The sequence below is a fragment of the Rhea pennata genome, chromosome 23 (genome assembly GCF_028389875.1).
Source record: "Rhea pennata isolate bPtePen1 chromosome 23, bPtePen1.pri, whole genome shotgun sequence".
Classification (NCBI taxonomy): Eukaryota; Metazoa; Chordata; class Aves; order Rheiformes; family Rheidae; genus Rhea; species Rhea pennata.
In genome coordinates this window covers 2,241,883-2,386,061 of record NC_084685.1, presented here as the reverse complement: position 1 = coordinate 2,386,061, position 144,179 = coordinate 2,241,883, and positions in this window count along the sequence as shown.

Below are 144,179 nucleotides of genomic sequence, written 5' to 3'. Positions count from 1 at the left end.
ACAGTTATATCCAGTACATCAGCCCTAATGACAATCCTTGGTCGTATCAAAGAAATCAATATAGGCATGAATATTGTAGTGTTAGTACCAACAATCTCTTTGGATGATCTACCTTTTTCCACTCAAGTGTAGTATGTCAGAGGCGTTTGCTACACTGAATAGATTAGGTTACAAAGGAATGATTTATGATGAAGGGCTCACGTAGCAAAGAGTAAAATATCATTATTTTTAAAATTATATATGATAATCCACTACAAAATACAAAATAAATTGCCACCAAGATTATGGAATGCAATCCTGGACTGCCATAAAAAACTTAATCACCAGTTCACAGTTGTCTAGGGTCTAGCGATAGTCTATAAACTCACACAGGGGCACTGGGATTTTTTGCCCCTTTTTTTGCATATCACATACTACAGTTTGGGCCAGTCCTTTACAGAGGCTTGTGGGCACCCTAAAGAATGGGTCAGTAATCATGGTTGGGTAATAGGCTGTGCACAAAAGACACAGAGAAATTTTCCCAAGCACTACTGGTTCTCCCTCTCCTTGGTATTGAGCCTTGCTGTTTGGTAAATGTTCCCCCCAAACTGGGTGCAATTGACTGGAAAGTGTTTTGATTAGAAAGACAAATAGATATAGAAAGCTCAGAATGAAATTAGGAAGTTCTCTAAGAAGAGTTCATTAAAATCACCAAGGGCCACAAATTCACAAATTCACAATGAAGAAAGAGGATATTTTTTGGAGAAACTCATCTTGGTGGCAAAGAGAAGCAAGCAATTAGAGATAAAGTACCTTTATTACTGACTAATAAAGGAAAAATAGCAATAAATATCCACTGCATGATTTAGAATTTAAAAAATTACTAAGGCAAGCTAAAGACATCACGTGAAGTAACAGTGCTTAGGATGAAAGAGAAATACATTCAGATTTTGAAAGCATCTTTAGAACTAAAGGAATGAAAAGACATTAGATGATTGAAAGAATTGCTAGAAAACAAACCAATTTTAATTACTGTATTTTCATAAAATATACCAAAGTTTTCAGGTGCAGTTTTTAGTCTAATAAAGTACATCATAGCATTACTAAGTAACAGTGACTATAAGGGATTTTCATAAGAAACACTCAGAGATGAGCAAATTCACAGAATTCTAAGTTCTCCTTTTGTTCATTGCCATTGCTATCACACATAACACTCTAGTTTCTTCAAGACTCTTAAAACCTATAGCAATTTATTTTATGTAGATCCTGCCGTTCAAATGAATTTTGTCCTGAATGCAGCATCAAGCTTCACTTCAGTCTGGTTCTCAACTTTCTTCCCTGGAACCTTAATGAATGGATTTCTCATCCCATACATGGACATACATTATCAGTAAAAGAACTCTAAAGACCTTATATTTCTTCTACTGCATAATGAGAATATATTGGACCTATTCAAAAAGAAAGCATTTTTAATACAACCAAAGGTGTTTAGGGAGAGAGGGGCTGCTAGTTATAGCTGGGACAATAGATGTGATTGTTCCTAAAGTGATGCACCTGAAAAGAGTAGTGGGGAGATTTTGTCTCTGTGCATAGCACAGGTTGATCCAGTATGGTAAATGTGATGAGGCTTCTCTCTTGTTATGATAGATGTCTACAGAGCAGGTGTTCCTGTGTGCACAGACGTCTAAGCTCCTATTACAGTCAATGGAGGTCTAGACAGTAATGTTGATGGAATCTAGAGGACAGTTCTTCTCTTCCTGAACCTAACTCTTACTTTTGTCAGATGAATTGCTCTCTGGACTGCGTGGCCTAGGTAAAACAGTCCTGCATGGAGTATGAGCAAGAGTCTGTGGAGCGGAAGTGAAGACTGTCTGTGCATATAGAGACACCTTGGATGATGTGAATTTTAATGAACTTCTGTGCATATGTAATCTAGAAGATTCCAGGAGAAAACTTGACAGCACATACAGTGCAAGGTAAAGCCAGACTAAGTGCAAATAAATCTAGTATTGTTAACAAAGACACATCAAAGAGAAAAGAATGTGTGTGTGTGTGTGTATGTCTGTGGACAGGGAAGGTTGAGAAAAACAAATTCTTTAGGGAAACTGGGCAGACACATTTTTGGAGACACATATTACAATGTTATGCATGTGGTATGATCATGCACAACATCATCAAATGTTGGTGTTACAGGGAGCTGGGTGGCCTTCACTGGGAAGGGCAGGGGAAGTTTTGTCATGTAGATCTGCATCAGTTTAATTTTGTTTAGACCCTTCTAATTGCATTCCATTTGATTTCCCATCTATCAAGAAACTTCACTGCCAAATAGGAAGAAGTTATACTCTTTATCTAACTATGGTTGTGTGTAAATACTCTTGTCTGACTATAAGTGACTGTGCATCTATGTGTATTTGTGTGTGTATGAGTGAAGACGGGAAGAAAATTTTTCAATTCCAAAGATGTCCTATTTGGGGAGGTCAGTGGGGAAATAAACTGATCTGTTTTCAGTACAGAACAAGTGTTTCTCTCTGTCATTACAGGATCATCTATAAGGGAAACTTGTAAGATAGGTGGCATTTGGACCCCTTGCACAGTGTTCATGCTCACTTTATTATTCTGTGTTCATCTGAAAAAAAGTCAAAATTTTTAAAACTAGTGCTTTCAGAATAAGATGTCCAACTCCCTGTCAAAAAGACCAGATAAATATTTCTTTAATTAGGCCTTTGAACCATTTAAAATCAGCTGCACCATTTTATCCCTGGTATCCTTGGACATTCTACACTACCAAATAATGCATTCGAGACAAGCTCTCCTGAGCAGGACACAGAGATACTTAGCCCCTGTGGATGCCAGAGTCCCGTTCTTACATGGCACCTACTTCTCACTGTGTTTGGCTTTTCCATTCCACAACTCTTGCATTCTTGATTGCTCAGTAGCTCAGCAGGAGAGCTGGAGGGGTGCTTAAGCAAAAACCTTCCCTAGTCCATTAATTGCTCTTTAGGCAAACAATGCACTTGTCAGTGAGTCACCACAGATTTTCAGTGCATAATAAAGGAAGACAGTAATATATTATCAGAACAATTCCTTTTGTCTGTGCAATGTCATTATTTTCCAGCAATATTTATAGCTTAAGAATGTGTATATTTGCTCTGTGCTTTTTGTTGTAACATTATGTAAATTAAAAATACAAATATACTGTGACATAAAAGAAGATATGCAAAAGCACAGTAGTGACTGGTGAAGAGTGGGTTTGAAACTGGTAGAGCCAGTGGAGGCAAGCATGACAGTTTTTCATATCCACTCAATACCTCCCTTCTAAAGCATCCAGGTGTGTTCAGAAGAGGCTGCCACACTTGGTGAACAACACTGCTTTGAGTTTTTGCTGAGAGTAGTTTCGTCAGCTGTTATAAGCTCCAGGCCTTTTAGCTCAGCTTTCCTGATGCCACTTGGAGACCACACTCCTGTGCTGGAGAAATGTTCTTCAAAGAAGTTCTTTTGAGCAAGAGCAGAGCTAGCCTGCCTTCCTGCCACAGCCTTGGAGAGTGGACTGAAGCATGATGAATTCTGATACTTCCTCAGAGGTGAAGAGGCACATGCCGGCTGCTGTTTGAGGTGGACTGGACAGCCTCCAGAATTAAACTGACTTCTTGAAGTACCTTTCTCTGAACAGCCAAGTATAATCTTGGTGAACCACAGGGATCTGAGTCCAGAAGTGAGCCTAATCTGCAAGAATGCCTCCTTAGAGACAGGGTTTGGGATCTCCAAACCTGCTACCTGTCTGTTAGATAGGGACAGCTTCCCCAAAGAGCAAGCAGAGACACCTCCAAGGAACAGAGGAATGTGGCTCTCTAGGTATGCATGTTACTACAGTAGCACCAAGCAGCCCAGTTCAGCATCTTGCTGCATTTGATAATTGCACCCATAAGCCTGGAGGTTGCTAAAAGCTGCATTATTACCTAGGTATGCTGGCTGATGTAGCCAGGAGGTAAGGCGCAGTAGCATTAGTTCAGTGAGAAGGTATGATTAAGTCATTGAGCTTTATGAGAAATTAATATACCCATGAGGAGTGAGTCATGACTGCAAAAGAAATGCATCTGAACCAACAGAGTGAGAAACAGAAAGTCACTCTCTCTGAAGCCCAGATCTCTAGCTGAGTGTTACCATTTTGAAAGAAAGGTGAACTGAAGCTCATATGCCAAGAGAAAGTACAGATACAAGAGCTCAATATGTCTGGGAAAATACCTGAGCTCAGCAATAATGTTAACAGTAACTCTAGACACAGTACTGGTTCTCTTTAGAAACCACTTTGGAAAACAAAAATTATTTCGTAGTCCACATGAATAACTGGCAAGGCGCAGCAATGGCATTAAGCTGCATGTTATCCTTTCTTCATGAACTGAAGAGAAATTACACTATATTCATATGCTGTATGATACCACCATACTGCCAGCACTGTTTTTGTGGTTATGACTATAATGATTAACTAATGAGGTGCCTTAGCTAGAGATATGGCCAGTTTTCATCACTTAATGCAAGACTCTCAGTCTTCTCTGGCCCATGGGATATAGTACTGGGCAAGTAACATGCTGTGGGACCAGCTGTACTTGGCTTTCCCTGGCAATCTGGGTTGAAAGTGGTGACAAATTTGGTATGTTCCCACAATCTTGAATCTGTAACAGCAAACGATCTTGTGGGCAATGTGCTGTGAATCTAGAGGTTAGACTTTGAAGCAAGATTAGGTGGTGTCTCTACAAGATGGTCTTGCTCAGCTAGGAGAGATGGAATCACCTGTGACAGTCTGTGGTCCTTTATATTGGGCAATCAGTCACTGTGTCCTTAAAAGTTATGAATTCTGGCAATGGTTGGTCACTTACTGTTCATAATGTACTTATTTCCAGTGTTTCGCAGCTTTTATTTCAACTTCTAGCCACTGGAAATCTGAATCACACAGTCATCTGCTCTAACGTGTCACCACCCACACCAACTAACATCACAAACAGATCTAGCTCTGGAATTTGCTGGCAGCTGAAGCTCTTCACATGGAAGAAGATGTCACTGGCAAATGCCTCATAGTCACTTAAAAAAATAAATCTTTTTAAAGACTTTTGAAAATCTACCCCAGCAGTGTTGATCTGAAGCAAGTGATGCTGGTTGCACTTTCAAAGAGCCGTGAAACAAGATCTTAATAGGCTTGGAATCCATCCAGCATTGTTGGGTGATTGATTCACTATAACATCATAAAAACTAGGATATGTTCATGTGTGAGTACCCTGGCCTGAGAATCAGTCCACACTGATTCCACATTGGCACACAGATCTACATTGGCAGATGTAATTCGTGCTAGAACTCGAGGGATATATACACAGTAAAATCACTGCATGAAGGTATGGTCCTACACAAAAGATATTCCAAAGACCTGAAGTGAATTTGTAGAGCAGACTATAATAATAACTGAAAGAAAGAACTTTACAGAAGGAAAAGAAAAAGTAAAGAGTATGTCACTGAAAACAAGCTTCACAGAATTACAAAAACCTGAGGTTATTCCTTGTTTTGTTGATACTATTTTTCCTAGAATGATCTCATAACAGTTAGACAAATAAATGCCTCACTGCTGGAGAGATGATCGTCTGTCTGCCCCTCCCTGCCCTCCTGCTTGTTCTGTTTTTTTCCATTAGTACTGGTGCCTTCAGGGCCTCTTTAAAAAGAGAGGCAAATAAGTTATGCAACAACATGTGCTGCACGCTACTGCTGAGCAATGGATGGCATGTGGTCAGCAGAAGCCTTATCTAGTAGATGATTACATGGGAAACACTCCCTTTTTGGGCCCAAAGTGTCCTCTTGTAGACATGGTAGTAATATTTATCCCTTCTGTGCCACTTTCCTCTAGGACTCAATGCTTTTATTTAAATGTGAGGCAGCATCAATGATTCTTCATTAAGATGGTGAACCTGAGGAAGCAATATGTATTAAGTTATATGATGAGGCAGACCTGACAGTATCCAGGAATGGATCTCTGATAATAGGAGCTGCAGTTGTTGGAGGCTACACCACAGAGTAGCCTGAAGTAATAGAGATCTCTTTATGGTTTTGTTGTGGGTGTATGTGGTTAAAGAGGGTTTTCATGGTTTGTCCTTTGCTTTGGCATGATGAAGGAGGGGGAAGAACTTTCCTTCTTCCCACAGAAGAGGATATCTCCCTTTTCCAGCAAGAGTGCTTGCAGGATGAAGGCAAATCCCCTCTTCTTGTGCATCCCACTGTGAACATGAACTCGGTAGAAACAGTCTCCCTTTTCCTCCCATGTCTGGGATCATTTCTGAAGGAAGGTATTAAAATGCCACAGTTTCTGACCTCTTCAACCATGCTCTTCATGTTATCCCACTGCTTCTTGGTAGAGGAGGTAAAGCAGAGAAACTAACTGAGGATAAGCCTGCCCTGTGGTGAAGGACCGCTGCTACTTGAGGTGCATGCTCTTTCAGAAGCAACTTCTCGATTGGTGGCCTGTTTATACAGTGAAAAATGTTTATAGGAGACAGGACATTGCAGAGCAGATTAGATGAAGTGCTGCAAAGCCAGATGACCTTCCATGGAAGAGGGTCCACGTACAGAGAAATTAGCCAGTTAAGCTGCTGTTTTCTGTCTTAGTTGTATCCAGAATGAAATCCTCTCAGGATGCTTGTCCCTGCACCAGGATCCTCTGCACCTTCATCTCCCAGCAACCATTGTATTGAGTTTTCTTCCAGAGACATGACAACATGCCAGAAGCCTAGGTGAGGTTTTGTGAAAATCATGAAGACCAGAGTCTTCCCTCTAATTAGACCCCTGTAGGACAAAGCAAAGGCAGTTCAGTAAGAGGCAGGATTTCTAAAGAGCACCAGTAGAATTTGATTTATAGGAAATTATCCTACAGAATTCGTAGATAATAATCTCCTTTCCTTTCCTGAAACATCCAACTGAGGTTCACAGAGATTTGTAGCTCTGTTCCAGATTTAGAAAAAAAAAGAGAGAGAGTCTTATCTCTAGTATGATCCCTGGGTTTTTTCAGAGCAAATTTCTGAGAGTATGACTGACTTCATCTTTATTAAGTTCTCTGGGGCATTGCCCCTATCTCCCCTCACCTCCTTCTGCCCAGACATCTGCATTTCTCAGTGCAGGATGTGCTTCCATACTATACTGCCCTCTCATGGAACAGCAGAGATTTATTGCTCTTGAAATTCCCTCTGTCCCAGGCAAATGGGAGTACTGATAAAGTGTTGAGATGTGGGGAGGTTGTTTTGGAAAAGAAGGAGATTCTTGCCCAGGATTCCTTCAAGAGAGGTGACTCTTGCAGCAAAGGTCCATATCTCTGTGGTAGTTCCTTCACCTAATTTTTGTTCTGGGAACAAGGGAGATCAGATGACCCAATCACAAGCCTGGGAGATACAACTAATGCTGGCCTAGGACTAGTACAAGAGGAGAATCATCTAATAGATGATAAGACTTGAGGAAAAAGGGCCTGGAATGCAGTGGTGAAGGCTAGCAGGCTAGCAAATTGCCAGGTTAGGAAGTGCTGGGAAATGCACATATGGGACTCCCTTGTCCCAGAAAGAAATACTTCTGTGCTAGGTATCTGGAAACCTCTAATCATAAAATAGATTGCCACAAGTAATGGTGTCCTTCCAATCTGAATTATCCTGTTATCCCATGAACTGTGTCAACTATTGTAGGCCTGGCACTGGAAGCGCAATCTTGCTGGTCTCCCATTGCTGAGACTGCAGCTATTCTCCATGGGCAGTGATTTTTCTGCCTGGTTTTTGAGAAAATGGGAGGTTCTGCTGCAATGTGAAGATAATATACAAGGGTCAGGTGATATCTGTGATTCTTAGAGACTGTTGCAGGAAGGACAGTGCATGAAAGTGATTTGGCTTGCTACTTCCAACTGATAAGCAGTTTGGGCTTGGGTGGGCCATTTCCTTTTGCTAAGGCAGGACAGAGGAGAGTTGGCAGACAGAAGGGGAGATAAGAGAGATTCCTTTCACCTGGAGCTTTTCAGTATTTTTATTTGAACAGGAAGAGTTCAAGAATCTCAAGTTCCATAGAAACTCTTGAAGCCCACAGCAAAGCAGCCTCTGCTTTCAAAACCAAAGTCTCCAACTGCTGCCTTGCCTGTCAATTTTTGCAGGTTTACATGCTGTAGGAAGGGGAATATCAACTGCTCGAAAGACAGGTTTTATTAAGGCTTTCAGGCTGGGCGTTTTTGACAGCCTCTTCCCGCTGGGGCTAGTATTTTTTATTGATGTAATGGGAAAGCTTATTCCCCTCAGATGTCTTTTTAAAACCTCTTGTCTCATTCTATCACGGAGTTAGAGAAAGGAAAGATGGAAAACACCTATGAGGTCATGAGGCCCCTGCCTGTCCTCACCAGTGCTGAACTGAAACAGGCAGATCCATTACATTCCTGTCACATTTCATGCAGTAGCCACAAGTTCTGTGCCTGAAGTTGAAGAAAATGATTAATTCAGGTAGTTTTGATTCCCTGAGAACTATTAAAACTCTTAGTAAGATGAGGTAGTTCCTTTTTCTTATTTCAGAGCATCTCAGAACAAGACAGCTGAATCTCTTTTAGTCATTCAGACACCATCCCTGCTTTGGTTCCCATATATGTGATTCTCATACATATTCACTTCTGCTTGGTTGTCAGAGCACCTGATGTTGAAGGAGTACAAACAAGAACCCCCCCCTCCTCACACCTATTTGTGTCACTAATGGACTTTTATTTTCCTTTACATCAGCTCTCCTGGCCCACAAATATCTCCCCCTCTGAGAAATCATCTTTCATGCCTTCTTCTCCAGAATCAATTTAATGTAAACAGAAAGTAGATCTACAGATGCCGGATGGGTTTTACCCTCTTAAAAGTTGAGAGCAGGAGAGGCTGGCTGACCTGATGTCCTGTATTCTCTAATGTACCTATATAAATCAGAAGTAACTACACTGAAATCAGTTAAATCACAGCAGGGCTAAGAGTAATGTGAAAAATGTGAAAATCACAGCACCAGAGCACTGCTCTGTGAAAGCAAAGTAGATGTATTTATTTTCAGCTGGCTGAAAATCCTTCCTGGTTCCATATGGCTCCTCATTCCTACCTCCATTTCACAGAGGGACACCTCTATGGGAAACATGGGAACACCTCACCAGTCCAGCAGTGTCCTAAGGAGGGGACAATGCCCCAGACCATGCTGACTCTGTTTTGCTAGCAAGTAAAATCATGCTGATGCCATCCATCAGTTCTGATCCTGGCGCCTTTGGGCAGCATAGTAATGTGCTTTTAAACTGCAGGGAGGTCTGATGTCAGTGATGGAGAAGATCTTCCATTGCACATGAATTTGTCAACTGGGAAGTCACAAACTTACTTCAAATTTTCATTTGACCGGTGCATAGAGTTAAGAGAGGGTAATAACCGCAGCTTTACAATGTGAGTACACAGAGAATGATATAATTCTGTGTTTTGCTTTAAGTCTGTGATTATAAACATACAGGTACCTACATGCCTAGCGCCTGGAGACATAATTCAAGTCACCTCTCCCACTAAAGGAAATAGAAAGTTGGAGGGCTCATCTTTAAAGACAGTCCTTAAAGGCTATTTTTAAGCTATGTCTGTTGCTTAGAATTCTGCCTCTACTCCTGAGCCTCCAGGCAAAAAGACAAGCAAGACCTAGTTCAAAACCAAATGATTTCTGCGTACACTATCCCAGTCCTCTGGGCCAGTTCTCATTTTTCTCTTTCATCTGTGATTCTCTGAGGGTCTGAAAGAGCTTCGCTTTCAACTTTCTGTGGGAGATGGGGGCACACAGGAAGCACATATCTTTCATAGGCAACTTGGGCACCTTCTGCTGCTCTTGGGCTAACATGTTCCTAATGGTTTGGCACGGAGACTTCCTCAGGTCCTTGAAAGCAGGGAGATGGCAAAACAGACTGCAGGGATCCAGAGCTATGGGAGGACTGCATGAGAAGTGATCTCTGGGTACATCATGTCACTCAAAGGCACTATGTTCAGGCAATTGCTACTGGTTCTTATGAGGGATCTAGGGCCTCCCCTCCAAATAGAATGGTGGACACAGAGCACTAGCTACAGCATGGTCCTTTCCTGTCCTGCCTCCATCAAGGATTGCTGGTGCCAGTGCCTTTGCTTTAAAACCACACGTGCACCCTACTTATCCTCTTCCTCTTCAGCCTTTGTATCTCAGCATCAAGATGACTAGCATTGCACCAACCCCTGCATCTCGATGTGTCAAAAATCCGAAAATCCTACCTAACATTTCAGGAGCACTGGATTAAGGTACTGGGTTTCTGAAGACACTCTGTACAGAGGGATAGATGGGATCCAGTCTTCTGTTTGGTGAGCTCAAAGGTGAGGTTATAAAGTAAACTTTTGGTCAAGCCAAGATCTGGACCCAAGAGTCCTGTCTGTCAGAACTCTATCTGGATTATAACATGCTCCATTCGCTGTTCTAAAGCTTCTCTGGAAAGGACATTCAAAGAGAGGTTCTGGAAAACCAAAGCTTAAGCAATAAAGAGGGAGCTATGAAAGCACCCTGTCCCAGTGCTCCAACCAATGCTGGATGTGTACAGAGAAGAGATTCATGCTAAGAGACATTGAGAAGAGAATAATGTATCGACTACTCTCTTATATTCTCGAAGGACCCTTCTTAGAATCATAGAATTGTAGAATCAGTAAGGTAGGAAGGGACCTCTGGAGATTACCTAGTCCAACACCTCTGCTCAGCAGGGTCACCTAGAGTATGTTAGACAGGGTTGCATCCAGACAGGCCTTGAAGATCTCCAGAGAAAGAGACTCCACAACCTCTCTGGGCAACCTGTGCCAGTGCTCCATCCCTCTCACAGTGAAGCAATTCCCCCCTCACGTTCAGGCGGAACTTCCTGTGATTCAATTTTTGGCCATTTCCTCTTGTCCTGTCACATGGGACAACTGAAAAGAGTTTGTCTCTGTCCCCTTGACGCCCTCCCTTCAGATACTTATACACTTCTTGTTAACTGAGGAGTGCTGTGCGCTGGAATTTAGGACTAACCCCATTGATATCCAGTCTAAACTTCTCCCTTCTCCTCCACTTGCATCTCACTGTGAGTCTTTGACCAGATCTAGAATCTGTCATCCCAGTGGGCAAGATCAGTGCTGTGCTCCCTTTGCAGTTTGTAACTGAAAGAGGATTATTCTACAGCATTGTTCAAGGACCCGAGGAAGTCTCCTGGTCTGCTCTACCTTTGTCCACCTTTGTCTCTGCTTAGTATAGCAGTGATAAGGTGCCTGACTTAGCAACTGGGGTGATGCAATTCTCCAGCAGCACTGAACTCTGTACTGTGTGCTCTTTAGATAATGCCCTGAGGAGGCCTCAGCACACTTTTGGATGCAGCACATGTGAATAGGTAACTAAAAATACCAATATATTCAAATGTAAGATAATTTTAGATGGCATAGCCAATTGATATTTTGAAATCTGAAGCCAACATTGTTGAAAGATACATATTTGCCATCAGTAGGTAAAGAACTGGAATCTGCTGCCTGAACTCCCACAGAATATTTGAAAGTAAGAAACACTTAAAAATTTCTTTCTGAAGAGACTCCTGCTTTTCCCCTCTATGGATGAAATTCCTTATTTTCTTAGGCTTGTGTTAAAACACAGTCATCTGTATGTTATTACACTTACACATCAATTATTTAATTAATTTTAATTTAAAAAAGGAAAATACTGAAGGAAACAATCTTTAAATTTAATCTTAATTTTAATTAAAAAAGGAAAGCATTGAACTCTTTAAAAAGTTCTTTAAAGATTTCACCAAATAAGCATCCATCACCTATACACACAGTTTAATACATATGGACATGTACATTTCACACAAGCAGACACATATGCCTCTCCACATAGACCACTAATGCAGACATTGGCTCTCAGACATTGGTGTGGATTCACCACGGTCCTGAGCAGAGACTTTTCACAAACTGACATACCAGAAGAGAACAGCTATGCCTCCTCAGGCAGGCACTTAGGCATATATATATTTGTCATCTGCATCGCTGGCTGGGACACCAATCTTGTCCATACCATGCCAAGCTGTTTTGCTGCGTATTTCCCAGCATTGCTAGTGATAAAGGGTGCAGTGTTGTGTGTGCCTACTGGCACCTCTCCGTTTTGTAGCTTCTGGAAGAATTGTGATGGAAAACATGCACCTGCAGTCCTAATGCAAAATCATTGTGGAAACCTCGCTTCCCTTGCATTGCAGGGACTCTTTCAGAGCCTGAGGAGTGTGGAGGAGGTCTAAGTGTTGCCCCAAAATGCATCATTCCAACATAAGCAGCTTTGTGTTTTAAGATAAGATGCCCAGAAGATATTCCAAAGTTGACAGGGACATCCTGTTAGCTGTTGGGCATATGCATGTCAACATACCCTGGCACAGGCAAGGTAGAGAGTATGTCCCAGGCGAACTGTACACCATGTGTGCCTTTACCTACATTGTGGTAAAGGAGAGGAAACATGGGGAACACCCCCTCAGGGCAGCTTTGTCTTCAGCAGGAGGGGCTGAGCTCAAATTTCACTCCAGATAAGACTGTGCACATTAGCAGCTGCCACAGAGTGGCTGGTGTGCCTTCTGTTCATGCCTTCTGTTCACACCCCAGCTTACTCCCTGATAAGCTGCTTGTGCCCTCTGTCTCCCACCTTCCCTTCCTCTTCTCTGGAAAAGCATGACATTGTTCTTCTTTCCTAGCCCAACAAGAGGGTCTAGTGCTTGTGCTCAGACCCATTACACCTTGTCTGAAGCAATGGCAATGGCTATTGTTCAGTGCCACCAGGACAAAGCTCCACTTTCACAGAGTCACAGAATCAGTAAGGTTGGAAGGGACCTCTGGAGATCATCCCAAATGATCTCTCCTTTGATGCTGTAAAATCTCCATGGGCCAGCAAGAATCATGTGCATACTCTGCAAGGCACTAAATATTGGAGAAGTGATGAATTTCTTATATATTCCTTTCCTGGTGGGGTCAGGAATTCATTTGGGAACCAAATGGAATCGCAGCATCCAGCAGGTTAAATATCTCAGTAGTGGATACAGCAGTGTTCTGGGAGTACTTTCCACGGTGCTTTCATATTAATAGGCACCTCATCACTTAGCAAGCTGGGGTGCAAGAGTTAGCGAGCTAGGCAGGATATTTAGCACAAGATTCAATCAATGGTCATGAAACACAACTGGAACTCCAACTCTAGCAGCATACTGTCATACACAATCCTTTGACCTCTTAAGGACACTTTATAAAGGAACTCCAGATAATGGCTCAGATTTGGGTTGTTGACTTTCCCTCTAAGCGTCCCCTGCTGGAGTCTCAGTGGCAGGTGCACAGCTGTCTTTATTTCAAGGCTGTTCTACTAATCTGGGTCTCAGAGACTACCAGCACACAGTACCCATGCACTTTTCTCTGCAAGTTCAGCTTGATATAATCCCATGCTTCCTTAAGAGGAATTTTTTACCCATATAGAGATGATATAATTTTTAAAATCTTGGTAGCATTTAGATATAAGACCAAAGATGGAAAACCTTTTGGTTCTTTGTGCCAGGGATGTTTGAAAGTGCATTGCAGTTCATTGTCCTTGGTGCCACTGAAATCTCTCTCAGTTCTGGATTTGGTACTAGAGTCAGTGGCTAATCTCCACTGCTTAAGATGACTATGCATCAGAATCCTGCACCTACATTGGTGATTTCCCACTATCTTGAGAGAAGGTGACGTTACCTCCTCCCATCATTCTGTCTTGTGTTTTGAGCAGCACTCTCTGTGATTTGCCTCCCTATGCCTGTTTCAAGGCATGGCTGCAGGTGATGCATGTAGACCTATTCCCTAGTCAGTATGACTGTTGGGTGGTGAACTGTAGTGTGTCTCCTTTGTTTAAACTAGGTTCCTAGATAAATAATCTCTCTTGAGACATGATAAGTATGAGAAAAATGAAGGAAGTAATTTAATATCTTTTCTATTGCTATGGAGTTCAAAGGATTTTCATAGTAAATACATAGTATATGAGTACTGCTTGATTTGCTTTGTACTGGTATGGAACAAGGAAAGGAAAGCCCAAGATGAACCCACTTTTAAAATCTTGGCACGTTTGGAGTCCATCTTCTCTGCAGACTGTAGAATGGCTAGAGACACTTGAACTAAATTAAAATGAGAAAACTCAGGCAATGTGAGCAACATATTGCAGCCACCTGGAGCTCAGGATCACGTTGTTTTGCATTGTGGTTAGGAGAATTAGAGTACAATGTGAAGTGGAAGACCACAGTTAAACTCTTTCCAGTGTTGGTACCCCTTTTCTGCATTGCACTGGACTCTGCCACGTGAATAAAGTTTTTGGGAAAGGAAAGGCTGACATGGTTCGTAGAATTAAACCACAGTTTTTATTTGAAATGCCGCTCCAGACAAAGAAGTGATTACATAGTAGGTGTACTTTACTGGCCCCTGATGAGTTGCATCAGAGTAAGTTTTTTGGGGGCTGCACTCTTCTTCAGCCCCTTATGCTGCCCAGTGACAGAGGTGTGCAAATAATAGGCATCTCCGAGAATTGCTTGTGTGCAGTTCAGAGTGCTAGCCTTTATCTTCAGGTTACACAAGCCTTTTCCCTTCAGAGAGAAATGGAGGTGAGCTGTGAGGAAAAGAAAAAAAAAGTCATTCTAAATGTAACAATCAAAATATTTTATTGACAAATGCTGGGCAAAATATTTTAACTTTCCAGAAATTATTTCCTCTTATACCTCCTTTTCTTTCTTTTTTTTTTTTCCATCCTACAAAATTTGCCATCTTAAAACTGAATTCAAATCTAGTTTTGGTGCTGCTCAAATGCCAGTTTTTTATACTTTTGCCAGGTCATTTGCCCACTCAGGAGATGAAGGGTGTCAGGGAACCGTATTTTTGCAGAATCACACTCAGAGAGTTGATTTTACATCTCCCTCAGCTGAGAAGAAAAGAGAATGTCATTCATTTCACTAAACATAAGAAATATCCTTCTATGTCAGACCGGTGGCTCATATAGCCCAGGGCTCTGTTTCTAGCTGCATCAATTAATAGATGCTACTTAAGGAGTATATGTGAAAGTGGCCATTTTCTGCAGCCTATTCCCTCTTACCTCCCCATGTACCCACAACTGTTTTATTAGAGATACCAGATGGGACATCCCTCCCTAGTCTCACTAAAATATGTTCACGCAACTGCGGCCTGTGAATTTCTCTTATGCCTGTCTGAACTTGCTGATACTAGCTGCCTCCATAGCCTTGTGTGGCAGCAAGCTCTGGCAGTTTGATCTCCAGTGATTCAAGAAATGCTTAATGTTAACAAAGCTTAAAGCTTAATGTTATCTCTTTTAAACATATCTCCAGCCAATTTCATTGAGTGCCCAATTTCCTACCAGCCCATCCAGTCTTAGGTAGATTCAGGATACGGGTTTAGCATTCAGTTTCTCTGTATCTTCATGACTTCATGAACCTTGCTCATGTTCCCCCTTAGCTGAGGTCTGAATCCACAGGATTTTTGGGGGCTACACTATGTGCCCCAGATGAAGAGAAATGAAGTGATCCGGCTCTGTACTGGGTAAGGAGCAACACACGGGTACTGGTGCATCAGGCCCACTCCAGTGCCATAGACAGACAGCTTTGCCACTGGTGTCCAACAAACCTATAGGTCGCAATTTCTGCTCACTGCCTCTCTCCTGCTGCCACTGAGGAGATACTGCTTTGCCAGCTGTCTTACTGTCTTTGTGATATTTCAGCTCCTTTAGAGAGACATCCAGGGCCTAAAAGGTCATTTCTTTACTATAGAGGGGAAATGCTCCAAGACGGAGTTTCTGTCTTCTCTCTGGGGTATACTATTTGGCAAGTTAACCTTATCTAGTGCATACACATATTACTCACTTGTGCTTATGTTACTCAACACTAAAAGAGATAATAAATTTCCTTCTGCTGCACGTACACAAAAGCACTGAAAGTTCTCGCTACCAAAGATGCCCCAAATGCTCCCCTAGCTGGTATTCGAATGAGACCTGGTCTAGCCTGTCAGCATCCCTTACTTTTCAACACTTTCTGGCAGATGGTACTGTCCCTGGAAGGCCTCTGATGTCCTCTGGGAGCTCTAAGCTGTTCATCAGCTCTTCACTGTCCAACAAGAGCTGTCATCAGTGACCACCCTCAGCAAATCAGCAAGCACCCTGAAAACTGCTTTCCCCAGTGCTACAATGAGTCACAGTTGGAAATGTCATGCACCAGCTTATGACAGGGAATAGAGAAAGACAGTCTGTAAGGTGAATACAGGGGGAATTTAAGGGGAGACTGAATGGCACTTTGCAAGTATAAAACAGCCCAGTGAAAAGTGTATTGTGGTTTCTAGTAACCACCAAGTGGGCAGGGCCTCAGTTTTGAGTCTTGTCCAGGTAGCCAGTATATCAGGGGGACTTGAAGGGTCTAACAGACCTTAATGGCCCTGACCAGCCTCTCCTGAGGCTTCCCACTCCCACTCCCTCTTCTCAGCCCATGGGCCCAGGCATCCCATTTAATCTCATTCTGGGGCCTTCAGGCCCTTCCTGTGCTACACTGTAGGCATGTTTGACTCCATCACAGCCACAGCCATATCCATGATCATGCCATAGACTCAACTGAACTGAACGTGCAACCTGACCTCCTGGCTCAACCTTATATCTAACTCCTCACTATGGATTTTCCAGCAGTCACTGGATAGTGTCTGACCCTTGTTACTCTCATCAGACCTGACTCTGACTCATGATTCTAGCTTCATGTTGAACCTTCCTCATCACCTTGGACTTACCTGATCATCTGGACTCTTGGTGGACCTCAGCTACAATCTCTGGATCTGCCCTTCTCAGGGGCTGTGGCCTGGCTGGCAAGACACCTGTCCTGACAACTGTGTTATTGCATCTAGCACCTTGACCCTTTGGGGCTGCCAACCCTTGCTACTTCATGCACAAGTGATGCTGTTCCTAGTGTGGGAGTTTCCAAACAACCACAAGGAGGTGATTATTTGATGCCACAAACTTTCCAGCCACCATTGCAACCCAAAGCTTCAGTATACAGCAGAACTGACACTGAATCATCCAGGATTGCCCTGTTAATGGGATACTGGCAGCGCTGGGAGACGAGGTGCTCTATACACAGCCTCATTCAGGACAAGTGATGGCTCTGTCACTGCTCCTACAAATAAGCAGTTCTAGTAGCTTCTGTTCTCATGTTTCTGTGTTCTTAGGGTTTCAAATAAGCAAATTTATTTTAAAAATGTGGTTTTTTAATTCTTAGGAGAGGAGAAACAGTTTTCTGGCCTCATCTGTCTTATACTGTCTTTAATCTAGTAAGTAAATTTTACAGATAGATCTTCCTCTGACACTTAGCATCTAAAGGATTATTTTTTAAGTATGAAATTAAAGTGTCTAAAAAACTGAGGCCAAAACAATGAGTGGAAAACTTTGTCAGGTATTTCTACATATATGGTCTACATTTTCTGTGTCTACCTCTTATCTTCTATGAGGGCGATGGATGTGGGAGATATCATTTCTTAAGTGCACACTCACATCCCCCACCCCCAACAGACACTACTCTGCTCCAAAGAGAAACATGAGTTCCCTTTTGCCTTGTACATTCAAAGAAAGAGAGTTGACTGTATCTTAGGCCTTAGAGCAGTCATTTCTCTCTGTCAGCGACATCTTTAATCTGTCATTCTTGTGTTTAAACTGTTCCTTATAGCTACCTGAAGGAATATGAATAATCCTCTGGTATTTCTATAACCTTCCTCTGACCTGCTTGCTATTTTTACCTGAGTGCTTCATCTTCCCTGGATGATGTGGATTACCAGCACTATAATTGTCAGGGACTGGCAACTTGTTCAGCCGGGGGCAGTCCTGTCATGCTGACATAGATGTAAAGGCATGAGATCTTCCTTGTTTGCTTTTTAAGTGGGAAACGCCTTGCCACGTCCCTGATGCTGGTTTTGTATGGTGTCCAATTTGGCAGTACTTCACCCTGTTCCACCGATGCCTGTCCTGTGCGCAAAGGAATGCTGTGCTGCTGTGGCTTGAGGAGGGCAGTGCTGAGGGCCATGTTCAGAGCACCATTTCACACACTCTCCTCACTCCCACCAGCACTGTGGGTGAAGTGGGGATGTGCAAGTGCTGCTCACTTGTATGCCTAAAAGGCTGTGTCAGAGATAACAGGCTACCTGTGGTCCAGTGGTGTGGAAGCAATGATGTTTGTTGTGTTTGGGATGTGAATTTACAGCCCAATTTTAGGACATTTGTGTAGATGGATAGAGAACTGTATACCAACCTATTTCTCAGAGAATGTCTTAGTGTTTTTTCTGAGGAGTTTCCTCAGAAAGAGAATAGAAAGACACTTTTCTATGTTAGCCCAGGAGTTCAGGTGAGGCTTGAGGTGTGACACATAGTCCATGTCTCTTCAGCAGAGAGAAAGTCTGAATTCACCTTTAGCCAAGATAAACCCTAACCACTGGGATTTTCAAGGAGGATGGTGGTGACTTTGTGTAGAGATAGGCACCTAAATTTCTGACTGTGACTGGTATAATTCATGCAAATTCCTATTACCAGTTTTCTACAATGCCTGAAGTATTATAGAAGTCATTCTACATTCAGGATGACAGTGTTTCTGAATCTTACTCTCAGGTGTGTTGCCACCTCCCTCACCTGTTGTCAGGGTGTCTGACTTGGGCCAGAATCTTTGCTGGGTGTTACAACTCTTAAAAATTTGAATATTGAATATACTGAATTCCTACAATGAATCTAATTTAGTCCCTTTACTGATTTTTTCAGTGATTTAGTACCTGCTGATATGTGGCTACTGGTATTTTCTGGTTTTTAAAATCCCAGTGTTGGAGAAAGCTATGAGAAACAAAAGACAAACTTCACTGTGCAAATTCACACATCCGATTTTCCTCTAGCAACTTCATTTATTTTAATGAACTGCTTTTATACTTATAAATGCTGTACAAAACATCACCTGTTCATACTGATGTTTTACTCTTCTATTTTGCTCTCCAAAATATCTAGCTCTTAATTATATTACAGCTATAACCCTTGAGTAGAAGCCACCTGCTTGCTATGTTTTAAAATGAAGAACACATCTACTGTATTTGTATGAGAGTAAATGAATTGCAGAGAGCAGTGAACTTTTAGTTTTGCTGATACAGCAAAAGTTTGAAGGAACAATCTGTTCCATCTAAATGTGTCGTAATGGAGAGGTCTGATCCTCCTTTGTAATTATTAGAAACTGGATCTGGCCCTATTATTTCTTATGAACAGTGTAGCCAAAGTATTTAGCCTGTTGGAAGACCGACTGAAATTCACTAGTTGATTCTAATTTCTAGGAAACCATTTGTTACTCACAGCTATTTGATGATAATTGGGAGTAAAATGATCTTCAGCCAAAGATGCTAGATTTCAACACTCCTATAAATGTTACCCTTCCTGTTAGAATTAGGATTTCAGACCATTAGAAATCCTATTTCAAACTAATATCTTTAAAGATGGACTTTCTCACCTATATATTCAAAGGGACCCATATCCCAGTAACTGGATCATTCAGTAATATCTCCCTAGAACAGTCAAACTCAAAGATGAAAGCTGAAATAATTGTAGCACAAATAATTTGTTTTTTATAAAAGCAGAAGACTCTTATTAAGCAGGGCTATCTCACTCAGAAATAACTAAGTATTTCACCGTGTGGACTTACTCATTATGAAACAAGACTGCTTTGTTTCTCTTTAGCTTAATGTATTAAATGTGAATTAAATTAAACAAAACAAAGTTTTTAGGCAGATTTAATAACCTTCCTGTGGTAAACTGGCAGAAAATAAAACTGACCAGCTTTTGGACACAAGGACTTTCTTGTGGTCTGCTTCTGTGTCTTAAAATTTTTCTGATTTTTCTAATGATGGTTGTTAGTCAAATTGAAGATATTATCTCTCCTGACAAACTTTGCTGAGCTTGTAGCCTTTGACCTTCTTACCTGCAGCAGGACTTACACTTAACAGGAACAAGAAATGTGGCCATTCATATCTGACATTGCTAAGAATAACTATTGCGCTTTCTACACAAATGTCTTTTTGGATAAAGAACTCTACTTGGAACATGCTAAAGTCTGGTCGTCTCTGATCAAAGCTAGCAAACCCTCTTTGATGGCTTTGTTAAAACATTATTAGTCAACAGAGGTTAACAATCAGCAAATTCTTTCTTCAGATCTGCATTGTAAATGTTCTCTTTCATGGTATGATACACCAATGCGTACAGCATTGGGAATAAATAGGAGTAATGGGACATCTGTGTGCGGTCACAGGGCCACGGTCTCACTGCAATTACAGGGACATGGTGGGATAGCTCACATGACTCGAACACTGTCATGGATAGTTTTGTGCTTTTTAGGAAAGACAGGCCAGGAAGGCAAGATAGTGGAGCTGCTCTTTATTTGAGAGAGCAACTGGAATGCATCGAGCTCTGCCTAGGGGTGGATGAAGAGCAAGTCAAGAGCTTGTGGGTGAAGATCAAAGGGCAGGCTAACATGGGGAACACTGTTGTGGGTGTCTACTACAGGCTACCTGTTCAGGAAGAGAAAGTCAATGAGGCCTTCTGCAAACAGCTGGAAGTAGCCTCATGATCGCAGGCCCTGGTTCTCATGGGGGACTTCAACCACCCTGATATCTGCTGGAAGGACAACACAGCAAGGCACAAACAGTCCAGGAGGCTCCTGCAGAGCATCAATGATAACTTTCTGACACAGGTGATAGAGGAGCCAATGAGGGGAAGTGTGCTGCTGGACCTTGTACTAACAACGAGGGACTGGTTGGAGATGTGAAGATTGGGAGCAGCCTTCGCTGCAGTGACCATGAGATGGTGGAGTTCAGGATCTTCTGTGCAGAAAGCAGGACAATAAGTAGGATCACAACCCTGGACTTCAGGAGAGTGGACATGACCTCTTCAAGGACCTGCTTGAAGGAATCTCATGTGTTAGGACTCTAGAAGAAAAAGGGGTCCCCAAAGAGCTGGTTAGTATTCAGGCATCACTTCCTCCAAGCTCAAGAGCAGTGAATCCCTATGAATAAGAAGTCAAGTGAAGAGGGCAGGAGACCTGCATGAATGAGCAAGGAGCTCCTGGCAAAACTGAAACAGAAGGAAGTATACGGAATGTAAAAAAAGGGACAGGCCCCTTGGAGGGGAATGTAGGAAGGCTGTCAGAGTATGAAGAGGTGTGACAAGGAAGGCTAAGGCCCATTTGGAATTAAATCTGGCAAGGGGTGTCAAGGACAGCAGGAAGGGCTTCTTCAAATATATCGGTAGCCAAAGGAATTCTAGCGAAAATGTGGGCCCTCTGCTGAATGGGGTAGAGGTCCTGGTGACAAAGGATACAGAGAAGGCAGAATTACTGAATGCCTTCTTTGCTTTAGTCTTTACCACTAAGGCCACTTTACCACAGGGATACCTCAGGAGTCCCAGGCCCTGGACAGAAAGTCTAGAGAAAGGAAGACTTTTTCTTGGTTGAGGAGGATCAAATTAGAGATCACTTAGGTAAACTCGACATCCACAAATCCATGGGCCTCAATGGAATGCATCCACAAGTGCTGAGAGAGCTGGCAGAAGTTATTACTAGGTTGATCTCTATCATCTTTGCAAGATCATGGAGAACAGGAAAGGTGCCTGAGGACTGGAAGAAAGCCAGTGTCACTCCAGTCTTCAAAAAGGGCAATAAGGAAGACTCCGGAAACCACAGCCCAGTCAGTGACACCTCTATCCCTGGAAAGGTGATGGAACACCTTATCCTGAATGTCATGTCTAAGCATGTGGGGGAAAAGAAGATGATCAGGAGAAGTCAGCAGGGATTCACCAAGGGGAAATCCTGCTTAACCAATCTGATAGCCTTCTATGATGGAATGACTGGTTGTATAGATGAGGGGAGAGCAGTGGATGTTGTCTACCTTGACTTCAGTAAGGCTTTTGACACTGTCTGATGTCCCATAACATCCTCCTGGGTAAGCTCAGGAAGTGTGGGTTAGATGAGAGGATTGTAAGGTGAATTGAGAACTGGCTGAAAGACAGAGCTCAGAGGGTTCTGATTAGCAGCTCAGAGTCTAGTTGGAGGCCTGTAGCTAGCAGTGTCCCTCAGGGGTCATCACTGGGTCCAGTCTTCTTCAACTTATTCATCGATGACCTAGATGAAGGGACAGAGTGCTTCCTCAGAAAGTTTGCTGACAATACCAAACTGGGAGGAGTGGCTGATACACCTGAGGGCTGTGCTGACATTCAGAGAGATGAGGACAGGCTGGAGAGTTGGGTGGGGAGGAACCTCATGAAGTTCAACAAAGGCAAGTGCAGGGTCCTGCACCTAGGGAGGAATAACCCCATGCACCAGCACAGGCTGGGGCTGACCTGCTGGTAAGTAGCTCTGTGGAGAAGGAGCTAGGAGTTCTGGTGGACAACTAGCTGACTATGAGCCAGCAATGTGCCCTTGTGGTCAAGAAAGCCAGCAGTATCTTGGGGTGCATTAGGAAGAGTGTTGCCAACAGGTTGAGGGAGGTGATCCTGCCCCTCTACTCAGCCCTGGGGAGGCCTCATCTGGAGTACTGTGTCTAGTTCTGGGCTCCCCAGTACAAGAGAGACATGGAGCTCCTGGAGAGAGTCCAGCGTAGGGCTACAAAGATGATGAGGACTGGAGCATCTGCCCTCCGAGGAAAGGCTGTGAGAGCTGAGCCTGATAGAGGGGATCTTATTCATGTTCACAAATATCTTAAGGTAGAGTGTCAAGGGGATGAGGCCAGACCCTTTTCAGTGGTGGCCAGCAATAAGACAAGAAGCACAGACTGAAACACAGGAAGTTCCACCTGAATATGAGGAAAAGCTTCTTTCCTGTGAGGGTGACAGAGCACTGAAACAGGTTGTCCAGAGAGAATGTGGAGTCTCCTTCTCTGGAGATATTCAAAACCTACCTGGACACAATCCTGTCTAACATGCTCTAGGTGACCCTGCTTGAGCAGAGTGTCCTCCAGAAGTCCCTTCCAACCTCAAGCATTCTGTGATTCTGCGATGATAGACCTTTCCTCAGGTGGAGTGCTAGCAGGACTTTATCTAAGCACTGTCTTTCTGAAACTGTCCAGAGATCAGAAGCTGTTCAGAACCGTGATTTAAAACCCAATTACAGGTTGTATAAAATCTTGTTTTTTAGCTCATTAACTTGTAATAAGCTCAGCTGAGATTTCTTTTTTTATTATTTTAAATATTATCAACTTAAAATCCCTTTAAAGCCCTTTTCACTTGAGACCCTCTGCCTAAAGACAGACAGAAGACACTGGGGAACAGAGAAGGCCTCTGTTCACCCACTGAAGCCTCATGAGATCTCAGAGCTTTGCTCAGAGTAAAGGTGACAGGAGGTGCTGTGCCAGATTTTGCTTAAGATCATACCCTGAGGTTTTATCTAACTGTGGCACTGAGGTACTTCATAACAGAGATGTAATGAGGGAAAGATCACCTGCTGTTGATTTAATCTGGCTTGTTTGGGTAAGAAAAAGTACAAGACAAAGCTGACTTTGGTACAAATTCGCTTCTGAGTGCATGAGCAGCCTGCTACTGTCCATGCTACTACCTCCTGTTGATCCCTCAGCACCAGCATGCTTACTTGCGCCACAGACTCTTCCTACCTCCCTGCTGCAGGACTGGACTGATAGAATGTCATCTCATTGGGCTGTATCCCATCCCAGTATAAATCCAGTGGCCTTTGATGGGCTCTGCTATGGATGAATTGGGCCTGGCAAATAGTCTAGGCTTCCAGACAGATGCATAGGCAGCTGTTGTACAGTGCAAGTACCATCAGTCATGTAGAACTGTGTGAGAGAAATGTGTTTTTCTTTTACTCGTGCCATCCTGTCTCAAAATCTTAATGATTATATGTTCCAAAGGCAGAAGAGCTCCTTCCCCAAAGAAAGTACTTGGCTGTCCTAGAAGCCCTGAAGGAGCCTGCAGGAGAGCAAGGCATGTGAGCTGATTCTGAGGGAACATCTGTCACACCGGAAATCTGAATTTAAGCATCTGACTCACCGTTTTCAAGGCAGCCCAAAAAGTTACATCCTCATAATTGTCTCCTAAAAAAAGGACCCCCAAAACTTGTATTCTCTCATCTAATAGAGAAGATGCTAAAATCCTCTGTGAATATGTCAGGGAGTAAATGATCAGGAAGGTGTACAAGGCATTTAAACTTAAGCACTATAGTGACTCAAGCAGATGATTATAAACTGGTCATGGAATAGGAGGACAGTTTCTCAGCCTTGGGGCAGTGATAAGGTGAGACTAGGATTGTAGGGCCTACTTCATTTTAAAGCAGGCTGGTTCCTGTTTAAAGCTGGTTCCTGTAAGGAACTGTGCATTGTGGAAACCTGCAGGAAAAGGGATGGGCAGAGATGGGAAGTTCCTTGGTGCCTGACAATCTTATGTGTAGAAGGTCCACTATCAATACTGGAGTGCTCATTTGCACCTTCTTGTTGAAACTGTGTGAGATCTCTGGTAAAAAGGGCTATGAGACACTAAAAAAGTAAATGTCTTGGATATACTTACTTTTTTCTCTCTCTCTCCCTCTTTTTCATTTTTTTTTTTTTTATTTCCTCTCATGTAGTTTGTAGCATGGAAACAACACAGTACCCATCTATTCATACTGTTTGCAGTGGCTGAGAACTGAACTGTTGGAAGACCAGAAGTTGTATACAAGATACTTATCTATTTTACTGCCCCATCCTGCCCTGTGCAACACTGAAACAAGTGACATCAGTGCAACTACAAGTAGCAGAGAGCATCTACACTGTAGATGGAGAAACCTTCCTTATTTTCTTGCCTAGCTGTGGGCTGGCTTGGAGATTTCCTTCTCACACCAGCCAATGAACCCAGAAATGGAATTGTCTTCGGACCATAGACATGTACTAGGAAATAAGGGTTTTAGGGAAATGAAATGCTAAATTGATTACATAGGCTTAGCTGATTTCCTAGGGCTAAATGTGGAAAGAGAAAAAAACGAGTAGTTTTAATGACTTAACTGAGCAAACATAACAAGAAAGTGATGAAAAGGTGAGAAAGATAAGACAAAGTAAATAGAGAGAACTAACAGGAGCTTTCTATGCAAGAGCAGTGTTGCACTAGGGAGTAACCCATTACTCATGTTGCCAAAGGTACAGTATGTAATGTGGAGTCTGGTCATGTAACACCAGGGGGGTTGTTCTGCTGCAGTTTTTCTTCCAGAGAAGCAAATAAAAACCCTACAGACCTGAAAAAATGTATAAAGGAAAGTGAATGGGGTTTTTTGTCTTTCCTCTAAATAGAGTTTCTGGTTGACATTTCAACATTAGACCTATCCAATAATGCTTTCTGGCGCACTAATAGTAGAGTGCTCTGTGCAAGGAAGTGAGGTACTCTCTGGAAAATTCACTGGGATAATGGGCTGCAGCCCATATATCACTAAATTTTGCCCCCCCCCCCTTTTTTTTTTTTGCATTGTCATCATTATTAGCAGTAGCACAATTGGCAGGAACATTCCTCCATCAGCTGGAACAGTGAAATACTCAGTTTCCATATGTGACTGCTGATGACATCTCTATTCTCCATGACAGCATGATGGAGAGTCAGTACAGAGCAAAGGACTCTGCTTCGGGCTGTGCTGCAGAGCCTGGGGGATTCTGAAACTCTTCAAGTTTTTTTTATTTGATTATTTTTTTTTCATAATGAAAGATAGGTCTTTTTATGATGCACAGCTGTCCAAAAGAAAATAACTTTCTACTTGACTCTTGACAATTCATTCTACCATCTTAGGTATAGGCACATTCCAGCAGAGAGCAATCAATTCTACTAATAAAATACTTCTCATTGTATGAGTGAGACAAACCAGTTAGGACTCTGTCCTTGACCGTACATCTATTTCAGGACAACAATGCCTTTCTAAATTTCATTTAATACAGTGAAGTCATATTCAAGTTAAAACTTATATAAGGCGAAGAAAGATACAGGGCAAAAAAAGGGAGGCCCTTATATGGTCACTTTATATATGCAGAGGATGAGACAGCTTCACCAGAGTTCTGCCTTTTGAACATCATAGAACAGAATTTGAACATGATAGGAGTTACGGAGAGGTCGATGTGAAAGCTGACACTCCCAGAAAGCACAGAGTACAGAAGTCAAATTGAGCTAAATTTACGCTGATGCAAAAAAAGCTATTCTATTCCAGGAAAAGTGGAGAGTGGGCACACATTTCATTTAGGAAAGAGAGATACTTTTCCTGTGCCAAAACTGAATGAAAATCAGAATTGAATCATTATGATTTTTTCCTTGTAAATCTTTAAATTGCATGTTTACTTCCTGGCAGTATCATTGTTCTTGCTCTCTACACAACGGTCAGAAATTGTTCTGTGGCCTGCCATTGCATTTCCGATTCGCATCCTAGGCACTGCATAGCTCTGGAAGGACTTGTTAGTCCTTGTCTCCCTTGCTATTCGGGACAAAGATAGCTGGCCAGGACTCCTGTGGCCCCTCCAGTCTGCTATTCCCTATCGTCTGAGTTTTGTAGGTTGTAATCATCCTTGTTGGAGCACACAAGGAGCACAGAGCAGGCACCTCGTAAAAAGCAATGATATTAACACTGGGCATCAGGCAATTTGACACACACACGAGGATGATTTTGGCTCCTTTGTCCATGCACTGCTTTTTAATAGTACGTGAATTGCTTCCTCCCAGTCTTCAGAGAGATCTGGAGACATCTGAAGATAAATGGTTAAAAAAGGAAGAAAGAGAAAAAAGTCTCTCCCAGCAGGAAGAAGGGGAAACCATAAAATCAAAAAGAAAAGGCTGTGGCAACAGAAGTGAAAAATGGGCAGAGAAAAGAGGGTGAGCAAGGAGACACTGACAAATCATAGGAGCTTTCTCACAGAAGTTTAAAACTGCCTTTGTAAAGCCTTCCACACACTGGAGTGAGGTTTATCATTCTCAGCCACAGTCAGAGGTCAGGTCTCTCCCAGGGGCTGTGGCCGAATAAAACAAACTGGGGACATATTGCTCTCAAGAAACTGAGACACAGGACCTCATCGAGGACGGTTACAGAAGGGGAGGTGACATTTGTAGTGCATAGCCAAGGGAAGTGTTGACACACCAAAAGGCTGACACGTCTTCAAGATTTTATCAGGACCACCCTATAGTTAAATCTGTCTTAGTAGCTTTAGTTCCTGCTCTCAGACAAGAGAGTCTGGTCTTTTAAAAAATACATTTCAAAGATGCTAAACATTTTTGTGCATGTTTTCACCTCAGACTGATAAGGAAATACTTCCCCTGAAATGACTCCTTAATTCTAAAGTTTCTGCTATACAGACAGTAGCATTAAAAACAGCATTGTGTTGTCCTCAGGGATGAACCATGCCCGGTGCTGAACAGCTCCTTCAAAAGATGTTAAGAACAATCTCAGGAATTAGAGATCTGCTAACCTTCACTGAGGATCACTAAAAACAACTGAGGCAGTGATTAACTACAGTGTATAAAAAGCACCTAGAGCCCTATGACAGGAGTAAATGAATTCATCTGTAGGTAAGTGATGCTCATTTAGCCTGATTGAATTCTTCAAGCGCTAATAAACTACAGAAAGGCCTAGAGAGATGGAGGGAGTGCAATTTATTTAGTCCTTCTAAAGGTTTTTGACAGGTACTCAACCAATCTGACTGAGGTGCTAGAAAACCACAGGCTGAAGGATGTGTCAAAAAATTATTCTGAGGCAAAGGAGGAAAAAAGTCCTGATACCTTTACATGTCCCAGAGGTCCTGAGAGACCTCAGGACTTGGTATCTGGCCAGTGCTCTGTCAGATAGTTAAACCAGCTTAGGAAGGAGTCACTGCTGCATTGATGTCTGTTTCTAGTTCAAGTCCTCATTCTGCCCAAAGTCCTTGTTCTGGTCCAAGTCTCATCCTGTCTGTCCCTTCCTCCCCTCAGTTCATAGCAGCAGAGCCAAAGGAGGTCATGAGGAATATGTGATTTAAAGAATTTAATTTGAGACTTGATTATGCAAATATTTCTGTGCCTTACTTCCTGTGTGTCTGAACTCTGGTCGGCTGTCAGTAATACGGAAGACAGATCTCTAGTGCAATATAGCTTGAGTAAGCAGATTATTTCTGCTCAAGAGGAGTGTTTTGTCATGAATCAGAGTTGAACACAGTTGACATTAGAATACTGCATTTGGGCTTTCATGATTTACACTGTAGAAGCATCAAGGAGCCAGCCAGTGTGGTCCACTTTTATGTGTGCAAGGCATTACCCACAGAACAGAGAGGTAATTCCTACCAAAAACATAGATCTCAGGCTTTCTGAGCATGACTTGATCTGGGTCTGAATCACAGCTCTGAATTCACTTTCCTTACTCTCTGCAAGATTGCTAAACATTTCTAGTTTTCATGGACATTTCTACCTCAGAATTCATTTACTCTCAGAATGTAATACCCAAGGGGAAACAAAGTCACAATAGAAGCGTGTATTTTTCTTTCTGCATATTTTCTTTGCCATTTGCCTGGTCTATGTTTTAGTAAATCATTTAGATTAATTGGAATAGAACATCTGTAGCAGGTCAGGCCCATTCTCCATAGACATGTGATAGTGTAATTCAAAAAAACTGGGCCCTTAATGGTTATCTGATTTGGCTCTCAGTGGAGAACAAATCAAAAGAAGAAGCTAACCAATGTAACCAAGTCGAGTAAGTCTGTAACTCAGCTAGATTGGGTATTACAGGGAAAAGCTCCGGTGATGCTTTACTAGGATTCATGACAACAGACGGAAGTACTGGTAAAGATAGTTAGACAGCTTAGCATACAGTGGTAGGGAAAAAGGAGTCAAGGGTGAGAATCTATTAAAGCCTATTGGGCCATAAACCAGAAAATACCGTGATGCTGTTATATGGTATGTCCTCATTCTTCCATTCAACATAAATTCTATCAGCTTAAAAATGATGAAGCAGGCACAGAAAATGTCCTGTGAAGTGTGAGACTGGTAGTGACACCTCAGCTGGAGGGGGAACAGCTGTCTACAAACATAGCCTGCAAAGCGTGGGACCAGTGGAGGGGGAGAAAACACCCCAGGTATATTTAGAATCATTCACGAAATAACAAATGTAACAGACAACACTAAGTTCTTCTCACCTGTCTAGCAGGGCAAGGGCAGCAGGATATCACTTTTCTTAGAAAGCAACATATTCAATGGGGATAAAAGGATCACGCTATTTAGGGAAATTTAGTTCAACAGTATACTTAAAAGCTCCATGTCTGATGTGCAACAGACAGCTAACAATTTCATAGAGATGTTCTGCTTGTGCCTCACTATGATCAGTCTCTGGAGTTACTTAGGGATATAGGATGTTTCAGCAGTCTTGAGGAGTAAGGCTGGAAGATGGTTGCTAATCAGCAACATTTGTCTGTGGTACTGTCTTTCCTCCCAAAGGATTCTGCCCTGGATACTGCTCAAGGCAGGCTGATGGATTATGTCTTGTGTTCAGTCAGTAAGAACACCACTGAAGCATTGGTCTACACTGATGGGGCAGGCGACATGCTCCTATACTGGTGGACCACAGCAGAAAGACATTGACTGGATTAGATGATTTCTAGCTGTTCTCTTCCAGTGCAATGTGATTCTGCATTCCTGTATAATTAACACCAAGGAGAGCATCCCCTGGGGATCACAATTCATGATATCTCTAGCACCCTTCACGTAGTAACAGACACCAATGTCTGTCTTGTGCTCTTTATAAGTATTGCCAGCAGCTTTTGAGCAGCGCAAGAGAGATATCACAAGCTGGAGAGTTGAGTGGGGAGGAACCTCATGAAGTTCAACAAAGGCAAGAGCAGGGTCCTGCACCTGGGGAGGAATAACCCCATGCACCAGCACAGGCAGGTAAGTAGCTCTGTGGAGAGGAGCTAGGAGTTCTGGTGGACAACTAGCTGACTATGAGCCAGCAATGTGCCCTTGTGGTCAAGAAAGCCAGCGGTGTCTTGGGGTGCATTAGGAAGAGTGTTGCCAGCAGGTTGAGGGAGGTGATCCTGCCCCTCTACTCAGCCCTGGTAAGGCCTCATCTGGAGTACTGTGTCCAGTTCTGGGCTCCCCAGTACAAGAGAGACATGGAGCTCCTGGAGAGAGTCCAGCGTAGGGCTACAAAGATGATGAGGGGACTGGAGCATCTGCCCTCCGAGGAAAGGCTGTGAGAGCTAGGCCTGTTTAGTCTGGAGAAGAGAAGACTGAGAGGGGGTCTTATTCATGTCCACAAATATCTTAAGGTAGAGTGTCAAGGGGATGAGGCCAGACCCTTTTCAGTGGTGGCCAGTGACAGGACAAGAGGAACAGACTGAAACACAGGAAATTCCGTCTGAACATGAGGAAAAGCTTCTTTCCTATGAGGGTGACAGAGCACTGAAACAGGTTCAGACAGACTGGAGTCTTCTTCTCTGGAGAAGCTCGCCCAGGTGCAACCCTGCCTAACATGCTCTAGCTGACCCTGTTTGAGCAGAGGAGTTGGACTGGATGATCGCCAGAGGTCCATTCCAACCTCAACCATTCTGTGATTCTATGATTCTGTGATTTTGCTCCTAACACTGTGAACTAATCTCATGTCAGGCTGGCATCACCCTGGACCAAACCAAATTCTCACCATCAGCTCAATGTTGCTCGGTTCTCTCATTTGGATAAGCTTAATATTTCCCTCAATAAAATGCAATAAAATGAAATCCCTCTTTTATTTATTCAAAAGATGCTCCAAACTTAAAGCAACTACCCAAGTGAGAGGTTAGAAAGTATAGGTTACTTGATATCTCATACCATGCAATTAAGTGAGGTAAGTCAAAGCGAGTGTGTGTCTGTGGCACAATTAGCTGTGATTCCTCATGGGTCTTCCGGGTGTGGACCAGGGACCAGCAAGAGAGCAATATTTTTTTCTGACCTAGCTTGAAAATCCTAATGAGTGATTCCAAATAAATCTAAGCACTTTTCCACAGAGAAACAGCATTTTCGTCCTCTATGGTTTTGATACAGTTAAATCCCACTCCCCTTGAGAAAGCTGCAGTGACATGTGACGTGCGTGAGGTTTGAAAAGTGTCAGTGGATTTCTTTACCATACATGGGCCCTTACTAAGGTTCCTGCAGACTATCAGTCATTGGTATCATGCATTATTATTACTATTATTATAACTATTATTATTATTAAGACTCCATAAGTAAGTAATCAGTTGAAAGCTCATGGTCAACAATGTGTCTCTTGCTCATACAAAAAAGCTGATTTTGTCAGCTGCGTTTTCCTTTTGATGCTTGCATTCGCTGAGAGGTGCCTGACTACCCTTGTGAGTCAAGAATAGGCTCTATCTTTCAACTTGAAAGCTGGTCATGCTATCTACAGGCAACAAATTACACAGTAATTCATCTTTTCTCAGTAACTTGATCAGGCAACCTGCAACAACCCACCCTAGCTACTGCGTGGATAGTACTTTTACATCATTTGCTATGTAATTAAAGAGCAGGTCCCTAGCTGGACATGCTCTGGGGAGAAAAAAAAAGTATGCCTGAAGTATGACTAAGAGAATGCAAACTCAGTGCTTAGTGTATTTAACAAAGATAATACATGCATCATCCTCTGACTTCAGGCCAAATATAAACTATTTCCAGCCTGTCCTCTGAAACTGCCTTAGTAAAATCACATTTCTATCAACTACACCTTCAAGGAGCCAGCATTCCCTTAAGTGGTCTGTTACAGAGAACCTTTGAGGGAATCACCTCAGCATTACCTACCCTTCATTATTAGGGAGGAGTTACCTGCCTCCACCTCCACCCACTTAGGCTGAAGTTATGGAAAATATCACAGCTCCTGCAAAGTCATTTCTGCAAGTGCTTCATGCAGAATCTTGCATATTTTATAGAACTATTTTATAAGCTCTGAACATCCAGGCTTCATTTCACATCTCACCTAGACTGGCATCTTTGATTCAGTACTGACCTTCCTGTCTGCCTATTAGAGACTCTGCTAAGAATTTGGAGAGACACTGGTAAGTGTCCTCAGATCACTGCCTTTCCAAACTCTCCTTTCCAATAATGCCTATAAACAATCCTACTAAGATTTGTTGCTGGCATGCTAAGAACATTGGGAACACCTGGAATGAACAGTCTCCTGGATTTGTGCTGTTTACCAGCCCGGATTCCTCTGTTGTCGCTCTTTCATATGTCAGTTGTAAGCAATTGGCCAAGGACCATGCTGGTAGTTTGTATCAGTATGGCACCTAGCACATAGAGACTTTATTCACACTCATCTGAGCTCATCTGCATTCTCATAGTACTAAATACGCTTTATAAGACACAAGCATGTTATCTGAATTTGATAGCTTGGATAGGAAGCTTTAAAGTCCTTTTTATATGTAAAAGAAAATATAGAAATGATTTACCATAAGTAAACACCGGTGGCCCTTTATCTAGATGTTGATTCAGGAAAGCATATAAGTACATGCTTTTGCCCCCATGATTTTGATTAATGACCTGGATGGGAGCATTTTCTTGAATTGGACTCTGATCTGGAACCACAAGGAGTGATACATGCTTACTCACACAATCTCTCGGAGGTGAACCTCAGGAGAAAAGTATGCCTTAATCACCTCTTCTGTGGAAAGGGCCATGCATCATGACACCCTTTGATAATTCCCTTAGCCATAAAGAGGAGATGGAGTTGTATCTAAATCAGTGGGATATTTCTCACAGAGTGAATGTATTGGATATGGAGGTCCTTATTGAATCAAGATGCCATCCAGCAAGATGCTTTTCAGACTAGGTCTGAGAAGATATGTACTCCAGGGAGTTCATAACAAACTTAGACCATAGCTGGCAACCAGCTGAGCATCAGCTGGGTGCTTGGGAGACATGAATACCATCAGGGACAGCTGTGTGACATTAGGCTAGTCATCATCTCTGTTTAGCTTTTGCGTCACTGGGAGGGAGAAGGGAGGTACACTCTCCCACAAGGACTGAACATGTGTCCAACACAAGGCTGTGATGCGAACTGGGAACTCCAAACTTGGCCATGACAGAAATAATTAAGAATAGGAAGTAGAAAGGTGTTGTTGAAGGTCGATGGCAGAAATAAGATCTCCAGGTTTCTAGTCCTTCCCTTACTCTGTGTATTGTGTACTTGTTTTTGCCCCTTTCCATTACTTGAGGTTTTAGAGGTCTTTTTCTAAAAAATAACACAAAATTAAAACATTTCTATTTGTAGCTGAAATCCTAAAGAAGTCTTGCTGTCATGAGTAGTCACAAAATTTTGCTTCCACTGTCTCCTAAGTTTCTAAAGTTACAAATGATGCAATACAAAATTTTCTTCGGTTGCCACGTGACATTCAAAACTCAGCCTTGTTACAAACATGATTTTCTAGCAAGAAATTTTAAGCTTTTATTGAGATATTAGAGTCAGTTTGTAAGACAAATATTTCTCTGTGGTCATTGAGCCATTTTTATTTTCTCAGATTTTTTTTTCAAACGTTTTACATTTTCCTCATTCTAAGTAGGATGTTTTTCCACTGTTAGAATCCCATTGTATGACTAGACAATTCTAATCAATCAACTTCTGCAACAGAAAATCAGCAAAGAAAAAGCAAATAGTAATAAAAACAACAAACTGCTGAGCAAAGCAATAAATGAAAAATTTAAAAGCATTCTTATTGTTTGCTTAATTCAATTAATTGTTTATTTAGGTGAAAGGAAACAGTAATCAAGGTTGTGAAATTTGTATGTCAGATATCTGATTCTGAAAAAAAAGTGTCCAAACTCTATTAAAAATTATTTAAAGCAAACAATTTTAAGTAGTTCTCTCCAAAATGTAGCTGGAGATGTGACTAGAAACAATGTGAAACAATCATTTATGAGCTGATATAAGACCCTTCCTGGGAAATCTGCAGGCATGACTATCTTACTCTGAAATGCTTGTACACCAATGCACGCAGCATGGGGAATAAACAGGAGGAACTAGAGATCTCTGTGTGGTCGCAGGGCCATGATCTCATTGCTATCATAGAGACATGGTGGGATAGCTCACATGACTTGAACACTGTCATGGATGGCTATGTGCTTTTTAGGAAAGACAGGCCAGGAAGGCAAGATAGTGGAGCTGCTCTTTATGTGAGAGAGCAACTGGAATGCATCGAGCTCTGCCTAGGCAGGGAGGAGGAGGAGGCAGTTGAGAGCTTATGGGTGAAGATCAAAGGGCAGGCCTACATGGGGGATACTGTTGTGGGTGTCTACTACAGGCCACCTGACCAGGAAGAGAAAGTCAATGAGGCCTTCTATAGACAGCTGGAAGTACCTCATGATCGCAGGCCCTGGTTCTCATGGGGGACTTCAACCACCCTGACATCTGCTGGAAGGACAGCACAGCAAGGCACAAACAGTCCAGGAGGCTCCTTCAGAGCCTCAGTGATAACTTTCTGACACAGGTGGTGACATATGAGGAGCCTATGAGGAAGGGTGTCCTGCTGGACCCTGTCCTAACCAACAACGAGGGACTAGTTGGAGATGTGAAGACTGGGAGCAGCCTTCGCTGCAGTGACCATGAGATGGTGGAGTTCAGGATCCTGCAGGAAAGAAGTAAGGCAACAAGCAGGAGTGCAACCCTGGATTTCAGGAGAGCAGACTTTGGGCTCTTCAGAGACATACTTGGAGGAATCTCATGGGATGAGGCCCTAGAAGGAAGGGGGATCCAGGAGAGCTGGCTAGTATTCAAGCATCACTTCCTCCAAGCTCAAGAGTGGTGCATCTCAAGGAGAAAAAAGTCCAGCAAACCAAGCAGGAGACCTGCATGGATTAGCAAGGAGCTCTTGGCCAAACACAGATAGAAGAAGAAAGTACACAGAATGTGGAAGAGGGGACAGGCTACTTGGGAGAACTATAGGAATGCAGTCAAAGTATATAGAGATGCAGCGAGGAAGGCTAAGGCCCTGTTGGAATTGAGTCTGACAATGGACATTAAGGACAGTAGGAAGGGCTTCTTCAAATACATCAGCAGCAAGAGGAGGATTAGGGAAAATGTGGGCCCACTACTGAATGGGGTGGGGGCCCTGGTGACAAAGGATACAGAGAAGGCAGAATTACTGAATGCCTTCTTTACTTCGGTCTTCACTGCTAAGGGCAGCCCTCAAGAATCCCAGACCCTGGAGGCAAGGGAGAAAGTCTGGGGAAAGGAAGACTTTCCTTTGGTTGAGGAGGATAGGATTAGAGATCTTCTGGGCAAGCCTGACGTTCACAAATCCATGGGCCCTGATGGGATGCACCCATGGTTACTGAGGGAGCTGGTGGATGTTGTTGCCAGACCACTCTCCATCATCTTTGAAAAGTCATGGAGAACAGGAGAAGTGCCTGAGGACTGGAAGAAAGCCAGTGTCACTCCAGTCTTCAAGAAGGGCAAGAAGGAGGACCCAGGCAACTATAGGCCAGTCAGCCTCACCTTCATCCATGGAAAGGTGATCGAACAGCTCATTCTGGATGTCATCTCCAGGCATATGGAGGAAAAGAAAGTGATCAGGAGTAGTCGGCATGATTCACCAAGCGGAATCTTGCTTACCCAATCTGATAGCCTTCCATGATGGAATGCCTGGCTGTGTAGATGAGGGAAGAGCAGTGGACGTTGGGTACCTTGACTTCAGCAAGGCTTTTGACACTGTCTCCCATAACATCCTCCTGGGTAAGTTCAGGAAGTGTGGGTTAGACAAGTGGACAGTGAGGTGGCTTGAGAACTGGCTGAAAGACAGAGCTGAGAGAGTTGTCATCAGTGGCACGGAGTCTAGTTGGAGGCCTGTGGCTAGTGGAGTCCCCCAGGGCTCAGTACTGGGACCCATCCTGTTCAACTTCTTCATCAGTGACCTGGACGAAGGGATAGAGTGCTTCCTCAGCAAGTTTGCTGGTGATACCAAGCTGGGAGGAGTGGCTGATACATCCGAGGGCTGTGCTGCCATTCAGAGAGACCTGGACAGGCTGAAGAGCTGGGTGGAGAGGAGCCTCATGAGGTTCAACAAGGGCAAGTGCAGGGTCCTGCACCTGGGGAGGAATAACCCTGTGCACCAGTACAAGCTGGGGGCTGATGTGCTGGAGAGCAGCTCTGCAGAGAAGGTCCTGGGAGTGCTGGTGGATGACAAATTAACCCTGAGCCAGCAATGTGCCCTTTTGGCCAGGAAGGCCAATGGTTTCCTGGGGTGCCTTAGGAAGAGTGTTGCCAGCAGGTTGAGGGAGGTGATCCTGCCCCTCTACTCAGCCCTGGTAAGGCCTCATCTTGAGTAATGTGTCCAGTTCTGGGCTCCCCAGAACAAGAGAGGCATGGAGCTACTGGAGAGAGTCCAGAATAGGGCTAAGAAGATGATCAGAGGGCTGGAGCACCTGTTTAGCCTGGAGAAGAGAAGACTGAGGGGGGATCTTATCAATGTGTACAAGTACCTGAAGGGAGGGTGTCAAGGGAACGGGGATAAACTCTTTTCAGTTGTCTCATGTGACAGGACAAGAGGCAATGGGCAGAAATTGAACCACAGGAAGTTCCGCCTGAACGTGAGGGGGAATTTCTTCACTGTGAGAGTGACAGAGCACTGGCACAGGTTGACCAGAGAGGTTGTGGAGTCTCCTTCTCTGGAGATATTCAAAGCCTGTCTGGATGCAACCCTGTCTAGCATGCTCTAGGTGACCCTGCTTGAGCATGGGGGTTGGACTAGATAATCTCAAGCGGTCCTTTCCAACCTTACCGATTCTATGATACTATGATATTTTCCCATAATTTTCAATTCACTGTCTAGAAATTCTCAAAGGAGGTGCAGTGCCTTTGCCAAAAATTTAAAATACATCTTCAGAGTGCAGTAAAGAAAGGCCACTGGTAATGTGCAGCTTCAGCCCAGTTCCTTCCCATTCTCCATAATTTAGCTCTCTAAACTGTCAGTTTTGCCTATCACCCAGACACATTTTCACTGCAGGAAAGAATGGGATGAGCTGAGTAAGCCTTGAGATTTATCAGATGTGTGTTACCTTAGTGCATGGGTGGAACAATTCCCAAAGCAGAGTGGGCCAGGAACAGGAATTTTCATGTTAAATGAATATTGACTTATTTTGAATGAATGTTTTTTTTGTTGTTGGAAATTTGTTATGGAATTTCTTCATTCGGTGCCCTGAATTGGAATTTTTCTGGTTATTGTCTCTTATCTTGATTCCAGAAGTATGAAAAGAAATAAACATCTCTGAAACAATTTTTTTTTCTGTTTTCTTCTTTTGATTCTTTACTTTGCAAGTGTTTCAGCAAGACATCTCAATTAGGTCAGTTTGGAAGCCATGAGGCTTTCCTGGCAATGCCTCACGCTCATTTGCCCAAAACCAGCTTGATGTACTCCAAATCTGAAAAAGAAAAATCAGTATATTTGGACAAAGGCAAATACACTTATTCAGGGAAAGGAATGTGGCATCCTCAACTTTTTCTCATTCACTCTTTTCCTCTCCCTTCTGCCCTTTACTTTTTCTTCTGTGTTCCCTGCACTCTATAACATATATACATTTAGTAAATACTTGGGTGGGTAGTTCTGCAGAGTATTTGCGTTTGATTTCTGAAAGTGCCAATAAGCACAGTAGCAAACTGATTCAAGGCAGCAAAATAAAAGCAGCCTAGAGGGAGAAAAGGACTTTTTTGTCTATAGACAACCTTGGAAAGTGAGACAGCTCTGCAGACCCCCTTTTTTCTGTGTCTGCATTGTATAATCCATTCAAACTGCCTCTAATGAGCCCTATACACATCCCACCTAGAAAGGTTACCGAGGTATAAACTATTATGACAGTTCTTTGTTCTGCAAGATGTGGCCCAGAGATGGGCAGCACTACTGTACCAATCTATGGGAGCTGCAGTGGGCTACTGGTTCTCCCAGACATGGACCCCACAGCCTATGGCACTTGCAGATTCCTCTGAAAGAGATCCAGATAACAGATAAGAAGCATAGTGGTGTTTTGCAGTAGAGGTTTCAGATGTTCTGGGCACAGCATCATTCACTGTTAATAACAATAAAGGTGATATATTTAAGCTGAGACTCCAAGGCACAAGGCAGAACATGCTTGCACCTCTTCCGTGCCATCTTTCAAATGATATGTCCTTGTCCTGTGTCCTGCTGCCACTGATGGTTCCTGTCAGCCTCCACATAAGCCTCTGGCCTTTCTGCCTCAGCCCTCAAGGGGTTGTGTGGCTTCTGCTAGATTGTCAGGCAGTATCTCAATCCTGCCTAGATTGTCAGGCAGACAGCCTAGATTGTCAGGCAGTATCTCAGTTCTGCTTTGGAACAGTTTTTACTAATCCAGGAATACATTTTCTTCTCCTACACAATGGATATTTGCTTGATTCTCTCCTTTAACTCAAGCAGTGCAGAATCAATTCCCTTATTGTACCATTTTTCTAGTTTTCGATATAGCAAGTACTCCCATGAAGAAGTATATTCTGTTCGTATCTGAAATGTCATGACAGCTGCAATGCAGCACAGTGAAGCTGCGCAGAGCAACTCAGCTCCACCTGAGCTCCATCCTTACCTGATTTTCTTCTCCACACCAATAAAATTAGGACAGCAGTTGGCAGCAGAGGAGCTGTACCTGTGTTCTGCAGGTATGCCAGACACACAATTGTCATGAGGCTCCTATGCTTTGTGCAGGGGGATAGAAAGAGATATTTTGTACTTAGGCCTTTTACATTTCAGGAAATTTAGGGGTGAAAAAATGCTGCTCACTTCGTGCACCTCCAACATACTCTAGAAGGACAGAGAAGAGACAATTGTTCACAATGCAGAGCCTTTTGGCCACTGGCTTCTCTGCTGAGCTCCTGTGGGATCTAGAAGTGGTGCATATGATGCTTTGATACTCAAACAAAAGCACACAGACCGAAGCTTGTCAAAACATCTGAACAGAAGAAATCAAATATCTTTTGTTGCTGTTGTTGTTTTTCTCTTGAGGCAAATAGGAAGGAACTACTGGTCAGTAGTTATCTGAAAATAAGATGTTTAGAGAGATGATGCCCATCCTGACAGACAAGTCTTGGGCTTCTCCAGGCCTTGGACTTTAACTGCTCTTGTGTTTGCTTTCTGCACAGGTTGGACTACATTCCAGATAAAGCTTGTCCTGCCACCTCCGTATTTCTCTGCTAGGTATTCATTCCAAAGAATCAGTACCACTGCACACACCCCCAGACTGGGAAAAGTCATGTTCACTGTGGTTTGAAGAGGCTTTTCAGTTCCGTGAAAAACCTAAGATAGGCACTTACATCATCTGAGTTTGCATATACTGGGAGACTTTTTTCCACCTGTGTACTGAGAGCTGGGGAGCCCCAGTTCCTTATCAATTATACATAGATACTGAACAATAATCCCATCCCTATTATAGGTTTTCCTTGTTTTAGATAGAAGACACCATTGCAAGGTGTGGAGAGATTGGCAAAAAGCCCATAGCACAACAGGGGCCTTTGCAGAGCTGTTCCTGTCACCAAGGAGTGTGAAAAACTATGGAGGTGATTTTTAGAACATTTCTGGAAAAAAAAAAAAAAAGAAAGAAATATTATTTAGAGCAGCCTAGCATGATGCTTGCAGTGGATTTTCTTAATTGCTGGCCCAATCTTCACTCAATTGCTCTTCATTTATATGTGGTATTTGATCAAGTTGCTTCTAATAAAGTTAATGGGACTTTTGCCTTAGTTAAACCTAAATTAGGATTCCAACTGGTTTTATTTCAGTTAATCTGTATAAAACTCCATGACTTTGTATGATGCTTTACAGAGAAGCTGTACAATCCTTCCTGGGAGCTGCATCAGTCAAAAACAGTGAATGGAGAGAGCTACAAAGAGAAGGGGATAAGGAGAGTGGGTCAAAAATAAAAATTGTGTGATTTCTTCAAGTTGCTGGGTGCAGCTGCATGTTGTCAAAGACAGTCATGGTGGAGTGAGTCCTGATTTGTTCTTGAGGGATTCACAGGTTCCTAACCTGGAGTGCTACAGCTAAATTTTGTGGGATGTTGTTTAGTTCTGAGATATTTACATCTCATCAGAAGTAAGCCTGCAGTGGAATTACTATCTGGACTTCAGATGTCCAAGTGATATGGGTGGTTGGTTCCTACTGACATAGCCTGCTGTGTGGAGGATGCACTGCTTCTCCTTTTTCTCCATCTGGGATAGATATGAGGCTGACTGCTCCTGGCCTGGTGACCTCTGTAGAATGCCCCCATCAGCATGAGAAGCAAAGTGGGAAAGTTCAGCAGGCAGGGGTCATTTCACCTGGCTGTGAATATCACTATCTGAACAAAGGAAACCTTAGAGTCAATGGAAGAAATAGATACTTCAAAAGGGTAAATCAGTTTACTCTAGGAGAAGCAAGGCTATGATCTGGAGGTGCCAAATGTGCCAGTTTGGCTCTTGCTTGTTAAGGACCAAAACAAAATCTTATGCAGGCGTTTCTGTGAAAGCTCCAGGTAATCATTTCTGTCCCATTTCACAAAGGGGCATGTGAGGATTCCTGGATGAAATCATTTGCTTGGCCTCGGGCAGGAGAAAGCACAGCCAGGAACAGAACTGTTTTCTTGGGCTTAAGCTCCCCCTTTTATTAACTAGGGCTTTCACTGCAACAGGAAGAATTAAAGATAACACCTCTCAGCCTAAGCAACACACAGAACAGCTGAACCGCTCAAATCTGTGATACATTGCAGATGAAATCCAGTAATTACAGTATGTCCATCCCAGGTGCAGCACTGGGTTACACAGAATAGGCCAACAGCCCCAGAATCTTCAACTTCCCTCTGCACAGAGCTGAGGTTCCCTTAGCGGCCCTGGCGCCTGCTGGCTCAGGCGACACTTGAAGCAAAAGAAGAGAACAGAGGTTAAAATGCAATTCAGATCGTGATATACAAACTCAATGATTTTGTGCTGCATGAAGACTCATTGACCCATATTAAACAGTTCCTGTGGCATATGCTGGAAACCTCACGTCCAACTTGTTGATCTAATTCTTGTAAGTGGCACTGCTTCTGCTGACTGGTGACAGCCTCCAGACAAGGAAGCCAGCTCAGCAGTCAGGTCTTTGTCTCTGAAGTGCATTAGTTCCCAGGCAGGCCAGGACCGGTAGGAGGCCATAAATGGAGATGGCATTTGGAAAGGTCAGAAGTAGCATAGCAAACAAAGCCATCACTGGGAGAAAACAGGAAGAGAAAGCAAATATTTCTGCAATTTTCGGTTGCTACATGTAATGGTGGCAATGACATCTGAGAGCAGAGGCCGGGGAGGTGACTAGGGTGAAATTCAATCAAGCTGCAGGGAAATGTCTAATGCTCCTCCTTGCAAGATGTTATCTGAGCTGAGTAGAGGTGCTCAAAAACCATTAGATAAGGCTTCTGTTTGCTTCCTTGTACAACTCTGACATGACACATTGGCTCAGAATTAGTTCCTTGATAAATGTTCATTCAGTGCTACAGGGCATCCCCAAAACTGGACACAGTCCAGACACCGCAAGCACTTCTTTTTGCTAGTGAGTATGGCCAGTTTTACTTTGCTTCTGTTTGTGGCAGCTAGCCCCCACCACAAATCTCAAAATCACTTGGCCTGTGCTGAGCCCCACTTAGCATGAAGGATTTATGTTTTCTCCTGCCTTACTGTGCTGCACCAGGGAGCAACTTTCCCTTTCTCTGCCTCAGTTTCTCCAGCTGTAAGCAGGGATGAGCTCTGCAGCTGTAGTATGCTTGCTTTGGAGAGAGGATCTCTGAGTTCTCCACTGACTCTTTGCTTTGTTCTTCCCTCTTAATGACCAAAAATTGAAGTCATTTGGAATGGATGCATATGGTTGCCCCATGTGTCTGAGCAAGCCCTTATTTCCCCTGGCTTGATGCAGTTATGTAGGAACAATCAAGATTTTTATTTCTTCTTTTTCCACTTCTAGTGTCATAGAAAATAGGAAAGATAAAAATATGTTGTGAAGATCAAAAAGAAAAATACTAGCTGCTAAGTTTTTGGTAGAAAAACCTTGACATGTTCAAACCTTGAAGGACTCTTATTTTGTGGGAGATGGTGTCTAGGTAAAGACCTACAGGTGTGTGCAAGGTGCTTGTTTTCTGGACTGGATACCCAAGACACAGGATTGCTGTAGGGAAACATCGGATCAGGACTGAGCACCTACAGCTGTCAAGATTTCTGGGAGTGGCTGTATAGGGCGAAATAACTGAGATCCCTGCATCATACCCCCCATTGGGTACACATAGGAAGACACTAACAGGCATGGCTAACAGAGCAGTGTGCTTAATTTTCAGAAGATAAATGACCTGCTTATCATCTTACGTGGTATATAAATCCTGAGAGAATGTGCCCTACCTGATTCCTGCTCCTTCCTCTTCTCCAGCCACTCTGAGCACAACCCTTATGCCTTACATCTCTATTGGTTTCTAAGTCAGCCCCAGGCCTATGCAGGCTCTGATGCAAGTGGTGGTTAGAGCTGGTACCATACTTGGCTGTCTTGCTGATCCTGACTCCTTAGCAGGCAAAAAGCAGTTATCCTGGAGGCCTTTTTATCTGACCTCAGAGGCCAACACCAGCTGCTCTATCAGAGCTTTCCGCTGCCTTAAAAATGCCTGGGGAGAAATGAACTCTACAAAAAAACTGAGCAGGGCTCACAGCGAAGAACAGGAACCATGAATAGAGACCAGTGATGATGAGCCCTTTGCAAGGACAAACAACTGTTGAAATATGATTAATGATATAAAGAGTGTTTATGCATGTGCACATGAAGACACGTGTATGTGTGTGTGTATGACTCAGGGATTTTCTGTCATCTTTCCGCTGTGTCACACAGTGTGATGTTTTAATCTATATCGTTAAATGATTTTTGAGATTGCTAAAGGCAGGCTTCACCTACTGAATGAAAAGAAAGAAAATGGATATGAAATCCTGCCCAGAGTGAGAATTACATCTCTGCTTTTGTACTGTGTATAATTAACCGGTGGAACTCATTTCTGTGATGAGTAGGGTCAGGAGGGTTGAGAGGAGCTGGCAAAGCAGAAGTCCAGCACGGTAGCCAAATCACTGTAGTAAGTGTCAAATAATGATTAGACAGTAATGGGCAAGTGAAAGCTTCACAGAGCAATACTGTCTGCAGTTCCCACTGCTTGGAGTAAAACATCATCCCTCACATCAAGGCAGCCAAAGAGAAATTTCAACATGTCTTTACCCCTGAGGCATAGCACCAGATGACTTGCCATGTGCACAGGAAAGAAGCTGAGCCTCCTGCATCTGCAGATGTCAGGACTATCCACTGGCGTAAGGAGAAGAGATAAGGTCCTCTGGACAGAAGAATGCAAGTCCAGTCACTGAGGACCTAACCGAGTATGCAGGAGGACTGGATTTCAGGACACACAAAGACACACAGTTTTAGCTGTGTTAAAACCATCCCTGCATGCTCAGACTGTGTATCTATCTTCCTCCTAAGTCGCCTGTCCCTCCTTCCACTTTTTGTATGCTTACTTTTTGTATCTGAGTATCTGAGTTTAGTCAGGAGCTCCTTGTTTATTCAGGTTAGACTTTTGCTGTCTTTGCTTGATTTCCTGCTTGTTGGGATGGACCATTCTAGTGCTTGGAGGTGGTGATCCTTGAGTATCATCCCACTCTCTTGGATCCCTTTTCCCTCCAGAGTTCTATCCCATGGGATTCTTTTAAGCAGATCCCTGAACAAACCAAAGGCTGTTCTCCTGAAATTCAGGACTATGATCCTGTTTTTTCGCTTCTTTCCCTGCTTGGAGGATCCCAAACTCCACCATCTCATAGTTGCTGCAGCCAGGTTGTCTGTCCCGGACCTTCACATCTCCAGCCAGTTATTTCTTGTCTGTAAGTATGAGGTCCAGTAGAACACCTTCTCTCATCAGTGTGTCAGTCAGTTGTGTTAAGAATTTGTCACCAATGCGCTCCAGAAATCTCCTGGACGTCTTGCATCCCGGTGTGCTGTCTCTCCAGCAGATATTAGGGTGCTTAAAATCCCCTATGAAGTCCAGGGCCTTTGAACATGAAGCTTCTTCCAGTTCTTTGAAGAAGGCCTTCTCTACTTTTTCTTCTTGATCATGTACTTTAAACAGATTGATGATGTCTTTAAGCAGTCTTGTTTGTCTGCAAAGATTTTTCCCTTTTAGCTACACCTTTTTGATTTCCTCTGAACTGGCACCCTTTCTTTTAGTCATTTTCAAAAAAATAATCATTTTTGAAACTTAAATGATACAATATGGCTCATTTACACTCTTCTTGTAGTATTTTAAATTAAGCAGGTTTTGAAAAATTAAGAGAAGATTGTCAAAACTCCCATGTGACACACATTAGTTTTAAACTACTCAGATCTGTAGTTTCTAATTGATTCAGTATTGGGTACTAAACTGATGTAAACTGGATATATAGATTTAAGATAGTCTATGCAGGTTATGAACCAGTGTGGCTAAGCATTTAAGGTCACATGCTTATTTAATTTGGCATGAGTGTGTATGCGGACCAGGACTGAAAGTTTAAGTGTGATAGACATTTAGTGTTTTTTTAAGATATTTACTAATTATCTATCATAGTGAGACCTAAATTGCTGTTCAGATATTTGCCCCTGTGGCTAAAAGCTAGGCTAAGCCCTGTGAATCTGTGCATATGTGAATGAGTGTGTCTGTGCACAATCACTAAGAGGTTGTTTACACTCAGCAGACAGCTGGCTAATTGACGGTTTAGTGTGTCTCTGCCTCTGCTCCAGTTGGCAGGCTTGTGGTATGTTCTTTGATTTCCTTTTTAAAATCATAAATCATGTTTCCAAATGAAATCTCTCCTAAGGAAACAATTGAGAATCAAGGCAGTTGTGTCAGGAATCATACAGCTCTTGGAGAGAATGCATATGCACATGCAAGAAATATTGACTGCCCTTCAGCTCTAGGCTAAGAAGACAATCATGGCTGTCCTTGTTCTTCAGCACCATCTTCCAGAGGAGATTCAAAGCCATTGTTGCACAGAGGCTGAAGTCCCCACACCAAAGTGAAGAAAAGCACATTACAGACTTAGTAGGGTCAGAAGGAGGGTTGAGAGGAGCTGGCAAAGCAGAAGTCCAGCACAGCAGTTCATCAGGTTATGGTGCTGCTGCTAAGAAGGATGCCAACAGGAAGCAGAGTGAAAAGGCCAAGAAATACAACTGGACCAACCAGGAGGAAACTATTTGAAAAGGAAAAGTCCATTTTTGCAAGGAATTTGCATAGGGGCTTCCATGGCATAAGAATTGCAGTGCAAAAAGTACAGACTTGGCAAAACACTTTATCGGTGAATTCAAACAACAAATTATCTCTTGGCATTTGCACAGAGTAGATCTGAGCATGAGGAAAGAGCAGTCATGGTGCGTTTATTTTTCAGAAAATGGTAAAAATATTGTTGCGTGTGCTTCCATTTTTATTCAGCAGTTTTACTCAGAGACAGAGGAAGGCAGAAAGCTTCATGGATAAAATGAAGAAATGGGTAAATCAGTATTGCCTCATTGACTCCCACAATTTTTTATCAATTTACACCAGCTACTGAGCTGTCATTTGGGCTGGTTATCCCCTGCTCTGTGTCAACATCTCTGCCAGCCCAGAGTGATACAAGCTGGCTGTTTAAGTGAAGGATTACATGTTCCTGTTTAACTCCTATACCAGATTTTCAGTGCTTGAGAATGAGGGTAAGAGGTATTGAAACATTTTTGCTTCTTCCACCATCAGAAGAAATCTGCACTCAAAGACTAAGCTAGCATCTGTGCCAGGCTCAGAATTGCATGTGTCTTTGCCCACAGGAGTTAGAAAAGGAAAGGCATGCTAGTACCACACATGAGATCTGATGATGCCTTCTTGTACTGCCTGAAGGCAAATCAACTTGTCACAGGCCAGAACCACTGCTTGATGAATCATGACAGTGATAGTGAAGAGCCAGGCACCCAATGGTAGCTGACTTCATCCTTGTTCAAAGTCACACCTGGTTTCTCTGGTCTTTGCAGAGATCACCAACCCTAGGGTAGTGCTGGCCTCTATTGCTGTTCCTCTTCTTAACAGATGGTGACTTTCACCCAGGATCTGGGTCAGATATGGATGCACATCCTCTGGTTCTTGGTAGTAGCAATTCACAGTGATCTATATACAAAGCCTATTTTCTCTGGACAGGGAGAGCAGTCCATGAAGTGATTGAGTCCCACACAAGATAAGCCCAGGGGAAGATAATTTGGTTGTACTTAGAGCAGAAAATCAGGTGTGGCTCTATCCACTGTATTTCCTTGACATGTTCTTTGGAAAATGGTATGGCTTCTCTGAGCCTCCATTTCTTTGTCTGTGGAGTGAGGCAATAATCACCATCTGCTTCACATGACACAGTCATTGATGAAATGTCTTATCATAGAGGTTGTTATCTAGAATATCTCATTTCTGGCCCTGTCACATAACTGGAGGCAGTTAACTGGGGAGGATGAGAATGTTAATATTACTGTTGTTAATTCTGGGGGCTAATAAGGCTGATAGTTGTTCATATACCCAGCGGACAAATGGACATCCTGAGAGAACCCAAGCATGTGGTGCTCTTTTGCTTGTGTTTGTATCTTCATCCTACTATCAAGCAAAGTAAAATATGAGTCAGCTCAACAACATCCTTAGAAAGTAATGCTTTCTAAATGTCTTTTATTGTCAGACCATTAAACCCAATAGATTGCCTGCAAGTAGGAGTGGAAATCCCCTTTTGTCTTGGGGGCAAGGCTCTGATCTCTTAATCAGAGCTATGAGAGTCACTGATGCCTCTTTCCTGCTGCTTCCATGCCCAGTACTTTGCTAGCAACTGGCCCAGCCATTATCTTCTCTACATCCACCTGCCTCCTCCATCTCAGGCTCCCCTTTGCTGTCTCTCTGTGCTGGCAGCTGGTGCACAGTATAATTAAAAATGGACAAGCATCGTCAAGTCTCTGTTTTTCTGGGGTTTTAGAAGGCAGAGAAGGCTTGTGAGTCATGCTGGTAAGTGAAACTGCCTTCTCTTGCATCTAGTATGTTCCTTCCTCATAGCCTCTCCTGGCTTCCTCCTGCACTGGCCACCTGTCCCTGCAGGGCTGTAGTACATTTCCCTGGTGACAGAAGTAATGGTAGTTGTGTCCTTGAGCAGTCCTTGTTATGGTTATGGAGATACTTCTGAAAGGGAAAAAGTCTGATTTCTTAAGAAGCTGACTGCTTCTCTGAAGTCAAAGATAGGGTCATAAACAGAGTATGCTTAGAGTAGGGCTACTGTATTCTTGTACTAAGACTAGAAAAGCCTTGGGGTCTGATCTTCTCATGCAATTGGGGGATGGAAATAGAAAGACTCACACCCTGTCTGTGTGCTAGAGCTGCCACTGGAATCTTGTGCTCAGTCCTCACTTCTGATTTCCAGAAAGAAGTTGAAAATTTGGACATAGTTCAGAGAAAAGGCTGAGAAATGGTCCTTGGATGAGCAGGATCAAGAAATTTTGTCTAGGCGGCTTACCAAAGAGGATGTGTGATGTTCACTGACCTGCACATTTGCTCGTTAGAGGCTCTGCAATCCATCAAGCATAAGAACTAGAACCAGAGTGGGTGGAGCTGGGAACAGGACCAGTTTGGAGCAGACATAACACACACCTTTTTATAGAGAAATGAGCTGCATATCTTTAACTAACAATTCGTGTTTTCGATCTAGATTTTTTTGAAAATTGCTTTGATTTGTATTCAGCTATTGCTCAGGAAGTAGGAAGGACCTGAGGGCAGCTGGAGTACACCAGAAAGTCAGGAATGATGCTTAAAATGTTCCATATGATCTTATCTTCCAGGAGGAAGCCACAACTAGGGGAGCTATCTGCTGGTCCTGTGGCATTGGTGATTTGCTTGGAGCAGGCCATCCAGGGCCTTGATGCGAAGACATAAACATAAATTTTTTTTTCTTTATTTTTTTCTTTTTTTTCAGCTTAGGTATAGCCATGCTGTGACTCTAGATCCTCAGGAAAGTGTCTATCACTAGAAGTGCAGCTTTTATACTGGGATACATTGAGTCATGATTCGGGAACAACTAGTTAAGTTTTGACTATGTGAGAAAGGGAGGCAGCAGAGGTTGCTGAAGCCAGGATCAGCAGATACTGCTGAGACCCAGTTGCCTGCTTCCTCATAACTTCTGTGTTAGCAGCTCATGAGCTTTAGGGTCATGCTCTATGCCACTGGTAAATGTGTTTTTAAATGTGTGAGGACAGTGCAGTCCAGTTTTCTAGCACTAGCACTCAGATCCCTGTTTAATAACAGGCACATGAGAGCACATCCTGGAAGTGCTCAGGCTTGCAGGGAATGTCCTGATGTTGGACTCCTTGCACTGAGGAGAAATATTCCTTGTCTCTTCCAGTGGCAAGATATTCTAGCCCACAGGTTAGTCTTGATCACTTTGCTGTTACTCTATCAGGGAGCTTTAAGGCAGGAAGAGAATAAATCATGCTCCTTGCTGCAACTCAGCTGCTAATCAAATGCTGGAAGGCAGGGAAATAGGTCCTAGAGGTGGGCCCCAGCTGGCCAGGGTTCAGAATCTTTCTTCACAAGGAATGTGAGACCTTGGGCAAACCCTGTGTATGTCTTGGTTCTCTATCCGTGAAAGGGTCACAGTAATTTCCTGTCATTGGATTTCATCAGTGGATGAATGGTATGGGAACCAAATCTGACAGCTTTGGAACAAAGCTTCTTTCCCCAGGTCTTTTGGAAAGCCCCTACAGCTCCCAGAACATTGACCATGAACAGGGACCACCACAGCCCCCCAAGTTCTTCCTTCTCCCTGCAAAGCATGATATAGAAATTACTTCGTTTACTTGCCATGTTTAACTCTCATTCTCCCTTTAGCTTCCTGCTTGTTCAGACTGTTCCCTCTTTATCTTCCCAGACAATCTCCATTGCCTTTGTTTGACTTCCAGAAAATCCCTGTTCTAACTGGGCAGGAGGAAAAGCAAATTCAATGGCTTCCTCTCACCAAGGAGGAGTTTTAAGAAGGCAAAGCCCTCAGTAGCACAGCGTGTTTTGCTCATGCTATGTGAGTGGATAGTGTCTGAATCTACTTGCACTGTCGTATGGACTGCTCTCAGGGGCTGAAGAGAGAAATCAGACCCATTCTCTATTAAAGACTGCCTTACCAATATCTAAAAATAATATGGAAGATTTTATTTTTCAGAAGAAAAACTATTCCTTTTCAATTCTTCTGAGAGCTTGTGCATCCTAGAAACAATTTTAGAAGTCACAACAGAAGTTTGCCATATGAAGAATCTTGTTAGCCAGTCACCACACTGACCATTTCACCAGTTACTACATCAGGGGCTCGCTCCTTCTACACTGTAATTTAAGAGTGTCTGGAATTATTCCTGGGCACTGGCATACTATTTGTTTATTAGAGAGATTAATTTATTAGAGCTATTAAGCCATTCTGGCCCAAACCCTCTTCCAGACAGTTCCTGGGCATGGTTCGGAAGTTAACCCAGACAAAACACTGCTCCCAAATGCAGTTTGGATACAGCAGCCTAAGCTGGGGACAGGAGAGCTACCTGTATAGTTGCAGGCACCACATGAACTTGCTGCTAGGGGCCATTCCCAGGCATGATTCATTTACTGTTACTGCATAATCTAAGTGTCGAGGTTTGTTCCTCACCTGCATCTTGTTTCTCCTTTAAACCATGGGCTCTTCTTATCTGCTTTAACTTCTGCAAACAGTCCTGGTTTTGTCTAAACAGAGAGGGACTATCCCTTTTATCCTTCAGCCCTTCTCGTCAGACAAAATTCTCTGCTGTCATACCCACCAATGCCTCACCCTGTGATCAAAAAAAAAAAAAAAAAAAAAAAAAAGCTGAGTCAATGGTGGGACGGCTTAATGGGGAAAGTAAGGGGGTATGAGCTGTGAGGATTGCTTTGCGGGAGGGTTAGTAGGTGGCTGGGGACAGGAAGAAATGCAGTGGTGTTTTGACATTATAATTAAGTTTCTGTTTTGCTTCTAATTGCTGCCATGTGCATAGTGCATTATTGTGGCATTCATTAATGCTATCTTTGAATCTAAATAAATAGTCGTCTTCATTTGCCCCTCCCTGGACCCCTACATCTTTTTCTGTGTGAAGATTTAACAGACATGAACAGTGCGAGCCCTCTGCTCTGAGGGAGGCTGTGATGTCTGAAGGCAAGACTTTGACTCGTCTGTTAGCCCAAAGGAAAGAAATAATGACAGAATTTTACAGAGTAAAATGTGTTGAGGGATGTGAAGTGAGATACTTTGTAATACAGAAGCAAATCTGGGCAAAATTACCATCTTAATTGTATTAATGTTGCCAATTAGAGACAGAGCCCATGTTGCTCAGCAGGAACATTCTAGGATAGAAGGGAAGACAAATTATCTGAAAACTCCTTATTTTGTCTTTGTGAATTACCACCCCAAGGTACTTAATTGAATCTCTAGTCCTGATCAGTGAACATTGTTCAGGGAGTGAATTAAGGAAAGGCCCCATAGGCCTGCTCTGTTTTGTCCCAATTAGCAGAAACATTAGTTTTTTTTTTTTTCTTTTTTTTTTTTTTTTTTAATTTGTTACATGGCTAAGAGTTAAATTGGAAAAGGGAAGCTAAGTTTAAATAGTCTGATATCTGCCCAAAGCATAACAAAGCTGGATGAGTGTGTTGAATGGGTATATTGCAGTCCATAGGTTGGGGTTGCCCCTTTGAGCATTGGAACATGGACCCTTCTCCCCCCAATCTTTATCTTTCCTTGTCACCCTCCCCTTACTCATAGAGATACCTCCCTGCTGTCTCTTGACATGAAGTGGAAATTATAAGGAAATGTATGGTCACTTGTGTGGCATGGAAGGGTAGAAACCAGACCAAAGGTGTTACTATTACCAAAACTATCATGAAAGTGGAAATGCTGCTCTTAGATGAGCTCTGTCAGCTGTGGAGTTTGTTGCTGATGGTGAAGAGAGGCAATTCCTCTGAGTTTTCTGATGTAATAAAAAGCAGGAGAAAATGCAACTGTTCATCACACTGAGTCAACATCAGCGATTAAGACCAGCCTGAGCCAGTTTGTGGACGTGCCTCCAAAGTTTATAAGCTTCAGAGAATCCCATCCTAGGAAATGTTCTGGATGCTTCAGTGTCTCCTGATAAGATGTGTTTATCCTAGGCAATGTTTAGTTTAGAGTGAAATATATAAATAAAATCTCCAAAGAGGCAGTGTATGTTGACCAGTTCTCTTGATTTGATTGGACAGATTCCGCTTCAGGTATTTCTAGGATTATTATCTTTTAAAGTCTTTGAGTTTATTCTCTTATTTTGTAAACCAAGGAAGTACTCATGTATGAGTTTTCCTGAGTGTTACTAGACTGGACCTTCAGATACAGAAACATTTCAGCTGCAAGAGTGTAGAACAAGAAATGTTCGTCCACAGGCCCTGAGTATGAGACCTTCTGCCATCTGGACTCCACACCTTTCTCCTCCTTGAATTTCTCCATATTCAGTTGTTTTTTGTTGCTTTTCTGTAACAAGATTCAACTGTATTGAGTGGGTTTCTTTCTTTCTTTTTTTCTTTCTTTCTTTCTTTCCTTTTTTTTTATTTCATGGAGCAAATGCAGTGTTTTGACTAATCCAAGCCCTATAACCCAGAGTTATGCCATTCTCACATTGCTTTCAAATGATAATGTTTAGGATGAAAAAGAAAAAAAAAAAACTGTAAAGAGTTTATAGAGCTTAATTCCATGGATTCTACTTTTAAAAGTTGGGTTTGTTCTGATCCTGGTTAAATAACCTTGAAAGTGAAGATGGGCAGTATATGACTAATAGTTCTGATGTGAGTTCATTTTTGTTAAGGTGCCTCTCTCTCTCCTTTCAGAGTCTCAAGTCTGTCCAGAGTACAGCTGCATGACTGCCAGAGCAGCACTAGTCAGAAGAAATCCCAGCCCCTGAATGGGAAATGTTGTCTTTCTGGGGAGAAAGAAAGTTTTATGGCTTTTCAAAGATAATTTCCAGTCTTGCTCCTCATACTCTCTTCTGTTTTCTTGTACACTTTATGCATTGTGAGTATTGGCTTTAGAAGCAAAGACATTTCTCTGTGTACAGTATCCAGCATGCTGTGGCTCTTGTCTTAGCCAGATCCCAAAGGCTCATTTATAGTAATAATAATAATGAAGAGTTCAACAGCATCTTATTGAATGCCAAGGAAGAAGTGACCTACCAGAGAACTCTGAAGGGAATTCCTAGAAAGGAAGGAGATGATCCACTTACTGGGGAAGTCAATTCACTGGAGCTGAGCTCTTTCAGCCTGGCTGCACAGAGAACTGTGTGCTCTGGTAAGGGAAAAGAGGCTGTGTAAACAGGCAAAAGTGGGGGAGTCATTTAAGTAAAAATAAATGCCCGTGAAATTCTTTCCATTGTATCTCACTGAATACAGGCGCTTGGGTGGTGAATCCATGAATTCCAGAGCAGGGGCACCTGGAACAGAGCCTGTGAGGAAGGGGAAAAAATATTGTAAAACATGATGATCAAACAGTAGGGGAGAGCAAGGACCATGAAAACATCAAAAGTCATGGCAATTGTTTTGGATGAGAATGTTTTTAAGAGTCCCTGTTTATGTTGGAAAGGAGAGTTTACTTTGAACAATGGGTGAACTTTTGCAAAGCAGGCAAATTCCACTCTACCAGCTACTCAGCTATTAGGAGTTTCTTTTTCTTTTCTTGAATAAATATATAAAATAAATGTATAAATATATTTATTAAAACACAAAAAATCAAATGGTATATTACTGCATTGCCATCCACTCCAGATCTTCCTCCCACACTGTTAATGCTCAACCGTTAGAGACAGGACTAGATGAGACGCTGGAGTGATTTGTCCTGGTTGCCCTTGTGCATGAGTTGTGTACTATGATTTATTGGGTTAGTTCATCTTCAGGTTCAGGCATAGACACAGATACATGTAGCTGGGGTCCAGGCATAGGGCTTTCTGCCACTGCCACAGAGCTTACCTAAGGCACACTTGGGTTATCCCTCAACCTTACTGGAAACTATTAGCCTTTATGAGTGCTTGAAACCTGATATTGTGTTTATTTCTAATATTGTAAAGGTGACCAGAATACTTCAGGCTTGTGTTTGTGTGGTATATTATGATCACAAGACACTGTCATATAGAGATTCAGCTCTGTGCGGCAAGGAAAGCGTGTAGTACAGGCTACAAGAAGCTAGAGCTGTTACAAAGAAGTTTTGTCTTTTCCTCAGTGACAGGCTGCTGGGTGGCTTTGTGGATCCAGGACAGACATTTGCAGTCCTCACCCAACATGAGAAGGTCTCTCATGACATGGACTGGGGAATCATCTCACCCCAAGGCTTTGTAAACTGGTCTCAGCCATCCTGTTTCACACAGAAGGGCTATCATTACTGCACAGTCAGAGACCAGAAGCCCTCTTCATACTCACAGCTTGCAAAAGTACATTGAGGGCCACTTCTGAAATAAGACAGGAAAGGAGATGCTTTTCTCCCTTCCAGATGAAGCAATACAGCACCAACAGACCTAACATCAGCCATGATTTAGCCCTTTGCAGAGCCAGGACTTGAACTTCAATGGTGAGGGTGGCATCTTCACCAAGATCAAACTTTAGAAACAATAATTGCCATGTCAGAGTATGTCTCTGAGGAACCTCACTAAGCACAAATGCAAAGCTGAGGAGTTGGTCTCAGCAGGGCAGTTGCTGGCTTTTTGATTTCAACCTCACTGAAAGTGCAACTCAGGTACCAAGAACTGAAGAGTTACCTGAGCTCATTCCTTTCTCTGAGAGCAACCAAGACAAGTCCCTTACTGTCACAAAAGTGCCAGGACAAGGCCAGGAGGAGAATTCACATAGCTAGAAAAAAGATGGTTTCAGTAAACACAGCACTCAGCCAGCTTCCAAAGGGCGGCTGCTTCTCAGTTGCCTCCCTGCTTAGAAAGGCATTGATTTGTCAACATCAGATCCAGCTGATCCTGGGCATGCAGCAGAGCCATGTGCACAGCATCTTCCACTTTCCCGTATAAAAAAGAGAAGTCATGAGAGGCTTCATAAATAGAAAATTTTCTTTAGGAACTGATACGTATTAGATATTTGCAGCAGTCAGCAATGGCAATGATGTAGATCTCCAGAAAAGAGCACAGAAAACTTTGTGACTATTCTTTTGCATGCATGAAGCATAAATGCAGCAACACTGTGCCATGCTGCAGAATATACAAACCCCTGAACCATACCTGGCTGTTCCACTATTCATGAAAAATACCCTCTTCAGCTATGCAAGGACCAGCCAGTGCCTCCCTACTCCCTGCCCCTGTGTAAACACCATGGATGAGTGTGGCAGCTTGGCAACCCTGCAGAGCATGGCCTATTGGAGAAGGCTTTCCCTCATGGCCCCTGGACTATGGCTGGTTGTTCCTGGAGTGCCCCATACATTCCAGGATACATTGAGCCTCACAAGCTAAATATTTAGTCTTTCATTAATTCAAATACTTCCCGAGCTCTTGGGTTTGTTATTTTCATATATGTGCCTTTGTTTCACTTGATTAGAGTGGTGGGGTTTGTAGATAGGGGCTCTATTCTTGGCAGAAAGTGGAGTATTATTAACATTCCCTATCACAGGAGTGTATATTATTGTGTGACATTGCACAGAGTAACCTTAAAATAAAAGCCCTCCTCTGTCATTTGTTTAACATTTTTGGTATTGTTTTGACTGCCAGCTGTCCCTGCAGGGCTCTGAGCAGAAACACCATCCCTGGTTATCAGCTGCTACTTCTACTCATTCTCTAAGTCTGTGCCATTTGCTCATAAAAGGATGCATCATTCAACCTCTCGCTGATGGTAAAGGAGCAAGATATGAGTTAGGTTATGTTTTCTAGTGAACAAATGGTTAATTTAGCTGCAGAATTGCTCAGGGGAAGGGGTCTAAGTTGCCAGCTTTGGAGAGAGATAAGCAGTTTGAATATCACTTCACACAGTACATCATTCAGAGAGTCTCTTAATCCCTGTGTCCCCTTTCTGATACTTGTTAAAATTTTCCCTGACCAGGGCTTTGGGCAAGGACAAGACATGATGTTTTCAGGCTTCCATGTGGAAAATTTGCAGTTGTCTCTGCAGATTCCTCTATCTAACTTAGCAGAAATATGCATATATGAAGGATGGGGCATTATGGTTTATGAGGTTTCCCCTTGAGTTTCGGTATGATCCATAAATTCTAAGTTTCAAACAAACAAACAAAAAAAATCTGTATTGATCTTTTCCTATCACAAAGTAACTCTGATGCAGTCCTGTCATCCACCCTGGCAGAAAATTGTCTCCAAATAGAAAATAGCAGCATAGGCAACAGCTCATGTACATCTATCTCATACCTAATTAAAGCTATTTAAATGTTAACATTATTAGACAAAAGCAATTTCTCTCTCCCTCTCCTTTTTATAAAAATGCAGGAAAACTAAATGTTTTAGTAGAGAAACTGGGAGTGTGAATATGTCAGTAGCAGCATTTGTCCAGCTATGTTAGAAACGTAGTATTTTCTCTTACTGTTTTTCTGGGTCAATGTGTAACTTGATAGGTTGCTATTTATACTATAAATTGGGTGTCCCATAATGAGCAGGAAGTACCACTCAGTTGAATCAGTGCTGCTGGAACTGTTTCCTCACTGTGATGCTATTTGTCCAAGCTTAATGCTGTACTGTAATAGGCTTCACATTCAATAGATGTGTAACTTAGCTGGGAACATTTCTACTCCAATCCTGTCTTGCCTCACACTGATGAGCCAGTTACAATACATGGTAGCAGAATATCTCAATATGACTGTCACCTGTCTCATTGCCCTCACTTTTCCCTGGAAATGCGAAACTAGAATGTTGCCTCTTTCGGATGGCAGGAGGAATGGAGGCAAGAAGAGTCTGCAGCGGAAAGTGCTAAAGTAATGTAATCTTTATCCTTAAATAATCCCTTTTCACTGGACTGATATTTGCTACCAAAGAGTAAGATGTCCTCTGTTGCAGGCAGGTCTGATAGGAGAATAAGCTTTCTCCAGATCTCAAAGACAGCCCAGGGAAGCTTTCTGCTTGGTTATTTTCAGAGAAGTTGATCGAAAATGAATAAGTACTGAACATGACAGAATGTTTTCTACAGTATTTCTCATTAAAGCAATTACGACCTAATAATTCAAGTGTTTCAGATTTTTACAGTCTTCTAGTTTAGCTGGCTGATCAATATATTCAGGTGTTTGGTTTTTTTCTTTTCTTTTTTTCCTGAATAGGATTACAAGAGTTTCTAGTAAGTCCAGCCATATTATATTAAATCATCAAGAAATAAGAAATTTGGTGCTGTAAAATAGTCAGGGAGCAAAGACTGTATGCGCTGAACTATGTCGTAAAATATGATCGATAGATAAAAGAGCATGTTGTAGTCAGTGTGCTGGGAGTGTGGCTGAAGTGTGAGGATTGTTGTATACGAACCTGAAAGCCACTTCCCTGGAGCAGTATCAGACACAGTTTGTTGCTAGATCTTGCTGATAACTCAGGCTCTAGAGAAGCAACCACATGCTCCAAAGTAGCACTGCAGAATAGAGTGTCCCAGGAGCTCTCAGGAACCTGTGTGACCAGGAGGTTACATCCCATGAGCCATTGCATGCCCCAGGGCAGGGAAGATCCTCATGAACCATTTCAGTGTGGCCAACAGCAAATAGAAGCAATACCACTGAAATACATACTGTTGTTAGTATAGCCCTTAAAAGGCTTCTGAGCTTTATCTGAGATAGCAGTTCGTGCTGGCCAGCTTGTCCGCCAGGCTTAAACACAAGCTAGACAACGACACCTGAAGGCAGCAGGCACCAATACCTTGCAATTTTGGCATTGTTTTCACTTAGTCATCAGAGTGTGTTTACAAGTCTCTCCCACTATTCTTTTCTTGCCAGCAGCTGACAAGCATGTCTAGTTAAGCTTAACAGAAGTATGTTTAATAATTAGCAGAGCTCAGGAAGGCCTTGCTTGCAGCTCTGTTGCGTGTGGAGGTGTTAATAAGAGCACATGAGGAATGAGAAATGTTTGGCACTTGCAGCCACTGTAGGATGCTTCCACCCTCTTTCTGAGAGTAGCATCTCTCAGTACATTCAGGCTGATGTCATCAGCCCCCAGAGACTCCTCTTCATCTCTGCCTTCCACTCCTGGGAGTGAGGGATGCTGAGGACTGTGAAACTGGCTCCAGTGTCCTGAGGGGACTGTCCACCTCAGGCCTCAGATCCAGCTTAGGCAGAAAGCCTTCTGCTCTGCTCATGGTAGCTGAGCCTCACCTCCTCTGTGTAGGCAGGAACAGGCAGCCTCCAGTCCCTTCCCAGTATGGATTCCCTATTTTTCTGCTCTTAGTAAATCCCTTCCAGAAGGCGCCACACACCAGGAGTGTATGACAGTTTGGGCATGGGTGCTTTGAGCCTGTCCTCCTCTCCTCTGCCTTTCTCCCTATCTCATGGGCTCTGCTGGTCATCAGGGCTCTGGTCTTCTCCTCTCTTCAAGCTCTTCCCCTTATCTCTCCATGCTCCTCAGTCTCAACCACTCAGCCTCCTTCTAATGTCCCTCCCCAGGGCATTTTCATTAGCTTCATAGTTCTGGATTGCAGCTGTCAGTGCTGTTATCTAGTCTGTTGATCTATTTCCTTGGCCACGGGTCATCTCAGTTTCATCTAATCTCCTTTTCAATCAACCTATAACCTTCCTTTTATTCTAGACCATCCCAGACTGGCTCCTTCTGTTTATGTACATTCGCTGCCAACCTTCAGTTTCCTTCACACTTTCCTTTGCTTGGCTTTTATGGCCTTTTATGATGTTTATGTTACATCAAGGCCCTTTCCCTTTTTCTCTCTTTCCTACTCTTGGATGGTTATTCTTCCATCCATGGAGTTTACTGCCTGTCCTTATCATGAATGTTTCTGTGGGTGACAGAAGTGTCTGGAGTGTGAAATCTCTGTCACCAAGCTGGTAGGTAGCTCAGATCTGAGTCAGACCTTCCTGATGTACTCTACTCACTAACCACTTAACATTCTCTGTGAAGACTCTGAAGCCTCTTCCTTAAATCTAGAATCTCCTGACTTGGCCTCCTCTGAAAGCCAATAGCTACCACCTTCAGGTCCCTTCTTGTCTGCTGTGTTGAGGATCTGGGAGAAATGAAAACATTCCCTGCTATTCCTGTAGCCTCACTTTCAAGACTGACACACTGGAAGTGTCAGTCCTTTTCATCTCACAGAGACACAAGGTTCAACTCCTCTGATGCATATGGGTGGTGTGAGTAGATTATATCCTTTATGTGAATGACGATTTCTCACGGCCCCTGTAATATAGCCTGTCTGTAGAGATCAAACAGCACAAACCCACATCTGGACATTTCTAGTTCAGTCTATGCTAACTACCAATCTTGAAAATGGAGAAAATCTATGGACCTTCAGGTTCATGGGGAGCAGAGCGGAGGGCTGCTCATTTTGCCCCTAGATTCTTGATCACCTCCACTACTTCCTCACCCAAATCAGGAATGGGGAGACATCATCCATATCCCCAATGAACTGCCTTTCCTCTAACCTCAAAGTCTTGTTCACTTCCAGAAGTGTGTGGTCTGAGGAAAGAGTATGTCTAGCTAATAAAGGAGCTCTAGATTTGTCCTTCTAGGAAGGGTTACCAGACAATGGACTTGTACAAGTGAAAATGAGTTGGAGAAGGAACATGGCGTGTGTAGTGCTCAGAAGGAAGGGGTCTGTATGGTCAGATCAGAAGAACTCCCCTACCAGAGTCACAGCAGCCCTGGAGGCAAAGGAGGAAAGTGTTCCTGGCAGGACAAGGAGCCATGTTAACCTGGGAGAAGTCCAGGCATGCTGCCATTAAAAGTTCTCAGTGCAAAGAGTAAGTAGCCCCGGAGGGAGGATATGTTGAGAGATCATCACTGCACAGATACCTTGACAGGGAAGAGAAACTGCCAGGGCAAACACAAACTATTTCTCAGGCTAGAGCATGTAAATGGTCGTAGCAACAAAGACCAGAGATGCTGGGTATGTCAGAAAAACTTGCCTCCTACCACGGTGCCACAGTACAAAAAGTAGCCTTCTCAATACCTTCTCAGAAGAAATGGGACTATCTACTCACTGCTCCAAGGCTTTACCATACAAACATCAACATCATCCTCCAATTTCCAGACTAGATATTTTTCATTCAGTCTTGAACCAACACCACTCTCCATTTTAGTCTCTCTTCTCGCTTCTCAGTGTTTACTTCCCTTTGCTAAAGTGATGTGATACCATCTCAGTGCATCTAGAGATCTTCATTCCCACATCAGCCTTGCAATTTTTGTTTGATTTCCCTTATTATCAAGAAAATCCTGGTTTTCCTAATGATGCTAAAGGCCTGCTGTGATGATCTCAGTTCAGTCCATAGCTCCAGTGTCCTGGGGGGCTGGCATTTTGCAGTGACAGGCTAACTTGGAGGACTCAATCAATGCTCTAGCTGACACAGGAGAAAAGGACCATATGAGAATCCTCTCCTTCTAGCACTTGTGCCCTGAGCAGTAATGTATCATCTTTTCTCTCTGGATATTTTGCTGAGCACATGTAGGAGAGCTCCTTTGGGAAGGGCAACAAGAACAGGAATGTCTGAGATGGAGATTATAGCACCAGGAAGTAAATGTGCAACAACATAGGAGAGTCAGGGAGAAGGCAGAAGAATTCAGCAGGACAATGGGCTACAGGAAGGGAATTTAGCAGTGAGGAATGAGGCAAAGGGTTTGATTTGAGTTCTAGATCAACTGAGGAACGTAGAGATGGGATTTACCGAGGGGAGGGAGAAGTTATGTGAAGAAAGGGGGATTGTATGGTCCTCAGAGGATCCCCTAGAGAAGTGAGGAAAGAGGGCATAGGTTGTAGCTATTTGCTTTTTTTCCTATTTCTTGGGCTGTGTAAGACTAAAGATCACTTGAATTTTAGCCCCTTTGCACATCTGATGGGGCCTGTTGGCTCCTGCTATCCCATGTCCCAGAAAAGACGAGCTGTAATGTTAGACCCCCTGATGAAGATTCAGCTTCTAAGTGGCAGAGGGAAACATCTGACAGCCTTGCCATGGGCCTGCTGGGGGCTGTGAGGATCCATATTCGTGCTTCCAGCTCCCCAAGGATCTAGGGGAGCCTAGGAGATGCTGATTCCTCAGCCTGCCCTAATGGGCAAGGGGTCTACCCTGATACAGGGAGCAATCAGGGGAACTTCACAGCTGCCCCTAACATGCTCTCCTCTTCCAGAGAGGAACAGCCAAACCCTTGTTTTTCTTTGTCTCCCTCATATTAAAACTCCTTCCCTTGCAGCTGCCAGAGTAATTTAATTAAATTGTAATGCTGTGAAGCTGGATCCTCTCCAAGGGCAGGAGCAACAGCTTGCCACCTCGAGGGCAGGCAGGCTCCTGGGGAGCCATTCACACAGCACCAATAATACACTGCACTTGACTCATAAGTCTCTTGATGACAGGTTTAAAAGAAACCCCACCCCACATGAGCTCTGTGCTGTAGAGCAGCCCCAGAGGCAGCCCTCTGCACGAGGCTGTGGCAGTGTCAGGCAAACTGGGACCGAGGCAGTCCTACCTGAGGTGATGCTGAGCTCGCGGAAGCTGTAGCCAGTAGCCAGCAAACCTTGTAACAGCTGGAGGGCTTCTTCTACACAAGTGCAGCCAATGCCCAGAACTGTGCTGGGAGACAGTGGGAGACAGGAGGACTCCAGGAGGGCTGAGGAAATGGAAGCAATTTGCAGACTTCAGCAGCAGAAAAAAGTGTCTGCCTCCAACAGTGGACTGCTTTCTTGTTCCTGCAGCATTTCTTCCCTCTCCTCCCTTCTCTCAGTATTATCATCTAGCAGCCCTGGTTTTCTGAATACAGGGAGAAATCACTGGCCTTGTCCTGTCTTCAGGCTGAGACAGTCTCTGTGCCCCTTCCACAGCATCCACAACTCTCCTCACCAAACTACCTGCATGCAATCTCCTCTCCTTTCCCCATAGCCAATGCCCTCCCCCAGAGCCTTTTCCTCAACCTTCTGCAAAGGGCTTCAGCATACCACTACACTTCCCTGCACCACAAAGCCATGTATATCTATTGCCCTGCACCCCTTGTACTGCAGCAGGCCTTCCTCTTCTACTTAGCAGGGGCCAAGTTCCTTAGTCCTGCCAGCTACAGGCAGAGTAATGCTTAGATGTAGTGTGTTCAGTCTCCTAAGCATACACCACAGAGAGGCCTGGAGCTTGCAGAGGACAACATAGTATTACTTTTTCTTCTTCTCTGCTAGTTCCCAAATTTCTGCCTCTCGCAGAGCAACCTGCGAACAAATGAAAACCCCAAGGAAAGTCTCAGATCTTTCAAAATGAAAGAAATCCCGTCTGAAGGAGAAAGACACATAGAAGCGTAAGAAACAGCTGCTGCCAGCAGGGAGCTGCTCATCTTGAACATCTCTCTCTGAAGGAAGATTGCACCAAGATCAAATGCTGGCCTTGTGAGCTGCTGTTAGCACCAGGTACATCTGCAGTGCCACAGGTCAAATGGGACAAGGAGTGCAGAGAAGCAAAATCTTCCTCTAATCTTCCACCAAGAGAGCTAAACTCTCAGCTGTTTTCCACGCATTCCTGGGAGAGCATACCTTCAGCAAAACCCCTTGCACCTCCAGGAGAGATGAGCTCCCAGCAGTAACCAGACCCAGACAAAAGCCAGGAGGGATAAGCGCATATTAAAATCTAAAACATGAGAGTATACTGGTGGCAAACATTGCAGTTATCATGCTGAGAATGCTAGGGCCAGAGAGAAATGAGCTTCCTGAGATGTCATGGACACAGCTGCATGCCCCAGGCAGATGAGGTCTGTGACTCCCAAGAGTGTCTGTGCTTGAGGCAGAGTGCAGAAATCATAAAAAGTCTTCCTTCAAACCAGAAACAGAGATAGGGAGAAATGTCAGGCTATTTCCTCAGATCTGGTAACAGTCAACCTCATAAATCTTGATCTAACTAATCCTTGCCAAAAGGGCAGTTCGGTCCAATGGCTAGACCACCCAGCACCTCTTGCCATCCTTGCTACCAATCACTTGTAAAAAAGATCTCCCAAAGTAAAAGCACAGCTCCCAGACCAGCTTGGAAAAAATCCTAATTCCAGCAACAGAGCAGAAGCAGGAGTGGATCAGGGTAGGCAGAAGAATGCTGTCCCCTAATATTAAATAAAGGTCTGTGTGCATCCAGATAAGTATGTTGCATCTGTCTGTGTATGTCAGTGTGTGTATATGGGCAGAGGGAGTCCATGTATGGTGGGGAGGGTAGTTTGGGAAGACTGTCTCTTTCTGCAGCCACAGAAGCACCCTTTCCACAAAGCACCTTGTGGCCCAAGGACATGACAGAGGGCAGCAAGTCCCACAGGGGTGGAATACCACAGCAGGCATCCTTTTAACATTGAAAAACCAGGAAATATTCCAGGGGGGAAGTTTGGGGAAATCCCACAGGACTTTGCTCTTGGGCAATACCACTGTTGTTCATTCCATAGCCCTTCTATTCTGCTGGGAAGGAGGAAGGGTAGGAAGATGCAGTGTGCTGGGGTGCAGGGCTAGGAGCACCACACTGTGGAGAACTGTCTCCCATGCCTATACTTCCAGTGCTCTGCCTGTGGCCTCAGCCTCCTTGGGGACAGCCAAAACAGGGGTACCCAAGAGGGACAGGAGGATTCCCCTGGGGAGCAGCATAGTCTGGGGCTGGATGCTAGCCAGCAGCTCTTTTGTAATCTAATACAAAGTGGCACAGTTTTTACTACAATGCTCTGAGTACTGGAAAATCTTGGGGTAGGTACAAAGAATGCCTCAGAGACCACATCCCATTCCAAGGAACAGAGATACCTATTTACAACAAAAATGTCTGCCCTTTTAAAGAATATCTTAAAATTTGTGCAAGTTTCTGGACAACTTTGCTGGATCTCTAGTGGTAAGAATGATTGGGCTGGGCCAACCCAATTACCAGACCCTTAACTAACCTCCTGAGAAGCAAACACTATGTAAATAACTCAACTGGAATTTATCTCTTCTACAAAATTCAGTGACACTTACAAAGCAGAACACTAGATAATTTGGCCTACAGTGAATATTAGCGTCTGAATGTGTTTCCTTACAGGATTATGTTGGTCGTACTATAGAAAAGTTTTTCTTGGTTTTACGCTTATTAAAATATTAACTGTAATAGCATAAATACTCTAGAGATAAGCTCGGGATGAAAATCCGTGGATGAAATTCAATCACAGTATAATATGGGACTACAGCAACATCCAGAGCTGCTCCATCCTCTTCCAATCTCTAAATAGGCTAAATGCAAAGGCAAGGACTAAGGAAAAACAAAGGGGCCCAGACGATGCAGAGGTCCAGAAAGATTTGAGTTGTTACATGAATCAGTGTTACTCTGTCATGGACGAACCCTAGGAACCAAAAGCAGTAGCTTGACATGAGCTGGTGGAACATAGCAAATCCTAGATAAACGGAAGTTGCCTGTTGATTTGTAGATAGCAATAGTTCAAGACATGGTTCTTGCAAGTCCCAAATTAGATGGTTATCCCTGGGAGAGCACTATACATGGACCTGATCTGTAAGTGTTTTAAACTCTTGGAAGCATGTGGACAGCAATGCTGAGCCTAGGAATAGCAATGGTCTCTGACCATTGATAAAACATTGGCTATTTGGAGCAGCAGGTATCTCAATTTTTCTTCATGTGCGTGCTGAAATCCAGGATTGGCCAGTCCACTTCTAAATACTGGGACGTAGTTAGAAATACATGATTCATTTCAACTCTGGCTGTAATTTACCTAAATGTGAAAAATCAGCTGTAGAATCTCATGATTCTTCAAGTAATCCATATCTGATTTATTGCCTAGGAAGTTATTTCAGTTGTTAATTACTCTTGAGGTGTTAAAAATTTGCCTCTTATTTGCTAGAATTCGTCTATTTCCATGCCAGCCATGGTAGTTTGAGATACACGTGTTGGATATACAAAAGCATGTTACTCAAGAAATCTTAATTCTGACTTTAGTATTAAATATATATTCAACTATGTTAAGGTCAAGAGTGTCACCTCTTGATCTTTGCTTTGACATAAAGATACTATTGCTCTCCTTGCCTTTTATATGCAGTGAGAGAGAGATACAGAAAGAAGGAATCTGTGCATGTCAGGAGGAAAGTGAGACTTCATTGAAAGAACATTAATATTACAAAATCGAGTTCTCAAATAATGGAAGCTTTAGGTTTAAGACTGCCTCTCTCAGGGAGCTGGTCACTGAGGATATATTAGCATAGTTTAGAGAACTGGGTTATTCCCAGGGTTGTCTCTGGCATGCTTTAGAACGATAGCTGTCTGAAAAATACGATTCATTTCTGTAAAGAAAAGTTTTGAAATCTCTTCTTCCTTATATAAAGAAGGAAATCAACATTTTTCAAAAATACTTCAAAGAAAACATGAAGCTAAGTCCCTGAAGGAACTGACAGACTTGCAGCTGGAACAGTTACCCAAAACTCCTAAATCCAAATCTCAGGTAAGTCACACAGGAAAGCAGCAAGGGCTAAGTGAACTGCCTCAACACAAGGCTTTGGAGGCATATTGCTGTGTGTTCTTCCCCCTTTTCCCTACAATTGTCACTGAAATCAATACATTTTCCCAAAGAAAACGTCAGTTTAAAAAACCCTGCCTTTTCTGGGGTGAGAAAGGAAGCAACCTTTTAACTGAAAATTTCCTGTCAGCTCTAGTCTTGGCCCTGGATAATTACGTGTTTTTCTGCAATATATTTCACCAAATTTGTCTCTCAGGCATGTGGCCACAAATTTAGAGTAACTAGTCTGAACTGAGATAGGCATATGCCTTGGCACCATGGTGATAGTTGCCTTAGAAATAATTATCTAAGGTAGACAGATAGATTTCTACTTGTGTAGTAGGAAACCGACTTGGGCCCAATGATGTTCTCTGTATGGCACATTGATTTCCAGTTCCATCCACAAGCTTCCCCCATCTCTAAGGCAATTGTTCAGGCTTATTTGTATTCCTGCTGAGATGAAAAAACAACAGCCTGCAAAGTTATCTTTCCAGGTTATCTTTCTTGTTTGCATAGCACAGATTTCCCTTGGTGCAAAGACTGGGTTTTTTAATCTCTCTTGAAAACAGCCTGGATTTCATAGTGGGGAAGACAATACCAAACGCTGGAATACATTTGTGAAGTTCTCTTAACTTCTGTTTCCACTACTTTGTCCAGGTGACCACGCTTTCATCGCTGTGGACCCCTTTAACAGTGATCATAAACCTGGTGCATTTCTTCAGTGATATGACTAAGTTTTGCTTTGAAGTCAGACTTCCTATTCCACTGGCATGGATTTCTTTTGGTCTGAATTGAAAAGAAAACAAAAACAGAGGAAAAGGTCATGAAAAATGAATGTTTTGAAACAATTTAAAAAATTCACTTCAGAATAAATGAAAAACTCCATTTTGATAAAATCTTGATGTTTGGGTTTTATTACAATTCTATGTTTAATCACAAAAGGAAATTCCTGTAACACTGAAGTGAAGTCCTCTGATCTCACTGAAATACTTTGGTTCAATCTTTTTACCCAGTGCTAAAGTTTGTCAAAAGCAGCACTTCCCCAGGGAAAATTTCTACTTTGATGAATGAGCATTTTCCAGAAGAGACATATTCTATCTGTAAACATTCCTCAACTCTAATAATACTTCTTTAGAAGATATCATTCCAGCCCAACTTTCCAGGCAACAGATGTCTGTGACTGGCCTCTAGATAATTTGGACTAATGTTTGCAGAAAGGCCTGAAACCTCAGGTCATCCAGGGCAAGGTCCAAGGGGACTAGGCCTCCTATCAGGCCATATCAAGGGAAAAAAAGTACACAGAAAAGCAAGGGATATATATCAATCATTCAATAGATACATTGCTCCATCTTGTAAACCACAGCCCAACAAAAAGTGAATAAAGACCCACTTTATAGCCCAGGTAGAGGTTCAGAAGCTCTCCTAGCGCAACCCTAATGAAGCCTGCTCTTCCTGAAAAGATCGTCATGTCTGATTTTGGCAAAGGACGACTCCAGCATTTGTTCGCTGACATCCGATATCTTTCTCCTTTTCTTCCCCTGCCTCATGTTTCCTGTTTCATGGGCTAAGCTCTGATGTGTAGCTCTCTTTTCATGTGCAATTAAAATTTGGAGCCAAACAGCCAATTTTCATTGGCATCATCCTGTTCTTCCAGAGATGCTTCATCAGAGGATCTCAGAACATTTTGCAACCATTCATTAATAAACCAGCCACCTGTCTTGTAAGACAGGCAGAATTATCCCTTAACTGTATGTAAGTAAAATGAAGGACAGAGAAATTATCTGGCTTGCCAAAGGTCATAACAAGTCTTTGTCCTTGCATGCCCCTGTACTTTGCAACTGAAATCTTCAGTGGGGTTTTGGATCACTGCAAAGCTGCAGTGTCTGTCAATAAAATAAAAATGATCCTGTGACCTCCAGTCTGTTCTCAGACTTTTCCTGCTACTCTTCCCCTATCTCACATCCAGCGAGTGTTTGCTTTTTAATAAGATTGTCTGTGTATCCATTAGACCTGATGTAACCACCTGAAAACTCTTCCTTAACTTCAGCAAAAAGAAGGATGAATTGCTCCAGTAGATGCTTTGGTGGTGAGGAACAGAGCTAAGTGCTGAGCCCTATGGGGCACACGGAGGCAGTGGGCTGGCTTTGATCTCTGACGGTTTGACAGTGGCTTTAGGAATCATGTATTTAGCTGTGCTAAGAGCTTGTCTCTTCCTTCCTCCACTCAGACATTTGCCTTGAACAGAACACCAAATGATGGTCATAAATACCAGGAGATAATTAGAGAGTTTCCTTTTTCTTTCAAGTTTGAACACTGTAGAGAAGATGATTCTTTAAAGCTACCCTGTCTCTACCTTTCCACTAAGAGGGCTTCTGCAGTGGTCACTGGTGCATCTTACTGAGACATTGTTGGGCTTAGCAGCCAGTTTCCTTCAATAATTCATCTCAAATATTCCTAGTGCTGCTTTAGATTGATGATGTTTTCCTCTTTCCTTTCTCTTTATATTGTCACTTAACTGCTGCGACTTATAAAGCTGTTAATCTTTCACACACATGCTTACGTTAAGCAGCTTAAGAGCACTGCAAACACTTTATCCTCATAAAGATTGAACTGCCCTGATATGAAACTTGTAGCTCTGGAGTAGAACAAAATTTACGTACGCAAATAAAAGCTGAAGGTCAGGGACAGACAGAGAGACTGTAAATATTTTCAGGCGTACATATCAAAAGTTTGAAAAGAGGAGATGGGGGCTTCATTGGCTCCAAGCTGGTTCTGTGCCCTGAGTCAGCAGGAGCTGAGAAGAGGGGAAAGATGGGGCAAGGAGGATGGACTATGCCACAAGACTGTGTTCCAAAAGAGTGAGTGACCTGCAAACTCCTACTGACTCATCTCATCCCAACCTGGCAGGACCATGATCTGGAGAATTCAGGGTTCAAAGGGCTCAGGAAAATCCTTGACCTTTTTCTTTGGAATAACCCATTTTAACAAAACTAAAAGCATGGTCTTTCCTGAGGAAAGCTCCAAGAAGAAAATTCTGGGAGCTCCTGAGGAAGCGTCAGTTGCAGAGTGGCTGACAGCATAGTGAACAAGGTGGTTGACTAAGCAATGGGCTAGCTTGGTGGGCACCAAACACCTTTGTGGGCAACAGGCAGAGCAAAGCACTGCACCATGTGCTCTCTGCCCAGGGTGTAAGTCCTCATCACAGGTTAGAATGAAAAGAAGGTCATGGCTGTGGCTGGAGAAGCCCATACTGGAGACAAACAGTGGTGGGACTGCCTAGGTTCTCCCTGTTGTGTGGAGTGGATAGCAGTCTCTGCTCTGGGAAGTATTATTCTGGGTATGGCCATGCTTGAACATGTCATCTCTTGAGAACATCCCCAGGAGTGTCAATACAATTGCTTTGAACGGTGAACCAGTATACATACAGAAATCCTTCATGCCTAGCCACTCCTGCATCAGTTGAGTCTTCAGTGACTTAGAAGTTCCTGCATGTGCAGTCAAGTTGATGCCTTCCAGGCATGCACCATGCAGCATGGCTGCATGAAAGAAGGGAACCTGGATAATTCTACATGTACTGGACTCTCATTAGCTTGTACCTTTGGAAAGAATTACGTAACACACTGCCAAGACAACCTAGAGACTGTCAGAGGCAGGACCAGAAGAAGGCTTTCCAGAGCTTTGCTCTCAAGCTGTCTGAACTTGTTAGGTTTTTCAAGTGCCAACAGAGGCTCAGTGAGACCAATTTTGGGATTAGTGGGAAAAGAATCTAATATTTCTCTGGATGTAAAGGTAGCTCCATCCCAAACTTAATTATGGACCATTTACAGATCAAACTCTAAACTGTGTCATAGGAAAGATTTATGGCTGAAGTGGGCCTATCACACCCTGCAGTTTGATCACATTTGTTCCTGACATGCTTAAATAAATATCCCAGTTATTTACTGGAAGATGTGATGCATTTGCTCAAATTTTATAGTGGTCTTCTGCAGATGAGTTGTGCTTCCTAAGGCAGAGGAGATAACCGAGGTAGCCAGTTGCTCCTAGTGCCATTTCAAATGGCTCAAGTGAAGTCAAGATACATTTCTTTCTCACCCATTATGAAAGGGAACTAACCTTATACTTGAAGGGAAAAACAGCAGTGCTAAAATGTCCCTAGCTGAAAGCTTGGAAGGTCTAAATGTAGTTGCATGGGTTTTGTGCTCTCTATTCCTTGTTATATTTCCTAAGAGAAGCAGCACAAAATCGAGGCAGCACTTGTGGATGCAGGAATTAATGATTAGTGACTTTTGTCTGACCATGATCAGCCCCCTCACTGAACCAAGGGCCTGCTACACCCCAAAGACAGGCCTTAGGCAACAGAGTAGAAGCAGGAGAGCAGTAGTCCTTAACATGTGATTCTCCTGCCTACTCACACTTGGGCCCATTCCCATGTATCAGAAATGTACAAGAGGTCGTGGTGTAAAGAGGAACGGAGTTGGTACATCCTTCTTTTCCTTATTTTTTACTGGATCTGCCTGGTCTTCTCTGGCAGTGGTTTCTCCCTCCTCTTCTCTCCTCCTACATAGGCAAAGAAATGACTGAGAAACCTGCTTGCTCGGAGAACCGCAGTGAAACAGTTAACCTTTTGCAGGGCTTGTGGCTGGGATGCAATTTATAATTGTGTTTTCCAAGAGAGCTATAAACTTGTCTCCTATCAGTTTTCTGGCTAAGGTGGAGAGTCATCAAGGGTTGCATCAGGGATGAGGTATAATTCAACCAATTATAACTGGCAGGTTATGCTGCACTTGTAAAGTACGGATTTTAAAGCCTGCAATTGCTGATAAACAGTATTACAGGCAGAGCAGAGCAAAATCTATTTGCAGTGAAAAGGGGAACTGTATCATTTAACCCTTTCTTCCCAGGGGCTTGCTGTGTGGTTGCCAGTGAAGATTGTCCACTTCTCGGCAGCAAATGGCTTGCAGAGGAACACTGGACTATGCAAGGGTTAGGACTGTGTGGGCATTGCTGTTGAGTTTGACGAGGGCAGCAAGGCCAAGCAGACAGAGGACCTTATGTGGGGACCAGGGCTCAGGGAGGTATCATGGGCTGGGAGACAACAGCCTGGGAAGGCTCAGCTGCAAAGGAGGTGACTGTGCTTCAGCAGGGTTGAGGTGGACTATATGATCTCCAGAGGTCTCTTCCAACTTCAACCATTCTGTGATTCTGTGATTTTGAGGTGTTTTTGTGCCCCACAAATCTGCAGGATGGGGGTGTTCTGCCCAATACATTCAGCCCATGGATACTGCCAGGTCATGCAACAAAAAGTAACCCTCAGGAAATGTGCACCCTCTACTTCCATCTGTAAATGCTTTGCCTTTTTATACTCCATTTAGATCTGAAAGGGTAATTGTTTCCCTTTAGCAGAATTAATTGTAATTTTGCTATTAGATAATTGTCCTTTAGTTTGAGTGCAGCAGCTTTTGAATTACACAGTTACATCACTGGTGAGCCAGAGTGGAGGGAGAATAGGCAGGCCATGGCTCTAAGACAGTATCAGTTTTCTGCAGTGGAAAGATGCTTAACTTGAGTCAAACTTCAATAAATGCCAAGAGGGAGTGGAAAGGTTGCCTGGACTGTGAAATAATTCCTGTATCCTTGCCACTGTGGATGGCTCTCTTGATGCTCTCCGTCCTCTTTGATTGCAGCTAATTGGAGCTACTCAGAACTACCACAGCCTGACCACCATGGGAGACTGGAAAAGGAGGAGGAAGAGGATGAATAAGCTTGGTTGGGTACCAAACACAATGAACTGTGTAAACACTAGTGCTATTAAGTCCTCTTATGAAAGAAGGGGAAATGCGCTGGGCCTGATTTTAAGCAGAGTTAAGCAGATGCAGCTCTCATTACCTTCAGCCCCAGCTGCATGCCCTCAACAGCTCAGAAGTCATTCTTTGCCTGACCTACTCATTGCCGCTTCGTACCCGGAGCTAAGGGACATTTTAGGAGTGCGGCCACTAGAGGGCATTCTGGGATTCCCACAGATCCAGACTGGCAAATGCAGTCAGTGCCTTTCTCCGTCTAAGGGCTTCTGAGATCTGCCATTGCAGTCAATGTGTTCAGATGCTGGCGAAAGAGGGAGGAATATTGCCTTTTTGTAATCTACAGGCTGCAGTTAATTAGGACTGCTTCATTGCATCTTCTTGCAAATAGCTAAACATTCCATGCATTTTTGTATCTGGCATAGGCTGTAGGTAGTTCCCTTCAACTTTGTTGTTACATAACAAAAACATATGCTATAGACACTTGGTCGTGTTAGGCCTGATGGTCCTGGAAGAGGAACCCTGGGACACCAGATGATGTGCTTGTGTCTACTCCCAGTGATGGAAATGGGACAGTGAGGAGAGATCTGTCCATGCTACATCTGTCCAAGGGAGCTTTAGAGGAGGTGCAAACATCACGAAGTCAAGCCTCCATCATGTACTGTTTACACTCTCTCATTTTCACCAGACTGGAGGAGGGATTCTTTTTGCCATCTTCCCTTCTGGAGATTTTTTTCTCGGTATTTCTCCTCAAAGACAGTCTCCATTCTCATTTTTATTGCATTTTATTTCTCTATTGCTGGCCAGTGAGTGAAGGGGGAACAGTGTGCTCTTCTCTTCCAGCAGTGCTCTCATCTCCAGTATTCCTCCATGGGAAGGCAATAGGTTTGTCCAAGACCAGACATCCATGAAAAATCTAGTTACCAGTGCAGAAGGGATGCTGCTTATATTACCCCGACTGACGTTTTTTGTGATGCTTTTATATCTTGTTCTAAGGTGTCCAGTGATGAAAACTCCTGATCTATTCCAATGCTTCATTATCTATCCTTCTAGAAAACAACCCATTACAACCTTGCAGACTATTACAGCACCTTTTTTTCTCTAAGCTAAATGTGCTAGGTCTTCCAGTCTCTCTTTGGAGGATGTGTTTCCAGACTTCATGTTCATCGCTGTCCTCCAGATGTTCTCCAATTGCCTCACATTATCTTTGAAGTAGAGGGCCTGAGCTTTGTTGGATGTGCCTGCAGGCAATGTTTGTACATCTGATTATGCTGGTCACCTTCTGCCCAGCCAGTTAGTCACCCCAGTCAAGATAGATCTTTTGCTAAAGAACTGCTACCAATCCATTGTTTTCTACCTCAGCTCTTTCTTGTCAGTTTCTGCCTCATTTCGTATTGGTCCTTCTTCAACAGGCAAAAATTGGTATTGTTCCAGTGTCTCTCCAGGTTTCACACTGGTGAGGGGTCCAGCAAGAGGGATTAGTGGAACGGAGTGACTCTGTGACACTGTGTTCAACTGGGAAGGGCTGGGAAAACAGAACTTGCGGTCGTGGCTCTAACAAATACAAACCAACAAATGCAAGCGGTTACAAAGTAACCCCTGGTGTTCTCAGCAGCGATAATTCTGTGAAATGACATCTACTATTGTGAGCTTACAGAATAAAGGACAGGGTGGCTGAATAAATAAAAATAACATAAAATAGTGTTGTGAGTCCTTTTAAGTTAACAATCCAAAGTATCCAAGATTAAGCATTTCCCATAAAACCTTCATGTTTTCAGACATTTTATGAAATGACAATATAACAATAACAACATGACAATGGCTTTATAATAGGACAATAGCATGCACATCTTACACATGAGCCACAGCTATTTTTTGCCAGTAGAGTTGCAGTGAATTGATTCATAAAAGAATAAAGATAAAAGCAGAGTTGTTTCCCTGAAGACTTTCTTAAGTCAAAAGTAGATGACTGGGTTAAGCGTGAGAATCCCTGGAGGAGGTTCTGGGTCTGGGTTACCCCAGAACCTCAGTGGTGCCTTCTGGCCTGAAAATCTATGAAACAACACAGCACCTGAAGGAGCTGATAAGGTTCTCAGTGAGGTTTAGGAATCATCTCTGAGCAAGTCTCCTATCCTGGAAATGAACTCAGCCCATGGGTAATGTCCTAGAGACTGGAAAGCTATGAGGTGGTCTATGCACTCCTCTGGATCCCATCTGAGTCTAGGTGTAACTTTTCATCAGCTGAACCTGATCTAAGAGTCAGTCTTGCAGTCACGCAGGTTACTTTTGCGACATCTGACAGTACAGGATGAGGTTTCACATAGAGCGAAGCAGTTGTGTAACAGCACTTGCTCACACAGCCTGTATTTGTTTTTGTATTTATAACTGGTAATAGCATCTTGGCTCTTTCTTTTTTTAGATACAGAGGCAATACAGAGGTTCCCGAGATGTTTTTTTATTGGTTAATGACTATAATTCTTGGGTTACTGACATTTCACAATCATCAAAATGCTTAAGGTAGGATCCAGTTCATTTAACAATTGAATCTCTTAGGCCTGACTCACTGCTACAGGGGGAAATCCCAGCTCAAAGGAAAACTCAGTCTTGCAGGGGGTAATATATTATTCTCTGTCTGAAGTGGAAAATAAGAACCCCAGTGCTTTGGGGGAGTCAGGGAGAACAGCAAGGGCAGGAAACCAAAGGGGAGCTACTCAATGATCAGGGCACCTGCTGGTTGAGTTGGCTGTTTCTCTTTACTGGCCAAAAGGGACACTGCCAGGAGTTTTACCAAAGTAAAATGAGGCTGAGGGCACCAGCCTTCTCCCATGTCCTCTTCTTTCCCTCAAGTGCAAAGGCAAAAGGACACCAGAAGGAGATGGAGCTCTGGAGTTCTTCAGGCCATGAATTACTGTTCAGAAACAGTGTCAGGAACGACAAGTGTCATAAACTGTAAGTATCACCTCCATTCCATGGTGAGATGCACAGTCAGGCCCTAGTTTCCTCATAGCCTGCATATTATCTTCACAGCCTGAGATGGGACTTCCTTCTTTGAGCATTTCCCATGAAGTGTTTTCCGTGGGCATAGCTGGAGGCCCAGGCTGCTATTGGTGGCCTCTGATAGTTACATCAGCATTTATTTTAAACTGGTGGCTCTGATACAAGACAGAGGGTCCAGTGGACCCCCCGAACAATTTGGCTGAAGTGAGTTTTGTCAGTGGGAAGCACTACTCCAATCAAGCAGCATGAAGCCTGTTCCAGGCTGAAAGGGGAAGAAGATGCTGTTGGAAGTTAATAGCAGAGGTGTTTGTCCTATCCCCAGTCAGGAGATGGACTGTACCCATGTTCCCAGATGCTTTAGTTATTTTCAATGTAACCTGCAGGGAGCAATTCCAGCAGATGTAAATTTCCTTGGCCCCTGTCAAGTGACTTCACTAAGTGCTGCTCACAAAGTGGCTCTGGTAGGGTTCTGACCCAACTCTGACCTCTACCATCTGGACCAGTAATCACCAGCTCATTAGATACACAGATCAGACACTTCCTGATCTGATATCAAACCAACTGCATGCTGAGCCAGACACTTTGAAAAGGTTTGATTAGTGTCATGGAGATGCCCAGGCTTTTAAGAGCAACAGATAACACTGATCACTCTTTAACACTTACACCAGGATGTGTCAGAGCACTCTAACATCTCTGGAGCTATATAGGTGCAAGGGATATGTGAGAGAGGAGGGCCTAGGCTCATGTGTCACTCCCCATGTTGTTAACAGGCCACACAGTGGGAGTTTGAACACTCAGCTTTTTGGTTGTTCTGTGTTTCAAGGGCAGTACATATCCTAATGGGTACTCCTGACTATCATTAGTCTCAATGAAGAGTCAGTGGGTCATGAGTCCCATGGGTGTCAATTGCACTGATTTGCAAAGGTCAGAGTCTCCACACCATTTTGAACCAGCTGAAGGTCTGGGCAACAAGGCATCAATCCTGCAAAGTGTTCAAATGCCAGATCTGCTTCTGCCTTTTAGCAGGGCACATTCTAGGCTGCCCTGGAAGCATCTGTCTCAACGAGCTGCAGCTAACATTGTGCCCAGGTGCAACCTGTTTGCTGCTTTCTCCCCTTTAAAGCAGTCCTTTAGGGAGCACACATACTGCAAAACATGTAAGTAACTCTGGTGCCTCTTTTATCTATCAGATGGAAAGGACTATCTGAGTGAAACCCGTTTTTACCCTCAGCCTTGGTTTATGTTGGTGTTACTCTGCCAGCATAGCCTACACTACAGTGTAAGTAAGTGGTCCACAAAAAGAGAGGATGCATTTTTTTTGTCCTTCCAAGTAGATTAACAGCTGATCTGACATGCTTAGAGCTACATAGCACTAAAAGAAGGATCAGGCCTCATAGGTCTGAAGGTTTCAGTACCAGGTAACATTAAAGGCATAGGTCAAGGCACTAAAAAATAGCTCTTCCACTGCAGATTCATCCTCTGCGACATAAATGATGGGGTTTATCTGCTGGGATTGTATGGACAAGTATTAATAAAGATACAGGTCTTCTCTTTCCTCATTCTTGCAAGAGCTGTGAACTGTCAGAAGGTTAAGTTCAGTTTCTCCATTATAAAAAGAATGGAATTGGGACAAAAAGTTGGAATGAGATGACAGAGACAACTACAATAGGACACATTTAGTTCCAGTGAGAAATAGGAAAGCAATTTGAAGGCGAAGAGGCTGCAAATCTGAAAGTAGGACAGAAAAGATCAATGTGAATGTATGGTGAGATACGAAGATGAGTGGGATGGGGCACAATGGTGAGCATATGGTAGGGCATGAAGGGCAGCAAAGAGAGCAACAGGAAGAATGTCATTAGATCCGGTGGGTCAGGAACAATCACGCGCCCTAAAGAGTAGATTACATGGCAGCAGCAACTGATATGGTAGACATCAGAGGATACTGTCCATTTGTCAGAAGGCTTGGCTGAGGCACACCGTGCCATTAGCATCTGCTACACTGGAATAAGATCAAAGGGAATACTCCCGCTACAGAAGGTATCTAGAATCAGAAGAGAGAGCAGATACTTGGTAATAGTCTGACCAATGATACTAGCCAATTTATAGTCACAAAGAGTATGACAGAGCTGATGTCTTAGGGTTTGTACAGGTCAGACAGACCATCTGTATCTCCTAATTCTTTCCACTGTGTGGCATGGCAGTCTACATTTCCTGACCTGGCGATACTGCAGTGTATTTTGGCAGCTGTCATTACAGGTATAGCTGAGCCATGCCTATGCAGTAGTCCTGTGCAAGCATTACTGCTGTTTTCTTCAGAGCATCATTTGTTACTTCTTTTTATTTAGCTTATTTCTTTTAAAAGAAAAGCCTATCGGGTTATTGAACAGTTGCCTTTCATGCTGAGGAAATAAATAGTACCCAATGCACATCACTTAAATGTAGCTGTGAATGGTGGTTGTACATATAGGGGTACAGCTACAATATGGAGGTTTCTCCCTATAGTAGTCAGGAGGCCAAGGCTGGGGATACAGTGATGCTCTTAGTCATCTTGCAGGTTCATAAGAAGACATCTGATGTTGAAAACTTCAATAAATACCCATGCATTTCTGTTCCATCCAAAAGTCAAACAGAGTCATGACTGCAGACTTTCCCAGGGGTCTAACCTGCTTCCCCTCTGGTAAGCTTTCTTCTTCAGGACTATGGACTAGATGTAGAGGTCCAAAAAGTTTGCAGGAATCTTTTGTCTGACTTCTACAGATCTGCTGGATTGGAATGGGTGTTGCTGCTTTGTGTGTGCTTTACTGCCTTGCTATAAGGTCAGTTCAATATCTTGCATGTGCTGCCTGGATCACTGCCAAAAAGTAATGTAGCAAGACAAGGACAATGCTGAGATGAAGAGAAGTGGATGAGCTCAGTACTCTCAATGTTAATTAGTGGGCATGATTGGCCTTGCTAAAAACTTGCCAGGTCTAGAGCCACATTTTCTCACTTGCCTTTTATCATGATGGTGATGGAAGAAATGAATGGTATCTACCAGTGCACAATCCTTTTATAGATGCAGGCGCATAAACGGAAAGGCGCTGCAGTTATCTGAGAATGTGCACAGAAGTTTGAGGGGTGTGATCGCTTTTCTTTGACTTTATTTCTGCTCCTGTGCAATGTGGGTTCTGCAAAAACCAAGCTGTTCCAAGTGGTGCAAGAGAAGCCACTAACTGGCTCAGCCTGAGTATATAACTAGACTCAAGTGGACAGCACCTGCTGGGCTGAAGATTATCAATCTGTGTGTGCCAGAAACTGGAAGATTCATCTTTTGACAGATGTCATTTAATTGACGCAACACATTAAGCCTAGAGGCAATAAGAAGGGAACGTCAGAACTTCCTTAGTGCCTGGCCCAGTCTTCCTAAGTGCACACAGTGACATGGAGACAAGTCTCCTCATGCCAATCAATTTACCCTCAGCCTTGTGCTCAGGAACGGCAAGGCTGCTTTCCTTGCTGTGTACCTGCAGGAATGGAATGAACTTCCTGCATGGAGATGCCTGGTGAATTCAAAGTGCTGGTGTGGGACAATAAAGTCCATCACTCTCAGAGGAATGCAGTTTACTTTCATTTTCTTATTGCAGCAAGCCCAAAGATGTGTATTTTGGAACACTATTCTTTTCTATTCTCACTTTAGCACATTTTACCTCTGAGAACAAGTACATCCTTGCCGAATGGGGTCCATCCCAGGTATATTCCGTGCATCTTGGACATGAGGCTGACAGTTTAACAACCTTTTTAGATCACTGAAGGGTTTCTTCAAGCCAGTAATCTGCTATGTTAGCAAAGTCATGAGCTCACCACCCACCAGGCTGTGCATAACAATAACTTTCCTGACTTATAAAAGCTGGGCTTTCTCAGTCACAGTTTTGGATTGGGAAAATGGGCTTAACTGGACAGTCTTTCTGATAGGACAACAGGGTACTTTCTGGAGTAACCTCGAGCAAAACACAGCATTTAGAGACCCAGTACAGAAATGAAGCTGAGTCAGCATTTTGGAATAGACTGCAAAAGCTTTCATGAGAAGAAGGAGGAAAAGTTTCCCCAGAAAGATAACAAACTTTAAAACCCAAACCTCAGGCTTTTGTTCTGAAGCAAATCCTGTAGCACCTTGCTCATTGACAAGGACCTTCAAACATCCCAAGAGCATGAAATCAGTGTAGGGTGATGAAAGAGATGCTTTCAAACCACAGTAAGTGTTTCACAGCTCCTGTGTTCACGGCAGGGGAATAAGAGCAAACTGGGTTGTTCGTTCACGTACACCCTTACTATGATCCATTCTCAAGGCCAGTCTATTCAAGAGCATCTCTGTTTACATAGTTATTCCTACTTGACGAGTGGGGGCACAGCTGGAACAGGCTGGAAATGGAGATCACAACATGTAAACGGATTGAGAACTGTTAGAGAGAGCAGTGATTCTAGAGGGGGGATCTGGGACCACTAGAGGGAAGCATGAAGCCATTCACACTAATAGTTTTGGAGGATGGAGATGGAGAGCCTGAGAACAGGCAACAAAGGAAAAGGAGCTTCTGATATAGGGAAGGACAGCATTAACTCATAGGGTACTGCTTCTCTGTGAACTACATTCCATGGGTCCTGGGCAGGTGTGCCTCAGCGGGCAGGAATGTGAATGCAATGAGCCATCTCTGAACACTCTAAGTCCTTCTTGGTTTCTCAGAAGGAGACAGTGGGATCCCACTGTTCCCAGTACCATCTGGAGGCTCCCTGGAAACACTGATGTGTGCCTCTGCATTAGTATGTAATTAAATATGATGTGAAAGGTCCCTGGGGACCTTTGCAGCTGAAAGGAGGGTGAGCAGTGAAACTTAGCTGAGTCTGAATGCACCAGCTTGGTGTCCAAGAATGGAGAAGAGCAAAGAATTGATTGCCTTCTGTTCCAGACTATCGTTGAAGCTGGAACCAACGATACTAGCAAGAAAAGTCAGCTCCTTGTGAGAAGGAAGGCAAGATGCACAGTCAACCTCAAGTGGCCAGTGTCCTCACACCCATGCACACCTCAGAGGATCATTCTGGTCCATCCTGAGGTAGCATCCAGACTGGTCTCATAAATAACCCTAACGCTTCTGCTGCTGGCACATCTCTGGTAGCTGTCAGCAAGACCTCAGATGGCCTTTGACACATGCTCAGGTGTGTGGCACAATTACTAGCCAAGTCCAACACTCCCTGCCACAGGGGATGTGACTGCCAAAGGTGCTAAAACAAGGAAGTTATACCCCTTCCTTTCATTTTTGGTCCAGTGTAGTTCATACTGCTAGTTCGGGCCATCATCTTGGCAGTCATAGCTACCTGCAGGGAAAAGGGCTGCCCCAGCATCTCTGGCCACCACACCAGCTCCCTCTCCCCATCTGTCACATTCAGCTTCTGATAAGAGGAAAAGACATTGGACAGACAGGAAACTCACGCACAGTGTTCAAAGCCACAAGACACATAGGCCTCCAAGTAACCTCCCCCTCCCTCACCCCCAATCTGCCTCCTGATCTTGTGCTTCATAATGCACCTTCAAGAGAGCTGAGATAGGACATTTTAATATCTGCTTTTCCACTTTCCTCGTTTGATTTTTTTTTTCCTATGGAAGGCATTTTCACCATCTTTACAACAGAAGAGGCCCAGGTGTATGACCCCTCATCTGGGAGGATTGTCCTGGACAAGGTCTGGGGCAGGTTTTTCTTGTATGGGACAGTGACAGATGTGGGGGATTGTGAATGTCTTACATTAGCAGAGATGCCAAGTACCCTGAGGCTGGACTCTGGGACACCCCACATTCCACTAGCTGTGAGGTCCTAGAAAGGCTACATAGATACCACGCAGGAGAAACCATCCGTTCTGGTTGAAGGGGACAGGACACTTGAGCTAGGCAGCAGAGCTACTGAGGGATGCTCAGCTGCACTGAGCAGCTGTGCTGTGTCCAGGGATTCCATCCTTTGGGTGGCATGTCATGCGAGCATGTGCAACTCCAGGAGGGCTGCTCCTCGTTTGATTTCCACCATAAAGCTAGGGAACAAGAAGAATTTTCCCAGGGTCTGAAGATAAAATCTGGGTACCAAACATCCAAAAATCAGTCCTTCACAAAGGGATGACTATAAAAGCCTGAAACTCCACATGCCTAACTTGACCAAGCTCTGAATCTCTTATACTAATGCAAAAACACACGCTCCTGACTAGCACTGTTTCTACTTCAGTCATTGCTCCCAGCCGTCCTCCAAACCCAATTCTCCTCTGAAGGATCTCAAATCTTCTCAGAAGTCTAGAACAACATCCTGACGATGACATATTCATGGAACAAAATCAGGAAGTGACTCCACTGAACACTTATCAATAGATGACTGCAGAATAGTATTCTATCTTTTAAGTGGTCAAGCAGGCTTAGTCCTGAGCAGGGAGAGAGAGCAATACGGGTCAGGAACAAAAATCACTACCTTAGGTCAAACTCTCTTTGGAGCTGCGAGAAGCCCTAAAGTGACACCTTTCCCAGGAACAGGCATATCAATGTGCTTGAGGAAAGCAATTTGCCTTCCCTCATTGCAGAAGAATAGACCAGAAAGGGTGAAAATCCACCTCCCATCTCTTCAAGAGCCCAAAGAAAAGGAGACAACTTCTACTGTATGGCAAAGTCACAGCACTGCCTCTTTCTTTGGACACAAGAAGCTGGGCAGGGATCACAGTATGCCTGGCTGTAGCTCTCCCATGTGTAAAGTTTTTCCTTGCTTGCAGTCTTTAGATGTCTCATTTTTCTAGAAAGCTCTTTGCCATGAGAATATTTCAGATGCACAGTCTGTGAACTGTTCTCTCTGTACTTGTTGGCTTAAAAAATGGGGCTCTGAGTCCATGGGTCTGCATCTGTTCCTGCGAATGCCTCAAGGCATCATATGTTAACACGCTCACTGAAGGCCACAGATTAGGTTTTCTTAATCATACTATATCACACAAAATGACAACATGTTCTGGCAGCAAGTGAACAGAGACACCTTTATGTGATTGAGCCAGAGCAGAGGAACACCTCACACTTCTTAAAATGAAGTAGTCTGCAAAGAGGGTTCAGAGACAACTTCTCTGACTTCTTCTCTGCAGTAATAAGAGACTAAGGTTGTAGGCTTGCTCCTCCAGGCTATCTGGTCTGTACCCTAGTTCTGCTGGGATATGGTTTCTGTGCTGACTACAAAGATGCTCCTGAAGCATGAGTTGCCTGTTTCTGGTCTAGGTTTTGTGCTCTGGGGACTCTGACTGTAACAGGAGCCAAAGAAGTGGGGAGCTGCCAGCAGAGCTGGTTGCAGGGAAGGGTGACTGTAGCAGTAATGTGTCAGGAGCCCAAGACCATCCCCCTGCCCTGGGAGTTTGGCTACCTAGGCTCAGTGCCAGCTTAGGTATGGTACAGGTGTCTGGCCTTGAGAAACTTTGATGGAGGCTCACACCTCCTTTGCTTGGGAGTTTTTTTTTAAGTTGAGGCTGTTGTCTTTTGCCTCTGCCCAAGCTATATTGCAGCTATGCCTACACCGTCTCATACTTCCCTAATTCTGACCCTAATCCTGATCTGCTGACCTGATGTTCTGGCTTGATCTCAGATCTGCCTCACCACTATTGACTTGCAAGATGATCAGTGAACTGTGACTGACCCTGGTTATCATCACAGACCTGCTTTGCTCACCTTGCTCAGAATCTGTGGGACTGTGCCTTCATGGATGAGGTTGCTGCCTGGCCCACCTTGCTGCTCAGCTCCCAGTCCCCATTCCTTCTAGAGCAGCCTGTTCCTTTTCCCTGACATATGGCAGGAAAAAGGCAGGATGCAGGAAACAGAGGAATTATATATTAGCTCTACCCATGGCACCTCTGAGTCTGCAAATCCAGGAAGGAGCCAGGAAGGCCAATGGTCTCCTGGGGTACATTAGGAAGAGTGTTGCCAGCAGGTCGAGGGAGGTGATCCTGCCCCTTCTCAGCCCTGGTGAGGCCTCATCTGGAGTACTGCGTCCAGTTCTGGGCTCCCCAGTACAAGAGAGACATGGAGTTACTTGAGAGAGTCCAGCATAGGGCTACGAAGATGATGAGGGGACTGGAGCATCTGTCCTATGAGGAACGGCTGCGAGAGTTGGGCCTGTTTAGCCTGGAGAAGAGAAGACTGAGGGGGGATCTTATCTCAATGTGTATAAGTACCTGAAGGGAGGGTGTCAAGGGGATGGGGACAAAGTATTTTCAGTTGTCCCGTGTGACAGGACAAGAGGCAATGGGCAAAAACTGAACCTCAGGAAGTTCTGCCTGAACATGAGTGGGAATTTCTTCACTGTGAGAGTAATAAAGCACTGGAAGAGGTTGCCCAGAGAAGTTGTGGAGTCTCCTTCTCTGGAGATATTCAAAGCCTGTCTGGATGCAACTCTGTCTAACATGTTCTAGGTGACCCTGCTTGAGCATGGGGGTTGGACTAGATGATCTCCAGAGGTCCCTTCCAACCTTACCGATTCTGTGATTCTCTAAATTCTTAGTGAAATTGGCTACAGAACTGACAGGTTTGAAAAAATTCTTGGTAGTAGGTCTGTAATCCCCCCCCTTTATGTCTCTGAAAAATGCAGGAAGGACTCTGCTCCAGACAGACTGACTAGGGCTATTCTGTCAGCCACAGGAGAGCCACTGTTGGTGATGCTTCCCAGTCAGTCTCTGTCTCCATAATTTTTTTCACTATCCAGGCTGATCCTGCTCTAGTAGGCACAGGCAGGTGCTGATAGACACTCACTTGATCTTCTCTGGGCATGGGAAAGCACAGGCAGTAGGGAATGGGACGGGGCTGGCTGATGCCTGGGCACTGCAGTGTGAGCCCATTTGAATGATCTTATCAATTATTCACACAGCTCAAAGGGTCATACAGTCTGCCTGCAGCTCTTTCTCCCTTCTCTCACCTCTCCTCTTGTTCTAAGCCTTCCAGTTTAGTATGATTAGTTGGCTCTTTTAAAAAGAAGAGCTGATTTTGGAAGATGGCTCAGAAAGATACCTAACATATGTAGAGTTTCCATGGGCTGGGGAGGAACATAAGCTGTGCTGTACATCACAGCTCAATTTGGACTGTCTTCTGCCCAAAGATTTAAGATCCTTTGTTAACAAAGGTCCTGCTCCCTGGTAGCATGAAGAGGGAGACAGAAGTACTGGGGAAAGGCCAGGCCCTTTCCTGGGGTCATATACCCTGTTTTGAGGTCAAGAGAGACTATAGGAGGAGGCCAAGGAAGTATCTCACCCACAGCCTTGCAGAGTGCTCTCCCTGGAGCAGGGCAGCTCCCACCAAGCCTTGGTCAAGCTGTGAGGAGGCTCATCTATGAACCATGCCCCTAGCCCTTCTGCAAAGCACTGTCCTGCCTGGTGAAGAGGGATCGGTGCCTGTGGGTGGTGCAGGGCAATGACCTCAGATGGACTCTGCCATTATGCCCCTTCCTCCTGTTACTCACTTGGCCTAAATAAGACCTATCTCCTGGCTGGTAAATGGACACAAGTAGTTTCAGTCTCTTATATCCTGCAGAAATATCATATAAAGGCTGTGGAGCCAAGTCTTGAAGATGGAGTGTATTTTTCCCCCCTCTTTACACAGATCTCTGCATTACACGTCAGAATTCTATGTGCTGCTGAGGGTGGCACCGTGGTTGCACAGCTGTGTTTCATGGCTCTGCACTGGCAATGGTTAGTAAGGATTCCCATTAGCCCAGGGATAGGCTCCTGCATTTTCAAATGAAGAGCCCAAGAAAGAAGTCTGTTCCTGCTGGTGTGGCAACTGCAGTCTAGCACAGCTAGGATGATGTGGTTTCCACAATAGATGGTTCTGGGAGCAGAGCATGCTGTGGATGAGGAGCTGAGACGCCAGGGTTATCAGGGCCCTTCTTGACTTGGCATCAGACATTTGCCTTCTAACTTCCTGCAAATCTAGTTTTCATGTGCAGGAGAGAGATTTCTGGACATCAGACCCACTTCAAGACCTGTTGGATGGTATCCTGACCCTTCTGCAAGAAGCTTGTGACTTCTGATGAAAGAAGGTCCAGCCAATGAGGCTCTTCTCTTCACCTTTCCCAGGTCTTTTTTATCTTGGCCACATGCATGTGAGTCAGCTCTAACTAGAAAGGTGCTGGGGGTAGGGTATAGGGGTGGGAAGTAGATTTATCTCTTGTGCAGATTTAATCTCTAAGATGAGGCACTGGGGAGGCCCTTGGAAGGAGTGCATAAGGCAGGGGATTGTGAGAGGAAGCACATGTGCTGTCCTCTTCCTGATGAAAGGCTGGAGGACGCAAGAAGGTGCATTTCCTCTGGACTGGCTTGGAGTCGGTGATGTTGCTCCCTGCAGCAAGGACAGAGCTGGTGACATTAGGCGTGCTTATGCCATTGTATTGGCTTCAGGGAGCTGGCCAAGGGTTGCCTGCTGTCTGCCCAGAGCCAATCTGGCTATCTCTCCCCCAGGTTATCTTAGGAGCGAGGGGAAAGGGAACCCACTGTAGAGATGCTGGGTGCCTTGGCAAGAGCTCCAATCTGAGCTGGCTGCTCATTTGTAATGGGCTCTGTGTTCACGCTGTGGTCTCCGTCTATGAGCACTCAGCTGCCTTGTCATCAGCCAATTCGATCCATCAGCTTCTTGACAGGCTTGGAGAATAAAAATAACCACCCATTTCTAAGTGCCTATTATGGCACTTTGAAAAATGCCTCTGCAGGCGAGTCTGAATTATTCCCAAAGTACTCATTTTTTAAAAACGTTATTTTAATGTAATAAATTATTTGTACTGAAGAGTAAAAGATTATCCATGTACCCTGATAGCTCTCTGCACAGCGAGGGGCACAGGCTGGTGCCTGCCATGGGGAGAGTAGTACAGAGAGCTCTGGGGCTGTGTGAGCAGAAGGAGCTGTATCAGCTGCCTGAGAGTGCTCCTGCTCACTCAAGAACTGACATGGTCTCTGTGCTGTGTGGAAAACACCAGTGGGAGACCTGTAGAGTTGGCTTTTCAGCTTAATAAATCCCATGTAACTCAGTGGCCTTACCACAGAAGCAGATTTGAACATGGCCCAGTAAAACACAGCATGCCCTGAGTGAAGAAGGACAATTCTCACTGCCCAGAAGAACCCGCTTCCTAGGGGCTGGTAATCTCCCTGTGGCCCAACCACCTCACAGCCCAAAACATGAAAAAGGTTTCATGCTACCACAACTGGTTTGACTCTTGCTGGACCAGAGGTCAGCAGCTCCTGAACACCATGACAGCAGCTATCCAGAGAGGTACTCAGAAATCTTTTCAATAACTCTTCACAATTCACAAGAGCATCATGACATGAAGTTGTCCAGAAGCATGCATGCCTTTACACCCAGCATATGCCTGCCTGAGTGAGCCAGGCTGGCATGAACACAAAGGCCCTGGCAAACACCTTGTTTGGGCTTGCTCATTCAATCAGGGGAGGAAGCCTCACTGGGTTTCTCTGGTCAGAAGCACAACACAGCTTGGACAACAATCACTCCAGAGTCAAAGCAAAACTGCAAAGAGGATGGGCTCCCAATGCAGGCAAAGAGACATTTAGTTTGATGATGGACTGAGGAAGATGGGAATCCCTTATCCCAGAAACCAGCCACTTGAGACCATGCCTTCTCCTCCTATAGGTATCCTCATCCTCACAGAGCTAGCAGAGTCGTCACCCACGTGGTCCTTACAGCTCTCAGTGCAGAACAGCAGCCCAAAAGGTGTCAGCTAATGCACAGTGCCTATCTGAGAGTGCTACTGTGACCTGTTCCCTGGAGCGGAAGTGCTCAGAAAAGCTGTTTTTTTAGCAGGATATTTCCAGCATCTTACGTATTTTTTATATTGTTCTTTTTTTCTGCTTTGGTTAAAGCTAAACTCCAAAATACTTCTTTCCATTAGCCTTGTCTTAGTGAAAAAGAAACTGATGAATCTTTGTTTTGGATGAATGCTTTGGGTGAATTGAAAGATGATGGTTTCTGTTAAATAGCAATTTTGTAAAATATGGTTGAAAGAGGAGAAAGTCTTCAGATGATGTTTCATACAGCTCTGCTCTGGGAACCCAGACCCTGAATATTGGCTACTGGACTGCCCCAGAGTGTGAGAAGCCATCATTGCAGAAGATGGACACAGCTGAAGGAGTTGTGTGATTGCCACCTTGGCCTTGAGGGAAAATGTTGCTGTGTAGGTGAAGGACATCACTCGCAGGAAAGCGAACCTGGCAAGGGAGCCCAGTGCCCACCTGTTTCTCTGAGACTCAGGCTCACTGAGGTCATGACAATGTGGGAAACATGCACTGCCATACATGTTACTCCCACTTTTCCCACCTCTCCCCTTGTGAATTTGTTCACTTACCCTGTGGGTTTTGCCTGACTGACCTGTGCAGGCTATTCATGTTGGCTCTGGAGTTGACCTCAGACAGTCTTTCCCTCTCTGTACCAGAAGGGCTAAAGTCCAGCATGTCCTGGGGCCTTCCTCCCCCACCAGACCTCCCCTCCCCATGTGGCTTGATTATAGGGTAGCCATTCAAATCATTTTAATGAGCTCAGTCTGCTGCTGTGAGGCACCAGTAACTATGGCAACTTCATTCAAAGGTGGCATGCACGGTGGCTGTGTCAGGATTTGTGTTTCAGGGAGCTGATTGGAAGAGACGAGGGAAAGGTGGGAATCCTTTGGGAATTTGAGCTTGTTTGCATGAGGCATTTCATTTAAAGTGGTGCCAGGTGGCACTCTCAGGGGCCAGAGGTCCAAGACAGACAAATCTCTTTTGGTCTAGGGACCCCTGCTCATGGTCCCAGGAGACTGAGGGTCCTGCACCCTGGCAAAGCATGCTGCAGTGATGGGGAGTCTCCTTTCTCTGCCCCAGCAGGCAGGCTGCAGCTCTCCATTGCTGTCCAAGCCAGAATTTTGCAGGCACTAGCAGACTGGGTTCGAATCCTAGCAAAGAGCTTGACCTTTGCTTTCTTCTGACATATAGGGCAAAGAAGTCATCATTCAAGAGAGACAGAGCAATGTCTCTCTGAGAACAGAGATCAGGCCCATGGCCCTGCCTGAGACAATGTAGCCAAATCCTGCACTGTACTACTCACTATCTGTGAACCCAGCCATGCTGCTGATCTCACTTATACCTAGGACAGTCCTAAGGCACTCACAGAAATTATGTGGGTTGCATTTGCTTTATATTAGCACCATGGGCAGCTAAAGCAGGCATATTTTCCTAGTATATCACTGTTAGTCCACTCTGGACTAGTTTACACAGGGCATTGTATTCACAGAAGACATAATACTCATATTTCAGTGCCACCGACACCATAAAACCTCTCTTCAGCTGCCGTGAGTCATTGTGGTCACATAGTTTGCATAGGTTAAACAAATGATATCTGAACATATGCTCCAACAATGGTCCTCCATTGCCCAGCAAGGTAAGTAGCTAGCCCAGCACCTGTCTAGGGTTGCCTGGATCTGGCTGGTATCCTCCCACAGCAGACAGTTTAGGGGAGGCACTTTCCCAGTGGGAAGCATGGATGAGGTTGCCTTGTTTTGGAGGAAAGAGCTGCAAGGATGCAAGGTGTACTATGCTCCCCATCCTCAGGCTTGGGGAACAGCACCATATCCTTCCATGCCTACTTCTCTGAGCATTTGCCTGTTTGCTGCTATGCTGGCCAAGGTAGTGCTTCCCATATAAAACACTGGCACTAGTCCAATGTGGCTATAAAACCCCTCCCTTTGGATAGTGTTGCATCTGCATTGTGCCACTCTGTAGTGCAAGAAGATGCCACAAAAGATGAATCAGCCAAGATCAAAGCCCACCAATTACCACACCAGCTCTGTCACATTTTTTCCAGATAGCTCCATCTATGGCATTGCGCAGTTTACCATAGAGATTTTCCTTGCTTGTATCAGTGGCCTATTTTCGATTTCAATCTCCTCAGTGTAAATTAATCCTGCAAACCAGAGTATTTCTATACACTCCATGTATATATGCTCATATATGCTCACTGAGAATCTGAGTAGTGAAGCTACTCCAGACTCACATGTGTGTATCTGGGATCAGGGTCTGGTCCCAACTGACTTTCTAGAAGTTAAGTCTCACTGGGTGTAAGGATTTTTTTAAACACATCCTAGATTGTATCAGCAATACATTCATGTTTATAGGCTTGGTAGCTGAACCCCATTTTCAAGGGAAATTCAAATAAAAAGAGGATGCACTCTAGATGGAGAGGTGGGAATTTCAAGGGTCATAGGTCACAGGTAAAGAAAACTCTCCCTGTGGGCATGGCACTTTGAAGTCTGCTCAAACTCAGACATTTGGAAATATTCTTAACATAATCTGAATCTGAAAAAATGTTTCTCACTCATGCTGAAGCTGCTCTTGACTTTATCTCCTTGCCCATTATAATTAATTCAGATAGTATCATACTTTTTGGGAAAGCAACGTAGAAGAGTCACATAGATAAGAAGTTGGGATGGAAGAACAGTAGGAATTTCTGGATTTTTTTCCACTAGAAAATGCTATTTTTCAAAACCAACACTTATTTTAAGAGAGGATACGGTTTGATTAATTTATTGAGTCAGAACATAATTTGGAAGGAGTTCTGAATTTGTCAAAATGAAGTGTTTTGACGTTCTCAAAGGAGCAAAAGAATCTATTTTCCAGTTCAGATGACCACTTGTTTTGATATTTAAGCTAATTATAATTAAACATTTCAAAAGGATGAATACTTTGAAATCAGACTTGTAAAGGAGATTCAACTCATGAGTAACTTTAAGATTTTGAATTTTCAGGACAAACTGTGATGGAATCTTTTATGAAATCTAAGACTTAGATACCTCTCCTCACCTTAACATATATGAGAAATGCAGCCTCTTCCATGTGAGCTGAAAACATCTTTCAGCCAACAATCCAAAAGCTTTTCCTTTTTCCAGGTTTACAGTAGATAGACTTGAATGGTTGAATCAGTAGGACTGCAGCTGACAGTGATGGGCAAAGGGCTCTTACAGCACACATGAGCCTTATGGTGCCTAAAAATATGACTTTTCAGGTGATCGCATTGGCTGTTGACCACATCCTGAACAGAACTGTACCCGCTCGTCTGAATAAAAGGAGAATACCAACTTCCAATGCACACAAGGAATAATTGCACAAAAGGAGGTAGCAGACGTGTAATCGTAACTTCTTTGTTGGTCCACGGTTTTGGACATCAAATATGAGTTCCCACTTCAACATATGAAACCCTGAGAAAGTTATTTGAAGCCCCCAGTCCCAAAATATTGGGTCCTGGTAATTATCAGGTGTGAGATACCCTTCAATGTGTCTGGCCTTTTGATATCTGTGCAAATTTGGACTGCAAGTGGCTGGTGCAAAGTGGGACAAGAGCCACTCTGATTGTGACTTCTCTCTTGGGCAATTGGCTTTCAGATATAGACAACACAAAGGTGACATGATGTCTCTAGCTGAACAATTTGTTTGAAAGCTTAGCTGCTCATTTTGGGACTGCACTGATACAAGTCTCTCCCCTTTTGTCTCCAGCCCCAGCTGACAGCCAGGAAACAGGCAGTTCTGACATACTGAGGCAACAGTAGTTGAGGAACAGCAGATCTCTGTGCAGCCTGGCTTAGCCATGTCAAAAGTCCACATTCTACTCTTGGCATGGAGCAGCTCCAGGCAAGCAGTAGGACGGGTGGGAGCTGCCAGCTTTCTTGCTCCATTCCAAACTGAGGAGAGCTGTTGAACACATATAGCCTCTGGGCTCTATAATCTCTAGCCACAAAGCTCTCTTCTAAATTGCTTTTCCGTTCATTGGAAGTGATTACTTTTTCCTGGAAGGATTTGACCCTCTGGCTGCTGAATGCAATGGCAGTGCTCCCTTTCTCTACGGCTGCTGTCCCCAGCCTTTGCAGAGTGACAGCCAGTAGGAGCTGGGAGCATCACTTTCTGCCCTTCTGTCCTTAGAAGCAGCTGTGGTGATTCCTTGCTTGCAGGCGGGTCAGATGCACAGAGCAGTACTGCAGAATAGAGAAGAAGGTGTTTTACCTCCAAAAAAGGGGGAAAGAAGGCAAGGGGCAAGCAGCAAACATGCACATGTCAGATAATCTGCACTGGCTGCCTTACAAGCATGAAACAAAAAAATAGGACTGAGAATGCTACATCATATCTTATTAGGAGTTTACGCAACATTAATTCTGTGGGATTAGCCAAGGTTCAGAGGTTTGGATGCTTCTGTAGAGCCAGGAAGGCCTCTCTAGACTTGCCTGGGAAGTAGGTGGTTGCTGAGCTATGGGAGGTTTCTCCAGAGTTTCATGCCAAGCAGACTCACCACTTGGCTTCACGGCCTGGCAAAATAATTGTAACCAATACCTTTTCAGGGAATTAATCTTGTCCTTCTCCAGCCTGACAGAATGTCATAGCATTTCAGACTAGCCTAGCTGTCCATCAAAAATATCCCATTAGCTTTACAGAACTGAGCAGCAGGAGAGAAGCTCATCTCTTCTCTTTTTTGTCTATTGGATCTTGGCCCTCATAAAGCCCTACATGAGGAGATCCTGGGGTGCTAGATGCAGTGACATACTAAGCTGTGAGATGCACAGCTGGAGATGAGACAGATGTTATTCTGGATCACAAAGAGCTGCTTAGCTTGGAGCAATGAAGGTTATTCTTAGCTCTAAAGCCAGTTGCTGTGACACTGCTCTCTTCCTCCTTCTGATTTCTGGTCATTTCTCTTCACCTACTTATAGGAGTGCAACAAAGTTATCAATTGTCCAAGCTGCTGGAGTCTGTCTGCATTGAAGTCTCTTGCTCATGTTGCCCTGTCTGATGAAAGAGTGGGGAAGGTACTGAGTCTGCACCTCTGCAAGTGCCCTTCCCCTCAGGAATCATTCATGTTGTATTCAACCAGATCACAGTGCCAAGAGCCAAGAAGAGAGGAAAGGGAAACATCTCTTCTTGTTCCCCACTTAAGTCAAGGCATGGAATGCACTGCAACACTTCTGTTAAAGATAGTTTGTGAGGTTATCACTTTTGCCATGTTTTCTGGACATTGAGATAAGCCCTCAGAAAGTTAAAATCTTGTGAAATGAGGAAGTTTCAGGCCTATTTCCTCCATATGTGGATGAGATAGATTCAGTGGGATCTATGTCTGACCTCTCAGAACATCCCCAGGCTCCTAGTGCTGATGTCCCCTTAAGCAATAATACCCTGTCTGGTAGCAGGAATAGTCAGGAATTGTTGTGTATCCTTGGTACAGCTCAGCCTATAAAACATTGAAACAAGCCAGTTCAACAGCAGCCCCACCAACTTTTACAGAGAGAAAAGCTTTCAGCAATAGCCTAGCTCTGGAGATGTCCCAAAAGGAAGTGGGGGAGAAGAGGGAGGGACTTATATTCAAAAACTTTAAGAGAAAACAATTTATAGGTTGTGCAGAAAGAAACAGTTTTTGGACGAAGACTCAGCCTCTGTTCCCTCAAAAGGAAAGAAAAGACCTTCAGAAGGACAGTAGACAATGATTGCAGCAGACTTTTATTTTCAAAGTCATGATTTTTGCCTCACTTATAAAAACTTGAGGCAATGTGCAGTTGCTTCCTTGCAGACTCCTGCCAGTATTGCCTGGTCACCGAATCTGCCCTTAGCCATGGGAGGGCTCATCTTCATAGCATGTGCTGGTTGCATCAATATGTACTGATGAAACAAGATTTTTCTGTCCTAAAAAACACACCTCTATTTGAATAGTTCCTCCTATAAATTCATAGGTATTTCAGGTTAACTGATCTAGAGATTAGTTCTTGTTATTCTGATCCAAGCTTAGGGTTTGCTCCAGACTGTGAGAAGAGCTGTAATTCTGTAGCTCCTGCAATGTCAGGGGTACGGGAAAAGGCTCCTAATTCAGGCTGGTATTGCTGTGTCAGCCCATCTGTGTCGCCTCATCTATGCAGTGTAGATCCTGCCCCAGATTCTCCCACCTCCCAGCTGGGATGTCAGCTAGTATTTGTAGCTTGTGGCAGCAGTCACCGAGTAATGCATAATAGGGTGTGTCCAGATCTATAGGGTGCAGTGGTCTGAGGTCTTTGTGCAAGGACCAGTGGAGGAAACAGGAATGAAAATTCACTCTTCTGCGTCCCAGTCCAGTATTCCAACCCTTCAGAGCCTCAGTCTTTGGCTACCATTCATTAACAGCAACTCTACTCATTCATAATGCAGAGCAGCACTCAGAAATACTGTTCGTTAATTTTTACTTGGTATATTAATTGAGGATGCATTAGCTAGTCTACAATGAACTTCAAGCTCTGCAAGGTACCTTCTGTGCCTATGTTAGAGATATAATGGTCACAAAAAGCTTGTGGACTGTTAGTGGAGTTTTGCCCATTTGTAATGCTCCTCCAGATGCCTCCCTGCCATGGAAACCCCATCTTTCCAAAGTCTCTCTGCTCTGAATCCCATCATTTGGAGAAGTTCTTCATCTTTATCTGCCTCTCAATGAGTTCTGCCCATGACATAGGAACACAAAGCCAGGAATGCTTCTACTTCAAGGAACTCCATCATCTGAAGACTTCATCCCTCCATATAGACAGGCACACATCCTCGGCACGCAGACTTGTTCCCTACCAGGAAGCCCCATGTATTGGGCCTAGACAAATCTGACAGATCTGGTTACTCCTCATGTACTTCCACTTGGAGGCAATTCTTGCCTCCGAGAACCAGATCTGATGGTTGGAAGCTGCTGTGATCCTTCTGCATTGTTGAGAGCCAAGGGAGAGTCTACTCTAGGCATCCAATTTAATACCAGCAGGTGTAAATGGAAGTCTCCGGCCCAGTGTGAGATTGCTGCCCTCTGCCTTCCTCTCCAGCAGGAACAAGCATCTCCCGGCAGGTGCTCTCTGCAGGTCCTGGGAGCAAGCTGCCAGGGAGTGGGGAGGGCTGTAATTACAGAGATAACTCACACAATGTCACCCAACAATGATACATGAAAATGCTACATAAACCCGTCTATCTGGTTCTCTCAATTTATCTTTCTTCCTGTTTATTTATTTCTTCCTCCAGCCTATCACTCGGTACTGTGCAGGAGCTGGAAATGCCAGCTGCTGAAAATGCAGTTTGTTTTGAATCACCAATGTCTCCCAAAATATCTCAGTGACCTCTCATATTTTTTTGCAATGAATTATGATAATGTTGATTTTTATTTATGTAAAGAAACTGCAATTGCACTGCATGGCCAGCAAATATACAAATATGTATATACACACATATATACTTAAAAAAAAAGAAAAAAAAAAAAAAAAGAAAACAGACCTTAAAACAATAGCAAACATGAGTGGCTTTTGTCTCTCTCTCTTTTTTTAAAAGGCATCAGGCCCAAGTTTCTGCCCTAATTATAACAATGCTTCTTCTAATGAAAGACCTCATTTGCCTTCTCTAATCAGCTGGCTCACTCTAGAAATTGCAGCTGATCAGTGTGGAGGAGGGGATGTGACAAAGGTTTGGGGGAGGAAACCCACAGTTTCCAAGGTATCTCAGACATTAGGAAGCCACATCCACAGGAGGTGTAAATTGGTGATGCTGTTGAAAAGCACATGGCAAAGCTGGTATATCTCTCTCGGGAAGATGGCTCTGAAGACCTAGAGATCGTTCTGCCTTTGTGTAGCCCCATTGCTTCCAGAAGGGGGAATCGTGAGCTGCATCTAGGGAAAGGGAGGGAACACCACTGCTAATTAAAAAACACGGCAATCGTTCTTACTTTCTTTTTACAAGGGGGAATGCTGAGATATGGCATCAAAAAGGTGGCTTCTCCTAGTCACTCAGCAGGTCACGGGCAGTGGAGGGGCAGGCTCTGGATGCTCCAGGCACTTTGGGGTATTTCTACTTGATGTACACTCCTTGCAGCAGTGTGGCACAGCTGTGGGCTGAGTGCTGGCACACTGCAAATCTGGGATTGAGTTTATCTTCTCTATGCCATATGTCACGTGCTGCCCCTCACCTGTACATATAGTGCCTTCTAGCTCCCTTGTGGTACCCGCACACTGCAGCTCTGTACTGCTGGGGGAAGGCGGGGAGGGTGTAGTAGTAGGGATCAGTGCCATTTTCACCTCTCACATGCTTTTTGGACAAGGCAATTGGGCTTTGGGGGATGTGGGTGGGATAGGGGTGTCCTTGACAGTCTTATTGCAACAGCATTCTGGGGCCTACTCTATTGTACCCTGCACAAACTGCTGGAGGAGTCCTGGGACAGCCCCCAGCTTCCACCCTCCTGCTGTAAAAGCCCACCCACCCCAGCACAGTTCCCTCCTCACTGCTCCTCTCCAGTGAGCTACATGCCCTACTGGTTCTCATATGCACTGCTTCTATGGGTCTTCTGCAAGGGCATGGAAGCTGCAAACCACAGGGAGAGGAGATGTGATGGGACAAGCAGCCCAATGAGAATCTTGATATTCCTGCCGCTGGTGTAAATTAAGCTGGTCATGAGTCTTGCATCTGATCAATGGCATCAGGGATCTTGCTCAGATGGGCTTTCCCAGCTTAGTGTAACTTTGCTGTGGGTATGATATGACTGGTACAATGAGGATTATGAGAGTCATGTAAGGCTTTTCAGGCCCCTTGGGTGCTAATTCCCTGAAGACAAGCTGCATGTGTATCGCCATGTCTGAAAGCTTAGAACTGTTAGCCGGCATGTTAGCAAAGTTTCGTGATTAACTAATTCCATTAGTAACTAGTGATGAAAGCCTTCACAATTTGATGAAGTCTGGCTCAGGAACGTGGTCCAGAGGTCTGGATGTTGCAGTTCTTCATGTGGCCCTGGCCTGTATCTATTCTGTTGCTGAGAAAGTCACTCATGCTCTGTGTGTCTGGGGTTCTGTAATGAAGTTCACTATGAGAAATATCTCATACTGAGATCTCATATGGACCTCCACACCTTGAATACAGCTATCTCCTACTGTCATTAGGAGTTTCACTGAATTCCCACCCCCCCAAAAACAAACAAACAAACAAACAAACAAAAAAAAACAGCTGTGGTCAGTGCCTTATGTACATGTACAAAGTCTTAATCAGAAAGAAAAAAATCAAATGATGTGGGACCAGTTCCAGAATATGGATAATTGGATCATCACAGGAGTAACAGTTTTTTAAGCTCTGTTCTTAGGGAGCCTTGGGAGTGTGCAAAAGAATTTGGTGGCAGGGGTTCAAATGCTTTTGATTTTAAGCCTGAATTTGGTTTTGTTTTAGAAAGGGAGGTGGGCTTGGCAGCATCTGGCAACTTCATGCTACAGAACAGCATTATAGAAGGTGTCGGGGTCATGTAGTGCTGTGTGGAGAGCCTGCCCAAAAAGGTATCAATTTCAGTAGGAAAAAGGATAAAAACTCATTGGCTCTGATTGCAGTGAAGTTCTCTCAAATTTACATCAGTGCAATTAATCTCAGAATTAGGCTCGAGGAACCAGGTCCCCCCACCCAGGAGGATATATAACAAAGGCAGGGAGGTTTGAATCCTTTTCTCACTCCTGCAGCTTGCTGGGGTTTTGTCCTCTGACACCGCTGTCCAGTGGTCATTCTAATGCCAGAACTTCCCACTTCCACTTCCTACTTCTGTTGTTTGTTAAGGAAGGATATGCAGAGAAAAAAAGCAAATCTAGGCCTCTCTGAGCCTCTAGAACGTGAGGAGCTGGGGATTTTTAATGTCTCCATACACTGCTAATTTTTCCCTTCCAGCCTGCACTGCTGCAGGATGAAAGCAGTGTATGGGCAAACATCTGCTCTCACCTTTGGGTCAGATTGTCTTTCAGGAGTGATGAGGACCATGGAGACACCATTGCTCAGAAGCAAAATTGTTGTATGACACGGACAGAGTGATACTCTCATATCAGAGACCTCACTACGTTTACAAAGAAAGACGAGCCCCTTACAGAGGCCACTTAGAGATCAGGATATTTGCCTGGCAGTATGCTTAGGCCAGGAATCAGGATGCTCCAGTTTTGATTCATATATCAACAAAGGGCTTAAGTTTGGTCATGACTGGGAAGGGGAGGATGCTGTCCCATCAGTGAAATATCCCAAATTCTTAAATGACTCCTTCATAAATCACTAGTACTAATTCTCCGTCCTGTCCTACCAGTTCAGACCATTGTGCTAGGATTGTAGACTCCATGACACAAGAGCTTGCTTTGGCTTTGGCAACTTTTGGGGAAGTGCAACAGAAGCAACTGAAGCAGGAGCTCTGGTAGTGAATGAGTGAGACAGCAACTCTGCATATATCCTGCTCTTCAGGGCAGGGGTTGAGTCTGGGATGATCTGGTTGTGAATGTGACCATTAAATGTTTCTAGTAAGAATAATGCAACCCTTTTGCTGGAGGGTGAAATCTGCAAAAGGTTTAAACCTAAAATAAAACAAATACAGTTGACTGGTACCCCGTCCCAAATCCTGGCAAAATGCATGTTCGCCCCTAAGTTGCTAGCACAGACATAGCATAAACAAGTCTAAGGTATAAGCAAAGCTCTTTTAAGGCAAGACAAGCAAAGGGGCACAATGTGCACTCAGAAAAGACAGAGATTAGCCAACAATGTGAGTGTGTGTACTGACCCTGTGAGTATATATGGGCATAATGAGGTTCTTATCTCCTCTGATCTGTCTTCTCCTAAGTTAGCCTCCAAGAAGATGAAGTTCTTCTGAATAGATGGGTCTCCTCGTTGCTCTGCTTATGCATGGATCTAGTTTGTTATGCCCTAGGCTATATGTCATGTATCCCTTCAGGACATGTGATTACTGGGTAGTAGACCCTGCTACAACTCAAGAAAGCCCCAGTCTTTCACTGTCTCTTGTTGTTGAGCTGTCTGTCCAGAAGAAACTCAGTAACTTATATTATACTTTTTACCCAAGAAAACATCTCCTCACTATGATATCAGGACCCAGCTGGGCCAGAGAGTGACTGGTTGGGATAATCTGAGCCCCACAAGAGCATACTGATATTTTTTATATTGACATTTTTTCTAACATGTACAATAATATTTTAATGTTTAATTAAGATTTTATTATCATGCTAATAATAGTAACATACAACAGCTGGAAACTGGCCTGCTGCACCCATGTACACACTGGCACTCTCACACACACATGCACATACACACACTTGCACACACAAGTATTCATCTCTACCTCTGCAGGCACTTGCTCTGGAGGCACACGCAGCCCCACTCCCGACTTGTCGATGCACGCAGGGATGAAGGGTTCTCTGGCTTGGGAGTAGTACTGTGCTGGTAGGCAGAATAAGGCAGGGGCTGGAGGATGCTCACACACCAAAGCAGTCAGAGCCATGGGTGCTCATGTGACAGTCGCAGGGTATCTGTTTTCCCTTCAATGGTATAAATGCTCTCTTCAGAACAGCACATTCCCCGCCACCGCTAATGAAAACACATGGTGCATTTATGCAAAAGCTCCTTCTCATTCTTGATAATGACATTGGTGGTGGCAGCTCCTGTCTCCTCCTGCTGCCTCGCTCCCTCCCAAGCACCCTTGTCATTTCCCTTCCCTTTATCGACAGCCTTTAATGGGATGAGTCTTTTGCCAGCAGAAAGGAGCCAATGTGTTCTCAGCGGCTGTCAAAGGCACTTCGACTGCATAAAGAGCCTCCCATGTGGTCTCACAGTTAAAATATATATACATACAACAGACAAAACTGTCACCAACGTGCCAGAATCATCATTAGCACTTGATCTTCCCAGCACAGAGGACATGCCTCAGCCAGTTATTTTCGTCCTAAATCCTTTTTTCAGTTTTCATTTTATTTTGGGAACTGGGCTGGGGAAGGATACTTTATTTCCCCTACACTACTAAGAAGGAACAACACAGATCTGGTGGGCACATTATGTTCCCAGTAAGGAGCTGTGGCATCTCTATGAGAAGCTTTTAGAAAACATCAGGCAGCCTCACAACCCACTTACCTCTCCCTCCACTTTGATGAGCTTTAGATGAGACTAAGCTAGCTGGGAAGTGCAAGAAAGGGAGAAATTACACAGCATCAAGAGGGAGCAATAATATAAGCACGCACCAAACAAAAAACAAAAAAAAAAAAAAAAAAAAAAAGAGCTGATTCCTCTACTAAATCAGCCCACAAGGGCCCTACAGCACCTGCTGCTGTCTATAGGGAGCTTAGCAGACAGACCTGGCTGTCTGCAGTTGCTGTAACAGTAGGGAAGGATGTGTTGTCTCTGAATCAACGCTGATTGCTCACCCTGGACTGTCTGCTGCAGATCTGATGAATCTGAGTCTGTCCAGGGTAGAAGAGCATCATTCATTTTTTTTTTCCTGTCTTGGGTGCTGGGGACACTGTGCAAAATGAACAAGGTGTGTGGGTCAGCTGCAGCATCACAGTCTCCCTGTCTTTCTGCCTGTGACTTTTCCAGCTGTGATTATGGCCAGTGTGGCCAATGTTACTCATTTATAAGTGGCATTTGATACTGGAGAAAGAAACTAGCTCATCTGAGTGTGCAGTGAGGTCTTGTGACAGGTATTACTTCCCTGCTTGCAGAGGAGGAGCTCTGCTGGCATCAGCAGCAAGAGGGGGTAGATTTATGTGAACATAGTGAACCACTTAGAGGTATCCCTGCACCTTTTGATATCCAGACCTTATCTCAAGAGCACTTCCCTAGAGTTGTATTTTAATATTAATCTTCCGTATTAATCTTCACATCGATCATCTTTTACATGTAGACGTACCTCAAGAACACAATTCCCTGTGTGCAGTTCTTCGCTCAATAGCATGGAATTTGCATCCCACAGCATCTCACAGTATTCATTTTTGCCCAAGCAAATGTCCTGCCTAACAGCTTGCCTAGATGCAGAAATAGAAAAGGGGGGCTGGGTAAAAGTCTTTAAGAATCAGAAGAAAGCCTGACAGAAAAAGTTTCCTCTGGCTGCCCAGCTCTGGGACCGTGATCAGATAAAAAAAAAAAACAACTGATGGCAGCTTGCAATGGCTGTTACAGCCATCCAGAAGTGGCCTCCAGAGCAGTGATGAGGGTGTTCAGGCTTACAGGGAGGCAGAGGTCAGAGCATGGCTTCTGCTATCCAGACAACTTTGGTCTCGTAAAGTGGTGTGGTCCACAGTGTCCCTGAGGCTGGGAGGTGGGGACTATATGCAGTGGCCAGGCTGCAACCCTCATTCTACCCCTCAGGACTATCCACGTGAGCCACCTGCGTCCCAGAGAGCTCAGCTGAGCCCATGAAGGAGAAACGTGCAAAATCAGACTGGAATAATGAATACATTGGAGGATGCCACACAGTTTCACAGACAGAAAGAGAGGCTAAATTCATCTACTAAATTATTCACTGTGAATTTTCGCTCCCTTCTAACAGACACACATCCAGCAGCTATATAATAGGGAAATTCAGTATATATCATAGTAGTTAGACACGTATCCATTACGCACAGCAGTTGTTAATCTTCAGTGAACGTATTTAATAATAGCTATTTATGTAACATACATTAACTACCCTTTTAAACTGAAATTGAATGCATATTTGAGAATCTTAATTCAAAGTACTGCTTAAAGCTGAGTCTCTGAGTCAGGGTAATAAGGATTTCGAAAGCAGAGTGTTTAAGTACTTTGGAATAAAGACATGTTACTAGAAAGAAAACCTTTAGGGAAAAAAAAAAAAAAAAAAAAAAAAACACCCAAAGAGGTGTTTTCCCTTGGAGACCCTCCTGGGCAAGGGCTGGAGCTGTGTGACTGAGATGAGAGCCATGAGCAGCGATAAAGCACGCAGCTGACACACTGCTGGTTATTGCAAACCACAGAGATTGCTGAGCACCCTGGAGGCACAGGAGCCTCAAGGACCGCAGTCTTTCATGAGCAATGAGCCAGCTTCTGTGCCCTCCCTCAGGCAGCAAAGGCTTCCTTAGGCCGTGGGAATCTCCTGTTGGCAGCACTGCTGCTATGCAGAGCCTGGCTTCAGCATGTGGGGAGAAAGGGGAAGCACTGTGGTATCTCCAGTCCTGTAACTAAATCCACTGCAGACCTTCCGAAAAAGGGGAAAAAAAAAAACCAAAAAAAATCAGCTATTCAGAAAACACTGTCAGACTCCATTCTTTCCCAAGAAAACACCCATGGCACTGGTGGGGAGCGTGTGTGTGTGTGGGGGGGGGGGATCCTGAGTTCACTAGCTTGGGGCCAGGGATGCTGCCAGCCTAGAACATCCCAAAACAGCCTGCAAAACCATCCCCAAATTTTCATTTTAAGAAATATCTCCATTCTTTTGCAAGTATACAACCATTAGAATAAACAGAGATGGGAGAACAAACTATAAAGAATCAAAGCAGGGTCTTTTCTGAGTCAGGGGCTTTGGAGGTCCTGTCCCAGGCAGCTTGTGTGACCCTCAGGCTCTTGGGCCACCCCAAGAGCTGGAGGCCTGTTTCTGCCCTGCACCGAATGGCTGCTCAATCCATCCTTTCTCCCCCATCACAGCCTCAACCCTTTCTGTCATCTTCCCTGCCCTCCCTGGCCTCATCATTTTTCACATTTTTTCAATTGCTTCCTAATGAAGACAGTCTGAAAGGAGCTGTTCTGTGAGTGGTTGAGCCATGGCACATGTTTTCTCTAGTTTTGTGTCTCAGAGCTGAGATACCACTCAAGCATTGCCTGCAGGTTGAAGAGTCTTAATTGGGCTTGTTCATGGGGACTCTCTGTTGTCTAATACCTTGGTTAAGGCCCCATTGCAACTTTTCTCTTTGTGAGGTCACTACTTTGAATCTCCCTTCCTATTTTAATAGGTTCCTGTCCTGATATCCAGCCTTGAAGGCTCCTGAACAGAAGATGACTCTGAATCTAATGGTCATTGATGAATTTTCCTCTTGTGAGTGTGTCTGTGGAGTTCCACATTTTCACTACGTGCTGTGTGAACTTTCACCTTCTTTTTAACATGAACATAGTTTCTGTCACTCTGTGGTAAGTAACCTTGTCCTTGTGTTGGAAAAGGAGTGAAGAGCCAACATCAGCCCACCCTCTCTTGGCCACTCATTATTTTTTCAACTCTAATCATATCTCCATTCATTTCCTCTTGAAATGGGGCCAGAGCTGTGGCTGAGCTTGAAGATAGAGCCCATTCTGGATTTACACAGGTGTATACTGACAGCTTCTGGTCTTTGTACTGCTGGTTTTTATTCATTTCTTAACAATTCCTAGCATATGATTTGCTTTTTTTGAGCACTGCTGAGCACAGAGATGACATTTTCAAAGATGCATGTATTATAACACCAGGATCTTGTTCTTCAGCAGTGACAGGAAGCTCAGAGTCCATTATTTAATTCATAAAGTTAGGATTGTATTTTTCCATGTACATTAGTTTCCATTTATCTACACTGAATTTTATCTGCAATTTTTTTCACCCAGTCACTTGATATTTCTTTCTGCAACTCTTCACAATTCGCCTTTGTCTTTACTACCAAAATAATTCAGTGTCTTCAGTTCCTGGCTGTCAGTACTATTGCAAGAAACAAAAGTAATGTTAATAAGCAACCCGTGGCAGCATTTGGCATAGCCAGATCAAGACAGCTTCAGAACAGATGTGAGACTAATCCTTTGAGTTGTCCTCAGTGGGACACACAGCTTCAGGCATCAAAGGGTAAAGGCTGGTAAACTTACCTCTCTCTGTCTTGGAACTCATCCAGGCAGGGATCAGAGCGCTTGAAGAAGAACAGTGCACAGGGCAGAAGAACAGTGTCTTGTTCCATGCAGAGACTCCCAAAGGCCTCCATTTCGCTATTCTTCCTTGTGTCTCCAAGTACTAGCACTGACCATGGACCTCCATCCCACACACAATTTTCTGCATGAAGCTGGGCTCCTGAGACACTCTGGAGAACTGCTGCATGGAGACATGGTCTTAGGAAAGCTTCCTTATAACCCTGGACAGAGCTGATCAGATGAAACTGCACAGAGTGATGAGAGCAGTTAGTGACACATCAACTGCAGTTTCTTATTGAGGCAAGAAGTTGGTGAAAAAGTGATAGCAGCAGCTACCCTTCAGGCTCCCACAGACAGTGTGTCATCAGAAGCACTGCTTCTCCTGTTCAGCAGGTCTATGTAGTTGGAGATTGAGGAAAAGGGGCAGATTAAACAGTAACTATTACTTTTAATTTTCTTTCCACTCTTGTTGATCAGCATGGTGGATTCAAGTGACTTGCTGGGTCATCACCAGTGATTCACACCTGCAGAGTATAAAGCCCTGACCCACTATGCAACATGTGAGCACATGATAATTTTCTGCATGGGTTTCAGATGGCAGAGACAGTGTAGTGTGGAACACGCATTTGTGCTTTGTGTTTGACCATAAACACCCTGTGGCAGGCCTAGATTTTTATTTTCTGCTGGTTCCTTGGCCAGCCTGAAGAGGTCCTGGAAGCATTAATGTGGCTGCTCTCTCTGATACTAACATACTACCTACATGGTCTCTTGCAGGGGGGCCTGAGGGAGTGCTTGCCCCAGAATGCTCACAGCACAGAAAGAAAAGGTAGTAAAGGACAGGAAGATTGAAGAAAGCATACTCTCATTTGAAAGATGTAAAACTGGCCCAAACTGCCTTTCCCACTGCCTCAGACTGACTCAGGCATAAGCAGGAGCAGAACATAGGTGCCCAGCACTTTACTTGGATCATACTGTCTCCTGCAACAAGGATGCTGTCTCATCTCCTGCCTGCACTGCATTCAATGCTTGCATTAGTACCACAGTCTGTGAGATTGTCACAGTGTTAGTCACATATGAGTGATAAGATGGGACCTGGAAAGAGATGGGGCAAGGCTCAGTCAGGACAGTGGGATACCCATGTGGTACAGCTTTGCAGAGGCACTAGAGCTGCATATATCATGGGTGTTCAGAAAGCTTCAGTCTGTCCAAGCTACTCAATACCTACCACATATGTGAGAAAGTACTTGGCTCCTGCAAAATGTAGGGAGGCAAGCAGGAAAATCCTGCTGGAATCAAAACAACTGCAGGATGGAGGAGAATATATCTCCAAAAACTCCTTTTTGAATTGCTGGGTCAGCAGAAGATTTATTTCTGCCCCGTGAGGCTCTGAGGAGCAAGTAAGGGAGGTGGCAGGCCACCATATCCTTCCTGCTGAAAGTTGTGGCGTGAATATAAATAGACTCTACCCTTGCCTCCACTTTGGCCCAGGGCTACTTTGAACAAGGAGGAAGCTGCAAAGCTTGAGGCCTGGGCTTCAGTTTCCTCCACAGCCATTAATTCCAAAGCAGAGAATGAGCCAGAAACACAGGGCAGGAAGAGCAACACCCTGATTCTGCTCCTGTGGCATCCAGACTGCAGTCCCAGAAAGGAGGTTTGTCCTGGAGTTTGTAGATATGAGTTCTAAGAGTGGCAGAAATGAGAGATCCTGTGGTGCTGTTGCAGCTTGGTGCCACATTGTCCAGCACAAGCCTGAGGAATGCTATTCACTTTTATCACTGCCGCAGGAGAAGTGTGCCTCCCAGCTACCACTGGGAAGGCTCAGTGGATAAAGACGAGCAGGTTTGCTTCCACCTGTATTAAACCAGCCCTGTCACATATATCTGCTGGCAGTGAAATAACTGGCTCTTGAATGGGCATACAAAGGATATGGAGCAAGACATCAGACAGCAAAACGACGTATTCACAGCTCAAGGGAATAATTTCTGCCGGATGGTGCCAATGGTGCCATTACCATCAAAGAGCGAAGTGAGCAGGTCCAGGCCCTGAGCCACCCTAGACGTCCCTAGTGTTGGTACTGTGGGAATACTATCCTAGGGCCTTCCCTTATCCCTCATCCTGTATACCTGCCTCACGTCTCCAGAAAAACTCCACCTTCTTTCCCTCATTCTTCCACTTTTACTTCCTCTTTCACTGCCTTAGTTATGCCTGCAAAAGGCCTTGCTGGAAGACCAGTAAGGAGCCAGCTCAGAGCCTGTGTGACTAGGTGACTGCTCAGTCATATGCTGGTGAAACACAGAGCTGATGCAAGGACAAGGGCATCTCAGGTAGTTTTGATATTCTGTACCTTGTCATTGCAGGCCATGTGTAAGGTTGTGCTGAAGACAGGTTGATTGGAGCTCAGGGTCATGCATGACGGATGGGAGCACGCTGGGATGCTGACACCTCTAGAAAGAAGAGTTTGACTGCAGCAGTCATGTGGGGACTGAAAATGAACCAGAAATAGCATTTGTGTTTGCTTTTTTGAGGGGCTCCCATCTGAGGTTGCTGGGAAGCTGAATTACCATGGAAGATACCTTCTATGCCACAGGTTATGTAGTATGCATCTGACTTGGGAATACAGCTTTCCTGATCTTTTCAAAGATTAGGCCAAATAATCACAAAGACTATGTGGCCTAATCTTCAGCCCTATCAATCCCAGAGTTTCTGGTCAGTTACAGCAGATCTTGCAGAAAGACGACCAAGTGAATGTACAGCTTTGAGTGAGGGAGAATCCACCACATGTCAGAGCAAGCTGTTCAAGGGGTTTATCTTGCTGACTGTTTAACACTGGCACTCAGCTCCCATCCCATTTTGTCCAACCTTGCTCTCCAGCTGCTAGCTGATATTTTGTCTTTGTCTGCTAGCCAGTTGTCTTTTTGGTATCTTCTTCTCCCAAAGACATCTTCCAAAGATGAGGCCATTATTAATGTTGACTTGCATTTACCAGTGATGTTAATATCTTGCACTTCCTTCCTTTCTTATTGTACAACAGGATTCCAACACTTCAGACCACCCCTTGAGTTATTTTTTGATAAATTCCAGATTTCTCAGCAGTCTTAAAATATGGACCTCTGGCATAGGCAGGGACATCAACAATTGCTCAGTAAGCCGTGTCCAAAGGTAATGCCATGTCCCTGCTGCAGACTGGTATTTCCCTGGTTATAGAGTCAAGAACTCTTTCAGGTCTGGCAGTCACAGCATCACATTGGGAGCTTCTGGTTTGTTCATTATACACAACATCCTTTTCAAAGCTTTTACTTTGTAGGATAGAGCCACCTCCCTCTGCATGGCCAGATTGTTCCTTGATTTTGGAAGGGGTTTTTGGCCTTTATAGAAACCTAGAAAATCAAAAAAAAAAAAAAAAAAATCATAATGAAAGCTGCATGGAAAAGAGCTTCCTTTTAGTTCATTTGAGAATTGTGCATTTGTTTGTTTGTTTTAAACATTATCCAAGCTTGGAATGAAGATAAAGGCTTTCCAAATTATTGTCAAATTGATTTTTAAGGGGTTTGGAGTCAACATTTTATTTGACGCTATCAGAATATTGTGCTTCAGTCAAGCTTTGGGATTTTTCAAAATTTAATGAAAGGGAGTTTTGAAACTGAAGAATGTTTCAAACCTAAAAAATCAAAACATTTCATTCTGAACATGTCAAAACTGGCCATTCTGAATGTTTTCATATGTTTTTTTTTTTCCCAATAAACAGAACTGGGCAAAAATCACCATAATTTTTCAAAATACTTTAGAGCTGACAAACTTGTATTTCCACTGTTGAAAAGTTGCACAAAATGAAAATTCATTAATCTCTACTCCCAACATGGCATTCAGGGCAGAAAGACCCCAAAAAATGCAAACACTGGGACTCTAGTGAAAAAATGATTCATACAGTCAGCAGATGAACAGCATTCCTAGTCCTAAGTTTTGTTGATAAATTGCAGCTCGCTATATTAGCATGCAAGGCACACAGCACACAGAGCCAACATGCAGTGTACGAATTCTGCCCTGCTCACCTGCCTCCTGGAAGGCGAATGTTTAAGTCTCCACTGGTCTGTGGTGGTTTGAACTGGGCTGCCTCACCTCCTCATAAGTGCCCCAGTTTATTACAGCAGATAATTGCTCTTCTTTTCCTGGCTGGGAACTGCATTGAATCCACCAGCCTCCTTGTACTGAAAACCTCAGTTGAGACATAAAAACACCTCAGCACAAATCTAAACAATGTGTCTACTTAATGGTCGCCGAAGGGGCATTTTCCTTTGGAGCAAATCTGTCACCACAGAGAGTGTCAGGCTGTAAGGGTTGGCTCTTTAGGCTGAAAAGATTCTGGCATGCTCAGCTATGCTCAACCACTGGAGCAACACCCACTGCCTGCTCTCCTCAGGTGAGATGGAGTTTATACGGAAAATCATTAAGAACCCTCCAAATACTAATACTGCAAGTTTGAGGTTAATTAGTCTCCACAAATCAACTCAAGGCTAACTCTGGGTATGGAAGGGACTCATACCTGCTGTCCAGTAATGTGTTCCGACTTTCTCCCCTGTGCCCCAGGCAGCTCTTCTTCTCTTGTGCAAGGAGTATGTTGTGGCAGGGGATAGAGATTTCCCCATGCCCCCAGACCCTGGCCCACCATCCCTTGGCATGAGCTGCCCAGCTCTGTCCAGCCAGGATGAGCTATGGGCACAAACAGCTGATTTCCTCCACTCCCCAGCTCCCTCACTGATTGATTTATCAAGTATGAGATTAAGGACTGGAGCTGCTAATAGGGAGTTTCGAAGTGAATGAAATTGCAAAGAGGATTTATAAACGTAGCTGGGCTGCTCTGGCAGCAACACCAAGCAGCCACTTTGTGCCAGGTGGGAAGAAGAGAGGAGCAGCTGGACTGCAGAGAGCGCTAGTACCCAGCAAACTGCTTGTCCTGATGTACCTGGGGCGAGCCAGGACTATCAATCTGGATGCAAAAGAGTTTCTTTCCTCTTTTCCTGGTGTGCACTAAATGGCAAATACAGATAAGAGGGTATCATAGGAGCACTGTGACCACGTCTTGATTAAAGCAGGGCTGAGGATGTCTCTGCAGGTGCAAGAACCTCTCTTCCTGAGACAGGTTCTCAGGCATCATTCAGTTCCTTGTTCTTCTGTGAATGTGCTAACTGAGAGCACTGAACTGTGTTTGCAAGTTTGGTGCATCTGCACATTATGTCACTGAGATGGACAGGCACTGCCTCAGTGGACATCAAAAAAAATATTCAACAGCAATTTCGAAACACCTTCAGTTATTTACTCTCCTGGATGTGCTTCTGATGCCTAAATCATTAGTTCTCCATTGGCCTTGAAATTTAACAATGGGTTCTTGAAAGCATCTGTATACTTTCACTGCCCAGACTGGGGCTCCCCATTCATTAACACACAGGAGAATTTCCAGTCCAACATGGAAATACCTGCACTGTCAGCATCTTTGGGCCCCAGAGGTCATGATCGTGGGGTCTGTCATTCTCCCTTCAGTGTCAGTTATTAAATTTTGCCCCATCATAAGCAGTCGAAGTATGAATACTAGCTTAAGGCAGTTTTATATTACATTGGGCATGCCATTTGAATATATGTTTGAGATTTTTGCATTGTTTGAACAATGCCTAAATCCATCACTTCATCACTCCTTCTGAATTCTTCTGTGTTTCCTAAAGCCCTGGCAACTGGAGCTCTGGAATTCAAGGCAAGTCTTCCCTTTCCAGTGCCCTTGACCTCTTGTGGATCCAGCAGCAGCATATAGATAGAAAAGTGAGAGGATTTTAATATTCGTAAAGCAGCAGTAAGGAAGTCTGGCTACTCTGGTCTGAGCTTCTGTCTCTGGAGAAATGTTGTTTTTACGTTTTTTACTCAGCTTCTCCAGTCGATGGGAGAGACTCCTTCAGAAATGGCTGGTGAGCTCTAGCAGGGCGCTTTAGGGAGTCCCAGAGCAGAGCAGCATCTGGTGAGCAGAGGGAGTCCAGTCTGGGTAAAGGCCAGGGAACCAATAAAAGTGGCTTTCATGATAGCCAGCTCTCGGCTTTGAAGCAGGAACACATCAGCCCTTGGCCAGCCCCAGTACAGCAGAACACAGCTGATCGAAGCCCTATGGATCAACTAAGATCAAAGCTCCTCTTTTATCTCAGTCTCCCTTCTGCCTGCTTCTACAGCTGGAGGGCGTGTTCCCCTTCTTTGTAGATACTCCTTTCCCTTCTTTAAATCTTTACTTAAAGCCTTCCTTTTTTTCTCCAGTATGCATCTGAGTCTTTCCCAAGTGTGCTGTTATAACGTCCATGGAGGATCCTATTCTAAAGGCATAAATTATACTGTACCATGTCGGCTGTCTCTCACTGACTATCTCTTTCAGGTAACACTTTGTGTTAAGTGTGTATTAACCAGTCATGAACTGCTCCAGCATCACAAAGAGCAGCTCAGGGGAACATGTTTCTGCCTGGCATTTGTTAAGATCAATGCCATTAGCACGGACCAAACTAGGACGGAGCCCGACCCTCTCCTGTCTCTCTCCTCCCCAACATTACTGGTGCTATTACCTAAATGGATCCAATGTAGATACTGGAGTACACACTATGACATGACATAAATTAGGTATTGTTCTCTCTCAGCAAATAAACGAGCCTCATTTATTGCAATGAACATAGCAAGGAGGAAATCCATGCAATGTTCAATTCTAAGCAAGCTCTCCAGACTGAGGTCCAAAGCCCAGGTACTCAGCCTTGAACAGGTGCATACTGCTGCTGACCTGCAAAACAGAGTGGAAGTGCTGCTTGGGTGTGCAGCTGGGAAGCTGCATTGAGTGAATGACAGCCTTCAGAGCTGGCTGTACTAGAAGGGCTCATAAGTTTTGTTCATGGAAGTCTTGAGGGCTATCTCAAATGCTATGACCTGACTTTGGTGATGGGAGATGCACTGAATCATAAACCATGCCTGGTTGTCTAAGCAAAGCAAGGCATCCAAGAATATAACTTGGTTTTGGGCTGGAGTTATGCAGGCTTATGCAGAAGCTCAGTTCTTCAGATCCGCAAAAATGAAGTAGAAGATGTTGCAAGGCTGCAGAGCTGTTGTTGCTGAAGATCAAAGACAGTGAAGCCTGGCCTCAGCTGTGTCCAAATCAGATAAGTTCCAGAGGTTTGTGTTTTCAGATCAGTCATCCTGAGAGCTGCTATGTATCACCCCATCCTACCTATGTCTTGGCCCATTGTCCAGGATTCTGCAAATTCACTGAGCATCTGCTCATCTGGACAAATGGGTAGTGGACGTACACAGAGCACCTCTGCTCTAACACTCCTGTCTGGATCCCCTTCAGAGACATGGGGGCATCATATATGGAGGTGCAGGTATTGAATTGAGACTTTCATTCATTCTCAAAAGAGTCAGTCAGTATCATCCTTTAATTCCTCTTGAAGAAGCTGTTTTCTAACTGTCAGTGTAAAAGTGGTCATTCTGCTGTGTGGAATGAGGGTTAAAGTGCTTAATGTTTGCTGTTTTTATAGCAGCAACAAATGAGACTGTTCATAGGCACATCTAACCTCTTTTAATATCTTGTGGCAATAAGCTCCACAGATTAACCACACACTGTACAAAAACTTGTATCAGTTTTGAGTTTACTGCCTTTTAATTTCCTGCATTATGATTTTCTGTGTTTCCTGATCTTAATTTCTTGCACTCCTTATCTTCTCATCAGCTCCCAGATCAAACCTGGTATATTTTCTTCTTAGCATTGAGCCCCAAAATACCACAAAAGTAGCAATTCTTACAATACTTCACCGTTTGCATCTTTAACAGGTTATTTCACATCAAAAAAAAAAAAAAAAAAAAAAAAAAGGAAACTAATGAAGAATTTTGAACACTCCTAAGCAAAGCACAGTGGATGAGCTACTAAGGTGGCTGCAAAACCAGTTACTGCTTAAGATGTTCCTGTCAGAGCAGTAGAATAAGAAACACTGGGGAGGTGAGAGATTTTTGAGCCATATGTATACTCTGAAGACCCATGTTTCTGTGCTGAACAGAGTCAAAAGTGCTGGCAGAAATCTGGCATAAAACTCAGAACCACTTCCACTCCTCTCCCATCTCCCAGCAGAGCTGCCTCCATTGTATACTACATCTCTTTCCACCTCACTTTCTGGGCATTATCTTCATAGTCCTTGTGAGCCAGAGTGGAGGTCTTGATTTGTAATATATACGAAAAAATGTGGCCAGGAGAAATACGACTTGTCACACAATCTGTGACAGAAAAGCGATCTTTTGGCCATAGCCCAGTAAGGTGAGCACCAGCCAGCACTAGCCTATAAGATCTGTAGCTATCTCAGTGTGATCTTGAATGCTAAGGCGACTCAAACCGTGACACCAGGAGCAGGCAGATGGAAATGTCTGAGCTGCCATACCATCACAAGGTCGATCAAGAGAGCCATGGATGCCTGTGCACCTAGTCCTGCCCTGGAGATAGCTCATCCAGCTAGCACAGAGCAATGCCCCACATCTCAGGGTCTTTTCCAGCAGCTATCCAGCTTTCAGCATTATGTACCAGCAGCCAGGTTCCCTCTTTTCTTCTTAATCGCCCTTTATACAGAAGGATGAAGTGCCAACAATAGTGTCTTCTGACTCTCCTTTGTGTGGAAGCAGTAACACTGCCGTGACTATTGTAGCTGAGGTGCAAAGGGGTCTGGCTGTTCTCTAAGATGGGTCCAAGACACAAGAGAGGCTTCAGTGAGTGGGAGCTGTGTGAGTTAATGCAGGCAGGTCAGCCAAGAAATGTAGGGCCAAAGCAGTACTTGTCATAGTGAACTACCAGACAGACTTAGGCTTAGTCTCATCTGTGCAAGACTGGGCCAAGTAGCTGGTCCCAGATACTCAAGAGGAAGATGAGGGTCTCCCACTGAGCACTGTGACACTCTGTTAAACCATTCGGTAAAATATTCCTTCACAGCCCAGGCAGCTAATGGCTGGTTTATGTCCTGAAGCATGAGGATTTAGGTCCCCTGCAGATTTTTATCCCATTTAATGTAACTGTAGATATCCTCTGTATTCATATAAATGAATAATCCTTTCAAAATCCTTCTAAGCACTTTGCTTTAGTAGGCTGGATATTATTAATCATAATGCTCTGCACTTAGATAGAATTTTACCTATTCTCAGTACTGAACAAACAGTGGCTAACTAACCCTTCCCATACCATAAGAGGCAACCCTGAAGGTGGAAGGTGGCACCAAAAGAGGCAGTGGCTGAAACAGGTTCCAACAGTAAGTAAAGATCCCAGGGCCCGGGCTCAACAGATGTTCTTTCCCTTCAGATGAACTGATCCCTCTAGCTCAGGAGAGTGAGGATTTGGGGTCAGTGCTGTTCTAATCCCTGAGAAATTTGGAAGAAACATAATTTTATGCCCCCCAACTCACTCCCCCACAAACGACTAACTTTTTTTCACTAGAAGTGCAAAAATATGAAAATAAAAAGTGTATGAGGGGGAAAAGGGCAAAAAAAAAAAAAAAAGTTTTGCATTTTAACAAAAGAGAAATTAACATTCAGAAAAGAGAAATGTTCTTGGGGGCAATTTCTGTCTAGTCAAAGCAATGGGGGGCTGGTGTGGGTTGAAGGAAATGCCACCAGAGCAATTCTGCATGGTTCTGTTGCGCAGCCACCACCAGCGGCAGGAGAATACTGATGATAATAATAATGATACTAACGATAATATTTCTGTGCCTGCTTTCCCTGCAACATCCTGCACAGACAGATCCCAAAGCATATTATAGATGGAGTTGCTGTTGTCACTTGTCTTGCACAGACTGGGCTATCACAAACACCATAGAACTGAGAGCCAGACTTTATCTGTTCTTAGCATTAGGCAATTGCCAATTGCCTCTGTTGTCCACTGAGGCAGCTGAGTGTGTCAGGTCTCTCCTCATCTTCGAGGCACTTGCTAGCAGGGCTGGCACAGTATGTAGGCTTTCCTGGATGACAAGGGACTCTATGCCTCTTGCTTCAAAGTGATAGCCCATTTTCAGATTGATCACTTTGGTGGAGACAGTTGCATTCTCCTTTTGTTCTTTGCTCCATAACACACAACTTCTTAACCCTTCCACTCCTGGAAATAAGGCCCAAGCCCATGAGTGAAGATGATGAAGGAGCCCTCAGCCAGATATTGACAGTGTCCCTCCAGCTGTAGTATAAAGTTGTCACTTCAGGATAAAATAAGGTGGTAAGATCTGCCCTTCCTGCTCAATAGAAGAGCAGGCAGGAAACATGTATTTGGATGAATGACTTACATGAAGAGGAAGGGTATCTGATAGAAAAGAACCAATATGCACAGGGTTTAAGTCCTTTTAACCCTGCTCAGGCCTGGGTATGCTCCTCTTCCCAAAGATTCAGGCATGGGAGAAATGCTCCCTGCCCCCGAGGGAAAGATCATGCTGTGCAGTCCTTCCCCAGGAAGGATGAAATGCTGTGGTGGCTGCATGGCTCACTGGCAGACTGAAGCAGCTCCCATTCCCAGGGCTGTTCTTGGTTGACCACCTTGGAAAGCAGGTTGCATGGGTATCTTTCTCAGCCAGGAGGACAGTGCTCCTTCCGAATCAGCTTTCACCTCAGGGCACATCTCCAGCTGAGTCGAAACTGCCCATTACTTTCCCATCTGAAGGCCTCATTTTGCAGACAGAAGGCCATTTATTGCCAGATAAATAACACTGCAGCTTGCAGAGCTGGCTCAGGGCAGCACAGGGACATGGAATTGCAAGTCAGGATAATCACAGGTGTATATCATATCTCAGGGGGATATTATATCAAAGGCATGCTCCTTTATATGAAGACAGCAGCCTGGATTTGACTCAGATATCAAGTGCTCAGTGAGCATGGCATGTCTACGCCTCTTCCCTTCTATCTGGTGCACTTAGCTGCCCTCTCAGTGGATTGCTACTGCCCTTATCTATCCAGAATGCTAATGCACCAGAATATATTTGTATTGCCCCAATGTCGTTTTTCTGGCTGGCGAATGTAGATAGATGAACTACCCCGCTTGTGCTGCTAATGGAAACCTCCACACAAGCAGGAGCCAACAGAAATATTTACCAGTCAAGAGATGCTATAGTTTTTGTACTTGAAATCCCTGCCTCTCCTTCCTTGACCCAAGGAAGAGAGGGGCTTCATCTGTAGCTGATGAAGTCTGGCCTATACATGTGACTGTGGCAGCTAGGGTGGAGAACATGCTTACTGAAACACAGTCTGAAGCAAAGCAGAGGAGTAATAACCACTTTCTCTGAGCCCCAGGCTGGCTGACAGTGAGAGGAAAAGGTGCTTGTAGTGCCTTGTCTCCTGCAGCATAGGGAAAGAAGGAGGATTTTTGTGCTTAGTGTTACCAAAACAAGTTACTGCTCTGTTTGGAGGGCTAAGGAAGTTTCCTTTGCCTCTGACACTTAAGGAACATTGGAGCTCTGCTTGCCTTAATCCCCTGCCATCCCTAGGACTTGAAGAAATACTTTCTAACTGAATGCCTGTCATTCCCAGTGCTGGGGACAAGAATCACCAAGACATGACCCTTTCAGCACAAATTTGCTACCCTGTACCGAACACAGCATCTGGAGCTAGAGTCCCCAAGGTGCCTGTAGGAGGAGGTTTGTACTGTTTGTATCCAAACCTGATCAAGATCTGAAGGTTGGACTAGGTAAGTGCCCACTTCTGCTGTGCAGTTTGGAAGACTGCACCAGTAGATTGAATCCCACCTTAGGACCTCATGGAGGGAAGGTGTTTGGCAATGAGGCCACTGATTTCATGCTTAGGAGAGCTGAATTCAAATGTTTTCGTCTCTTCAGGCTTGCAATGTGATCTAAAGCAAATTGCTTTTGTGTGCCTCAGTTTTCCCAGACTGTGACATGGCTGACAGCTCTACATTACGTTCCAGAGGTCAGAAGGGAAAGCCATTTGCAGAGGATAACAATACAGAAATTCATGGCATTTGGAGATGGTCCTTCTACATCCCTTCTCCTCAGCGCTGGGGGCTACACTTCTTTGGGAAGACTGCATAAGGGAGAAATTCCCCCTCCTCCTCAGTCTGTTCTGTTATTATCCTGTGAGAGCTCTGATGGGTGATGGATTGCTCAAGTGGGAAGGCAGTGGTGCCCTTTCTGTTTGTGTGGAGTGTGTCTAATATACTGATATATGCTGCATTCATCCCTTTTAAATATAAATCAATAAGCTGCTATATTTCAAAAAAGAAGAGAGCACAGGCCAGTCAATGTGCAGTATAAATGTCTTCATTCCCTGAGGTCCCTCTAGATGGGCTGGAGGGCTGGAGCACACAGTCATCGAGGAAGAGGAGATGTGCTCAGGACTTTCCAGAGGACGTAGCCAACTACCAAGTTAAAACTAGCCAAACTAGGCTACAAACTATGCTATTGGTAGCCAAACTTTCTCAAGAGTAGGGGGCTGGACAGTTTGGTGCCCATTTTTGCTGTGTAGGCTGGATCATTTGTAGCAGTAGCTTGAATTCTATATTTCATTCTTTCATTGCTATGGCCCTGTGTCTGGGTGTTTTTTTCAGGCTAGCTCACACTTGCCAGAGATCTTGAACTCTGTGGGTGCATGGGCCATGTGACCCAAGGTGTGATGTTCAGCTGCATGGGCCCCCTGCTAAGGGGGGGGGGGGGGGGAAATGACCTGAGTTTTATGGTCTCACCTTCATTTACTTCCGAGATGTTGAAGGATATATCACTTTCATGAGGTCTCTCTGGTGTTAAGAGAGCCTATGCACACATATGAGTTTGTCTGGGCTAACCCTTCTCCAGTATCTGTATCTCCTTCAGTCTTTTGCCTCTGCAGGTTATGCTGAAAAGCCTCCAGGGCATGGACTATGGCTGCACTTACTTACATACAGAGGGCCCATCAGGCTAGCCAGACAGGGAGACATCACCCAGTGTGCTCCCAGAGCAGATCCCAGCCACACCCACGTCCGGCTTGTGTGCTCATTGCGGTGCTGAGGGCAGCGGTATGCACAAAGGGGAGCCTGTGCTGTGCGTCCACGAAAGTTCATGCTAAGGGTTTGAGGCAGGTGCTGCTGGAGGATAGTATGGGCTGAAGCAGAGATCAAAACACAGTGCAGGTAGCCTCTGGATGCCAATATAACACAAACAATACAGTAAAATGAAGGTTTCATCATTGCTTTATAAGAAGGCACATAGAGACTTGCCTAGGATCCCCATTTTCAAGTGAGATGGCAGTCAAAGCACCCAGTACCAATGTGTACAGGTAGTACCTGTTTTCATCCTGGAGTTGTCTGCCCTTCCTAGCAGCTGCGTGTACAAGAGTAAATGGGCTCAGCCAGGCAAGGGCTGTAGGAGAAAGCATCACTATGCAGCAGAGCAGACCCACTGGCCATAGCGATGCTTTGATTCAAGCATGGGAGGAGGAGGCTAGGAACTGACTGTGCTGTGCCTGAGGCAGGGTAGAGACAGGGACATCAGCTCTTTCCAGCTGAAACATATTCTAGTATCTTTGTCTGTCAGCAGGAGCTCGACCTGGTCTTTGGCATCTCTCATATGCTTGGAAAATGCTTATCATGTAGTCAGATTTTCCTCTTTTACTTCCTACTTTTATCATGGCTATCTGTCCATACCCACACAATGGCTCTCAACTACCACCATGAGCGCTCAGCGACCAGAGAATGAGCTCACAGGGGTCAGTATGGTGAAAAAGAAAGTCCCTCAATAGTGCAGGGAAGGTGCTGAGTGCTGACTTCAGCCACTGTCACTGATGCATGAAGATATCCACTCTTTAATGTTTACGGTCTTAGGGCTGGGCAATGCTGGGGGCTTTATAACTATTATATTTCAAAAATAGTAAATCTGCTCTGCACAACTGCAAAATGTGTGGCTCCAAGAACTGACAATTATACTGCAATTTCAGAACTTGACTGTTATTTATGCTCAAAAAACATCAATTTGTATAGACTCCAACATTTCACCTACTAAAAAGCTCACCCATTAGTTCACGTTGCATTTAAATGTTCATTCTAGGCCAGATTTCTCTGGTTAATGCACAAGATTCTCTTTCAAGTCCTCTGGAAGCCAGAGTTGGAGTTGAAAAGGAGAAGTGGCCCCTTTTCTGGAATCTTCTGCTGGGAAAAATGTTAATTATATTGCAATATTTTATTAATAATCAATTTCTTATGATTATTTTTTTAATGAGATGTCATTACATAAATGCCCTCATTTTCTGGAGTGCATTTGGTATTTGTAAGAGTCTGCGATACGGTTTACATGAATAATTCCCATTCAATTGACTATTCCCAAACTGTTCACTTCAGTCCTCTGCTATTTATTACTTGAGATGTGTGGTTGGCCTCTACACTTGCTGCATATTATTGCTAATTGGATTACTGTAGTTTTTCAAACAAGATAAATTTAGGGATAATGGGCAGTGCAGAGGAAAGCATGCAACTTGCAGTAGGGAATGCAGATAAATACTCAGATCCAGGAAATTTCAGGATCAGCAAATATTTTTTTGAATCTCTAGCTGTAATCTGAACAATCACATGCAGCAAACACCACAACTGCACACATCTGGGCCAGGACAGCCTGAGATGGTCCCATTGTGAGTCTTATCAGCAGTAGTATTTTCCCATCTCATGCAATGACTCCAGGAGGGAGGACTTGAGAGCTAGGTCCAAATTTCCCAGCTTGGCCCAAAGTAAAAGGAAGAAAACGCCATTTTTGGACTTACAAAGCAACAGATCTTTAGAGAACTATGTGATATATTTATAGCTGTGATAGAGAGCATCTTGATAAGGGAAATTAAATCTCATGCCTCAGGGCATAGAAAGTGTTTCTCAGGGCTAGAACGTATCCTTTGACCACTAGGTGAGGATGGTCTGAATTTCCCTGACATTTTTCTAAGTACAAGGGTTTCACACTCTCTCAGACCCGGTCAAAGTTCTACAACCCTCCGATGGCTACTCTAAAACCAAATCAAGTATCTCTGAATCAAATCCCTGAGCCAAAACCACCCACTGCAGAAGACAGCTCAGGAGCAATTGAAATGATTAGCTCCTGTCACTGTGCTCTGTGCACACACACACGCAGACCTGCATACTTCAGATGTTACCTTACCCTCCACCCTCCGATCTGCAGAACTGCTGGAGGTGGGAGGGAATCCCTGCATTTTTACATGGGAGGGATGATGCGAGGAGGGGATGTAGTGATAAGACACTGGTAGTGTTCAGTCATGGAGCCTGCTGCCTAAGTGAGACATTGACAGAAACAAAAGAAATCCCATTAGGAGATCTCTCCTCTCCTCCTGGAAGAGGGCGACAGTTTTGTTATGGTGGGGGGAGTCGAAGGTTTGCATATATTTCAAGCCTCAGCTGAAATACAAAGTGCTTTTTTTGTGAATGCAAGAGAAAAGGACGTGAAGCAGGCAAGAAAGGAGGAGGAAGAGCAGGGGAAGGATGCCTTAATACAAAAAAGCTTAGCCTGATAAAATATTTAGGACGGGCTCACACATCAGAATATTAATGCTCTGCATTCCTTGTGCTTGCACTCTGTTGATCTTCATTCTCCAGTGACCTTGTTTACAGTATCTGAATTTGCAGTCTGCATTTTAATAAGGCCCTGAGAGAAGGTCTGAGACACAGCGTCTCACTGAACCAACTTCAAAACCCTCCTCTGACTGGTTGAAATTCTGAAGGATGGGATCTGGCTCCGGGGTGCCTGGCGCCTTGTGCCTGGTGAGGGTAAAGCAGACTCTCTCCAGTGAGCCTGGCTGCTACTTGGCCAGCCTCCACCGTGGCATGCGCTGGGTCCAGGTCAGGCTTCCCCTTGGAAATCAGGGAAGCATGGAGCGGTTTCTCTATTCATTTTGTTAATTTGCTTTTCCGTGTTTCTCCCAGGTGGGAGCCTGGCCTGCCCTGCATGGCACAGGAAGCCCATGAACAATAGTTAGTCCCCTTCTTTTCCCCCCCACCATCACCAGGTGACCCAAGGATGATCGACCAGCTGCTCCCCTCTGGCTCTGCAAGTCAGTGCAGAGCTAAGCAGCTGGAAGTGATCTGGAGCCACGGTCCCCTCAGCAGGCACAGGAGGGGTCCGGAGGCATCCTCTGTCTTCAGCAGCTGCTGAGAGAGTGAAGCATGTTCCCTAACCTGAATTGCCTAATGGGCTGTGAATTGGTCTCAGCAGGAGGAGACCGGGCTCCAGGGGATGTGGGAGAGATTGTGCAGTCGGCATATTTGTCACATCTGTTGGTTGCTTCTGTGGAGATGCTGTCGAAGAAAGGAACGTGCTGGATGCCAGACAGAACCCGGGAGCTTTACCCAGGGATGCATAGGCCCCTGGTGCTGGAGTCCAGCTCTGTTCACTCAAGGACTACTGGGAGTTGAGGTGCCTGAGCTGAGCTGCAGGTGAGAGAGAGCAATGGCTCTGGGTCAGTCCTGCACTTGTGCACTTCCACCCAGTAGAGGGTGATGGCTGCCCATGGACACGCAGGTTGTGTAGTGCTGGACAACCACAAGGAGCCAGGCTGTGCACAAGGGCTGGACTGATCATCTCCAAGGGAGTGGGGATATCAGTGGTGCATTTCTCCAGTGCCCTGCCTGCCCCAATGAGCTCAATTCCCACCTATAGAGTAGGCGGAGAGCCCTTCCCTGCATGTCAACAGTGTGACACACTGCAAGGTTTGTGCAGTGCCCAGGCATGACACAGTGGACACCCTTATACTGTAGTGGATGTGAGTGGAAAAACAACAACATGGCTTGCAAGTTTTTTGGAAGAACAACTATGAAAGCAGATGAGCATTTTACCCGTCATATTCTTTCAAATACCCACATTCAGATCATTTAGATTGTATTGGACACCCTTTCCCCCAATCTCATCCTTTTCCTACTTGTTCTCACTTTTAGAAGAAGCAGAAACAGCCATGACCTGTAAGGGGTCCACACTGTCCTCTTTCACACACTATCCATGGATGGTTTTCTGCATTCTGCCAGGTCTAGCATGTCCTCACAGTGCCTTTGGGAAAGGACTGCCAAACAGCATCATCCTGGAAAGCCAGCCTGGTGCATACTGCAGCATAGTCAGTGTGGTAGGAGCAAGGAGGCCAGACTTGACTCAGCCTTTACTTACAGAGCACTTTGCATGTTCAAAGCACCACTCCAGCGTAAAAGGTTGAATCTTCGTAGAGTCTCTGGGAGGGAAGGGAGCATTTTTGCAGATAGAAAAATAAAATGTTTAATCACAGGCAAAGCAAAGCTGAGAACTTGGAGCTGATTTTTTCTGGCCCTACCTCTCCCATTGCCATAATTTCTCGGTGTAAGTAGGGTCACACAGTCAGCAGGGTGCATTTTTGCTCCTTTGTAGCACTGTCCAGCCTCCTACAGGAGACCTTCACTGCTTCACCTCAGCTTTCCCCTGGGAAAAGCTCATCCAATCTCTCCCCTTCGACTCCTCACAGAGAAATAGCTCAGGTCAATGCATCATCTTGCCTGAAAAGTCATACGGTCCTGTGGCATCCGGGGTCCCCTCTTGGAGGCGTGATTACTAACTCATCCATCTTGCATTCCTTCCCTGTAAAAAAGAGAACTTCCTGCCACTGGTTTTGGGAGAGGTCTGAGGTCTGCACTACAGCCCTGTGGTGGCCAGCAAAGCAGGCAACTCTGGCTCAGGATATGGTCATTGTCCTGGCAGAAGTTCAGAGACAATTTTCAAAAGCAGCAAGGGATGCCCCCTCCTCCCAAGTAAGCATTCTTCATTCTGTGCAGAGCTCTAGGCACAAAATTGCTTTAGGCATAAAAGCATATCTCAAACCAGTCTCTCCTCAGTATGTCCTTGGCTTAGTTGGGTTTGTGTGCAAAACAAGTGCACACTGCATGCATTGTGGCCTTCTCCTTCCTGGATAGGGGGATCTCCTACCCACTACTTCCTGCTTTTCAGGATTTCAGAGTTGAGCTAATATTACAAGAGGGTTTTTTGCATTTACTTGCAGTTTTCCCCAACACCATCCATGCCACTTTTGCAATTTTCTTTTGCTCACATGTCTGTAAATGAGCTTCCTGGAAGATGGGAACAGTGGGAAGGAAAGTGAGGTGCCCCGTAGCACTGATAGAGAACATGTGGTCCATCAGGGCAGAAGGTTGCATGGGTGCTGGTCAGAGGAATGCAAAGGCAACTAGATGGTGGAGAAGTATTTCTGATGATGTGGCATAGCCTTTTCTAAAATGCCTAGCAAATAGGAAATACCTATGTAAGAAATGAGGGGGAAAAAAAAGGCAGGGGGGTGCAGGGAGGAAATCTCAGGAGATCGGATTCAGCCCAGATTCAGGTACCACAACTGGGTGTCTGCACATCTCTAGAACTGAGCTGAGCTGAATGTCCAAACTCTTACAGCGGAGATCTGGTCAATACAATCACTGGAGCCTAGAATATGATTCAGGATCTATTTCCCATTGTGTCGTGAAGCACACAGTACTATGAGGCTCAGATCTCTGTTGGTATAATAGAAATAGCAATAAATGCACTGGAGAAGGTCAGGAATTATATTGATAGTTGACAATACGAGAAGAGGAAAAGTATGTTGAAAGCACCATTAATCTAGTGTAAACTTCCTTCAGGGCTCAAGTGTGCACAACCTGTAGTGGTCACTTGTGTTTTTTTGGAGGAAGTAGAAATGAGGCTGGTACACATCCTCTGCAGTACAGACCCAAATATAATCTATTCCCTGTGAAAATAAGTCATTACAGTTCAAATTACAAAATATTCAAGAGGCAGTGGGGTCAACCTTAGTACGTCTAAATTAGAAATTTAGAAGCCTTATACTGCCTCAGAAACATGTGCTGAGGATAGCCTGGGAAAACCTATCCAGCTCAAACCTTCAGATATCTGCAAAAATGATAGAGCTTGCAAAACTCAAAGTTAACTTTTGTTTTTTGATTCTGAGCCTTTGGCACACTCTCATTCTCTATTTCCAACTTGGCTGCCCAGCATCAGAAAGGCCAGAATGTGAGTTCTCATTAAAGAAAAGTCCAGTTCTCCCAAAACTTCATGGGTATGCTTTAAAAATAGAAAAATGACAACATCAAATTCCCAGGATGGTGGGATCCCTTGGGAAATGCCAGAGAGTTCGTGCACAGTGAGATATGCACCCTACTTCTCTGGGTTGTGCTATCAACCCATGGCATCCCCCACCTGCTCCAGTCCAGCTTGCTGCTCAAAGCAGAAGGGTCTGTCCTCTGGGGTGTTTCCCTTGTAGCCAGCAGTGTTTTGGGAACCTACAGAGGAGTTGTCATTTGGAAGAGCAGGATGAGGACCCAGGGGGCTGCAGCTATAGCTCATGGGGGAAGGATAAGGCAAAGGTCTGGGAGCTGGTCTCAAGTCCTAGGAAGGTTCCTGTCTTCTCTATGTCTCAGCTTGCCCATCTGTCAGATGAGGCCAATGATGCATCCTCCTACAACATTTGGAATCTAGAGATGGGCTTTATTAAGTTTTTAAACATAGAACAATTGCACCTTTCCCTCTTACCACCTTACTTCCCAGTGTGATGAGGTAGAGATTAAACAGTAGAACCAGGGGCAGCAGGGGACAATCTGTCCCAGTGTCCATGGAGCAAGAGGATGGTGTGTACAGCTGCCTTCATTTGCACAGTCTCAAGGTTCTCTGAAAGGTGCTGGAGCAAATCAAAGGCTATTTTTTTCAGTTTTTTCATTAATAGCTAAGCTGGAAAAGAGCAGAAATGCAGTATAGAGAAAACCCAGCCACATTCCTTGGGTTCTTTAAAGCTCCTTGACTCTTTGCTGGGCCCCTGTGTAGGAATAGGGCTGAAACTTGTGCTGTGAGATGAGGAGATGGAGCTGTAGGGCCAGCAAAGTCTGTCTGTCTGTGTGCAGTCAGTCCAGCATATTGGCAGCTCAGAGAAGCAGCAAGGTACTCTAACAGGTCCTGCTCCACTGCCCTGAGGGTCTCTTCCTCTCCTTCTACTCCTGATATGCCACGATATCTGTCCTGCTCCAGGTCCTGCTCCAGGCCCTGAGGGTCTCTTCCTCTCCTTCTACTCCTGATATGCCACGATATCTGTCAGAGGAGAAATTCTAGACAGGCAGACAACAGGGAACACAGAGGGTAACTGTGCTGGTAGTTGGTGCTGTGTATGGGTAAGAGAGATTGGAAAAGTCATCTGCAGTAGGTACAGCTGCACAGTGGCACAGTTGCTGTGGTATGGCTGGTGCCTGGTTTTAGCGGCAATGCTTTGGGATGGCTGTCCTGGAGTGCCTGTCCTAGTGGTGTTGTAGCTTTGTGTGAATGCGTTCCTGAACTCTCCAGTGTTGGCCTAGCACTGTTAGGAAGAGAACTCAAACAGTAGCAAAATGTTCCCCAAACTTGAGCTCTGAACCTAGGTACTTGAGCCATAGCCTGGAGCAGGTCAGATTCAGAGCTGGCATAGGAAAGGGAGGAGGTGTGGGGCAAATCCTAACTGACTTCCTGGCACCGTGAGGATTGCTCTAGGCCACTTTGTGGAGAATGAACTCCAGGATACCTCTCACTTCTGCCCCAGGGGAGGATGTGCTGCTTGGTGTACCCTATCTCCCATTAGATAAGTACAGTCCATGGTCCCCAGCTGAGACATGCTGGGTTCACAGTTCAAGAAAAGCAGGTTGAGAACCATTGCCTTAGGGATTTTGGAGAAATCTTTGAGAGACAGTAATGTGGCTGCCTTCTGACTGCTATGGGCTTATCCCAGAACCAGAAAGCCCAAGAAGTTCATTTGGGCCCACCTGCTGATTGCACATGCTGCTCCTCCACCATGCCAGCTCTTTGACTCAATGCCTTCCTCCCCTCACTCTTTCCAGAGCTGGCAGAGCCCTGGGTAGGGGGTGGTGGTGATTTATTTCAGAACATTTCTTGCCTGTTGAAAGCCTGACCTCAGATATGGAGAGACGACATGGGGAAGATGTACGAGTGTCTCTCAGCAACAGTGCATCAGAGAAATTGAGCATGAGTTGCCATCAATCTGCCCAGACTCAGCAGCCCCGTGCAACAGTGAGGGAATTGGGGACAAGCAGGGAGTCTGTGAAGGTCACCTGGGAGCTGACTCAGCCTCCAATCCCGGCTCCTGCCATCAATCACACCCGCTAGGGAAGAGGCAGAGAGCAGAGGCTGGAGGCAGTCTCCTCATCCCTCATCCATTAGGGTTTACAGCTTCATTTAGGATACTAAAAAGACACACAGGCACAAATGTCACTGGGAGCACAGTCAGAGATGATCTTTTGGCTGTAGTAACAAGTTTTGACAGGCTCCATGGAGAAACCGTCCACCCACCAGGCTTTCTTGCCTCAGAGTCCCAAGAGCTGGGACAGAGGCAAGAGAGATGGGGCTGTAGAGACAGAGAAGACAGGCAGATGTTTCCCTCTCTTTGACTTCAGCTAGTGGAGCATGGGTATTTGGACAACCTGCAGAGGTTCCCATAAGGAGGGCTTGGAAACAGAGAAGGAGAAGAGATGTCCACTATGAAGGCAGAGATCTGCAGCTGTGACAGAATCCAGTCACAGGTAAGTCACATGTAATTTATCAAGTGACAGGTGTGTGAGAGAGAGAGAAAGAGAGAGAGACTTTCCCAGTATGATGCTTTGGGCAAACATAAGACACTTGGATGATAAGCGCTACATCTGCTTACTATTATTATTGTTGTTACTACTCATAAAATTACTACTGAAATGATTGTTTGCTGGTGCTGATGTCGTTATTACAACTATTGTCTCATTGGTCTCTTCTAGTCTGCACCCTGCTGTTCTGGATGTGAGGCTGAAAGCACCTTCAGTAAGTGAAGACTAGACAGGAGCTGAGCTTTTCTTAGCTATTTCTAGAGCAGCCAGAATCTGTGAATCTATCTACTTTCCCCTGGGTAAATACTACAACATGGATTTATTTCTCCAGATCTCCTCCTGAGGTGAACTTATTTCAGTATCCCATAAGAAGATTTATGTTTTACTTTCTAGGAATTCCAGCCTCTGTAGGGACCCAGTATTCCCTCACAGCAACTGTTCTTCATTGCATATATGCCAGAGGAGATTTCCAATTCAGAGTGGTCTCAGAAGAGCAGATCAGCAGGGCTCAGACATGTAAAATTCTGGGAAAGCAGGCCAGACTCTAAACCAATGTGGATATTGTGCAAAGGCCTAACATAATCTGGGCAAAATTGTGGAGAAGAGCATGCGTGTGTGCGTGCATGGTGCTTTCTGCAGAACGTCTGAATCTTCTTCTAGAAGAGCTTATCAGAAGATCACCTAAAGAGCCAGGATTTTGATTCAAGGTCTCCATCTGTTTTATGAGGCAAGTAGGTTTACTGCAAGGGACTGAACTGTCTTTGATATCCACTGTGATTCAGCAGATTGATGTGTGAGAAATATCCTAAACCCCAGCAATCCAAAGAACTCCACAGTCCGAATGCTTCTGTCATTAAATCTTATGACTTAATATGCACATTTCATGGACTCCTTCAGAAACTGGTGAGTGTCTTTTGAGCACTTCTGGGGAGAGTAGCAAGGGTGTTATCGATCTGAGGCACACAGGGCAGTATTAGATGGACATAGAAATAGATAATAAGAAAGCAATACTAGTGTTTTTCACAAGTGCCCCAAAGCTCAGGACATCCTAGGGTGGGGGTAGAAAGTGGGGAAGAGAGGTGGTTCCCACAACCAACATTGTTGGATACAAAATGCCAAACCACATTTCAGCCAAAATGAGCTGATAGTACTTTCTGTGCTGCAGTGCGTCTAGCCCTGGATATCCTCACAGCTTTATCTCCCTTCCACCCTTCTCTAAACATCATGCCAGACCAGATCCAGATGTCACAGCAGTGATCAAAGTGAGAGAATAGCTTGTGGGTTATCCCAAGCATGGTGGGGCGCTCTGACACAGTGATGAGCTAAGCTGATCTTCCCAGTCTTCAGTGGCACTGGGAAGACTGTGGTAGTGAAACTTTGTGTAGGTTTGGTGGTAGATTGGAGATGGATACTCAGAGGGAATGAGTACCTTCTCTCCTACAGTAGTAAACAGCACGCAGGGAGATTGCTGAGATCTTGCCTAATGCGCCATTGCCACAACCAAAATGAGGGGAGCCCAGTGCCTGGGTCAATCAGTAGGAGATAAAATGATGCAACTTAGGAGTGCACCACAATCCTCTCTTAATATCCTCATGTAGGGGTCAGATACATGCATAGGTCTGCTTTGCATCCAAAGGGATCCCTGGATACCTTTGGATACCAAACAGCATTCCCAGTAATTCTCTCTCAGGATAGAATTACTATGGATTGCAGTTAAACGTTACCTGCCTACTTTGGCTGCCCAGATGCACACCAGTTGAGTAGTCTGCCTGCACTCTTGCTTCATGTACCTGCACTGGTTTATGAAGACGGCTCCAGAAGAGCTGCTCTGAATACACAAGCAGTGAAATGATGCTGAATCCAAACCCAAGGGCAATAACCACTATGCCAATAACCATTTTAAGACTTTGACTTTCTGCAAAGAGCATGCCCTGATGTCAACAAGTGGATGTCTTCATGTTAGAAAGGACTGTACCATTTTTCATTTCAAGCACTAAACAGAGGAGTCTGTAACCCAGTGCAGTTTTTTGTGTAAACTAAAAACCATGGGTAAAGTTCATATGATGCTCCAGTACACCAAAGAGCTCTTCTAGTACTGTACTCTAGTAAGCTGAGAACGGTATACAGAACAGTATAAGGTCTACACTCCATTATCCAATTCGTAGCAGTGTGTGAAGAGAGCAGCGGAGATCAGAGCACCAAAGATCCAAGATGCTCGTCTTGCCTGGCCTCCCGCAGCTTGGATTTAGCTGGTCACCTTCTGGTCACAGCAAACAGCACCTACAAAGGAACGAGCCCACATGTTTTTCTACATGTAATTAGGAACAATTAACACTGTGGCCAAGGATAAGCCTTTGAAAAGTCTTCAGCTTAATTTAGACATGTATATCCAATTTTCTAGAATGGCCTTGCATTGTCTGAATGTGTCTTATAGATTTTTAATAGATGTCTTTGGAAAAACACAAAATAATAAATCTGTAAAAGCAGTTTGGTGGTTTCTAACAGGTACCCCTCTTCAATTCCAGGTGCTTTAATACTTCTGTGAATCTGGGTCCAGATTACCTTAATAACTTTGCAGATTAGAAGCTGTGTGAGTAATTGAGTCTTCAGTTCATTTTTCAAACTGAAAAAGGATTTAAAAGTTACAGAGGGTATGAAGAACTGGTTGTCCAAATATTTCTTTTGACTTGAGCAGGGATATTTACCTTTCTTTTAATTTTAAAATTAAAATTATTTTTAAAGCAAAACATTGGGATTCAAAACAGAAAATTAAAATCTCATTATTCTTCAGAAATTCTTTTTGCTAAAATGATTCAACCTTTCTGTTACTGTATGGAATTTTTCAGTCATACCAAAATGTCTTTTTTTTTTTTCCTAGTAAAAAAACTATTCAACTAAAAGAAGTCAAACAATTGCCCATAGAAGGGCTATTCTTTGGTAGAACCTTTGAAAATATTTAGCTTTGGTTTTCTTCTGTGCTCTAAAGCACTAGTGATTAGCAGGGGCACTGAATGCTGCAGCAAATCCTTTATATTTAGGTCACTGAGGACACAGTCTTGGCCACATCTACCACTAATTTCTTGTGCTCAGAAGCTGAAGAGCTCAGAGGGAGGTGGGAGTGTCCTGGAACCAGGATTTAAGGGTGAAGCAGAGGGAAAAGTGTCCAGAAGGACACAAAGAAACTACATTTTCTTGTGACCTTGTTGAATTTAGGAATCTCGGCTGGGAGCAAGAAGTTCCTGGGAGACAGAAGAGGCTTTTGTGAGCTATGAACTTGCAGCTGATGCAGAGCAGAAACATACTCCCAAAGGAAAAATCCGAAGGGGAGAGTTGTGTGGCAGGTGAAAACAGGCAGAAGCAGGTCACAAAGACACACAAATTCTCATTGTATCTCTCTGGGAGGTGTAGATATATTTCCTAGGTTCTTGAGATCAAAACAAGGACAAACTTATATTCTCACCTACTGTGTTAGTCTTCCATATGGCAAGTGTAGTTAGTCCCTTGTGCTGCCTCTGTACTGCTAGCTCTGCCATGTGCTCCACTAGGGAGGGTTTGCCTCCCTTAGCATGGACACCTACATTAGATTTTAAAGTCAGAAATTAAGCTGACTAATCTCTCTACAGTCAGTGAAGAGAAATCAGGACCTCCAGAAACCAATCTGCCCTTCCAATACCTGTTGGAAGATAAGTTGAGACATAGTCTAGAGGCATTCACCCTTCTCCATTGTCTGCAAAAGGAGACAGGAGGAATTAGATCCATCAGACTTTTAGAGGCCTAAGCAGGGAAATGCATGTAAGCCCATCTCTGAGATGGCAGCCTCAGACATGCAGAGCTGTTTCTCGAATAGTCACTGCTGTGGGGATCCTGGCTCCTTGCACCAAGCATAGCAGCTCCTTGGGCTGCAAGGCAGATTGCTGTTTGTTTTGCCTTGACTGTCTCATTATGTATCCCAGGTCCTCAGTGACTCTGAAAGAAGCTTTGAACACTGAAGATGTCCTTGTTATCTGTTAAATATGTATCTGTTATATATCTGTTAAATAACATATCAGCAGGTGACAACACCTGTGTCATGGTGCTGTTCTGTGACTTAACAGTGTTAAGTATGGATCAGAGTCTGAATTTCCATTTAGATTTAGGAATAACTTTCAATTTTGGCACTATTTTGTACAAACACACTGAACTGCAGAGCCCAGTGGGTATTAGCAAGAAGTCTGTTTTCAGTCTTCATTCTGCAGTGGTTAAATCCATGTGCAACAAACTGTAACTTCTTGTAGGACAGCATACATTCTGGTATACCCTATCTTGCAGAAATGGTCTGGTTGAGCATGGTTACCAATCTAACAGCAGTGTTACCAGTGAACCTGTTCCAAAAAAAGCAAGAATGAATGAGTGGACTTTATTTTTCCAGTCATTTTTCTCCAAAGGCTTGTTTTTCCTTTTCACCAAACCTACCTATATTTCTGACACAAACCCTCATACTTTTCCAGTAACTCTGTTAATTTGAGAGTAATATAATACATTCTGATCCTTTCTCTTGTATTTTTCAATTAAAAAAAAATACTTTCATACAACTGCTAAACAGAATCTGAACTATTAACTAGGATTTTTTTCCTGTATCAGGAGTAGAAGGTGGGATTGTGCTGCTCAAGTCACTCTCTGAGGAGAGTTAAAGGCCTGTTTACAGGGTCTCATCCAAAGCTGTAGCTCTGTCAATCAGAGTCCATGTTTTGGGAAAAGTAGACAGATTTTTTTTTTATCAAAGTGACATGTGAAAAACTTATCCTTGGCCTTTGCTTCTCTGAGCTCTGTCTAATGCCCTGAAAGATCCCAACAGCTGCAGGTTGTCTACAGATGAATATTCTAGTTATAAATCTTGCATTTCATAGCTGAAAAAAAAAATCTCTGCATTCTTATGGTGGGGAGAGTTTGACAGCATCCTCTAGCAATGATTGCTTTTAACTGACATTGCCCAGTGTAATTAAATATGAAACTCTTAATACCAGTTACTATGGCCATGAGCTTCATTTCTATAATAGTATATTCTTTTGTTGACTCTGTAACACACAAGTTGCTGTACTCCTAGCTGGCTGCCTGGTAGTAAGTGAACTGCCCTAGTATTCCCTTTAAAGGTCCAGTGCAGGGCTACAAGGATGATCAGAGGGCTGGAGCATCTGCCCTATGAGGAACAGCTACGAGAGCTGGGCCTCTTTAGCCTGGGGAAGAGAAGGCTAAGGGGGGCATCTTATCATTGTGTATAAGTACCTGAAGGGAGGGTGTCAGGGGGACGGGGACAAACTCTTTTCAGTTGTCCCATGTGACAGGACAAGAGGTAATGGGTAAAAACTGAACCACAGGAAGTTCCGCCTGAATGTGAGGAGGAATTTCTTCACTGTGAGAGTGACAGAGCACTAGAAGAGGTTGCCCAGAGAGGTTGTGGAGTCTCTTTCTCTGGAGATATTCAAAGCCTGCCTGGATGCAACCTGCCTTGATGCAACCCTGTCTGACATGCTCTAGGTGACCCTGCTGAATGGGGAGATTGGACTAGATGATCTCCAGAGGTCCCTGCCAACCTTACCGATTCTATGATTCTATGATTCTAAAAGCAACTGTAGACAGAGGTTTTTTTTTCACATTTGTCATTATGGTACTGCAAATCTGCAAAGTATCAATTAGTTATGTTGATTTCTCAATTCTTTTAAACCACCAAGTAAGCACCATAGTGAAGGGCTCAATCCAGCCATGATCTTCCAGCATCCTCTGTGGTGTTAATTTATTTCCAAGTGGGTTATTTTCAGTGCAGGAGCTGGCATTTTGGCTTGCTGAGCTCTAGTGCAGTAGTTAGAGCTGTTCTGACACTTCTTGAAACTTTTGCACACTCTAGTCACACTTTCTGCTGTTCTCCACAGATCAAAACACTGGTTATGTAAACTTTAGTGCTGTCATAAATTACTGCATTTTCTGGTGAAAACTAGCTGCAAACAACTGTCTAAAAAACCAATGTCTTCCAAAAGGTGTGCTGAAGGTGTATAAAGCCTTCCTTTTTCAAACAGTACTTCCCAGGATCCTGTTGATGCAGCAGGAACAGAATGCCATTAATCATCAGCCATTTCTTCCTGAAACTCTTCTCTGCAGGTCATGGGAAATGTCCCCCAGTGACATACTCAGTTAATTAATTTGTGTCTATATGCATGAGAATAATTGAGTCTTTTTTTCCCACAGTGTTTAGCAAGCATCTTCACTCTATTGATGTTCTGCTGTATGCAAGGCTAGCCAGAGCAAAGAGCCTATCCTAGCCTCTGCTTTGGGTGAGGGGATAGCTCTGTGCTAAATATGTGTGTGGATAATATCTTTCACTCTTCCTCAGTGTTTCTGATTCTTGTGTCTTCAGCAAATGTACGAGTTTGATAAGACCAAGAGCACAGTATGTTTTTAGGGTGTAATAGGCACTTTCTTCCTGAAACAGTGGTAAGCGGTATCTTTTCCCATCTGCACTGACCCACATCAGCGTTCACACTCTCTCCTGGTGGACAACATTCACACCATGAATGCTGATCACTTATGACTTTTTCTTTCATGTATGCTTTTTTCTGAGCTACTATTCCTGTCTCTGGCACCACATTGGCTGCCCAGGTTGCAATCAGTGTCCCATTTGTTTTTATGCTCACAGCCTATTCAGCTTCCTCAGCCATAGCTACTCCAGCTTCTTGGAGAGCTTGCTGTCCCAAAAAGGTGCTGCTGATGTTGCTTTGGCCTATGTCATGTCCAGGTTGTTTGATAATTCCCATTACAGGTCCTATATCTTCCCAACTTGTCTTCACTATAGGCTGTGACAGTCCCAGTACTGAGTACAATCTCAGTACACTGCGTCCTGGGATGCTCACTACTGGTATATACTGCTATCTGCCACACTACTTATATATTACTGTGAACTGATTCTTGTCTGTGACCTCCCAGTCTGAGCACTGCCCACCCTCTTGTGATGCTGGCCTGCATTGGCTGATTTCTTTTCTTGATAAACTCAGATTGATTTCTCAAGGGCTAATTCCGGGTCTGGAGTGGTCTCTTTGAATGCTGTGTCTCAGGTTTCTGTTGCAGCTTGGAATCTTATCAAGGACTCATTTACCATCCCCAAAATTGCAAACCTCAAGCTAGGTTAGAAACAAACTCCTCTCTACATTCACCTTCTTTTTGTATTCTTTGTTACGAACATCTCTTTCAGAGGTTCATTATCATGTGTGAAGTGCAGTTCTCCTCAGGAGCCTGTGCTGCTGTTTCACAGTCACCTTTGCTAGAGTTCAGCGAACGCTGTTAAAATCATCAAGTGCTGCAGAGCTAGCTATTGTCAGAAAATAGGGTTACCTCCTGAGTGCCTTCCTTTTGGCTAGAAGACAGAGCCAAGCACTGTTTAACCTTGTCCAGCTGCCTTCCGCCTGTCTGAGGGGTTTCAGCTCCGAGGGGCTGTTCACTTCCATTTGGCCATTCAGCATGCTATCTTGGCTTGCATTATTCCTAGCACCACAGTCAAGCTCCAGGGAGGTCATATTCCTGTTCAAATTGATCCATGTCCTATAGCACAACCCTTTAACCAACACAACATCTTGTTTCAGTGTCTCACAGATACAGAGGTCTCCACTTGGGCTGTAAGTATGCATCATTTGCCTTATTCCTGCCCTTGTCCTTTAGCCATTTTCTCAAAGTGGATGAATGGACCCTGACATTTCACTGACAAACTGTGCTTCATTGTGTGGGTGTAGGACAAAAAGAAGCAAACACTTTGCTCATACCTAAGAGAACTTCATACTGCAGTAGAAGAAATACTGAGTTGGGCTCAGGGGTCCCACATCAGGAAGAGTTGCAAACCTGATACCTGGTGGTGTCAGCGCCTAGCTCCATTCAGCAGGACCTGGCTCCACCCTGAGAGATCCAGCTGGGATAAACTGCCTCCAAACCCTTTTCATTTCCACAGCTGAAACTGCCATCCAGCCCTCTAGCCCTGCTCTTCTGAGCAAGCAGAGCCCGTGCACATCCAGCCTGTCAAGCTGTCACCATCTCAGAGTGACAGCCACTTTACAAGCTGCAAGACAGTGCTCAGCACCCTGCCTTCTGAACCAGGGGCTTAGGGCATAGCAGGCACAAGGATGAGCTAAGCTTATATGGGAGAAGAAACCAGGCCAGGAATTATACACGCACAGCAGCTGCCCTCTTTGCTCACTGGCAACACACGCCATTTACCCAAGACTGCAGACTCTGCAGTGAGGCTCCCTTGTCTTCTGCAGAGAAACAATCTCCATAGCTGTATGCAGAGGAATGTTCTTCCTGCGCCATACTTCCCTAAAACACTCCTCTTGACCAAGCCATCCATTACTTCTAAAGCTTCAGGCCAGATACTTGTCTGTAGCTGATTCTGCCTCTCTCTTTTCTTTCTCAGGTGTGTGTAGTTATCCTGAAACAGGTCAGAGTGGATCAGCTGGTGAGGTGATGCTGTGCTTTGCACCTGCAGAGACATTCCAGGGGAAAGATCAGAAAATAAGGGCATGAATGGAGAGTACTATAGAACAAACCTCCTGCTTTGAATAGTTCTGGAGTTGTTCATCAGCTGAAAAGAAAACAGAATATGAAAACATTTCAAAGAAAACGCTCCAATAGTCATAGCCAAATTTGCATGGAGATGAATGGAAAACTCAGGTGTCACCAGACTGGAGAGTTCCTTGGTATCAAGAATGTGTCTCTATATTGCAGTCAATGACTGTGGGATTCGCACACCGGACTGGATAATAAAGTGCAAGTCACCTTAGCATGGTCACCTCTACACCTTCTGAGATGTACTCAGCTTTACAGCTATAGCTCTACCCCCAAGCCACACCAGAGTGCAGCTATACTGCTGGGTGAGAAGCAAATTAATTAAAATACATTCCTGTGAGGGAATAACACTGATATTAGAGTCTATCAATAATGATTCACCAGGCCATGATAGCAATGAAATTGCAGTGATAAAGGGTGACAAAATATTGTAAGATCTGTGCATTGAGGTTGCAGAGCAAATTATCTGATCTGAGTAGCAACATGTTATGATGTGTATGAAAATGTCTTACCCACAGCTATGGTTATCAGAAGATATGGGTAATAGACTGCACTGGTGAAACAGAGATTTTAACTGGGAACACTTCCCTTGGGATGGAGCTTGCCTGCAGCACTGCACTGGCACAGTATCTCCTATAAGAAGTTTTGCTCTTGTCAGGTCCCTAGGCATCATTGTAATACACGTGAGTAATTATTAACAACTACTGATAAAGAGCAATACTTCTCCCTTCCATATGCCACAGCATGAATTCACCTACTGTCCAAAGAACCTCTCTGGGGACATCCTTGATTGTCAGCAGGAGATCTTTGAGTTCTTCCTCCTGTCATTCACAGACACAAGTATGCAATCACCCCTGGCAGCAGACAGACAGGAGTGGCAAGTAGCCATTACCTGGCCGACAATTTTGCTGAGAGGTGTCCAGCTATCTGTGGTGGGGTTGAGGGGTAGCAGAAAGAGTCAATCTAGGTCTCCATGTTCTCTTCCCAGGCTCTGTTGCACTCTTCTCCAGGCTGGAAATCCCCCTTCTCTCTTCAAGATGGCAATATGCAATGTTCCCTGCACTGCTGAGAGGCCTTGAACTGACTCTGGCAGCAAGCTAAGTCATACTAGAAGGCAGCAGCAGAACAGTAATGCAGATGAGCCCAGTGGACTCTTTGGTACGTCAGCTGGGAACTCCCTGCCCCTCATGCAGATTCCCAAGCACAGTGACACCCCCCCCCCCTTCCCAGTATCCTGGACCCTGATGCACAGTGAACTTGCATGGCAGCCTGGTGCCTGCTGCTTACTGCTTATTGCAATCAGGCCCCCGAGCTTCTCCCTTGATGCTAGCTTCAGATTGATGGGGTTTAGCTTTGCAAGCAGTAAAAATGTGGTGTGGAAACTGCAGAGCATAAAAGCTGCCCCATAAAGAGCAAAGGCTTCTTCTTTTCCTCTTCGTAACCTATAAAACATCTAGTAAATCCCAGCATGTGCTCCTGATGCAGCACGGAGACCTAATCCAAAAAGCCCAGGAATATCCCATGATTAGGCGTGTGTTATGAGTAATGGTTTTAGTGAGGCCCAGTGGAAGCTCTTCTGTAAGTTGCTCACAGCTTGTGTGATCTGGCTTGGGGGATCTTCCATACTTGAAATAAAGCCACCTGTCCATAAGATATTGCACTCTTTATTCCACGGTATTAAGGGAATGTGCTGATGTTACAATCTTGCTAAACATGCCAGCATGCAGCTGACAGAGAAACCAAGGAGGAGATAAGGGAAGAGAGTGTACTGGGAGCTGTGTTGCTTTCTTCTTCCCTTAATGGACCAATAATTGACTAGCAGTGGGATTGAAAGTGCCCTGGCCAAGGAGTGCATGGAGTGGGCTGGTCTCCTGCCAGCACTCTGTGGTGAAGGAAGGAGGAAGCCCCCAAGAGATACAGAAAAACGGGATTGCAAATGGGGCTGAAGGAGAGAGAGAGTATGAGGAGCCCAGAGATGTGGTGTGAGACGCAGGTCCATACAGGACAGTGAGTAGTTGCTAAAGAAGGACACTTTGTCTTCTGCCTCTCCTACCCACAGGAAAGATGGGCCAAGGGGTTAATAGGACCTCTGCCTGCTGAGGACAGAACCTGCTTTTCTGATATCCTCTATCCTGTCTGCTGCCCTATCACTGAAAGATCAGCAGTGCTTTGTGGAGGTGGGAGGGAGGGAGGGAGATGTGAGGCTGTGCTGCCAGCCTGCACACAGCTCTGAAGACAGCAAGGCTGCTCAGGATGCTGAGAAATAGGTGATCCTTGGTGATGGTGGCCATGGAAAGGGACCTCTGAAATGAAAAGATATGTTCTCTTTCTTCGATCCCCTTTATGTAAACATCTGCAGAGGTCACTGCTGTCCCCAGCTCCTCCGTGGAGGTTCCTGTAGGGCCTCAATGACATGATTATCCCTCCTTAGCAGAGCATTTTCAAAGCCGAAGGAGGGCTTTGCTCACTAATCTGGCATTCAGTGCAGTGCAGATAATAGGCTTTGAGATGAAGCCTGCCTGGAGTCTATTTTAAGGTAGTTTTACAGCATGTTGCCTGTCACAGCAAGAACCACCCAGTGGCAGCACTCCTGGGACACACTCAGCTGTGGTACAGTCACTCTTACCTGTTGCTCCCTGCCAGACATGCTGCTTCTCACATGAGGTTCTAGTATGCCTTTGCCTCAGGACATGTGGGCTGCAAGCAGAGTGAAATATATCAATGCCATGCTCAGCACTCAGCCCTCTACAACTGCTTAGCCTTGCTGGGCCTGTTTGCCCTTGTCCAAAAAGATTAAGGGTGTCCCCTTCCTCTGGGTCTTTTTGGCTATGGGGTAGATGTAAGTTGGTCATCATCCAGCTGGTCCAGGGTGGTCATCATGGAGCCAGATTGAAGCAAGGTGGTTGCCCAGTGTCTTTGGATGTAGGAGTCACTCCGGCAGTGATGCTCTGTCTCAGCCTGGGGAGCTGGCCTGAGCCAAGAGGACCTACACTTCTGGCCAAGGGCTTTTTTAGCAGCTGGGCAGTAGCGCAGGCTTGTCCAGAATGGAAAGTTCCCTCCAGAGGAAGCGGGGAACAGCACAGAACCATCTGATACCTATAAGGGGATGAAGGAGAAGGAATCTGTGATACACTCAGTCTTGCTGGCACACAAAAATATCTGGAACATGAAGACCCTCCTCCTTTTCCTGGCCCCATGACAGTCTCCATCCTGTATCTGTCCATGCTCCTCCTTCCACAACTCCATGTACTTCCCCTTGCACTTCAGCTTTATGTTCTACTTCATGTCATGGTACAAGGCTAGGAAGGAAGACCACAGCAAAGAGACATCTCCACAGTACAAGGATTCATCCGGGTCTCTAAGATAGAGTGTCAAGGGCCAAGGAACCAGGAATGCTCAGATCAAATTTGGAGGGTGCTTGACATGACCCAGTACCAGGCTGGGTGATGGATGAGAAAATTTCACTGCCTCCCCTCCCTATTAAGGGCAGCTATATCACACTCAGCTCACTGCTCACGCAGCTCTCAGCTTCCTAAAGGCTGCAGAATCGGGATTTCCCAGCCTTGAGAAGTGAAGCCAATGCATTAGCAGCAGCATGCGGGAGCCCTGAGCCAGCTCTGCACCAGGGGAAAGAATGACTAATCTACTCTTTATGCTCAGCTGGGAGCCAGGGTGCGAATTCATGAGGCAGGCGCCAGGTGACAGCCTCCCAATTAGGGACAGTCTCACGTGAGTCCCAGCCCTGGCATGTCACCCCTCTCATCCCCCCTCCCTCCCCCTTCGCAGCTCCCCCAAAATGCCATGACTATGAGGTACAGTAGTCAGACAGCCAGAAAGGAGCATGTGGTGATATTCGTCTGGGCTGAAAGTTAATGCCAGCCTTGCTGCACCACTGCACACACAGCCAAATACTCAAAAATACCCATATGGGACCTCATCTCTCTGAATAGGCCAGTAGGGTACTGGCAGAAAAGCTGCCACAAGGCTTTGCCTCTCCTTGGGGAATGTATTAGCACTGGCAAGGCCAGTCCCAGAGAGAGAGGTCGCTGTGCTGCAGTGATGACTCCAGGGATTGTGTTGCTGAGGAAATGTAGGGATCTGAGTCGCTCTTTAAAGCACTGCTGCAGGCTGCTGGCCCTTTGTGTGCACCCATGAGGGTGTGTCTGCGGACAGAGCATTGGCCCTTTCCTAAGGCATGGTGTTCTCAGAGCCTAGGGTCTCCTCGGTCTCAACTGCCATACCCACACCTGCCTCTGTCAAGTGGCAAGAGAAAAAAGAAGCTGTGATTCTGTATAGCAACAACAGCTCCTACACACAAGCACTTGCTGTTGAGAAGAGCATTGGTGGAGACTCTGAAGGCCAGGCCTGAGATGGGTTGGCAGAGATGAGTATGTCTCTCTTAGAAGAGCCAGGGCTCTGTGATTCAGTCTAGTGTGCACTGGCAGAGCTACCTAGATTTGTGGACAGGAATAGAATGAAATGATGCTGAAAATCCGGGTTAATCTGAACTGGCTTCAAAGGCCAGCTCTCCAAGAGCTACCTCTTTATCTCTAGTGTGAATCCAAATCCACCACTGGCTTAACATGGGTCTTGGCAGCTTTATGTCAGCTCTGATTAGTTCACATCACCTTCTTTAAAGCTTTTCGACCCTCTGTTGGGGAGGCTCTCTCCAGATTTTCAATATCTTGTATTTACACAACAGAGAAATCACCCTCAGCAGACCTGCCTGGGAAAGGCAGCCTCCGAAAATACCACCTGGCCTCCTGCCCTTCTGTGTGCCAGTGTCTTTCCTCTCCTCCACTGGAAGGAAGACATTGTCCAGTGTCCTGTGACCTCAAGCCTGTGACATACAGTGGGTTAGGATACTATACCCCTGAAAGCATGCCTAAATCCAACCCAGCCACGTGGAGCTGGCACCAGCCCAGCTGCTGTTTTGTGGGTGATGTCCCCTTCTTGTGAGCCATACAGCCAAACCACCTTTCCTCAGGATCAGCAACACTGGCAGCATTGATGTACCCTGATAAAGGAAGTATGTTAAAGGGAACTGTGGGACTTTGCCTTCTGACAGGGAGCTGGAGGAACCGCCAGCCTGAGGGTTCAGAAAGGTTGTGGTTGGGACCCACAGCAAATCACCACTGTAAATCCTGGGGGAGAATCAAACCCAAAATGAAATCATAAAGAACGTGGGAGAAGCAGAAGCAGACAGTTGCATGTGCTTGGGGACTTTTCCTTTGATGTGCAGAATCCCCAGTGAGCTGAGAGCCAGACAGGGTCTTCCCTATGGGTCTGGAGTGCCAAGTTTGCAGGGCAGACAGCCAGAAGTGGTGAGATCAATAAGAAGAGGATGAAATGAGCTAACATCATTGCCATTATTAGCTGAGATGAATATTACTCGAAATATTATTAGAACGACAAATAGACCACACCTTTTTGATGCAGAGAGGAATTGCTAAGTTTCAGCTTTTCAGACCCTCTGCTCCTCATTCTCCTCTGTCCTGTCTCATTTCCTCTAGCTCACGGGCCACAGAATTATAGTGCTCTGTTTCCACACATGTGAACACAATGCCAGATTGAACTGGGCAGGGGAAGTCCAGGGAGTGCTTGGGTTAAGCTAGCAATGGAGAACTTGAGAAGACAAAAGAAGGAAAACCACTCCTTTCCTTAAAGAGACAAGAGTTCAGGCACTCCACAGAGCATCACTAAAGCTTCTAAAGTATTAAAGCTCATCTGGCTGCTGTCCTTCACTACTGAGGCCTGTGATCTTTGTATTCAGAAAGAGATACTCTCCTGGGAGTTCAGATGCAAGATACGGGAACAACCGGAAGGGAAGTAAAGCCAGACAGCTCCGCTCTGTACCCAGTGCTGTTACGAAGTGGAGCACCTTACAGTGAACTTTTAATGAGTGGAGAGTGTTTAACCAGCTCCTTTATGGAGCAGATCCCCAGTACCCAGCTGTGCTTCACTTGAAACGTTTGTGAAAGCACACGCAATAGGCTTGGAGGTTGCAATACAAATGCACAGTACTGGGTGAGAGAGGGCAGCACTGAATCAGAGAAGTTTGTGTGTTTGAACAAACACCCTTCTCCCGTACCTGACATACTAACCTTCCCCGTCTCACTTCTGTTCTGCCTCTCACACCTCTGCTCTCTCACTGGATGCTACCTTTTGGCATTAAGGCTACTGGAAAGATACTCCGATGGCTGGCCTCTGAAAACACTATGTCTGGTATCACAGATCCCTGAAATCCGCAGGTACAGACAGGTACAGAAAGAGGGCATGTGTGAATAAAGCCCTTGCGAAGAGTAATGGCTCTTCCATCTAAGACAAAACTCTGTCCCTTTTCCCATCTTGTGTTAAGCTCCAGGGCTCCAGGCCCTGTGAAAGCCAGTTGAGACAAGTTTGTGGTGAGCCCTTTACTCAATCGTATTATGTATTGTGGCTAGCTATCAGACAGCTAGTAATATCAGACCTCTGTGCCACCCCGACACCGAAAGCTGTGCCCCTGATTTCTCAACAGGTGATGGCAGAGATTTCCTCCTGCAATCCCTGGAGCACAGGACAATGCTCTGCCCCAACCTTTGATGTGTCTGTCAGGGACGCAGAACTATTTGTGGCTCATTAGGGAGGTGACCAGGAGCGGAGACATAAACAAAGATCAATCTTGCAGCTTGCATGCAAGATACAGCCTTCATGCACAACTGGAGTAAATGCACACACAGACAGACAAAGGCTGACACGTTCCTCATTCGCACAGAAACACACCAGGAGACACACTGGTGCTGAAATGCACATGGCCATAAAGCCAAAAAGGATGGCATCTTCACAAAGAAAGGTATCACTAATGCATGCAGAGGGACATCTGCACACCTATGTGCGCACACAATTTTCAAATGTGAAAACCAGAAGCATCTGCTACCAGAGATCAGATTGCACACACATCTGCCTCATTCCTGCAGTCTTGCCCCCCTTCTCTCTCACCCATATGAGCCCTAATAAACCCAAATGCTTTGGGCCCAATATGTGCTGCAGTTTCCTATGTCTCATCAGGAGAGTGAGAGACAATATCCAGCTCTACTGACACTCCATGGGAAGCAGGAAGGCCTTGCAGGGAGACGATTTGCTGAAGACTTTGATTCATGGACCAGGGTAGAGCACTCAAGCCAAATTGAAGTGGCCAGAGTAGAAATTCCCTGCTCCATGTTCATCTGCAGATCTTTCAGGACGTTGTGGTAGGGACAAGAAAGGAAGCTTCCACAGGACACTTTGCAAAGAACACGGAGAAAAAGAATGATACTCAAGATGCTTCACCAGATTACACTGATAGAGTTAAGGCTGCCATGAGTTACCAGAAAGCCTTTACACCAGCTTCAGCTCAGCAGTGGTGCTGAGGAAGCATGGAAGGTTTGCACTTGATGTTGATAAGGCAGGCAAGAAGCTAAAAAGAGAGATAGTATCAGTCACTTGAGTAGAAAGAGTAGATCCATAGATGCTGGCTAAGAAAAAAAAAATTGACATCGTTGTCCTAGATTATTATTTCCACTCTCCCCGTTGTGAGGTCCCAGATGTGATGAATGAAGAGGTGATGGTGCCGGGCCACTCTTGTTCTAGCAGGAGCTGGAAATGGGCTGTAATTCAGTGGGCACAAGTCTAATCATTTTACAGTTGCATATAGACCTGGACAAATGCTCTTTTAATTCCTAGTATCCCTCCTCCATCAGGCTTGGGTATGTATTAAATTACTGCAAAGCATCAGTGAAGCACAGATTGTCACCTGATGACTTTTTGTGCTTCAGAGAGAAAGCTGAAAACAACAGTCTAAGCAGTGGTGCACAGGGCAGACCCAAAGCATATCATGCTGGACAGGAGGATCAGACAGCACCTTCTCCAGAGCCAAAGGCAGCAAGTGTGACAAGGGGATCCAACTCTGGCCCTTGGTCCAAGAGGATCTGTGGCAAGGAATATCCCGAGAAAAGTAAGAAAATAATGTCCCCAGGAAGTGAATATGCAGCCATCTGAGAAAGGCATCACTGCTGTTCCTAGGGAGTCCCATGCTGGTGAAATATTTGTAACAAGTTCAGCTGCTAGGATGCTGCAAGTATCTGCAATTTTGTGTTACAGATGAATCAGTGTGTTGCAGTGATCTTGTTTTTCTAGTTCAGAAGCAGGGTACTAGTCCATGTCCTTTTTTTATGCTGCCCAAATAGGAAGTTCAGGCTGGCTGCAAGGAAGCTCTGCCTGCTCTGTGCAGCTATGTGCAACTTGCTATCCAGTAAAGCAGAACTCTTGCTACCTTTCTGCAATGAGAGTGCCTGCAGGAGGGCTTGGGTGTGGGGCATCCATGAAAGTATTCATCCTCCTGCTCTCTGCCCACTGCCCCTTGCCAACCTCAAATGACAGCTAGAGGAGCAAAGGGGTTAAGGCCTCAAAGAGTCTGTATTTTCTATCATCAATCTATCCTGCAAATCTGACGGCCCCATCTCTTCAACGGGCCCAGATTGATTTCTTGACTGGGAGCAATGAGCAGCTTCACATGAAAAATGAGGCTTTGCGCCATCAATAGAAGTTCTAATTACAACTTAAATCCAGGACATTCTTTACAGTGCAGACCAGATTTACAGCGGTTTGCAGGTGGGCGTGCAGCCCTTTCTAATTAAAAGAAGCATGTATTGCAGATTGCTTCAGATGAGCCACTTCCAGCTACCCAGCACTGCAAGGGCACAGAGAACTTCTGGCATTGAGCTCACATGGGAGGTACTAGGCACCCCAAGGGCACACAGCCCCATTTACTTTGGAGGAGTAGAGAGTTTTGGAGGAGTGGAGAGCTCCAATTTCTTCCTTTCTGCCACTGACTAGATTCCCCACACTGGGTGCTGAGCCTCTACAGAACAGCACGGTGTGTCCAGTGCAGTCCTAGCTGGACCAACCCATTTCTGTGTGCCACAGCCTGTATCATGTGAAAAGGGCAGAACTATTGGGACTGGCTGGAGATGATCCAGAAAGCTGGTAGCATGTGCTGGGACATCATAGGAAGCAGCAGCCTGCAAGTTGACCAGTGCACTCTGGAACTCTTCACAGACCCAGTGCATCAGAGCTTGGTGCAAGGATGCTCTGTGGGATCTGTCACCAGGGGCTGGGACAGGGTGGATCCCAGGCTGGTGACCAGGACTTTCTTTCTAGGCCTGAGACACTCTGAGGCATTGCATAGACACTGTTCATCTGTGCCTGAGTTTCTCCATCTCTGAACTGTAGGAAATGACCTTCTGAAGAGGGCTGGTAAAATAATCTTCCAGAGGGCTCTAGAAGGGCAGGGAGAAGTGTTAAGCAGTGCTAGTAGGGCTCTGTCAGAGGGAAGTGGCATGTCACAGGCTTTCATCTTGCATATCTACGAGAGAGGTGCTGCTGTGGGGGTAATCTCACTATCTGGGAGCTTGACTGAGTGTTTTGGAGAGAAAGCCTGACCTTCCACACAGTAGGAGGACCACCACTTCCTTGAAGGTGTCTGGGGCTCTCTGTGTTTTCCATCTCCCTTGAATACTGGCTGGAGGTCACTGTTCTGCAGTGTAACTTCATTTTGCAGGAGTCCAACAGTCCAACGGAGAGCAGTGATCTCTGATGCAGGGAGCTGTACTGCAAGGTTGCTGTGGTATGTGCAGGAGCTCTTTGGCCCAGGCTGTGCATGAAGGCAGAATCTCTCTGCTAGACCCTACCAGCTGCTGCACCAAGACCTGAGCTGTGCTTGCTTACGGTATGGGTTTCTGAGGACAACATTTCCTAGGAAAGCCCCAAAACATGACTGGAGTTGGAGGAGGCCAGAGGCAGCAAGAGTTGAGAAAGACTGTAGCATCTGATGAATGATCCTGGTTCCGGGGGCTAAGTCATGTGTCCCATATGGCTCCTATTAGAATCCAGCTGCCTAAGTAGTGAGAGGTGACTGTATTCCTCTCAGAGATCACTAATACCAAGTGTTATACTCTTTTAAGTGGTGCTGGGATCCAGTATGACCCAGTGACATTTCCAATGTGGTGAAAGGGACCAACTGGCCCTTCTCAGACCCTGCTGGCTCAGCCCTGCTATCCAGTGGACAGCCTGAGCACAGCCTCAGCCAGCTTCCCATGCTGAGTGTTTCAGCCAACCCTACTATTTCTCTCAGTGCTCAAAGCATCCTTGTTCCCAGCTCCACTCCTCCTCCATAGACTAGAGAAGATTCTCATGGAGCTTGCTTTCTTCAGCACAGGATATACAGAGCTGAGGGGGGTTGCACTACTTTCATAGGGCTGGAGGTTTAACTACCCTTGTCATAAGTTGCTGCTTTGACAAACCAGTCCTTTGTCCTTCCATGGATGGGTTGTTAGAAGTTAGTGTAATAACAGTATAGCATACCAGGGCTCTCCAGAAATCAACCTTAGATGATTTCCGAATATTTAGAATATCAGCACAAATCATCCCTAGATGATCCCTGCAGCTGGATACTGTAGAGATGGAGATATGTTTACAATCCAAAAGGCTAGTGGATTCCTCTATAAGCTTGATTCTCAGGAGCTTTTCCACCAGGAGCTCAGAGAAGCAGAAATATGAAGCTGGAATTTGGTATCCAAGGAGCCTACCTGTGTACTGGATCACAGTTTGGCTCAAAGACAGCCAGTTGTGACTGTCGGGTGATAGCAAAGAGCTATGTGTGCTAAGTGACAGGAGATCTGTGCAGTAAACAAAAGCAGTTGACTGCCATTTGGATTGAAGGGACAGGCTACTGCAGTATCCTGTAAGAAAAGCCACTGCCAGGCAGAAGATAGCTTTATACCAAGCAGCTGGTAGGATGTGACCCTGCCAGGAGCCTGCCAGCTCAAGAGATGCCACAGATTCACATGAAATGTGAGAGATAGGAACTCCGTATTAGCATAAGCAAGGAACTGGCCTCATGACTCAGCCAGTCTGCACCCAGCCTCACCACAAAGCAGCTGTGGGGGCCCAAGGCATCCTGGATGAAGGCAGAACCTCAGGTTCCTTCCTCCTTAGTCTTCAGAATTTCCTGCCTAAAGCAGATAAAATAAGTCTTGTCATCCAGTTCCTGATGTGGGTGAGTGGCTGCCAGGCCCAGATGTGACCAGCCTCATCTTGACACATCTGCTGTGATTTATCAAAGCTGATGAGGATGTCACAAAGTTCATCCATGTGGTCCCACTCACAAGTGAATTAAGTGTGTTCCGTTGCTCTGAACTAGTCAGGATATGAACAGACAGCAGGCTCTGCATCACTGGGCTAGACAGACTGGAAGAGAGTCCCTCCAAGTTGATGTGCCTCAAACTTGTCTATTAGTTCCCTTGAGAGCTAGTGGCACAATGGGAAATAAAGAGCCTGGGACTACTTCCTAATCCAAATAAATCCAGATGCTGCAACTCTCAGGGTCAAGGTGCTGTGGGGGATTCAGACTCAAACTTTCAAGCCTTCTAGAAGATACTCAGGGCTCCTTGAGGGTAAACCGAACCATCCTGCATGCTAAGGCTGGTCCTTATGTCCCCAGAGAGACAACTGTGACCAGAACATGAACTTGGCCACAGCACATCGGGCTGTCATCCCCTGAGGGTGAAGGAAGTGGAAGGCAGGCTGTTTCTTTGGGATTCAAATGGGATTTCTGTTGGCTATAAGAGGTGCACCAAAATCACATCCTTGTCCTTGCAACACTTCAGCTCCAAAGAAGAGGAAGTATCTTGGGCTAGTCTCTGGAAGATTTTGTTTCTTTCCAGAAAAGGACTTTGAAGCAAATGCTTTCCATATGTGAACTCAGTCTGCAAAGACAAGCTATCAGAGAGAATTTGACCCTGGTATAGCAGATTCCTGGAACTCCTTGAATGTGATGCCACAGGCTATTGTTCTGCCTGCATTTCTCAGGAAACTGATCCATCTTTTGGGAGAAGGTTTCTTTCTTTCAAAACAGGATATTCTTCTGAACTAACCCTCCTACCACACTTCTGCTTTTATTGCTTTGCTGTAGAGTGACCCACACTCAGGTCAGGGTTTGGATACATCTTTTAACAACCTCCTGTGCAGTAACGGTGTCCATCACATGTAGCATCACAGAACTAGGACTGAAGGGAAGGCACTGCAAGGGGCTCTTGTACGGGGCTTTTGGAATTCTGGGCAGCCTCCAGACAGCATTCTACAAAGGCCATTTTGGTAAGAGGGAGAAGATATTTTACAGCTGACAAATGAATCAGATGTGTTTTCAATGGAGCAAGGACACTGAGGAGAAAATACGATTTTGGAAAAAATCATTTTCCTTGCAGATTCATTGTAGGCCCTGTCTCCCAGCTGAAATCATCACTATGCTGGGCTATGCAGAAGACTGATAAGGAGGCAGAGAATAGGAGTTGGTTTCCTGCACTCACCAGACAACGCCTGCGCCTCCCTCTGCCTCTGCTTTTATGTAGTTTGGAAGTGCTCTGAAACTGTTGGGCACAGACACTTCTGAAGCAGCAGCAACTTTGCGCAGCGCGTTTGTTTTATGTCTGAACTGTACATACAGCAGTGAATAGAGCTCATAAAAGATGGATGTATTCTTGTTCTTTTTGCTGGTTTTGATTTATTATTTACTTCACTTTTTTCAACTCTTCCGAACTGCTGTAAATCATCTAAATCATTTTTCTCCTCTGCTTGGCTAGTTTCGGGGAGCTGAAGTAAGATTACTGTGCCAAGCTCCTCTGTGTTGCAGGGTTTGCTGTGGGCTTTTTTAGGAAGAGAGAGAAGCAGGAAATTTGAGCTCTTACATCTCCACAAAGTATCTTGGAAGGACTTAAAGGTCTT